General features: G+C 37.8%; 1 pseudogene; it reads right to left on the reverse strand.

Moving 5' to 3' along the window:
* Positions 1–11,339: 11,339 nt before the first annotated feature.
* Positions 11,340–95,860, reverse strand: LOC119000930 (60S ribosomal protein L36-like; annotated as a pseudogene).
* Between the last annotated feature and the right edge of the window lie 48,319 nt (positions 95,861–144,179).

A 144,179-nucleotide genomic window follows, 5' to 3' on the forward strand; every position in this document is an offset into this window, starting at 1 on the left:
TCATCTTTACAAGTACAGATAACAGGTGGATAGGAAGAGCTAACCCAAACTTAACCTTTTGGAAATTTTTGATTTGCAAATCTGATATCTTCACCACTGCTGCTGTAGAATTCAGCTTTCTTGGGTCTGCTAGGTCATTTACCGCTTCTCTGTCAACTTTCCACTCCCAACTCATCCATGGCTTGTATGCCTTATACAACTTTTTAAGTCCTGTCACTGTCATTATAGTTGTATTTCAAGACAAGGTGATATAAATGGGTGTGCTCAGTTTGGAGCACAATTTGGATGTGCTGCATGTTTTCTAAGTTAATAAAATTTTCTTATTCCTTTAGACATAAATATTTATTCTCTTTTATTTTCTTAACCACTATTTATTATAAAGAATTTTAACATTTTTGATCATTGAATTTATTAAGTATAGTATTTGATACATTAACTGATATCCTCAGAATTTTATTTCTTAATATGTGAGGTTACTTATACTAAATAACCCTAAAATTTTCTGATTTTTCTTATATGTTATACATTTATTCTGTAAGTCTTTGATTAATTTTTAACTTTTGTATCTCATTACTGACAAGATGAATTAGTGACTTCTAATCTATCTGGCTCTACTTTGCAAAGGAATAAAGATTTTGATAATTACTTTCTTGGAGGTCAATAGCTCTCAACTTTTCCTCTCTTGCTTATGGGTTGACAACTATTTTCAATGTGATCAATATTATTATAATATAGGCTTTGAATAAATGAGGGCTTTTTGTACCTTAATAAAAATGACAGAGATAATGATAATCTTAAACTTGAAAAACATACAGCACATCAGCTAAAACCAGTGATGCTGAGCATGTAAATAATAATTTCTATAACTTATTAAGGACTTAACTGAATGTCAAACACTGTTTAAATGTCTTATATCCACAGCTCACTGTAATTCTACCAGGTAGGTAGTATTATTATGAACTATTGTACAGAAAGGAAAACAGAGGGGGAGAAAAATAATATTGCTTGCTCCTAGAGTGATTCTGTGTGAATATGGGATTTTACTTCTAGTGTGACTGACTCCACAGAGTCTGCTTTCCCATAACCATGCTCTACTGACTCTGTAAAGCATCCTAACAAATGTCACAAATGGACAATGGATATAATAAATACACTTTTACATAACTTATACCATTTGGTTCTTAATTCATTACATTATAGTCTAAGATTAATTCTGAGACAAGAAGCTCAATAAAAATAGACATCATGGTCACAAGGTAAATGCATACGTACTGGCTGCCCATCCTCAGTCCTTAAGTCACAAACCTGCTCCTGAGTGGCACACCGAATCTGATAGAAAAGCTGCTTAATATTCCCTGTCATACTTTAAAATCAAATCAAGGCAGCATACACTTATTAACAATTCACAGTATACTAACTACATGAAGTAACTGAAAACCTGGGGAGAGAGGGAGAAAAGAAGACACACAAAGTGTGGCAGAAGTAATGCCTGCTTGAGTGTGATTGGTAGGGTAATAATATGGATGTAGAAATTTATGATTTTAATTTAGACACTTCACCTAATTATCTTATAATTATTTTATTAAAATTTTGTTTTTTACTGCACAAGTTTTTTTGTGCACAACTAAAATGTCATAAGATGTGCTTGAGTGTGATATGGTTATGTTACAGAATTACATGCTTATGATTTTGTAATAAAAGATTCTGTAATATAAAAGGGTGTTATTTGTGTCAGACCCTCTATATTTTCTGCCTTCAAAGGACATACAGTCTACTTGAATTTAAAAAAAAAAACTCCTATGAAAATTTAAAAGCCTGCAATGTAATAAATGTTTAAGAGATTGGAAATGTATACAATACTGGATTACTTGTGGAGAGAGCTCAGTAGGGGACAGCTTGAGAATGCTGGTGGGATGCAGGTGGCAGTTCTCAAGTAGAGTCTGACAGTTATACGGCTTTTAGATAGACAAAAAGAGTTTGAAGGTTTGTTATATCATAACAAAGGGTAGATATATCATAGAAAAGGCAGAAATTAGAGTCATACAGATAGTTGCAGTGCACCAAAGGAGGAAAACAGCAAAGAGATCCCTTACTTGGAGCACAGAAGCATGAGCTGCCCAGCTAGAGAAGAGAGGCAAGGCGAGGTAGTGAAATGCATTGTACAGGGAGCCATTTCATAAACTGGGGTCAGAATTGAAGACACCTAGCAAATTAGGCTGAAGAAACTGGGCAGCATCCTTTGATTAAGGTGAGATGTCTTAAGTCTTTTTTCAGAGGAATGACACAATGAATCCTGAGGTTTAGGAAGAATAACCAGAAAGTAATATACAGGAAGGAATTAGGAAGAAGTACAGGGGACTATCATGGTAAATAAGATATCATTGAGAAAAAAATCACAGAAAGCTGAGCTTGATGTTATGATGGAAGAATAAAGACGTGCAGAATGGAGCCTAATAATCTGTAAAAGAAGAATTGGCAGTTTTCATGGCTGGTAAAATAAAAGAAAGAAAAAATTAAAAATAACTCTTATATTTTCAGATTGAGTCCTCAGAAATATTTATGAAGCTCCCAACACTCAGGATGTATAACATCTTAGTCACCCCCCTAGACAGGCTCCACAACCCTCTGGATTGAATTAGTATTTTGATTTGGACCCAGCTTGTGGATTCTGGGACCTCTGCCAGAGGATCGGCGACCAGCTTAATAATTACATGTTGATTAATACATGTAATTTAGGAAACTAACCCAAAAACCAACCCCAAAACTGCTTAGAATGAAAGAAATGTTATTAAACACATAAATACATTTAATGTATAAATTTAATTTTACCACAGAAAAGAGTAAGCTGTCATAATATATTATATAGAAAACTTAATCATTATTTATTCATCTAAATGCTCACTTATTTAAGAAAATAACATAGAGTACCTACTATACACAAGGCTTTATACTTTGTTTTGAGCATAGAAACAACAGTGGGACATAGACCTTCCCAAGAGGCTCACAGACTGGTCAAAAGAGTAACTCGGGAGGCTGAGGAATCACGAAGGAGTGGCATTTCTTCCTGTTGCCTCAGAAAGTGGCAGGTCCAAAAAGGGGTAAAACTCTAATGTTGAAGAGCAAAAAGAAGTGCTGTGTCATTTATGTTTTCTAATTAAATTGATTGGGGTAATATTGGTTAAAAACGATACAGCTTTCAAGTGTACAATTCTACAGTATCTGTATTTTGTACTGGGTGTTTACCATCCATACATTTGGGTGTTAAACCTCCTTGTGTCAACCCTTGTGTCTTTACCCTCCTCTACCTCACCCCTCCACCTTTCCCACTGGGAATCATCATACTGTTGTCTGTGTCTATGAGATTTATTTGTTCATTTGTTGCATTCAGTTTTATATAAAGTATGAGTGAAATCATATGATTCTTGACTTTTCCTACTAATTTATTTTGCTTAGCGTGATATCCTCATGGTCCACCCATGTTGTCACAATTAAATGAAATCAACTTTGCCCTTTTCCTCCTGCTACAGAAGTCACATTTGACTTCCCTCTTTCTTTACACCCAACATCCAATCTATTACCAAATCTTATTAGGTCTACCTTCAAAATCTCCCTCAAATTTGCTTCTTTCTAATGATTTCTGCTACGTCTTAACCTAGTTCAAGTTTCAGCTACCCCACATGTGGACTCTCACAATAGTCTTCTCGCTGACCTTCCTGCCTCCATCCTTGCCTTTATAGTATCTCTTCCCCACCCAACATTCCAAAGGAGTCTTCTGAAGTTAAGCCAGGTCATGTCACTCCACTGGTCAAAATCTACACTCATTGGAGACATAGACAACATTGTCTATTCCAACCTCCTCCCCATTCCCCACCCAGATTCACATGTGCCATGTCAGCTGCTCTCTCTTCCCCAGCAGACTCCTACCAGGGTTTCATGCTTATTGTTCTCTCTGCATAGAATGTATACTCTTCCCTAGATATCTTCTTCTCTTACTTCTTTTTATCTAAATATCACTTAAATGTCTTTTTCTAATTATCCTAATAAAATAGCATCCCCATGATACTCTAGTTCTATTATTATTTTATTCTTTATCACATATGTGCTTATTGTGTTTCTCTCCCTGCTTGAATGAAAATGCTACAAGAGCAGAAACTTCATATATATATATATTTTTTTTAATTTAATTCTTGTTCAAGTACAAACTTCATATATTTTTGTTTGCTGCAATATCACTGGAAGACAGCCTGATGCATAGACATCCACAGTCAGCATTTGTTGCATTTGTGAGTCAAATGAAACTGATGCAGGTTTAGGGTTTTTCCTTTTGAGCCTTCTTAAATGAGTAAACAAACAAAGGGCAGGTATTGAAGAGGAAATCCTCTTTTACAGTCAGTGAGTCTCTAACCAGTAACCCTCTAAAGTTTAAGGACACAGTGTGTTACTAATTTTTTTTAATTTTAACATTTATACAGGATCTTACAGAGATTTTGGACTAAAATGTCATGCAAGACATTTCAGGAAATGTTTAAAACATAGAAAAGTATGTTTTAGAAAAATCGCCTAGAAACTTACTTCCCCATGTTATCCATGTTTAACATCTTCATTTGAATGTCATACCATATGTAAAATTTGATTATCTGATTTTTAGTACCTAACATTTAAGTTTTCCTCTGTGCCACATAATTACAATTCTTTGAAACTATAGTGTGTGTGCACTTGTGTATTTGTATACAATTGTTTCCCAGAAATGATGCCCCAATATAGACTTTGATGAGCACCCACGGTGTCGCTCTCCCCTCACCCTTGCTGACTGCTGAGAGGCAACGTGGCACAGGGGCTGGCAGCGCAAGAGCTAAAACCAAGCCACCCACCCTCCAATCCCAGCATCACCACCTAGCAACTTTGTGACTTTGGAAAACATATGATCCCTTACCAATTTTCCTACATATGAAAGGGGACAATAATGATACCAAGCTCACAGGTTTGCATAGCATTAATTAGGTGAATATAGGCAAAGTGCTTAGAAGAGTGCATAGTAAGTATTTAGCATATGTAAACATTAACTGTGACTATGAAAAAGTAAAATTCAATATTGTCTATAAACATATCACGTATTTACCAATGTGGGGGAAGATGATAACATCCCATTTATTTCTTTGATTACAAATTATGAATAATTTTTTGATTCCTTGACCATTTTCATACATTTTGTAACTAACTTTTTTAAGTCCTTTGCTCACCACTTATTCATTTGTAACAGTTATTTAACATTGACATTAACTGCACTTAAGTGAAATTTAAAATATTTCTCTAGTTGGTTACATTATTTGTTCATTAATCTTATGTATTATAGACTTCCGGACAAGATGGAGGCATAGGTAGATACACTATGCCTCCTTGCACAACCAAAGTAAAGACAACAACAATCTAGAAAAAAATAACAACCAGAACTGACAGAAAATTGAACTGTATGGAATTCCAACAACCAAGGAGATAAGATACACACATTCATCTAGACCAGTAGGTGGGGTGGAGTGGGGCAGCTGGATGGAGAGGGGTCATTGCACAAAAAGCAGTGGTACCTTGGGCATGCAGGTGGTGGCTGGCAGACTCTGGGTGTGGGGTGACAATAGGAAGACCTAGCAAGGTGGCAATGGTGAAGTGAGGCACAGCACATAAGGCAGCCCCCTGAGTGGGTGGTCCCACATTCGCCTGCAGATAAAACAGGCGGACACTGGGGAGTGAGACAGACCACACAACCCATGGTCCCAGTGCCCAGAAATAAAGCCTCAAGACACTGACTGAAAACGCCTGTGGGTGTTGATATGCGGGGAAAGACTCCCAGCCTCACAGGAGAGTTTGTTGGAGAAACCCACAGAGTCCTAGAATGTACACAAGCCCACCCACCCAGGAACCAGCACCAGAAAGGGTCCAGTTTGCTTGGGGGAAATGGTGGAAGGGACTGAAATCCAGTAGCAGAGAGCGGACCAAGCACCGTTGTTCCCTCTCAGACCCTGCCCCCACATACAGCATCACAATCCAGCCACTGGGTTGCCCAGCCCTGGTGAACACCTAAGGCTTTGCCCCTCATACATAACAGGCATAAGACAAAAAAATAAAAATGGCCCAAACGGAAGAACAGATTGAAGTTCCACAGCAAATACAACTAAGCAATGAACAGATAGCCAACCTATCACATGCACAGTTCAAAGCACTGGTAATCAGGGTACTCACAGAATTGGTTGATTTTTGTCACCAATTAGATGAAAAAATGAAGGCCACACCAAGTGAAATGAAGAGAAATGTACAGGGAACCAATAGTGATGGGAAGAAATCTGGGACTCAAATCAATGGAGTGGACCAGAAGGAAGAAAGAAACAACCAAATAGAAAAGAATGAAGAAATAAGAATTTAAAAAAATGAGGAGAGGCTTAGGAACCTCTAGGACATCTTTAAATGTTCCAGCATCCAAATTATAGGGGTAGCAGAAGAGGGAGAGGAAGAGTGACAAGTGGAAAACTTATTTGAACAAATAATAAAGGAGAACTTCCCCAATCTGGCAAAGAAAATAGACTTCTGGGAAGTCCAGGAAGCTCAGAGAGTCCCAAAGAAGTTGGGCCCAAGGAAGAACATACCAAGGCACATCATAATTACATTATGATAAATATGAAGGAGAGAATCCTAGAAGCAGCAAAAGATAGACAGTCATCTAATTAAATTAGATGCAAATTAAAAAGAGTTCCCATCAAACTGTCAGCTGATTTCTCAAAACAGAGCTTACAGGCAAGAAGGAGCTGGAAGGAAGTATTCCAAGTCATGAAATTCAAGAACCTTCATCCAAGACTGCTCTGTCCAGCAAAGCTATCATTTAGAATGGAAGGGCAGATAAAGTGCTTCTCAGATAAGGTCAAGTTCAAGGAGTTCATCATCACCAAGCCCTTATTTATATGAGATGTTAAAGGGACTTATGCTGGGGACCACCCTGCCTGGTTTCAGGAGCTGTAATCCCTTTATGGCTAAGGCTGAGTGAGTGACCTTCAGACTCTAAGCCACTAAGGAGACAAAGCTTATCTCCCTAGCAGGAGTGCTGCTTCTGCTCCTTTTTCCATAACTGGCCTCCAATGGTTGGTCAGTTAGTCAATGACAAGTAAGATTCCTCAAGGGAGGATTGACCTAAAACAGGCACAATGATATGGAGGCCCCAGGGAAGGACTTGGGGGGCTATGGAGAAAGAGGGTGATAGACCCTTGCCCCTCAGCTTTGACAAAGCCTGACTCCCCTGAGTCCGCAAGAAGTGTCTGACATTTCCTTGGCTATCTGCCTCCTGTGCCTGACTTAGGCCTGAAACAATGACAGAGGGTGGTGTAGCCTGTGCTAGAAAGGGCAGGCTCCCTGGGTGATGAGGCCTGAGAAAGGATATGTAAAATCTTGTGAAGCTTGCTTTGCTAAGAACACTCTTAGTTAAATGATAAAGGTCCAAGCTGGAAATGAGTTTGTTTCCCAAAGTTTTGTAGCCTTTTAGCTGATAGACCCTGACTCAGAAGAAGCCCTAATAATTCTTTGTATGTTATCTACTGTTTGATCCTTACTGCCTAACAATGATTGGTAAGTTGTACCTGTATTTCTGCACAAATTAACCCAAATAAAAGCCTGTCTAGGCAAGGGTCAGCATGCTCTCCCCTTGAGAGGATGACCAAGCTGCTCTGAGGGGCTCCCCCTTTGAAGGAGTGGCCATGCCGTCCCTTTTCCTCCACAGGACTCAGTAGTCCATGTGAATGTGTCTCATGTCTCATCCATGATGCCACGGGCATCGAGAGCTGGTGCCCATGTCAGACTGATCTGAGAAAAAGAAGATAAAAAATGTGTATAGTAAAATAACAGCAAACTCACAATTATTAACAACCACACCTAAAACAGAAACAGAAACAAACTAAGCAAACGACTAGAACAAGACCACAGAAATGGAGATCACATGGAGAGTTAGCAACAGGGAAGTGGGAGGAGGAGAGAGGGGGAGAAGGTACAGAGAATAAGTAGCATAGATGGTAGGTAGAAAATAGACAAGGGGGAGGGCAAAATAATATGGGAAATGTAGAAGCTAAAGAACTTATGATACATGGACATGAACTAAAGGGGGGAATGTGGGTGGGAGGGGGTGTGCAAGGTGGAGAGGAATGAAGGGGGGAAATGGGACAACTGTAATGCATAATCAATAAAGTATATTTCTAAAATATTATGTATTATATTTGTATTGTACAGAAAATTTTGAAATTTATATTGTCAAACCTATCAATTTATGCATTCAAATTTTATCCATTACTTTGTTTCTAAATTTTTCCAGTATTTTATGATATAAAATTTTAGATTTAGCCATTTAATTTACCTGGAAATTAGTGTATAGAGTGATAGATAGTGTACAGAGAATTTACCTTGAGTTTCTCTGGAGCAGATTATTCTCTGATATTATTTTAAATATCATTTATTTAAAAATTTTTCCAGAGTCACTCTTTTATAATACTTCTTTTATATTGTTTACTACATATATATATATATATATATACATTTATATATATATATATATATATACAGCATATCAAAATTAAATTCTATATCCTAAAGATTATTTTAATATTTGTGGAATAAATAAATTTGAGTTAAATAGACAGTAAGAATAAAAACTCCATTGGCATGGTTTTCTTTTGTCTGTCAAATTAGAGAACTTCTAATACAAAATTACAATTAAAGAGAGAAAACAATATGCAATAACCTTCCGCAGTATTTGCTGCATGTGGATGAACTGTGCAACACTAATAGCTTCATATACTCAGTGTAATCGTGCACGAGCCCGTTGCTAATAAGCCCACACAAATAAGCTGGCTAATGTATAGCACAATAAATAGAACAATTACAATTGTCACAGTGTCAACCAAAGCATTTGTGAGAGTCTAATCTTTGTTGTAACCATTTGGGCTTGTTTTCCTGCTGTGGTCTCTAAAGCCCATACTCTCATTAACACTGAAAGGGGCAGAGGTTTTCAAAAAAGTTAGGTAGATGGCCTGCTGCTGCTCATTTGCCCTCATACTTTCAAGGAAACTGAATATTTGATACTAAATGAATTTTAAGTATAGTGCCTTAAAATCTTGGTTTTTGTCCTTCCATTCTTAGAAACAGATGAGTAAATGAGTGAATGATTAACTAGTTCAAATCAATCAATAATCAATGAAATGACCACACAGTGCCTGCCTTTCACAGCTAGACGAGAGGACTGCCAGCGAAGTGTCTCGTGCTCCTCCACTGAGAAGATAACAGCCTGCCTCTGGGCACCCGGGAGGAGAGGTGCCAGGGATAAGGCTGGAATGTTTCTGGAACAGTATGAAGATGCAGTGAGATAAGCAATAAAGTCAATGGCTCTTGCATGCCCATCATATTATCCTTTTTGATTAACTTTGGCCAAATTTTCCTGGTCAATGTTGCTATAGTAAGATCAGCCTGTCTCCTACATGATTTCGTATGAAATATAAAAGCCAAAGCTAATGTTCATTATGGTAAAATGTCCTCACAGTTTTTAGATTTAGGTATACCAGTAGGCATTATTGCTTTTTTTAGTTTCACTTATTTTTTTTTGCAAATATTTGTGACATATTTTCCCAAAGAAATGTAACAATAAAGGACTTTGTTAAAATCTTGAGCTATGTTCTTTGTTTTAATTCAACACATCATCTCATAACATGAATAGATTCCAATTAAGGAAAAACATGGAAAACCTGTTTTAGAAGGCATACACTGTACACATTGTATAAACTGATGCTGATATTCAACTTGCTATTCAGGAATGTAGTCTCAAAGTCAACTTAGACTTCCATCATTCAAAAGTTCCTACAAAATAAAGAGATTGTCGTGCCATTGTATCACATTTAATCATCAAATGATGAAGTCTTTTCACAGTGAAGGGTCCAGAGCAAGCTCTAACAGAAAACTGGGGCATTTGCAGATGTGTCCATCACTGGCTAGGAGAGAAGAGATCAAAGCCATGCAAAGTTGCGGTTGTGGAGGCTCTAGTCCTGTGTTTTTTCCCAATACGGTCACATCATGGCTATGGGGAGAGAATATAGTGAAACGCTCTGAGTGAACTTCAAACAATGCTCTTAACGTGTGAACTATGTTCACAGGCTATAATTAATCAAGTATTCTATTTTCCAGGGGAGAAATGCATCTAAATTATTAATCATGCACAGACTCTTTTTCAGTTTACTACATCAGGAATCCAAGTGAAAAGAAAGAAATTAGGATATCAGGCCTTTCAATGGAGTCTTCTCAGTTAACCTCATCGGTGCTGCTATGCATCAGAAAATGTGCAGGATATCCAGTGACATACACCTCTAACAACTCATAGGGTTGACTGCCATAAGATTAACAACAACTCTAGACCACAAGGATCCCCCAATCCCTCACTGCTATTCCACAGGGAGAGGTGCTTGGCTTGCAAAGCTGGACCTGCTGGTGGAGAGAACACAGCCCCACACCACTGTACATGATGAAGGGCTAGGGAACAGTGGGGATGGGACATCCCATATTCTATATCACAAGGGAACTCAGATCTCTGACCCAGGAAATAGCCGATATATTACTCATTACTCAGGATCTCACGATGTCTGCACTGCTGACATCAACCAAAAGCTTTGCTTTCCTTCCTAAACATCACTGTCAAGTCACCAAAATGAAATGATAGGAAGGTACACCAATGGCCAATGAAACCAAAGATGAATCCTGAGGAACATAAAAATCCATAAGCTTCCCACCTCAAATTAAAATGGAAACAATGAAATTACCATGCTCAGGCTGTTCAATCTTAGCACTGTTCAGCTGCTTTACTGACCTCAGAGAAAGTTCTTTCTTGATGTTGGTCTCTTTCAAAGAAAGACATTTTTCATAAAGCTCAGAAGTCATAAACATTTGAGTCCATTTATTGCATACTGCAATAGATAATGACCACTGTCCCTGTCCCTGATGGCAGCCTTCACAAGCGACTTATCTCCATGGCACGGGGAGAAAATGACATCTGTGCTGTGTGTGCAATGGACCGAACTGGGAAAAGTTTGGGGATAAGGAGAAGGAGCTTGCAAAAATTAAGTGTATGGTCTTAATATTATATAACAAAAATAACAAATCATTAATGATCAAGTTAAGCTTTGAATTTATATAAAACTTAAGAAGAAAATCTTAAAATAAGTTTAAATTTATTGAGAAACTTGAGATTGTTTTCATGTTGAAATCTTTTTTAATGCTTGGAATATCTACACACAATTCCTAATGAAGATATTTTATTTTATTTTATTTTATTTTTCTGAACAGGTTTTATTACTCAGAGGGCATGGGGGTCAGTCCTTCTTGGCTGCTGCCTTCCTCATGGCTGTAAGGACGTTGCTGAGCTCCTCTTTCCTCCTCTTGGATATGTGTCCCCACCCTTTTCTTGATGAACTTCAGGGCCCTCTTGTCCTTAGAGCCCTTGAGCAACTCCATGGTGCACCGCTCCTGGGGGCAAAGCCACACACCTCTCGGATCGTGTTCCGCACGAACTTGGCGTGCTTGGTGAGGCACCCGCGGCGTCGGCTGTGCCTCGGCTTGCTCATGTTCTTTGTCACTTTGTGGCCCTTGTTGAGGCCCATGGCCATGGAGTAGCAGAGAGCCAGGCCGCTGTTCCCCCATGGGGCCGCAGCGGAAGGGCAGACAGACGCGGAACTCTCTAATGAAGATATTTTAATAACAATATCTTCAAACTCCTAATAGTCCACATTGATGAGAAGAATTTTGTATACGGATGATGGTAAATTGCAGAAGTATATTAATTTTTTACTGATATATTAATGACTTTTTTCTTTACTAACTTGATTTTGCATCATTTAATCCCTTATCATTGTAATTTATGCTGATTATTCTTCAACTTTAATAGTTCTTCCTTCTCTTCCATTGATGTATGAAACATTGGAAAATCTTGAGATAATTAAAAATAAAAATATGAATAGCCTTTCATGTTAGATATTTAGAACAACAACGATGAGACTTCCGAAATAAGCTGTGACATGCAAGTCATTCCTTTCATTCTTAATGACAATAAATAGCTAGACAAACTGAACATCCATGACTTGTTTTGGGCTCAGTAGAAAACTGGTACCACAAGACAAACAAAAATCCCATCATCTGAAGAGTCGTCTACACCCAGAGACAGGGGCTAGATCTCCTTACTTAGAGCAGAATCCTCTGGAGCCATTTATTGATAACTGTGATGAATTGCTGAAGGCCGAATAGTCCTAGCTTGTCCCTTAAGACAATGAAAAGAAATACAATTTGTACAGTTTTGAAATAAAGAAATAAAATCATGTTTATTCAAAGATAGGATGATTGTTTATATATAAAAAAACAAAGAATCTACAAACACTCTTAGAATGAATATGCAAGAATACAATATCTCAAAATACAAAGTCAATGTATGAAAGGCAATTGCTTTCCTATGTACCAGCATTGAACATTGGAATCTGAAATTTAAAAAGCAATACCATTTAGAGTAGCATCCAAAAACTGGAGTACTTTGATATAAATCTATAAAGTAGGTACAGGAGCTTATAGAAAACTAAAAAATAAAGTATCAAACAATAAAATTAAGGGAGATCTAAATGAATGGAGGAATATTCTGTGTTTCTAAATTGGAAGATTGAATATTGCTAAGATATCACATCACAGCTACAGTTTACATAGCTATGTTTTTCCCCACTTGATCTGTAGTCTAATTCACTCCTAGTCAAATCCACTGGGCTATGGAGGTATTGACAAACTGACTCAAAAACGTATATGGAAAGGCAGAGGGCCTAGTATAGCCAATGAAAACTGAAGAACAACAAAGTTGGAGAATTTAGACTATTCAATTTTAATACTTACTATAAACCTCTCAGAATCAAGATGTTATTGGAGAGAAAATAAATGCATAAATTAATAAAACACAAAGAAAGCCCAGAAATAAAACTGTAATTCAATGTAGAAAAATTAAGCTCTTTTCAACAAATGCTGCTGAACAATTGAGCACTCATAAACAAACAAATAAATAGATAAATATTTTTTAATTTTACAAAACCCTAGACCCAGACTTTACATCTTACATAAAAATTAACTAAAATAAATTTTAGACTTAATTGTAAAACACAAAACTATAAAACTTCTAGAAGAAACATAAGGGAAAATCTGTTACCTTCGGTTTGGGGAGGAGTTTTAGATAAAATAGCAAGAATACAATCCAATTAAGAAGAAATTGTCAAGTTCAACACTATTAAAACTAATGTTTTTGCTCTGTAAAAGGCAATAGTTAGAATATGAAAAGACAAACCATGGACTGGCAGGAAATATCTGCAAAACACTTATCTGGTAAAAGACATAAAAAATTTAAAAACACTTAAAACTCAACAGAAAGAGAGTTAAACAAACCAATCAAAAAATAGGTGGGAGATCAGAATAGCTGCCTCACCAAAAAAAGATACACACAAAAAATCATTTGTCATTAGCAAAATGCAAATTAAAATAACAAGGTAGCATTAAACTACTAAAATGGGTAAAATACAAAATTTGATAATACAAATTGCTGGAAAAAGGATGTAATTGCTGGAAAGGATGTAATTGCTGGAAAGGATGTAAAGGATGTAATACAACAAAGCCTCATTCCTTGCTGGTGGAAGGCAAAATGGTATAGCTACTTTGGAAGATCATTTAACAATTTTTTTGCAAAACTAAACATACCCTTATTGTATGATCAAGCAATTGTGCTCCTAGTAATTCAACCAACATCCAACTGGCTTGAACAGTTATTTCCCAGTGAAAACCTGCTCTAGAATGTTTACAGCTGCTTTATTCATAGTTGCCAAGATCTTCTTCAAAAAGTGAATAAACAAACTATGGCATATACATATAATGGAATATNAAAATACAAAATTTGATAATACAAATTGCTGGAAAGGATGTAAAACAACAAAGCCTCATTCCTTGCTGGTGGAAGGCAAAATGGTATAGCTACTTTGGAAGATCATTTAACAGTTTTTTTACAAAACTAAACATACACTTATTGTATGATCAAGCAATTGTGCTCCTAGTAATTCAACCAACATCCAACTGGCTTGAACAGTTATTTCCCAGTGAAAACCTGCTCTAGAATGTTTACAGCTGCTTTATTCATAGTTGCCAAGATCTTCTTCAAAAAGTGAATAAACAAACTATGGCATATACATATAATGGAATATTAGTCAGTGATTAAAATAAATGCCTATCAAGCCATGTAAATAACAAAGATGAATCTGTCATATTTCTAGTGAAAGAAGTCAGTCTGAAAAGGCTACACACCATAGGATCCCATTTATATGACGTCTGGAAAGTGTAAAATATGAACAGAGACAGTAAACAGATTGGTGTTTGTAGGAGATGGTGGAATGGGGAAGGGACTAGTAGCTGGAACACGGGGTTTTTTTAGAGTGGTGTGTGGTACTGTAATGGTAGTTCCATACTCTATGCATGTGTCAAAACCCATAGAACTTTGCAAGATAGAGTGAAACTTAATGGATACATATTTTTAATATGTATGACTAGGAGATGATTATATAAATTATTAGGAGACAGGGTACCCCAAAATGAAATACAGATGGTTACAAAATAATCTAACGGCACCACTAGCGTATAAAACAATCTCAATGAAATGGATCGGGAAAAGGTGCTCACCTAAGTGATTTCGGAAAACTAAAGTCAAGGACAGTATATGAGTACTCTATTACAGTTGGTGAAGTGTGCCCCTGCACAGGGATACAGATGAACAATTATGAAACCACTACAAATATATATACTTCATTTTAATAACTAAGTAAGTTGATGACAGATGGCGGAAGCCACCTTTTTCAATGTTGGAAGGGGAGGTTACAAATAAACAAGGATGAAGGCTAGAACAATCTATGTAATGTTGGAATAAGGTGGAGACATTAGTACAGACTCATGTTTAACTAGTATAGATACAGTTAGATACATATAGAGAGTTATACATATATGTAAATACATGGGTTAGGAAGAAAAATATGATGAGGAGGGTATTAATGGTACATGGGAGCCAAGAAGCTCCTCCTCATAACCAAAGATGGGACAATTTTTGCCATAATTGAAGTAGTATTATTACCATTAGATTATAATTGAATGGGTAAAATAACTGTCTGCGAGTCCATGCTAATAAAGTAAATAATTAAATAAAGGGATAAATTGGGGAGAATAACTTACGCACATAAATCCAAATTACCTATGTAGACACTGTGCCCTCAAGGAGCTGGAGTGTAACTCCTAGTCTGTAAGTGTGAGCTATACACTGACTTTCTTCCGAAGATTAGTGTAGGAAAAAGGAGAAGATGTAACATTGTACTGCAAAGAATTCTGACAAACTGTACCTCAACCAGGTGAATGAAATTCAGTATCAACAGTGGAACATCTTGTTGACAGTAGAGTAATACCCCGCTTCTCCACGGGGGTACATTCCAAGCCCCCAGTGAATGCCTGAAACCAGAGATAGTACCAAACCTTACATGTCCCGTTCCTTGTACTAGACAGACATATCTGTGATAAAGCTGAATTTTAAATAAGTCACAGTAAAAGATTACCAGGAATAATTAATGTTAAAATACACCAGACTTGTGCCAAGATGGAGGCATAGGTGGAAACACTGTGCCTTCTCCCACAACCAAGTTTAATACAACTAAGGCTTGGAGAACAAAGACACAGCCAAAGAACAGAAAATTGAATTATACAGAAGTCCGACAACAACGAACCATTCAACCTGGTCGGTAAGAGGGGCGGAGCCAGCAGCGGAGCAGGGTCGGGCAGGACAGATCCCCCGACCTAGGCACGCAAGTGGCCCGGACCCAGTCAGGGTGTGGGACAGACTGACCGAGGTCACACATTCGCACACAGTGAGACGGACCATGCAGGCCCCAGGGGGCGAGGGCTGACGGCGGTGGCACACTCTCATGCAGTGGGACGAAACGCGGGGGCCCCGGTGATGGTGGCAGCTGCGGCACCTGTGGGGGCCGCAGCGGGAGATGGCAGAGGGGACGCCAGGGCTCCTCATTGACCCCGCCCCCACATACAGCGTCACAACCCAGCGACTTAGTTGCCCTGCTCTGGTGAAGACCTAGGGCTTCGATCCTGCTATGTAACAGGCACGAACAGCCAAAAATATGGCGCAAGAAGAACTCAAAGTACCAGAGCCGATAACTGTAAGCAACCGAGAAATTGCCAGCCTCTCAGAAGCACAGTTCAAGACACTGTTTATCAGGATGCTCACAGAACTGGTTGATTATAGTCACAAATTAGAGGAACATATGAAGGCTAAACTAATTGAAATGAAGGGAGATGTCCAGGAAACCAATAGCAATGGAAAGGAAACTGGGACTCAAATCAATGGAATGGACCAGAAGGAAGAACAAAACATCCAACCAGAAAGGAATGAAGAAATGAGAATTCAAAAAAATGAGGAGAGGCTTAGGAACCTCCAGGACATCTTTAAACGTTCCAACATCCGGATTATAGGGGTACCAGAAGGGGGAAAGAAACAGCCACGAGTGGAAAACTTATTTGAACAAATAATAAAGGAGAACTTCCCCAGTCTGGCAAAGGAAATAGACTTCCAGGAAATCCAGGAAGCTCAGAGAGTGCCAAAGAAGTTGGACCCAAGAAGGAACACACCAAGGCACATCATAATTACATTAGCCAAGACTAAAATGAAGGAGAGAATCCTAGAAGCAGCAAGGGATAAGGGGACAGTCACCTACAAAGGAGTACCCATCAGACTGTCAGCGGATTTCTCAAAAGAGACCTTACAGGCAAGAAGGGGCTGGAAAGAAGTATTCCAAGTCATGAAATCCAAAGACCTACAGCCAAGATTGCTTTATCCAGCAAAGCTTTCATTTAGAATGGAAGGACAGATAAAGTGCTTCTCAGATAAGGTCAAGTTCAAGGAGTTCATCATCACCAAGCCCTTATTATATGAAATGCTAAAGGGACTTTTATATAAGAAAAAGAAGATGAAAAATATGAACAGTGAAAGGATAGCAAACTCACAGTTATTAACGACCATACCTAAAACAAAAGCAAACCAAGAAGACAGCTAGATCAGGAGTGGAACCATAGAAATTAAGAACACGTGGAGGGTTAGCAACAGGGGAGTGGGAGGAGGAGAAGGGGGGAGAAGGTACAGAAAATAGCATAGAGGGTAGGTAGAAAATAGATAGGGGGGAGGGCAAGAATAGTGGGGGAAATATAGAATCTAAAGAACTTGAGACACGTGGTTATAAACTAAGGAGGGGAGAATGGTGGGGGAGGGAGTGTGCGGGTGGAGGGGAATGAAGGGGGGAATAGAACAACTGTAATGGTATAATCAATAAAATACATTTTAAAAAATAAAGTAAAATAAAATACACCAATTATATTCTGTAATGAAAGCAACGTGAATGTGCTCTCTTTCTTGGTCTCTTTCGCTGTCTCTCTCTCTCTCCAAGTATCTTATTGTACAGCACTCACCTTTCACTTAAAGAAAGCACTTTCTGGCTTTTCTCTGGCATATCTGAACTGTCAGCATCACTACTCATGCACTTTGGGGACACTATTATTAGCAAGACAAGGGTGACTGAGCACAAGCACTGTGATACTGCTATCACAATCTCATAACCTAGACGGGTACGAAGTGCCTAGTGGGCTGGTTGCCTATTTGCTGTGGATATGCTGGACAAAGGGATGACTCACATTTTGGGTGGGATGAGCACAAAACCAAAATTTCATCACCCTACTCAGAACGGTGCACAATTTAAAACTTATACATTTTTTAGATCCGGAATGTTCCATTTAGTATTTTTAGAATGCAATTGACAGGAGGTAACTAAAACCATGCTGTGAACCCAGGGATAAGGGGGATTGCTGTATGTATCCTTCATAGGGTGTGATGAGAACAGCAATAGGTTTCCTCCTGAAAATCCATTATCCCTGTCTAATCATGAGGAAAACATCAGACAAAACCATTAAGGAAGATTCTACAAAGTCCCTGCCTAATAATCTTGAAACTGTCAAGGCCTTTAAACATAAGGGAAAAGACTAAGAAACTGTCACAGCCAAGAGGGCCTAGGTAGACTTGATAACTAAATTCAATGTAGTATCCTGGATGAGCACTGGAACAGAAAATGTACATGAGATAAAACATAAGGAAATCTGAATAAGTATGCACTTTAGTTAATGATAGTGCACAAAACTGCTTCATTAACTGTGACAAACATACTAACTTAAGATGCTTTTAACAGGGGAAACCGGGGATGAGATATGTAAGAATTTTCTATACTGTTGCACAAACTTCCTATAAAGCTAAAATTGTTTTAAAATTTAAGAAGTGTTAACATATTTTAGATATTAACCCCTTATTCTACATATGGTTTGCAAATATTTTCTCCCATTCTATAGGTTGTCATTTTGTTGACTGTTTCTTTTGCTATACAGAAGTTTTTTAACTTTTGTGTATTTCCGCTTTTTGTTTTTGCTGTTGTTGCTTGTGTTTTGGTGTCATAGCCAAAAAGATTATGTCAAGGATCTTCCTTATGTTTTCTTCTAGGAGTTTTATGTTATAAAGTCTTATATTTAAGTTAAGGGACTCATAAACCTCAGTAACAAAAAACAAACACCCCAATTATAAAATGGGTAGAGGAACTGAATAGATATTTTCCAGAGAAGACATACATATGACCAACAGATACAGGAAAAAATGTATAACATCACTAATTTTCAGGGAAATAGAAATGAAAATCACGGTGAGATCTCATGTCAAACATGTGACAATGGTGAGCATCAAGAAGACAAGAGATGTGTTGGCAAGGATGAGAAGAAAAGGAAACACATGTGTGCTGTTGGTGGGAATGGAAATTGGTCCAGACACAATGGAAACCAGCATACAGGCTCCTCAAAAAAGCTGAAAACAGAACCATTATATAATCCAACAATGCTACTACTGGGTATACATGCAGGGGAAATAAAACAAGGATATCACAAGATGCCTGTGCTCCTACATTCATGGCAGCATTATTCACAAGGGCCAAGATATGAAACAACCTGATATCCATCAACAGATGAGTGAGGATGGGGAGGGCATGCATGCACATGTGCACTGGAATATTATTCAGCCACGGGAAAGAAGGAAATCTTGTCACTTGCAACAACGTGTATGAAACTTGAGGTCATATACTAGGTGAGATAAATCCGTCAGAGAAAGACAAATACTATGTGAGATCACTTACATGTGGAATCTAAAAAAGCTCAACTCATAGAAACCAAGAGTAAAATGGTGGTTACCAGAGGCTGGGAGAAAGGCAATTGAAGACGTTAGAGTACAAACTTGCAACTACGTCGCAGAGTTAATGCACAGCATAGTGGTAATAGTCAACAGCACTCTATTATAGACTTCAAAGTTGCTAAGAGACTGTCTTAAATGTTCTCACCACAAAAAGTAAATAATTATGTGATATGATAGAGGCCAACTTCTATCACTACGCCATTACATTTTGCCATTACATCGCATATGCTATTACATAGCTAACACTATGGTGGCCATTATACTGCAAAATCAATATGTTCACCTTAAACTTACACAATATTATGTCAATTATGTATATCTCAATTTTAAAAATATTCATAAAATGCACATGACATTGTTCTCCCTATAGCTTACATAATTTTTTCTCTATAATTTTTAATACTTTGTCTCCGGGACTCAAATTTTAACCCAAATTAAGTATTATTATCAACCATTTTTAAGTATTTTTCTAAAACTAAATTTTGACTTTGAACCTGCAAAACACTTTCAGAATACATAGGCAAATGCATATATGTATGTATACATACACGCATATGTGTGTATATATTCACTTTATACACACACATGCATGTATATGTGTGTGTACTGTCCTTGCACTTTACTTTTTATTTTTTGGATGTTCTAAAATTTCTACCAGGGGGACCATCTTTGGAAGCCAATAACCCTCCTTCAATAGTTCCCCTAAATCCAAACCACACAGAGACACTCTCATCTCACCCATATACACTAGAGTCCTTTTAATTCACAAATTCTTGACAGATTTCTTTCTTTTTATAATCAGCAGATTTCAGCATGAATCAGTAGAGTGTGGTATTCTGATTCTGCTTCTTTAAATAAAGCTGAAAATAGAATTGGAGTGTGGAGGCTTGGATTTTAATAGATTTATCATTTTGACAACAGTACTGACGTGGAATCCAGAACTCTAGGCAAACCTTTACATACAGAAGATTCTTTGTGAATAGAAAAATGTATTACTTCAATGTGAGAGTTTTCAAATTGAACTTAATGTGTAAAGCTTTCACACCTTCCTATCACCGTTGAGCACTATCCATATATAACACTCTGCAGTGTTTCAAAATATCTCATTTATTACAAAGCATTCATCTACCAGGTGAATGTCATCTCCAAAATTTGTTTTGCTGTTTCTTTCAAATCACATGTGTCTCAGCATTCCTCTTCAGACATTCCAAATGAGAGGTAAGAAGAATTAATCTCCCCAAGGCTTGTGCTCTCCTAATGAAAAATTCTGCCTTGGCAGATCAGGGCTGATGGCCAAAGTTCTATCACATCACACAGCGGTGACTGCAATACTCTGCCCACAGTCCGGGCCGTGTGAAGGTGCTTCTTTGGCTGGCAGCCCTCCCCGAGTCTGATACCCAGCACCTTATATTCCACTGTGCCCCCCCAGGGTGCCTTTTCAGGGGGAGCTGCAAATCTTCTAATCCACCCACATTAGAATATTCTCGCGATAAGGATTACCAGGCCTGATCTATGTGTTGTTGGGTCATTTGTCCCCATTTGTTTGACAATGTGGGGCTAAGAGCAAGACATCTTGTCTCCAAATTTACCATAGCCTCCAGGAAAGGAACCAAGAGACTAAAGATTAAGAAAATATCCAAGGGAGGTTAAAAAAATTGTCTCCTGAAAAGTAAGGATTTGAATTGCAGGTTATTAATTTGTAATTTATCTCTTCTGTTGGCTCCACCATGAACCAGAGACCGAAGTAACATTCTTTTGTTATTATTAATGGTCTTGAAGAGAGTTTCCCAGAAGTGAATGGGCTCCTTGACAGGGAGAATGAATTTAGAGTTACAATTTGCTAACCTATATGGGAGGAATGAGGCTCTTCCGGTTTCATTATTTTTTTTTAAATACTTTATTTATTTTTAAGAGGAGGGAGGAGAGAGGGAGAGAAACAGCAGTGTATGGTTGCCTCTCATGTGCCCCCTACTGGGCACCTAGCTCGCAACTCAGGCATGTGCCCTAGACTGGGAACTGCACCAGCGACCCTTTGTTTAGCAGGCCAGCACTGAACACTGAGTCACACCAGCCAGGGCACTAATTTCATTCTTGATCTTCTTCTAAAACTGAATACATTTGTGTAAGCCATGATAGTGTTGCTAGGGTATTACATGTTTTTTATTACATGTATACATGAAAATGAAAACAGAAAATGCCCAAAATTCATTCCTCCCTCTCTCCCTCTAAGGAAAATAGGTAACACTCAAGGGTACGAAGTAACCTGACAGAGTCACTAGATAGACTTTTCTATGAAGTCTCCCTCTAATAAAGCTGTACAGTAACTTGTAGATAAAGAAGCCAGATATGACGAGCTTGAGGTGTTTCCAACCCTACTTTATGTGAAATAAAACAAAGTAAAATACTGGGAGATGGAACTGGAGCTCTCTGAATGAGTATTATTGAACTGACTGAACTTGATACCTAAGACACTGGGTATACAAGGAATGACCAGAAATGGAGACAAAGGGTCTTAAAATGGTAGCCTTTCCCTGTAAGATTAAGCTTATAAAGTGATTGTGTAGCTCCTGAAGTGTCCCTAGCTAAGGGCCTCTTCTTTGCCTATCCAATTGTAGATACACCTCAATACACTTCAAGCATTGAAGATACAGTTCTACTATCATTGGAATCTCCAGATATCATTAAAATTTTTTTTAAAAAAACACTCTTCATTGACCCGGAAGCACATCAGTCTAGCTCTGATACAAGATACATTATAATGCTCCTCAATGGCCACAGAACGCAGCAGCACACTTGAGAGACTTAACTCCAAAATCCTAGGCACTCATATGACATTCCCTTTGGGATGAAGCAGAGGTCCCATGTGGCATCCCTGTCTATCCTTCAAGTGCGGTTGGACCTGCCGGGCCAACACAGCCTGACCTGAACCTCAACTTGCTGCAGATCCCTTTAGTTATTGTTCTGGGTCCCTTTCCAAATATGTAATTTACTCAGTAAACAGCTAAAAGAGCTTCCCCGGGTAAGAAGTATGTCAACTTTAATATTCAAAGAAGCCAACCAATTGTGAGTCTTTATTTGTGTGGAGCAGTGCAAGGTACAACAACCTCTTTCTTACATTTAAGGCTATTCTGACATTTCTGAGACCATTCAATCCTTACAAACTTCCTCAATGAGGCTGCTCCAGAAATTTTGTTTCCCTTCCTCTGGCCTAGATGTTTCTTACTAAGGCATTGAGTCATCTGTTTATTTCTGGTCAAAAATCCAATTGCACAATGTCATACATGTAATGACCATAATAAGGTTCGATAGGAGGGCAAAGGACTCCACAGAGTTTTATGACTCTACTATGATTAAAATAAGGAGTATTTACTATTCTGTAGGCAAGATAATAAAAGTCTACTATTGATCTCGCTAACCAAAGGAAACTGCTTCTGATTGTCTTTACTGATTGGTATAAATTTTATTTTTTTGCTAAGATAATAGTTGCATAAAGGTGCCTGGGTCTGTGTTAAATTGATACAATAAAGAAGCCATAACAGTCTACAACTGGAACTGGATTCACCCAATTATAATAATACTATACATTCTATAGCCTTTATGTTATTTCACAGTAGCATCTCTCATCATATTTTTATTTACCCTGTACAGGGGGTAACCAGTGCAAAACTCTTCAAGGATTATGTGCTCTATTCGCCAATGTATTTCTTAACATTTTGATGAAGGGCGTGCGCTCCAGACATTCCTAGATATGTAGTTAGGGAAAGATGGAACTAGTTGTATATAAATACATCCATTCCAATATTTCTATTTCACTAATGTTAGGACTCCTTCTAATATATATATTAAGTTCTTGCATCTCATCTTTCCCTTATATAGGCAACAATTGTGTCCAAGCTTCAATTAACCAAACCAGTACACCTAATCCCTGTCTATGCTGGTTGAGCCAACAAACCCAGGGTTCTGGTATCATCATACTGATAAATTCAACCTGATACAACTATATATAGCACACTGTTTGGTCTTTGGTTCAAGCCTATTAGAATCTATTTGCATACGTGCTCTCAAGTTTTCCTTACGTGCTTCCAAGTTACAACAGAGTTGGAAGGAATTTACAACTCTTTTCGTATACAAGCTACTTTTCCTAGGAGTAAGCTTTACAATTATCCTTGTGAAATATGTTTACTTGCTGCTGGCCTGGTCAAAAATGAATGAAAACATGATGACGAATTTTTGTAAAATTATAATAAATAAAAGCAGAATATTTTAGAAATAAATGATAAGGAAAATGAAAACACTTGTTTGAGAAGAATAGCAATATTGTAAACAAATGTAGCATTTAAGAGAAAATATTACTTTCAACCTAAAAGTTCAAAGAATTTAAGGATAACTACAAAAGTTACTTTCTGTAGCATCTAATCAACAGAGTAAATAAAAAGTTTAAATAAGCAAAGAATCGGCATAACAGAAGGTAAGAAAGAAGATGAAAGCAAGTGAAAGAAGCCTATGGTAAACAAATAAAACATGGTAGAAATAATCCCTTGTCTGTAAACGTAAAGATAAATGTAAATGGACTAATATTAGCTACGAAAGAACAAAAACCATTAAAGTGGAAAACTGTTTACTCATTGAATTTCTGAAATCTATGGTTTTCCAACGTCTCTCCTGGGGGTTTCTTGACATGGAGACACATGTGTCGCTGAGGTGAAACTAGGAGAGGCTCTGGGCTATGCTCTACGTCTGGGCCACTGTGGTTCACTATGAATAATATAAATATAAGTTGCATAATGTTTCCAGTTCGGTTTGCCTAGAGAAGCCTTTTGCTGGCAAAACTTTAACAAAGAAAAACTGTTCATCAAAGGCTCATTATCTCCTTTCCAGTTAGTGGAAGCCAATATATTCATAATTAAATTATTATATTGAAATGCTGCGTTAATGACAGTTGCTATAAAAATTTGAGTTCTGAACTATTTTGATTACAATATTATCAAATAATCATTTTACTGGATTCGATTACAGCATTTTCCCCCCACCCAGCCTTCATTTTTCATACCTCCTCTGTTGCTGAGCCCTGTGGTTGGTTGTGTCTTAATATTTATACAAATACACACATCAGCCTCTTATGCTCATTAATTGGTTTGTTTGTTGGGCCCTGAGGACACTTTTTTTTTTCTTTCTAGCACAGAGCTTTGTTCATGATGGATGCTTTTTTCCTGTTTCTAGAGGTGACAGACAGCAATGGTGCCAATGCTGGGGGTGTGGTGGCATGAGAGCCTCCCAGCTCTTCCAGAACTGTTTGACGTCACATTGAGCAAGTGCCACGGCCACAATGACCTACCTACCTCGCCTCAATGTGGGATCACACCCTGTGGGAATGAGCATGCATTACACATCCTAAGCAATGGCAATGTATTTGCCTAGAAATTATGCACGAGGGCTGTATATTTTGTCATGCCTCAAATTCATCGTAATGGGTTTGGATACTTTTCACAGTCATTTGCTTAGAAAAATCATTCAAATTTTCACATCCTCAGATAATGCAGTTAATGTCAAGAGAAGGATTAGTACTTCCCTTAATGATTCATTCTATACTCAACTACAGAGAATGCATAAGTGTAAAAGAAGGTATCACTTTTTAATAAATGTCAAAAACATCTTTTATCTAAATAGCTCAACCTACAGTACTGACAAAATTTCGTTAGAGATAATTTATACCCTTCGGTGGCCAAAGTAATCTACAGGTTTCTTCAAATTGCTTTTGTCTATAGAATAAACTCAATTTTCTTTACCACATGAAGCACAAATTTAAAACAATAGTTCATAAATCTCTGTCACTGAAGATTAAAGTAATCTTTAATTTACAAATACTGCTACCAGCCTATGAGCTTTGTGTTGCTAGGTTTGGAAATTAAGTTAGACAACATAAAGCTGATTTTCAATCTCACCTGATAGTAAAGGCAAAGTTTATAATAAAATAAAAGAGATAAGCCATTATTAAATGTCCCTAAAGTTCTCATATGTGTACTAATATGCTTCTAAACTCTTGTTTGTCTGAAAAAGGATTGGTTTAATAGAACACTGGGGATGAGACACTTAAGTATGTTCACAGGTATCTGTCATAGTAACTCCACTTGGTCAATGTCACACAATGTTTACATTTGCTGCATAAGGTCAGGGGATTGCATGAGGGTCTTCCTTTAGCCCCTGTTGGAAAACACTTCACCAGTAGATTTTCTTACTTAAAATGATCACCTTCACAGTATGTACCAGTCACAAGCCCAATGTAAAACTTAATGAACTTAAACTCTATACTAATGTGCAGGGGTGTGCAAAAGTAGCTTTATAATTAATATGATAATTAAACAATAATTAATAAATGATATAAGAACAAACTTTCACATCCTTACTACTGTAAACCTACTTTTGCCTTCCCTGTATATATTAAATTTTGAACAGGCTAATGTCTAGCTCTGTCAAAGCTTCCATTTCTAAAACAAATGCATATACATAACATCTATGAAATTCTAACTTCTCTTTGAACAATTAGCAACATATCTGCATACCAGCTAAGGATGAGGCACTGTGCTAAGCAATTTGTATGTATTATCACGCTGAAGTCTCACAACAATCCTTTAAAGTAGTTCTGCTAATACTTCCTTTTCACAGAAAGCAGACACATAGTAAAGTTATTTCATCGGAGGACATACTACCAGTAAAGGTTGGAGTTCATTTTTCTTAGTAGACTTTAGTTTTTAAGGGCATTTAAGGTTTACCAAAAAGTTGAGCAGCAGGTACAGAGAACTCCCATATATCCTCATTGCCCTCCCCCTCCTCCTGCACACAGTTTGGCCTATTATTAAACATCTTACTATTATGGTACATTTGTTACAGTTTATTATACCTTATTATTAACTAAAATCCATAGCTCACATTAGGGTTCACTCTGTGTTGCATAGTTTCAAGGGTTTGGACAAATTCATAATGTCATGTATCTGCCATGATAATACACAAAATTGTTTCACTGCCCTAAACATCACCTGTGCTTGACCTGTTCATCCCTCTTTCCCTCCTGCCAAATCCCTGGCAACCGTTCATCATTTTACTTTCTCTATGGCTGTGCCTTTGCCAGAATGTTTAGAGTTAGAATCATAGAGTATATTGCAGACTGGTTTCTTTCACTTAGGAACATGCATCTAAAGTTACTCCGTGTCTTTCTATGATATGATAGCTCATTTCTTTTTATCACTAAATAATATGTCCTTGCCTGGACGCAGCACAGTTTATGTATTCCTTTAGCTACTGAAGGACATCTCGGCTGCTTCCAAGTTTGGCAATTATGGATAAAGCTGCTGTAAACATTTACATAGAGATTGTTGTGGACGTAACTCTTTCATTTATTAAAGTTAATACCCAGCAGTTCTATATTAGTTTCTCAGAGCTATCATAACAAAGCACCACAAACGGGGTAGCTGAGAACAACAGAAATGTATTGTCTCACAGTTGCAGATGCTACCCGTCTGAAATGAAGATGTCAGCAGGCCAGGTTTCTTCTGAGGGCTGTGAGGAAGAATCTGCCCCCTGCTCCTTGCCTAGCTTCTGGCCATTCCCTGGCCATCTTTGCTGTTCCTTGGCTTATCTATGTATTACTCCAACCTCTGCCTTCTTCATGTGGTGTTTTCCTCTGTGACCACTTCATGTTTTCTCTGCGAATGTATGTTTCTGTGTCTAATCACCCCTTTTTAGTAAGGATACCCGTCGTATTCGATTAGGGTCCACCTTACTTGACTTCATTTTAACTTGATAAGTTATATAAAGACCCTGTTTCCAAACAAGGTCTTTACAGTTTGGAGTGCTGGGGGTTAGGATTTCAACACGTTTCTGGGGCAATACAAACCAACCCATAATAAGCGAAAATACTGGCTATATGATAAGACTCTGTTTAGCTTTTATAAACAATGCCAGACTATCTTTCAAAGTGGTGGTACCATTTCGCATTCCCACCAGCAATGAACAAGTGCTCCCGTTGCTCCAAAGGCTCACTAGCTCTTAGTGTTGCCAATGTCTTGCATTTTAGTCATTCTAATAGGTGTACAGTGGTATCTAATTGTTATTTTAATCTGCAACTTCCTGATGAAATGTGATGTTGAGTGTTTCCTTGTGTGCTTATTTGCCCTCTGTATACTCTTTGCTGAGTTGTTTGTTCACATCATTTGCCTATTTTTAAATTGTTTTCATTTGTTGCTGCTGTTGTCTTAGGACTGAGTTGTTGTTTCTTGTACATCTGAGAAGAGTCTCTCATTGAATATGTGTTTTACAAAGATATTCTCCAAGTCTATGGCTTGTATGTTCATTCCCTTAACAATGTCTTTCACAGAATGGAAGTTTTTAACTTTAATAAAAATCCAACTTTTCATTTTTTTCCTTTCCTGAATCATGATTTTGGTGTGTACATAAAAAGCCATCACTAAATCCAAGGTCACCTAGATTTTATCATCTGTTTTCATCTCAGAGTTTTATAGTTCTGTGTTTTACATTTGGATCTATGACCCACTTTTAGTAAACTTTTGTCAAAAGCATAACATTTTCCTTTTGGCAGGTATCCAGATGTCTGGTAGTTATAGCCCCTTTTGTTGAAAACATTATCCTTTCTCCACCAAGTTTTTATCATGAACAGGTGTTAGATTTCCTCATTGCCTTAGCTTCTTTGTCAAAGATTAGCTGACTAATTTTTGTGGGTACATTTTGGGCTCTCTATTCTGTTCTATTAATCTATTTGTCTCTTCTTTCACCAATACCACATAATCTTGTTTATTCTAGTTTTATAGTTAAATCTTGAACTCAAACAGTGTCAGTCCTTTGACATTCCTATTTTTGGTATTGTTTTGGCTTTTGTATTCCCCTGTAAACTTTCGAATCAGTTTGTCATTACCCACAAAACAATTTGCTGAGATTTTAATGAGGATTTCATGGAACCTATAGATAAAGTTAGGAAGAAGTAACATTTCAACAATACTGGATAATTCTACCCATGAACATGGAATATCTCTCCATTTATTTAGATCTTTGATTTCCTTCATCGGAGTTTTCTAGTTTCCCTCATTTAGATCTTGTATAAATTTTGTTAGATTTATACCTCACTGTTTTATTTGTTAGACTTTTATCTCAGTGTATTTTTAATTTCCATATAAAGAGTTGTATTTTCATTTCAAATACAGTTACTCACTGCTAGTAAATAGGGAAGCAACCGACCTTAAAATTTTTATTTAAGTATAGTTAGTATATTACATTGCATTATTACATTAGTTATATTCGTTTCACATGTACAAAACAGTGATTTGACATTTTTAATATCAAATATGTAATGTATATTAACCTTGTGTCCTGCAACTTTGCTACAATTGCCTATTAGCTCCAGGAGTGGTTTTGTTAATTTGAAGGATTTTCTACATAAACAATGTTGTCATTTATGAACAAAAACACTTTTATTCCTTCCTTCCAAATATTCCCTTTCTTGTCTCATTGCATTGGCCACAACTTCCAGTCCGACGTGGAACAGGAGTGCTGTGAGAGGGCACCCTTGCTTTGTTCCTGCTCAGACAGTACAGGTTCACAGTTCCTCATCCTTAAGTATGACGGCAGCTGGAGGGTTACTTCGTAGCTGTTGTTTATCAAGTTAAAAAAGTTCCCTTCTTCCTAGTTTGCTGAGAATTTTTGCCATGAAGAGGTGTTGACTTTTTTCATTTTTCCCTCTATTAATATGATTCTATTCTTGTTTTCTTCTTTCCCTTGTAATTGATTTTTGGAATTTTGAACCAGTCTTGAATACTTAGAAAAAAATCCCACTTGGTCACCACGTGCAATTCTTTTTATATGTCGTTGGATTTGATTTGCTAGTATTTCCTTTAGGATGTTTGAATGTACAGTCATAGAAGATACTGATCTGTAGTTGTTCTTATATTTTTGTCTGGCTTTTGTATTGGAGTGCATTTTGTAACCATACCCTGATTTCTACTCTCTGAATAAGTTAAGTTTCAACACTTGAACTTCCACTGCCAACCAGGCACCGCTAGATGTTTTGAGCATATGTCATCTTCATGAATCGTATAGGAGGAGAAAAGATAATCCAGGCACAAATAAGAAAATTTGTCTCATTTGTAAAATGAGTAAAAATAATAGTGTCTGTTTCATGAGGTCTCTGTAAGAAATAAACTATGCAGTGAATAGTAAATACTTAACACAGCACTTAAGCACTTCACAAATATATGATGTGTTCTTTAGGTGAGAGTCTTACCACAATTGATATTTTGTGCTCTAAACCAATATTTGTATGCTATTAGACATTTCAGCTGAGATGATTCATTTGTTCTTCAAAATCAGTCTCTTCAGAATTAAATCTCTATTTCTAGTCCTAAAATGTACTCTCTTTCATGTTTTATTTTGCCTTTAATAATTCCAAAGTTGGCCAAGACACCAAGTTATAAAATGTGAAGTTATCTGTTTTATTTCTCTTTACTCCAAACCACTGATCAAATCCTGCCCAATTCTTTTTCATCAAATCCTCTAGAATCCTATTCATTTTCTCTCTTGTAGTATTATTTGTCCTATACCTTCCATACTTCTTCCCTTAACTATAAAAAGAACTTCCGAGTGCTCTTTCTACTTTCGTTTTTTCATACAATCCATTTTATACCCTGTTGCCAGAATCATATTTCTGACCAAGGTCAACATTGTGCTTAAATGTGCCTCATCGTCTATTTTATTATAGCATTCTATAACTTTTAGCAGGCTTCACAGATTAATTCCAAAGCTAGCTACCTAACCTTCACATCCTCTATTTAAGTCAAATGATACTACCCACATTTCTCTGAGTACTCATTCAATATATGTACTATGTATATTTATTCATGCTATTTAATACAGACTGCTTTAGCTCTCTCACTTCCTAAATAACCTATTCTTCCATAAAAATCCAAAGAGATCTTTCTCTCCTGAAGGCTTTATAGACATTAAACAAGTATAACTCTTTGTTCCAAACTTACACATATTCTTCTTGAAAAACTGATACAGCATTTCACACACTGTGTTACAAGATAGTGTGCCTGCCCTTCTGTTACATGGGAGTTCCTTGAGATCAGGAATTACATTATTGATTTTTGTTTCCATAGTGTTTAGCATAGTGCTTGGCAATATTTGGTATTCAACAAATCTTGCTGAATACATCTAATTTTAAAATAATTCTCATAAAATTTGCTTTCTTGTTTTTAAAGCAAGTTAAGATTTGGAACCTCAAAGTTACCATTACAAATTGTAATAGCTAAAGAAATAATATAAAATCAAATATTTAAAATATAATAAAATATAATAACAGATAATCACATTTTATAATGCAAAATACATACATGAGTTTCAATCACTGTAAAAACAGATATTATTTTAAATGAACATAAATACCCTATAAAAGGTTTACTTCACCATATTAAAAATTTAGAGGATGTCTTCTTAGATTAATTGTGAGACTAACAGAGCACAGAAACATTTCACCAATACATATTTTCAATAACTTGCTCATGTAGCCCTGGCTGGTGTAGCTCAGTGGATTGAGCTCAGGCCTGCAAACCACACGATCACAGTTCAATTCCCAGTCAGGGCACATGCCTAGGTTGCAGGCCAGTTCCCAGCAGGGGACTCATGAGAGGCAACCATACATTGATATTTCTCTCCTTCTCTCCTTCTCTTCCTCTCTAAAGATAAATAAATAAAATCTTTTAAAAAATTGATATGGATTTATTCCTAAAAAAATAATAACTTGCTCATGTAAAATTTTCTGAAAAGACTTATGCTTCCAGAGTTATCATGGTATTATTATAATACAGTTTATCAAAGCTCCACCATCCAGGACCATCAGAACAAAAGGCACGGCCCTGCTCACCCAGGTCAGAGGGAAGGAACTCTGCGTACCCAATTGTACTCCTTTGTAGAGTCAGAGGAGATCTTGTCACTGTTCTTACTGAAATTGCAACATGAGGCATAAAAATCTATTTTAGAACCAAGCATGTTTTTACCCCTGAACCTACTTCTGCCCTTCTCTCTTGCTGTTCATAAGAAGACAGGAACGAGATGTTCTAGAGCAAAGGCGAACCCATTGGGTCAAGCCTGCAGTAGTCTATTATTGTACAATCAAGGAGCTAGGATTCATTTTTATATTTTTAAAAGATTGCTTTAAAAGTGAGGCATAGACCACATGTGCCCATTAAACTTAGAATATTTACTCTATGGCCCTATGGAAAAAGTTTAACAACCCTTAATTCAAAGCAGCTTTGCCTAGTACAATGTTCTATGATGATGGCAATGTTCTATACCTCTGCTACTCAAATGGTAGTCACAAAACTCACGTGGCAATTGAGTACTTAAAATATGGCTAGTGCAACTGAGGAAACATATTTTAATTTCATCTAAATTTAGTTAATTCAGATTTAAATAGCCATATCTGTCTGATGGCTACCACATTGGGCAGCACATCTGTAGAACACCCTTTCTCCTGTTCAAATGTCCAGAACAGCAAACAGAATCGAAGCTAAGCTGTTACTACTTTATCAGTACTTAGCTATTGAGGTAGTCTAGGTCCTCCAAAAACACTTTCCTTTCCTTCCATATTGTATCCCCTATTATTTCATCTTACCCATCTTTCCCACCAAGGCGTCTTCAGCCGCCTTGCTATCCCATTCTCCTGTGTTCTAATGAAAAAGCAGAACAGGAGGACAGTCTAAGATCCTACTACAGGGTGCAGACGCGAGAGGAGGGACTCAAAAAAAAGCAACCCAGAATTAACTTCTGGAGGGCAGGCCCCCTGTAGTACAGTCTACCCCCAGTAAGTGAGCATTCTAGGAACCCATCTGTATCAGCGTACCAGCTGGCATTGTTGTGAAAGGCTATGTTCAACCTCAGTGAATTTTTTTAAGCTCTTTCAATGTGTTTGCCCATTTCATGATGGCTGATTTACAAGTGCACTTGTCCACACGGTGCTGAGTGTTCAGCAGTTTTTGACCAAACACGGCATGACCCCATGCCCCACCCCCCACCTTATTCACACAATCTTGCCTGAAAGACTTTTTGTGTTTGTTTCCCTGGATGAAGAAAACTCCTCAAAGATAAATGTTTTTCTGATGTGAAGATGTGGAACAAAAAAATGGTGGAAGCACAAAAAGGCATCAAAATCAATGAGTTCAAAACTATTTTTGAGCAGTGGAAAAAAACGCCTCAGTAGGGTACACTGCATCAAATGGAGAATATTTTGAAGGTGACTGAAGTTTAAGTACGTAAGAATGAACACACAATTTTTTATAAATAGATTTCAGTATTTTGGGGTGCCCCCTCATATTTCTGTAAGACTAAGTCAAAACTCTCAATCATTGACCTTAAAGAAGTGTGGAAGGTGAAGGTTAGATGTGTGTGTGTGTGTGCACCTGGGTGATTGAAACAGATCCCTCAGACACACTATGAAATGGTCTAAAGTTCTAACCACTGTGTATAATATAATTTCTGTGGAAAATTTTGTTCTGAGTTCCAAATAACTGACTTAAAAACTTGCCACAAACTTTCTGACAAATCAGGAATAAATTGTGTATTGCTTAACAGTAAAAATAACTTACAAGTTGTACAGTATTATGAGTCATGAAAAATATTTACTTGGGAAATATGGAAATTTCTCTGCAACTTTATATATGATATAAATACTCTGCATTTAGAACTAGCTGGTGCTGTAGTACTTGCTTACCCTTGACAATCACCTCTAGCCCTAGGCAGTTTTATTTTATCAGAATGATACTTCCAAAATCAAACACATTTTCCTGAGCCTAACAAGTAAAAAAATTTAAAAAGTCTATTGTGAAAAAACCTTGGAACACAATACTCCCTTTAAAACATTTTCCAATGTTGCATTGTTTCTAATATGCTATTTCATTAACCATGTGGTTCAGGACAGGAGTCTCTGTGTAATATAAATGCATTATTTCTTAGAACTTAGAATTACAGTTCCAGTTTACTGATTCTCAAATCAATTAAATCAGAAAGTGCAAATTAGTTTATGTGCCAAAGCTATTGTTTCTGTTGGGGTTTCTTTTGAACTGTAAGGTAGCCTGTCTTAAATGTATCTGTTAGGCAAAAATATGAAATGGGCAATAGATAAATTTTCAAAATATCATTCAGTTATTTTTTAAGTAGTTGTCAAATCCTCCCTTTAGAAAGCTTCTCAAGGGGAAATGGCTATGTCTAGAATATATAATAATACACATTATTAAAAATGCCAAATAATCTTCATTTGTCAAAAATGGCTAATAAAGCCCTGGCTGGTGCAGCCCAGTTGCTTGGAGTGTTATCCCACAGCCCAAAGGTTGCAGGCTTGATTTCCGATCAGGGCACATGCCTGGAGTGGGCATGCGCAGCCCCCAGTTCAGAGGCATGTGATCGCTGCCAAGGCGCCGATCCCGCTAGGGTGTGTATGGGAGGCAGTCAATGCTTTTCTCTCTCTCCTTTTCTCTCTCTAAAAGCAATGAAAAAAATGTCATTGGGGAAGGATAAAAAAAATGTCTAGTAAAGAAACAGTATAATTTCTATGAGAAAGAGAGGTGGGAACTGTAAGATCCTTTTCATTTAGAAAGGCAATAAACCCAGACAATTGACTGACTTTTCAACTTGTCCAAGATATTTTACTGTCATTAATATTCAGATATATTAAAATATATTAATAATATTTAAAAAACTCAATATAAAACCTTCCTACAGATTTTTAAATATACTGATCACTGGGAAATTACTGGGGGAACTTTGTATATAGAAAGATACCAATTATAATTTCAGGCTTAAATTTTTCTTGGGAAACCTAAGGACCTTCAGTGTTTCTATGGTTTTACATTACCTACCAATTATGAGATTTAATTAAACTATATTAATTTGGGCAAAGAGAGAGAAGTATTTTATTTGTTTTGCATATGTTGAGGACAAAGAAATTATATGGTGTAATACTTCATTTTAATTCTCTCACCAATTTAGTCCCAAGAAAATGAGAAATTCAAATGAATTATAACTAGCATTCAAGGAATGGTAATTGAATGGGAAAGCAGTAATAACTTTGGTTGGACAGATGGCAAATCTAAATACTTTGAGATTAAGAAGAACATTTAAAAGGTCCTTAGAGATCAAATAGTCTGTTTTTTTAAACTGGTGCATTGGTTCCTTCCATTACATCTTATATTCAGTTTCAGGTCCAATACTTCAATTAACAGAGTTCACTACCTCCCTAGCCAGTAAATTATGCCTTTGGAACAACTGAAATGTTATAAAAGTCTTTTTGACAAAAATATAAATCTACTCACAATTTCCTCATTATTTTTCTCACTTTAACTTTGGATTTGGCTTTATCGGTGCCTGTAGTAATTGAAAGAAATGGTCCAAAGCCTGAAATGGAATATCATGCAGATTTACTGTGAGACATATGAGTCCACCATGCTAATGATGGGCTCTGAGGATATAGGATACAAATATGGTCCATTTTACAGAAGATTAACACCTCAAAAATTATGAACACACTTGGAATGGGAAAATCCTCTTCTGTGTCTGATTTTAGTCTTTGATTCATAATTTCAGAATTTTCAGAGGGAGTTACTTTCTTCCCTCATACTATGTTGTCCTAAGGATTTGATGAGAAGATTAAAATATTTTGAAAACACTGTGAGACCACTAGTATTATTTATATTTTAATAGCAGTAATGGTGATAAACTGGCTTTTTTGAGAATTTTAATGAGTTTATTTGAGCCAAACTGAAGACATACTCTGGGGAGAAAGATCTCAAACTCTCTGAGCTCGCTTTCCACAAGATTTTCACAAGGATAAAAATTGATTAGTCAAGATTGGGAGAATGAAAAACCAGGGCCACTGTGTCTTAAACTTTAATGTATGTAAGAATAATTGGGGACCTTCTTTAAATACAGATTCTTTATACCCACTCCCAGTGATTCTTATTCATTAATTTGTATTCTGTATTTTATTCCCAGATGAAATATACACAATGTAACACACTTTGAAAACCACAGGTTGGGTCCCAAAATAAGAGAAACTAACTCTAACATAACCTGTAAAAATGGTAATGATGAAATCATATGTTATAATCATTGAAAACAGGAATAACTTTAGAAACATAAAACTAAAGTTTTATTGATTAAAAAAATGTATGTGTATGGATGTACAACAATACATAGAAATATAAGGCTACCTACTCATTTACAGGTAATAAAAATATATCATCAGATTAGATACCCTTTTAATTATCATAATATTCGATGAGAATTTGAGAAAGCAAGCATACCAGCAATAGGAGTAGCATCAAAAAGAGAGGAATGAAAATATCACTCAGCCTAATGTTGCCTCACTTACTTGGATAGTATCTCCTTAATAATAGGACAGATTTACTCGGAGGTCCTTGCAAAACAAGGTCAATCTATGTGCCTCAAAAAAAATCTCACTTTGCAATCCCACCAACAATGGATTAGGGTCCCCTCTTCTCCACAACCTCTCCAACACTTGTTTGTTGTTCTGTTTATAATGGCCATTCTGACCGGTATAAAGTATAAAGTGGTATCTCATTGTGGTTTTAATTTGCATCTCTCTGATAGCTAGTGATATTGAGCATCTTTTCATGTGTCTCTGGATCTTTTGTATGTCCTCCTTGGAGAAATGTCTGATACAACCACTGTGGGAAACAGTATGGAATTTTCTCAGAAAACTAAAAATGGACCTGCCTTTTGACCCAGCAATTCTACTGCTGGGATTATACCCTAAGAACAGTAAAACACCAGTCCCAAAGAACATATGCACCCCAATGTTCATAGCAGCACAATTTATAATAGCCAAGAGCTGGAAGCAACCTAGGTGCCCGTCAGTAAATGAATGGATCAAAAAATTATGGTACATATACACAGTGGAATTCTATGCAGCAGAAAGAAAGAAGCTCCTACCTTTTGCAACAACATGGATGGAACTGGAAAGCATTATGCTGAGTGAAATAAGCCAGGTATTGAAAGACAAATACCATATGATCTCACCTTTAACAGGAAACTAAACAACAAAACAAATAAGCAAGCAAAATAAAAACAAATACACTGAAATAGAGAACAGGGGGACAGTGACCAGAGGGGAGAGGGGAAGGAATTTCAGGAGAAAAAGGGGAAGGATTTACAAGAATTAGTATAAAGGACACATGGACAACAACTAGAGGGGGTGGAAATGGGAGGGAGGTGGGGACCACTGGGGGAGTGGGCTGGGATGGGAGTAAAAGACAGAAAACTGTACTTGAACAGTAATTAAATTTTAAAAAATCTCACTTTGGCTAAGGGAACAGTAGAGAATTAGAGTAGTAGTATTTGTAAAGACTGAACCTCAAAGACCTGCTAGAACAGTAGTAGTTAGCTCTCATATTAGCTATCCGTGTGAAGTTAGGCAGCTGCTCAGACTCCTGGCACTTCAATTTTCTTTCTTGTAGAAAGGGGATCATAGTATTTGTCCTATTGTGAATCAAGATGTTGTTTTGTGGATCCAATGAAATGTAAATGAGAAAGTATATTTGAAACTATAAACACAAGCATATGGATGGAACACGGGTGTGTATAAATGTACATAACCTTCTTCAAATGCCAAAATCAGTCAAATCCATAGAAAGTTAATGGATACAAAGAAAAAAATAATGACAGGCTGTGAAGACATTTTCACCTTCCAGTGGGTTTCGTAGTGATTCCTAAATGCATTTAGTGAATATATCATCATAACCATAATTGACTCTGGGAAGAATAAACACTGGAACACACTGCCTACTGCATCCTGAAGTGCATTTGCCATTATTATGAGTTTCTCATCATTCTCATCCATTCATAAAACTGAGTCCCAATCTTGTCATCAAGAGTGCCTTAAAGTTCTTGGCTTCATTAAACTTTAGACAGGCTTATTCCGTCTAGGTCCTTGATCTTCATTTTCCTGGAGCTTTTACTTTAAAAGCTTGTGATTGCAAATTCTTATCCTGCCTTTTTGAGAAATATTTAAAAAATTATTATTAGCTTTACAACGCAGGATCATCTTTCTTGAGAATCTGGGAGCCATCCTTTTGGAAATGAGGAAGATAGTACTCTCATCTCCCAATCCTTTGGAGAAAATAGGGGCCTAAGTTCGGTGGATGCCTGACTCAAGTTATAAAACTACCTCCTAGCATAACAATACAAGATATTTTTGGTATCTTTTTCTTTTTTTGACAAAGCCAATTAGCAACCACAAATGGCCTGGCCTGTGTTTTCCCTCTTAGCCAAGTGCTTAAAAATTCTATCCTTTGCTTCAGTGGAATTGAGCTCAGACTTTATAGCCAGGTCTTCTCGATTGCAAGAAATAAAATCTTGATTAAAATCTTCCTTACTAGTTTAACTTTGATCAGTGCAATTTTTGCATTGACACTCGTGAACCTGTTTAGGACAGAAATGAAATATTTCTTCTCATTTGCAATCATGGAAAGGCAGACTAGAAGGTGTAGCATTTGATAAAGAAAATACAAACAGAAACTATCCTTTGCAAAAAGGCTGCTGTCAGTCATATAAACTAGCATGAAGCTTGGATCAGTAAATTTAACCCATATTTAAGCAAGGGTTAAATACACTGATCTTGAACAATGAAACTTTTTTGCACAAGATTGTAACACTGTCCAACAGAAGGGTACTGTCATTTCCGGATTGCCAACACTCAACAATGGCTGCCAGGTAGAGCTTTGGCAAATGTGAAGGAACGCTAAAGAAAATGTTGCCATCTACTAAAAGTTAGAAAGGTGATGGGCCGCGGCCTTTCCTACTCTTTACGAGATTTTAGATGTTTGGTTGACCAAAAAAACACAACCAGATTTTAAAATTCTATATTTCTATTTTAATACATTTAAACATGAAGAAATTAATTTGCTTACTATACTCTACTCTTACTACTCTTCCATTATTATTTTCCACAAATGACATTTCTATGTAACATGTTCGTGAAAATTGGATCTGGTGTGTGTACTGGTCTGGGTAAGCCCAGAGTGTAGTTGTAACCATTCATATATTGTGTTGCCTCTCCAGTACTGTAATGCCATATGGCCCTTCCGTGAATGTGCTTATGTATTACATGCCTGCTGAGTTTAAGCTAAGCCTAAATATAAGTTCCAAGTCCTTGAAAAATTAAGTTGTAAAGCACATAATGCTTCTTCTAATGTAGTGCCAAACTATACCATCTTATTATGAAGCCTTGGCCATTTCACCACTTAAAAATCATTTATTTAACTTTTTCCCCCTGTTGTCATGTTTAACTGGTAGGGAAAGTCATATTTTATAGTTAAACACTGTGTGTGATTAATATCCATAATTATAAGATGTGACTGAATTAAAATCAATAACCCTTTTATTTGAAGTAGATATCTCTTAAGTCTTAATTGCTCCTTTAGTAGTTAATTTAGAAAATCCTTGTTAATGATCTGATTTAGCTCTGAGGAATGTGGAATAAGTAAGAGAGTCTTAACCAGTGCGAATAATTTTCCCAGCTGTGTGTGGTTGAGCCAGGAGAAGATTAGTGGGCAGTGGAATCCAGTGGTCTGATTCCTCTCACAGCACAGTCACATGACATAGGCACAGAAAATTACGTTTTAGGAATTGCTCATCTCAGTGAGAATTCTGGTCAGTGGTACTCTTAAAACATAGAAAAAAACCATCATGAATTAATATTCCCTGGAACTTAATTTTTAGGAACATATGGAACATATTTTGTTATAGAACGCCTCTCAGTTCAGCCCTTCTGAAGTTATTGGTCTTTTGCTTGGCTTCTTCTTGCTACTGTATCACTCAGGGCTTACTTTGCTGCTCAGATAATTGTTTCTGGAAAGGAGATTGTTAACAGTTCTGGCAGGATAAATTCTCTAGAATTAAACATCTGATCTCATCTGCGTTAGTCTCCTTTTGTTAATTTAAAAATCATTGACCTTCACAGCCTTTACAGAAGGATTTCTCATTTTAAATTTGTTATTTGGAAAATAAATATGTTCAATTCCATGAGACAATCTCTCTTTGTAGAAGTAGAAGGAAGGAAAACAACACACCAAAGTACCAAAGGTATCCCGTCTCATCCTTGATATTTCAGATACTTTTACTCTAACTCTGCAACCACAGCAAAAAGTGCTTGTTACTATTATTTCCATGATATAGATTTCAAAACAAGAAGAGCTGTGGCTGGGTGGTCAGTTGGTTGGAATGCTGTCCCGTATGACAAAAAGTTATGGGTTCAATCCCCTGCCTGGGCACATACAGGAGGCAGATGATCCATTGGTCAATGTTTCTCTCTCACATTGATGTTTCTCTCTCTCTCTCTCCCCCAACTCTGTCTTTTAAAAAAATCAATAAACATGTCCTGGGTGAGGATTAAAAAAAAGAAGAAAAAACTAGGCTCATTGTTGTCAGGTAACCTGCTCCGAGATCAGTTGCTAGTTAAAAATGAAACAAGGATCTGAAACATGATTTCAAATCCGTGGGTTTTTTTGCCCAGCAACAGTATGCATCTACTAGATAATTATACGTGGAATAAAAACATGCAAGTGAAAAAACATTATGAATTTAGTATCTTTGGATACAAACTGTAGTAAATTCAGGTCAAAACTCTTAATATCTGTCAAATAATGTGTACCCACACTTCCCAAACTGTTCAACCACACCCCACAACATCACAGCAGATTCACTGGGTACTAGGAAATATTTTAAGTTTTCCAGGGAAATTATCTGTCAGATTCCTGAAAACTACTAGTCTGGGGTAGTCCAGTTTCGGGAGTACATTGTGTTACATTTCTTTCAGTGGCCTACCTTGTGTAGGTCTGCAGTAATTGCTGTGATGAAAAGTAAGTACCAAGCAAAAAACAACCTGGAAGAGGTAAAAGATGGGTCTTGGTGGTGTCTAGTCTGGTTCTGATGTCTTAGAAGTTGTGCAACACTCAATAGATGAATATATCCCATTAGTAAATAATTGTGCCTACCTGAAAGTCAAATACTTTTTGTAACTTACATGCATTATTTTCTTCCAACATTTAGTAATTTATTAGGATATAAGTACTTCTTGAGTTATTTAAACTTCACTACAGAATAAGTAGAAGTCAAGTATTACTTTTGGTCTCAGGACATAGCGGCAACATGACTGAGATACTAAGGACCCCAGGAAACTAGGAAGCTTCAAGCCCCCGGAAACGTTTAGTAGTTTTGTCCTTTGCAATAAAGAGGTTCGGGGATTTGTACACATAGATGAATCATGAGTGGCCCAGAAATGAACAAAGATTTTTCTAATCATGCTTCAATCTATTGCATTATAGAACTAAACTCGAGGTACACTCGGAGAAGTTATATTTCAAAGGGATATTTCTTTCAGAACATTTCTTAATAGGAGCATATGGCCAAGTTTTTTGAGGCTGAGTGACTGTCAGATTTATTGTCTGAACTGAGCACTCCCTTCATTGCTAATAGTATACGGGAAAGAGCAAACTTGACTCCGAATTCCAGCTCTACAATTTGCTGACAAACGAATCAAAATTAGCCATGCTGTCCTTCTTTGTGTGCGGAATGAGTAGAATTCAATAAAAAAAAAAACCCTGCTNGTGTTACATTTCTTTCAGTGGCCTACCTTGTGTAGGTCTGCAGTAATTGCTGTGATGAAAAGTAAGTACCAAGCAAAAAACAACCTGGAAGAGGTAAAAGATGGGTCTTGGTGGTGTCTAGTCTGGTTCTGATGTCTTAGAAGTTGTGCAACACTCAATAGATGAATACATCCCATTAGTAAATAATGGTGCCTACCTGAAAGTCAAATACTTTTTGTAACTTACATGTATTATTTTCTTCCAACATTTAATAATTTATTAGGATATAAGTACTTCTTGAGTTATTTAAACTTCACTACAGAATAAGTAGAAGTCAAGTATTACTTTTGGTCTCAGGACATAGCGGCAACATGACTGAGATACTAAGGACCCCAGGAAACTAGGAAGCTTCAAGCCCCCGGAAACGTTTAGTAGTTTTGTCCTTTGCAATAAAGAGGTTTGGGGATTTGTACACATAGATGAATCATGAGTGGCCCAGAAATGAACAAAGATTTTTCTAATCATGCTTCAATCTATTGCATTATAGAACTAAACTCGAGGTAAACTCAGAGAAGTTATATTTCAAAGGGATATTTCTTTCAGAACATTTCTTAATAGGAGCATATGGCCAAGTTTTTTGAGGCTGAGTGACTGTCAGATTTATTGTCTGAACTGAGCACTCCCTTCATTGCTAATAGTATACGGGAAAGAGCAAACTTGACTCCAAATTCCAGCTCTACAATTTGCTGACAAACGAATCAAAATTAGCCATGCTGTCCTTCTTTGTGTGCGGAATGAGTAGAATTCAATAAAAAAAAAACCCTGCTTGGTGTGATTTTGTTGTGAGGATTAAAGACAATATGAACAAAAGTTGGTTCCAGGTGCAAAGTAGATGCTTAATAAACATTAATGCCTGCCTCCTGAGTCTGCCCTCCCATTACAGGGATCAATAATCAATACTTAAACCTCATAGTCAAAGAATTGCTAACATTTCTTTCTATTTCATTCTACCCTGAATATTCACTACACATAAGGAAACTAATCTCAGAGAGTCTCTCTAACCCTTTATCCATTACTCAGTCCAGGTTCACATATTCTCTCTGGGTCATTGCTACCATCTCCCAACTGACACCCATTCTCAGTCTATGTAATTATCCCTCTACCCACAAATATAAGACCAATATCCCAAAACCACAAATCCAAATATAATATCTACCTCTACTCAAGTTTTCAAGGCTCCCCACTGCCTACAAAGTCCAAATTATTAAGTATAACCGCCAACCCCTCCCTCATAGAGTTAAATTACCTATTTTAAAGCAAAGTCCAAGGGTTAAGAACAGTCTTCAGAGTTAGACTTCTTAAACCAGGGCTATGTGAATTTTAGTAAGTTACTTACCTTATCCATGCCTCAATTTCTTCATCTGAAAATGGAAAAAATAAAAGAACCTACCTGAAATGGAATTTGTGGAAAGTAAATGAATTAAGTACTTAGAACAATGCTTGGCATTGTTTATGCCATGGTAATGTTTATGTATTAGATTAGTTCTATTACTACTCACACACTCAACTTCAACAAACAGAATGGCATAATAATCTCTGAAAAAAAATCCCACATTTTTGGAAGTCTGTGTTTTCCCTATATTTAAAGTCCCTTTCTAAGCTTATGTATAGCTCAAATCTTTGCAAATTCTATTAGCCTATCAAAGGCCTCTGTATCAAGCTTTCAGAGATTTATTTTGCCTCTTACAGAAGTGAATTTCTACCACTGACTTTGCTGATCACTTTCTACCTTGTATGGCTGTCTGCTTATATTCTTCATACCCCCTAATCACAATTTATAAGGAAATGTTTCTTCATCGGCTAATCTGCTGAGGGTCTACTCTTAAAATTCCAGAAACCCATGTGTGTTTAGCTCACATGGCTCACAAAGATTAGATTGCCCAGTATATCCCTCATGCACAGTTACAGTGTGGGTAAACGATAAATGAATATACAGCAACTACTCAGACATAAATTTCCTCTTCATCTTATGTATGCTACCAGCAGTTCCTCCCACTGGTGGGTTTTTCCCTAGGAGGGCCCTAGTAGCCTTTCTTTTCAGGAGTGCCCTCTGATAAAACTGTATCAAGAGAACTTTATTCTCTTAATATACCCAAAGATATGTGGCTTCCATCTGTTATATTAGTCTATAAAAAATAGAAAATAGTGAAATAAGACACACTGCCTCTTTGTGTCACTATTTTTTATGATTTATATAAACACTGGATGGAAGCACTAAACCTAACTCACGTTGCTAGTTTACATTTAAATATATCTGTATAACTCAACCAACCAGACGGCTTTGGGAAATCTTTAAGAAAACGTACATGCCACAGATGTTCAGCTCAAAGATATTGCTTCTGTTTTGACTTAGCCACTGCATATTTTTTTCCATGATACAAATGTACAAGTATATTACTGGATATTTTTTCAAGCTTGCAGAGGAAATACAGTGGGTGAGCGAGGGAATATGAACAATTACTTGAATGTAAAATTATTACATTTAATAAAACTAAAAAGAAGAAAATTAAACCATTTATTGTTAAGGACATATAAATGTGTGATGAAGCTATAAAAATCACGGTGGGATAAACACCAAATTCAGGAAGTGGCGCTTCTGTGCAATGGGAAGGGCGGGCACTCGAGAGGAGAAAAACTCAGGGTGTTTTTACAGTTGTTAGGTAGTACAGTGGACTCAGGGAGGCCTCTATATTTTCTTTTTTAGCACATACATTATTTAAATTTAAGTACATGGTTTTTTAATTAAATATTTTGACTGTCCTATTACAGTTGTCCCAATTTTTCCCCCTTCGCTTTCCTCCTCCCAGCCTGCCCCTCACCCCCACAGTCCATCTCCACCCTATTGCCCCCGTCCATGGGTCGCTCCTACTTGTTCTTTGACCAGTCCCTTCCCTTTCTTTCCACCCTTATTCCCCTCCACTCACTCCTCTGGTCACTGTCCATCTGTTCCCTGTTTCCATGCTCCTGGTTCTATTTTGTTTGCTTGTTTTGTTCATCAGCTTCCTCTGTTTAAAAAAGGAAAGATGATGAGAAAGGGGAAAAAAGAAAACAATTGAAAGAGTTAAAACAACATGAATCAGAAAAAGAACTTCTAGATTCACCCTGGTTTGGAGAGTATAGTATAGACTTCTGGATAAGCCAGAAGTCTAACATTACTTACATTTTATTTATGTGTGTGGTTATTTTCTATTTAGGGGAATTAATGATGAATTTTCCATTCATGACTGTAATATAAAATTGCCTTTTAAAAGAAAGTTGGTAGAATTCTAGTTTTTTGGTAGAATGGCTAGTTTGTTTCTCTCAATATCTTAAGGCCTTTGATACCTTAGCATTATGTTGGCTCGTAGTGTCCTAGAAGAGAAGAACCATTTCTCAGCCTATTTTACAGCAATATGGAAGTGGCCCTGGAGTTCTAGCTAATGTACAGAAGCGAGTGTGAAACTTCTAGAACATGTCCTTTCTACTGGCTGCAATGTGGGTACAACATTAAAACCAAAGCATTCATCGGATTCCAAAACATTGTCTTGGAAACCCAGGGCTTTGCAGAGCAAAAAAAAAAAGTCATGTTTCAGGCTCTGTAAATCATCATGACATCTTTCAACTGACTACTTCCAAATTCTTAAGAAAGAAATAGCCTTTTTATTCATATTAAAACCATTTTGGCACTGTAATACAGAAGGTGCTGACAGGGTCTAGAGGGGAGAGGGGAGAGAATCACAGGGGAAAAGGGGAAGGACTCACAGGAACAAGTATAAAGGACACATGAACAATAACTAAGGTGGGAGGCAGAGATGGGAGGGAGGTGGGGAGCAATGCGGGGGTCAGGGCTGGGAATATGAGAAAGAAAACTGTACTTGAACAAGAGTTAAATAAAAATTTTTTAAAAACCATTATTGTATAGAATTTTCTGTTATTGAAACTTAATTCAACTATTATACATTCATAAGCCACCTGATTGCTTAATTCATTTTTCAGAACAACTTCATAAATCTAAGAACAAGACACAGATACAAAGTCCCCTAAATTCTTACTCATGATGAAGTTATTATACAGGGTGGGACAAAAGTAGGTTTACAGTTGTGAGTTCATGAAACAGAATTTATACTTGTATTATTATTAGTTACTGTATTAATTTCCACATTGTGAACAATGTAAACCTACTTTTACCCAACCCGGTAGGACCTCCAAAAATATAATACTTCAAGATTTCATTTCTTTAAATGCGGGATATATTATTAACTGCTGAATTAAAATGAGATAATTACTTTATATTTTATCTAACATATATTTGGGATAGTATTTTGCCTACTTCAATTGCATCTAGCAATTTTACTCAGGGAAAATATAGATTTTTGCTGATCTAAGCTGGACTGGCCATACTGTTTTCCTCAGTAATGAGAAGGTCGAACAAAGACACACACAGTTGGAAGGTGAGGTAACCAAGTTACACCAGGGAGCCACTGCACAAAGGACCCGAAGAGCCTGCTGCTGCAGACCCCAGGACACTCAGGTTCCTGTTAGTCACAGAAACTTTTGTTTGTCTTCTTAGCATTCACTTTTTCTACCCTGGTCCTAACAATACTCTAATGCCCCATGCATGTAGTTAGAATGGTATTACCTGATCCCTAGTTCAGAATGTGTCCTAATTTGCTGAAGCCAACAGCATAAGGCATTTCCATGCAACAGTTTTTGTTTTGCTTTTTATATGCTTTATTGTATTTTCTTAATCATTCAGTCCCCTTTACCTCCTTCCCCCACAATCACCACACTATTGTCCATGTCCACAAGTCCTTTTTCCTAGTTGTTCAATCACCCCACTCCTGACCCTCTTCCCACCTTTAGGTGTAATCCTGCTTTCTCTAAGTCTGTCTCTATTTTGCTAGTTCATTCAATTAGTTCATTAGATTCCACCTTTAAGTGAAATCATATGGTATTTGTCTTTGTCTGACTGGCTTAGTTCACTTAGCATAATGTTCTCCAGGTCCATCCATGCTGTCTCAAAGGGTTAAACTTTCTTCTTTTTATGGCCCAAGTAGTATTCCATTGTGTAAATGTCCCATAGTTGTTTTATCCACTCATCTACTAATGGACACATGGGCTGCTTCCATATCTTGGTGATAGTATATAAAGCTGCAATGAACATAGGGGTGCTTGTGTTCTTTCGAATTAGTGTTTTAGGTTCTTTCAGATAAATTCCCAGAAGTGGGATTTCGGAATCAAAAGGCAGATGAATTTTTTAATTTTTTGAGTTATCTCCATACTGCTTTCCACAGTGGCTGCATGAATCTGCATTCCCACCAACAGTGCAAAAGTGTTCCCCTTTCTCCACATCCTCACCAGCACTTGTTTGTTGATTTATTGATGATAACCATTCTGATGGGTGTGAGATGGTATCTCATTATGGTTTTAATTTGCATTTCTCTGATGATTAGTGATGTTAAGCATCTTTTCATATGTCTATTAGCCATCTGTATGTCCTCTTTGGATAACTGTCTATTTAGATCCTTTGCCCATTTTTTAATTTTTTTTTTGGTGTTGAGTTTTACATGTTCTTTATAAACTTGGGGTATTAACCCCTTATTAAATGTATCAATAAATATGTTCTCCTGTTCTGTGGGTTGTCTTTTTATTTTGTTGATGTTTTCCTTTGCAATGCAAAAACATTTTAGTTTGTTGTTGTTTCATTTGTTTATTTTTTCTTTTGTTTCCCTTGCCTGGAGAGTTATAGCTGATAAAATACTACTATGAGCTGTGTCTGGTATAGTTCTCTGCTTTCCTCTTTGATTTTTATGGTTTCAGGTCTAATAGTTAAGTCTTTGATCCATTTTGAATTTTTTCTTGTTTGTGGTATAGGAAGATGGTCTAGTTTCATTTTTTTCTGCAAGAATCTGTCCAATTTTTCCAACACCATTTATTGAATAAACTATCTTTAGCCCACTGCATGTACTTACTTCCTCTGTAGAATATTAATTGACTATAAACATGTGGATTTATTTCTGGGATCTCTAATCTGTTCCTATGTGTCTGTTTTTATGCCAGTACCATGCTGTTTCAATTACTCTGGCCTTATAGTACAGTTTGATACTAGGTAATGTGATTCTCCAACTTTGTTTTTCTTTCTCAGGATTGCTATTGCTGTGAAGGTTCCTTCTGTGGTTCCAAATAAATTTTTGAAATATTTGTTTTAGTCTGTGAAATACATTATTGGAAACTTGATAGGAATTCCATTTGACTCTACAGATTGCTTTGGGTGGTATGAACATTTTAATTATGTTAATTCTTCCCATATATGAATATGGTACATGCTTTCATTTATTTATATCTTCTGCAATTTCTTTCTTCAGTGTCTCATAATTTTCCAAGAACAGGTCTTTTACATCCTCGGTTAGGTTTATTCCTAGGTATTTTATTATTTTTGAAGCAATTATGAATGGGATTGTTTCCCTTTCTGTTAGTTCATTATTGGCATATAAAATACAACTAATTCCTGGATATTAATTTTGTATGCTCCTACTTTACTAACTACATTTAGCAATTCTAACAGTTTTTTGGTGGAATCTGTGGGGTTCTCTATGTACAGTATCATATCATCTGCATATAACGACAGTTTTATTTTTTCCTTTCCAGCTTGGATGCCTTTTATTTTCTCTTCTAGTTTGATTGCTGTGGCTAGGACTTCCAGTACTATGTTGGATATGAGAGGTAAAAACAGACATCCCTGTCATTTTCCTGATCTTAAGGGGAACGCTTGTAGTCACTGCCCATTGAGTATGATGCTGGCAGTGGGTTTATCATATGTGGCCTTTATTATGTTTAGGTGTGTTCCCTCTATTCTTACTTTGCTGAGAGTTTTTATCATAAGTGGGTGCTGAATTTAGTGAATGTTTTTTCTGCATCTATTGATATAATCATGTGGTTTTTATCCTTCATTTTGTTTATGTGGTGAATCAAATCCATTTGCTGATGCTGTACAAAATTGCACTCCCAGAATAAATCCCACTTGATCCTAGTGTATGATCTTTTTGATGCATTGCTATATTCAGTTTGCTAATGTTTTGTTGAGGACTTTAGTGTCTATATTCATCGAGGATACTGCACACTACAGCTTTTGAGTTAGAGGTGGACAGGTATCCTAGACCTCAGCCGGGTGTGTGCTCAAGCTGGCTCATAGCAGCTTCTGAGAGCAACTGCTAAATTTCTTGAAAGTTACTACACACATTATTAAAATTAAATTTTATATAATCACATTTAAATTATATGAAAGGGTAATAAACACTCAAAATATATCAATTCCCAATTATTTTATACCATTTTACCACAATTTATTAGGATCTACGTTCTTGTGCCTGTGTGTGCTTATGTATCTGTATGGTAGAAATTCGACATGATGCTCAACTACTCCACACCTTTTCTCACTCAGCAGTCAGTGACATCATGTAGGAGCCAAATAATACATATTCTTCCAGTACTTGAAAACTATTGTTTAAATGAGCAAATTATTTGCTCACATCATCAATAAATAAATGATCAATGAGATTTCCAAAAGCTAGGATGTTTTCAAATTACGAGTGGATTGTAGCCCTGACTGGTGTACCTCATTGGATTGAGCGGAGGCCTGCGAACCACACAATCGCAGTTCGATTCCCAGTCAGGGTTCATGCCTGGGTTGCAGGCCAGTTCCTAGCAGGGGATTCACAAGAGGCAACCACACATTGATATTTCTCTCCTTCTCTCCTTCCCTCTAAAGATAAGTAAATAAATAAATCTTTAAAAAAATTACGAGTGGATTGCAAACTACAGGTTGGTTACAAATACACAACTTTGGCAAAAGTTAACGAAAGTATTCTGTGAGAACTAATTGGCCATGTGGAATTTATATTGAAAAATATGCATATTTTATTATTTATAAATTGTATACTTATTTTTTCAGAAAGCTGATTTTAATCATTTACCTAGTGCATAGGCCAACTAGTTTGTATGACTTTCCATGAATGAACAAGTGATGAATTCATCCAGTCCCAGGGAATTCATCCAGTCTTATGCCTTTCATCAATGACTGAGGCAGACTTTCTCACTTTCTCTCTCTAAATCTCTCTCTTTCTCTCTAACACACACACACACACACACACACACACAGTCTCTCACTCTTGCTGTAAACCAGGAAGAATGTAGCTACAGGAGTTTATAACACAAGAAAGAGAGTCAGCTTCAGGAGGATACACATGGCAGGAGGGACAAGCAGAAAGCGGCGAATTTCCTGGTGAAAAGTTTTGGGGGGCGGGGTCAAACCAACATCACAGAAGCCACATTAGACAATGAATTCCCTCCTTGTTTTTGGCAGTTTGAGTTGAATTTTCTGTTTTTCCAGTGACCTCCTTGTCCAGCAATTTCACTTTGTAAGCTATACCATTTTCCTTTCTTTTCTTCCCCTCATGGTAACCAAAGTTTGTGAATCAGTCTTCTAAAACAGTGATTTTTAACCTTTTTCATCTCATGGCACATGTAAACTAATTACTAAAATTCTATGGCATACCAACAAATATATTACAGTTTTTGTTGATCTGACCAAAAAATAGGTATAATTTTTATTCATTCATACTTGATGGCTATTGTTGTGCTGGCTGCCGTCATTTTTTTTTATTTGACAATCTAAGAGAAAAGAGGTCAGTGCCCCTGACTTAGTAGTCAGTTACCACATGATTGAAAAATTCCTGCAGCACACAGGTTGAAAATTGCTGTTCTAAATGGTTACCTTGCAGGCTTGGGTCGGGGGTTGGGGGAGAAGTCTGATACACTGCTCTTATATAAGAACAATTTACCATGAAAAATACAGAAGATACATGTTCAAGAAAACCTAGGAGGAAGCACAAAAGTACATGGTCCAGGGTGTCCGCTGCTGCTCAAGGCCTTCTGCGTGGTCACAGACAGTGCATTTAGTTTGGTGTCACGGACAGTGCACTTAGTTACTGTTGCTGGAGCATTCTCCCACCCAGGCCCCTAATAAGTCATGGAAAGCCACGAGGGCTTAAAACTTCTCACATCATCAATTTTATAGCCCTGAAATTAGGGCACAATGACCTTGTGTGACTTTGAAATCATTTAGCAAGCCAGATCACCTGGGTCTAATACCCAAATCAATGTATAGTTTGTATTACCCCTTCACACCATTTCATCATGAAATAATGAAAATATCTATAATGTGTTTTCATTATATGCAATACAACCATGAAATGATGGCCAGTCTTTGGAAATGCAGTAACAAAAGGCCTAGCAAGGCACCATCACAATTGTATCTATTTGCTTGCAGCCAGGAACACCTCACAAATACGAAGTTAAATACTAGGAGTGGGGCAAGGGCCACAGATCCTCAGAGAAATTTCTTTTGGGAATGTACTTGGTTGCTGTGGAGCAAAAAGCATTGAAATAACTTTTCAATTTTCTGGCGTGGAAAAATGCTAGCCCCTGGTATAGAGTAATGAAGTAGCCAACCAAGTTATTGACCAAGATTACTAGAGAAACAACAGAGGATGAAAATGTTCAGGGGCACACAGTAGCTTTGCTACATATAATGCAATAGCACAAAGTAACTTAAAGTGAGGGAACCCGAAGGCCAATCTTGAAAATCCTATTTCAAGGCCTGTATTGATCATTGTTCCTATACGTTACCATAAAATGAAAATCTAGTTTCTCTTTCAGTCATAAAGCTGAAGCTGCCAAAAATCAAATATAAAAATTTAACTAAGATATCAGCTAAATGCACAACCTCACTAATTCCTTTATATGAAAGAAAATACTGATAGAAAATTGGGTGATCCTCGCCATTGAAACAAGGGGATCCAGGAGCATTCATAGGATTCGGAGAATTCCACCCCCGTAAAATGCTCTGAAAGTTCCCATTGTGTCTTTCTCGCTGAACAGATCTTATAATTTACCCAATTCTAACATGTTTAGCCTCTCAACTGCCCAATTGGTAAAATGCAAAATCAGAGTAAAGAATAAACTAATTATACCCAGATGAAGCTTTATGTATTTAAAAATCAATATCATAAAAATGGGAATTTGCAAATGAGCGCTCTGAGAGCCCTCAGTCAGGAGGAGCAAAGCATGGTTTGGATCAGACTTTGCTCTAGGTGAACACACAGCTATTTGCAATTCAACAGCTTGCAGGCAGCTAACTGAGACTCTAATAATTGTTGGTTTAGTCAAACAAAACTAGATCAGAAGGTGACCCTGCTAGGTAGTATGAAAAGTTCAAAAATTCCTGGGTCTGATGGGAAAGAAGGAATTCAAAGACTGTGGGAGGGAGTAATGTCAGATGGGCTCCACCCTGTAATTTCACCCACACCCCTTTCTCATTCCCATCGGCAGGGTTCAGACAACTTCTCCCTCTACTTTTTAATTAGGAACAAACCGGTGATGGGAGTCCTAGTCTCTCTGAAAAATCCTTTACTTGGCTGATACTTCTGGTCAACAAAGGCAGACTAAGAAGGTGATCCATGATCTCTCTAGGGAGGAATGAGCCAGGCGCAGTGGGGTCCAGACTGCGTCATTACACTGGGGAAACACGGTGTCCCCCTGCCACACGATTACATGGATCTTCTGACCTGCATCTCCCAGATGCCTCAGCTCAAATTCACATCCCANACAACTTCTCCCTCTACTTTTTAATTAGGAACAAACCGGTGATTGGGAGTCCTAGTTTCTCTGAAAAATCCTTTACTTGGCTGATACTTCTGGTCAACAAAGGCAGACTAAGAAGGTGATCCATGATCTCTCTAGGGAGGAATGAGCCAGGCGCAGTGGGGTCCAGACTGCGTCATTACACTGGGGAAACACGGTGTCCCCCTGCCACACGATTACATGGATCTTCTGACCTGCATCTCCCAGATGCCTCAGCTCAAATTCACATCCCAGTGACAGTAAATTTGGTAACTCCAACGTGACTCTCATCTCTGTCCTAGAATTAGTCAGTCATGGCTGGAAATAGGGCCTGGTTACTGTCACTGCGGCATCGCTGTAAGTATGAAGGGTCATTCGACTTGGTCTATTACGTCTTTATTATTTGGTTGTTAACATGTGTTCACACATACACACACATACACACCCTTGTTCCCTTAATCCAAAAAGGTCACCACTTAATAAGATCTAAACTGTTTCATTCACGTGCACTTTCTCCCTACCAGCACCCGATATCCAGTTTATATTCTGCATCTCAACCAGAGTTCTTTGCCCTATAGAAATATCGGAAACTTCCACTTTGCCTTTCCCACATAATAACTCATATTAAAAATTACAGGAGCCAGTATAGAGGTTTACTATTTGCCTTGTGCTGGTAAATTTTTAACAACAGCATACTAGGTGAGGTGTGGGAGTGTCTTGCTTTGTAGTGTTTACTAATTTTTATAAACACAATGAGGCCAACTTTGAGTGACTTTACAAATGTAAAGTCACTGAAGCTTCAGTTGGAGAGAGATGTGTACAATCAGCTCTATAAACAAACACAAGCTGACTCCAGTAGACCTGTGTAATTATACATTAAGAAATTGGGAATATTCTGAAGTTTGATGTCCTATTGATGCTCTCATTTCCATTTATCCTCTTACCGTCAAATCTTTCCTTACTGGTAGAATTCACTGATGTTCTAGAACATCAGGAATCAGCGTATGTATCAAGCCAGGGTCCTATAGTCTCCCCAAAGTATTTTTATATCTCGTCCCTTACAGATTTACTAAATTAACCCCTCCCATTTGAAGAATTGGAACAATCTGCACAGTCCATACATTTAGTGTTATAACAGCATAATTTCCTTAAGCTTCCTCCTTTTCAAGAAGAAGAGGTGCTTAGTTAAAAGGATGGGGTAATAAAATATGAGTATCTGGTTGAGTCTCAGGTATCTCTGTCAGACTGAAATTTTTAACAGGTTTTTTGTAAGTCAAGTAGAGCTTAATTCAGGAACAGTCACTTTTAGTTCCTTAGAACGTGTAAGTAATCGACTGTAAGCAGGCACCTCTTTCGCCAGACCAGGCCCAACTCGGACTACTGCACAGATCGCACTCCCACCCTCATTATATAACCAGACACCAACGCAGCATCAACACACGGCCAACATAAAGTAAGCCCTGTAAAGGCAGAGGTGCTGTGCGTTTTGTCCCAAGAATAATTTCGGACAACAGAAAGGAGGAGAAAAGGAAGGGAGGGAAGGGAAGAAGGAAGGAGGAATATTGACAGATTGATCAAACATGATAGAATCGTAGAATCTTGAAGCTTGAGCGAACCTGATGTTATCTCAGCCAGCAGCCGCATTTACAGATCAGGACATGGAAGGCTGGGCTGTCAAAACACGTGTGCATGAACAGATCCTCTCCAGCTGCCGAGTCAGAGCATGGATCACAGAGCATAGGTATCCTAACCCAACACGAGGCAGTTTACTTTTAGGAAAAGCTATCAAATTGGAGTAAAGGATGGAAAATTGCCATGGAGGTGTATAGAAAAGGACAGAACAAAACATAAAAGAATAGACTTTTTCCTATATACCACAGAAGTGTGAAAATCATGCCATTCCTTGGAATTGAAGTAGGCAAGATGCATCAAAGCTCTTGGATTATTGGTTTTAGCTTTCTGGTTCCTGTCCTTCTGAGTGAATCTTAAGACAATGAAGTTGACAGTGGAGCTTGTTTTAATCAAAAACACAGATGACATGACTTCCCTCCATGTGCCCTCCAGCATATTCGGGGCGGGGGGGTGTTATTTTCACATTTCAGTTTGCAGGGTTATGAACCATTCACAGAAGCACATATATTCTACACATTTCTCTGAAAGGCAAAGTTCTTTGTTATCTTCTTTTCTCCGGAATAATCCAAAGTTTTATACCAGACAAATAGAAAAATAAAAGAATAATTTGATCCTATTCAGCAAGGGAATCCTTGAAACACTAATGACCCACTAATATTTCACTAATAATATATGACATAAAAATAAATTGAATTCTGTCCATACATTTTTATCTATAAATCAAAATATATGCCTCAATGTATAAAGTGATCTGTGAATAGATAAACCCTGCTCTATCAAAATTCTCCACTAAAGAAAAACAAAAAACTAAGTTGTTTTGAATATCAGAAGAGGTACAAGTTTCTCATCTCATCTGATCATAAAATGAACAATATTATCAGGGTAGAACCTCCAATTAAGCCTTCTCAGAATTTTAGGAAGCTTCCGTTCTGGGCTGTACTTCTGTAATGATACTCAGAAGATGAAGCTTTCACTCTCCCTAGTTGAAAGCTGCTTTCTTCTTAGAGAAGAAAATTGTGCCAATCAAATTTGAATTTTTCCCGAACAAGTAGGTGATTTAGAGAAAGAGCAATGCACATCATTTGTAGCACTTTCAAACATATGTTAATTCAGTAATCCTCCCAATATAACTTTAGCTGCAAATTTAGGTAACGGTTCTAAAAAAATGAATTAAAAAGACTAGGGGAATGAGCCCAGGGAAGGATGGGTGTGTTATGGCCAGCCAAGGGGACCCAATGGGAAGAGTTAGACAATTTAGATAATAGTACCCTCAGTCTTTATGTGACCCAGGTAACCCAGTTTATCATTTACGGAATGATGATGAAGAGAAAGAATTATTCATCTAGCACGTACGCTCTGCAAGGGACTGCGTAACTTACAAATCTCTCTGACATTGACACAACCTTGTCAAGAAGACATGCCAAGTAGATAATATGCTAACAGTGGAGCAGCTTGGTGGAATGAGGTGTTTAGATAAACCTTAGCAGATGTAGGGGCGAACTAATCCTTGACAATTTCATAGTCTACTGCAAACTAGTAAAGCAAAGGAAAAGGGTGACAACAACACATCTTACAAGATACAGGAGGCTAGTTACTTACAGCCAATATAAAATAACAATACAAAGTGCTTAATACCTGCCAGTGATTGGTTAGAATGTCTTTGCATGCATGAATTCATGTAATCTTTACACACCTGTCAGTCATTAGTTCACTATTCCCCTTTTACAGATGCTGGAATTGAGACATGCACATGTGAAGAAATTTGTTGAAGCTCATATAGCTAGTAATTGGTGCAGCAGGGATTTAAACAAAGCACTCAATAAATGGGAGCTATTTTTTTACTTAAAGTATTTTAAACTAGTAAGCTAAAAAACTCTGTAAGACATGGGCAAAATAACCCTTCAAATCGAACAAACATTGCAAACTCTTCATATTTTCACTGCAAAGTTTTCTCATTTTCTTCACTGAGATTGGTGTATTATATATCTCTTATATAATTACTATTGAAAGGCAAAGCAGGTTTCATAGATATGGAAATCAGCCCAAAATATTTGTTATCCAGGAGTTATTGTTCTACTCACAATAGTGGATATAATAAATTAAGCTAGGGCAATATTGTACTGTTGTATCAAAATTTTAAAAAAATGTGAGTAATTTCATGAGTCATTTGTCAAATGCAGCTGAATAAACTACTGAGAGTATAAACAAACCATAGGCAACACATGTTAGGAAAAAATTAACAAATGCTTGAGAAAGACAACACTCGATATTATGTATATGTTTGTAGGACTGTGCGCGTGTGTGAATTCATAGCCATCTGTATGCACATTATGGATTGTCTGCAAATTCTGACAATTTAGGTTCAGTGAAACATGCAGTGCTTTGTCTGTTTGCTTCTGAAGTGCTATTTTGTTATTTTCAACCAAATAAACTAGGAAGATCAATAAAAAGTGACGCGGTGACACAACTCAATTAGATTAAAATGTGCAGAACATTTCATGAATACCGTTGTCTTAATCAGTTCTTAAGAAGGGTTCCAAAAGTAGCAGACTGCTCTGCATTTTAACTTTCAAGTTTTGTTTCTTAACAAAGATAAAATTTGTCTCTTTGTTTAGGACACTTTTTCATAGTTAAGCCAAAGTGTACATTAATTCCTAGACATGCCAATCATTTTAGAGCAGAATATAGGTATTTCTTTCCTTGCTGAAGTCTATGAAGAATTTCAGTGTCTCCCTACAGCTTTCAGGCTAAAATCCAGAACCTTTGTATAATCAATGCCCTCCAGCTGACACGCTGACTGTCTCTGTGAGGTTTCAATTCCCATAACTCTTCCGAAGGTTTGTAGAGAGTCTTGTTTGATGTAACATTTGCAGCTTCAAGTGTTCCTGTGCACTGGCACAGGCTCTTCTGGAATTCTGCAGAAGTCCATCCGTGTCCCCCTTCTCACTGTAGTTCCACCATGCTCCTCCCCTTAGCAGTGTCACCTTCTTCCAGAAAACTTTCTCAGTCCAGTATGATTTTGTCCATCATTCTAAAGTCTTATATGTCATGGCACATGCACTGTCTGGCATCATGGTAGTTGATTTTGTCTGTCTTCTTTTCAGAATCTAACCAACAACAAACATTGAGTCTTATTTGAGATTGTCCTATAGGGCACCTGGCTGTTGCAGAATGACTTACTGGCCAATTTCAATATTCACTGCCTGGCTTCGTTCTTCACAGCCAAGCTAAGGGATCCAGTTATTTACCCATGTATGTAAGATGGAGCCTAGAGATTCATTTCCTGGATATGTGCCTCAAAAGGGCAAGAGAGAAATAATGCTACATCCATATCTCAGTCCTTGCTCCTCCACTGTACTTCCCTTTCATGTTTTCTCATCCCTCGTCTCAGTCTTGGAGATGCAAATGAGCCCAAGCAGGTTCTCTGAGGGAATGTGGTGACTTCCAGGGGAAGTGGTGTCAAGGGCTCTTCCTCGGTGCAAGTATCTATCTTTCTAATACTGAAGAGAGAATAAAGTGAGCTCATGAGATATCAGAATAATGGGATAAGTATAATGCCAAAAGCAGCCAACTTTTTATGGCAATGCCTCTGACTACTTGTATGTAGAAGTACAGTTTGCTGCTCAACCAGGCTCTTAATCTTACCTCAAAGGTAGCAGATGAAGTTGTTTACTACTCTTCGGTGTAATTACTTCTAAGACCTATTGGTTCAAAAACCTTATCAGTGACTTTGAGAGACATGTTTAATAGATGAGAACATTCTTCCAGCTAGGACTTTTTGAACTAGAATAATATAATCTTTATTTCCTGAACACATTCTGATTCAAAATACACTTACTATTTAAATATTAATATTGCTTTTTCTATCCTTTCCAGAGTGAGACAACTTCAGAAAGTGACCCCTTACCCAGGCTAACCATTTGTCATTTCTTTTCTCTCTTACCCCAAAGATAAAAAAACAAAGTAATATTATTTTGCCTGCACACATTAGACAGTTACTTTCCTAGATAATTTCTTCAGCTAGAGATTGAATCATGGTATCTTCTGAATAAAATAGTATAAAGTTTGCATCCATATGGTCCTTATCTCAGTGCTTAATCCACTACTATAAGAAAATAATTCTGAACAACTGTTAAATCAAGCATCCATAAAAAAATTCACCATAGCTCCTTGTCAGTAATGTTGATATGGTTGGTGTTAAATAACACCTCCCCAAACAGAACTAGTATGTTTGCTTAAAAGTATGGTATAAAAGATGTGCTCAATAACAGCATGGATGGAACTGGAAAGCATTATGCTGAGTGAAATAAGCCAGGTGGTGAAAGACAAATACCATATGATCTCACCTTTAACAGGAATCTAAACAACAAAACAAACAAACAAGCAAAATATGACCAAAGACACTGAAATACAGAACAGACTGACAAGGACCAGAGGAGAGAGGGGAGAGAATCATAGGGGAAAAGGGGAAGGATTCACATAATCAAGTATAAAGAATACATGGACAATAACTAAGGTTGGGGGCGGAAATGGGAGGGAGGTGGGGAGCACTGGGGAGGGGGGACGGGCTGGGAATATAAGACAGAAAACTGTACTTGAACAAGAATTAAATAAAAAAATTTTAAAAAGATGTGCTCAATAAATATTCTCAAATAAAACCTGAATAAGCCTACCAAACATATAAGTGTAATCTAATTCCAAATCCAGCACAACTCATTTTACATAATAGTTTTCAAATTTTGTGTGATCAAATTCAAGCTTGCTTCAAAAAGAAAATAAGATCTAGCCAAGATGGAAGAGTGAGTAAACATGCTTCACCTCCTCACACAACCACAGGAAGAATTATAACTAGACCTCAAAACAAAAAACACCCAGCACCATCAGAAAATTGAGCTGTATGGAAGTCAGACAACCAAGGACTTAAAGAAGTCACGTTCATCCAGATGGGTAAGAGGTTGGACACACAGAGAGGCAGGGTGGAGTGGAGAGGCACTGGCAAGGGAACAGGAGGTCCCACATTCACATGGGGTGTATAAAAATAGGGAGGGTACCTTGTGAGCAAGTGATCCCAAGTGATCCCTGGGCCAGACCATGCAGCCCAGGGTTCTAGCTGGAGGAAAAAAAGCCCCCATAACTTCTGACTGTAGATAAATCCCCATAACTTCTGGCTGTAAAAACCAGTGGGGATTGGAATGGCAGGAAAAATTGCCTAATGTTCAGGAGATTTGTCTTCAAGGGCCCACTTGGACTTACCATATTTTGCCATGTATGATGTGCACCCACATTTTGTGTCCATTATACATGGGATTATTATACTTATTAATATACTCATATTATATAATCATCAGTAATACACATCCTTATTTTCCCATCAAAAATTGGGGCAAAAAGTTTGTATTATATGTGGCAAAATGTGGTAGAACATATGCAGACTCACCCTCTCTTGGATTCAGCACCAGGGCGACAGCTGGGAAGGCACCAGTTGCATACAGGCAATAAGTGATGTGACTGGAAACAGGACAAGGGCTGGGCAAACCTGGAGAAGTCAGGCAAAGGCATTGTCCTCTCTCTAAGCCCTCTCCCCACACACAGCCCCCAAGACGTGAAGTGCATAGCCCTACCCTGGCAATTACCTAAGGCTCCACCCCACACAATTTATAGGTGCCTTTTCTAAAATAGGCCATGCTACTGAGACATCAAGTCACAGCAGCTCTACCTAATACACAGAAACAAACACGGGGAGGCTGCCAAAATGAGGAGACAAAGAAATATGACCCAAATGAAAGAACAGAACAAAGCCCCAGAAAAAGAACCAAATGAAAAGGAGATAACCAACCTATCAGATACAGAGTTCAAAACACTGGTGATCAGGATGCATAAAGAACTCACTGAGTATGGCAACAACATAAAAGGACCCAGGAAGAAATGAAGGTCACACTAAGTGAAATAAAGAGAAATCTACAAGGGGATGAAGCTGGAATTCAAATTCACAATGTGGAACATAAGGAAGAAATAAATTTTCAACCAGAACAGCAAGAAAAAATAATAATTCAAAAATATGAGGATAACATAAGGAACCTCTGGGACATTTCCAAACATATCAACATCCAAATCATAGGGGTGCCAGAAGGAGAACAAAAAGAGCAAGAAATCAAAAACTTACTTGAAAAAACAATGAAGAGAAAACTTCCCTAGGTTGGTGAAGGAAATAGACATACAAGTCCTGGAAAAAAAGAGAGAGCCCCCAACAAGTTGGATCTGAAGAAGACCACACCAAGACACATCACAATTAAAATGATAAAGGTCAGAGATGAAGAAAGAGAATCTTAAAAGCAGCAAGAGAAAAGCAGAGGGTTAACTACAAGGGAGTTCCCATCAGATTATCAGTTGATTTCTCAAAAAAAAACTTCGCAGGCAAGAAGGGACTGGCAAGAAGCATTCAAAGCGATGAAAAGAAAGGACCTACAACCTAGATTACTCTATCCAGAAAAGTTATTATTTAGAATGGAAAGGCAAATAAAGTGCTTCTCAGACAAGGTAAAGATAAAAGAGTTCATCACCACCAAAGCTTTATTACATGAAATGTTAAAGGGACATTATTAACTAAATGTTAAGAAAAAGAAGACAATCAAAACTATGAACATTGAAAGGGAAATAAATTCATAAATATCAGCATCTGAATGTAAAAAAGCAAAGTAAGCATGGAGATCATTTGGATGGTTATCAGCTGGGAAGGGAATGGGGGAAAGATACAGAGATTAAGAAGCATAATTGGTAGGTACAAAATAGACAGGGGGAGGTTAAGAATAGTATAGGAAATGGAGTTACCAAAGAACTTACATGCATGGCCCATGGACATGAACTAAGCAGGGAGATTGCTGGAAGAAATGGGCACAGGAAGGCAAAGGTGGAAAATTGAGACAACTGTAATAGCTTAATCAATAAAATATATTTTAAGAAAGAAAATAAGAGAAGGCTTTTGTTAAAGACTTTTTAATGAATGTTTTTGTGAAGCAAATGGCTACTCTCTAATCTATTTTCTTTGTATACCTCCTATTCACTATTCTTACACTTAGGATTACCCCTTCTCTCTGTTCAATACTGGGAGAGAAGGAAACCTACAGGCAAATTAGATCTCTTGTGCAACTAGATCAAGGATGGAAAGAAAGTTCAAATAGTTTTGGAATATGGCAAAGAAAATTTATATTAACATGAACATTGCTCTTCTTTAGTGCTTGGTGAGATGGAAATAGAATTTATGATATTTGAGTTGTGAATCAGGATATCTTGTCTTCTGAATAGGTCAACGTGCATCTTTGAAACAGTTATAAAATTCTAGGATTTGAATGCCTCCCGAATGCCAGAATATTTTCATCTGTGTCAATCTGTATATTCTACAATATTTTTTTCTTTTACATAACTTCAGCAAGATAAGATTCTGCTATATTGTTGTCAATCATTTTAAACTCCAATGAGTGTTATTCAGCCTCAGATTCTCACACAAAATTTAGAGTAAGGCTAATTCTTGCTTGTCTAAAATTTGTTATTCAGAAATGCCAGAGAGCATACATTATGCTGGATATAATTTACTTTTAAAATAAGAGAAAAAGAAGCCCCTTGCTAAAAGCCAATAAATCACATCACTCAAGTGTAAATACTTTTAATTAACTATCTTATCTTATGGGGGAAAGATACAGAGATTAAGAAGCATAATTGGTAGGTACAAAATAGACAGGGGGAGGTTAAGAATAGTATAGGAAATGGAGTTACCAGAAAGCTATGGCTAATTCTTCCTACTTTGATTTTCCTCATTTTCTTAATAAGTTTATTTTTATTATTGTTCTTATTCATTATGAGTTTCATCTCTTTGTTTAATGAAAATTGGAAATGCATGTTTTAAGCAATAATCTCTTGCATGTAGATGGTCAAAATCAAATACAGAATCTCTGTGTAACTTATAAACAATACGAGATATCTGGAATCCAACGTAAGAATGTTAGCACAGGTCTTTACTATGAATTCTATTGTCACTATATACACTAAAACACTAGAAATGTATGGAAGATATTTGTACTAAGAAACCATCTAGTGGTAGAAAAATAACAATAATAAAAGAGAAGACTATCCAAGTAAAAAGTAAGTACCTTTTGTAAGTGTGTAAAGGTGGCAATTATGTGCCCCAAATATTAGATCTCAGTAGTTCAGAGACATGTTGTGCTTATGACTGCTGCCCCATTCATATTTTTACTAATATGGGCTATCAATAGTTAATGTGGCACTCAGGGTAACTTTTTAAAAATCATCAAAATTATCAATTCCTCATTCCTGGCTTTTGGTGGTTTATATAAATGTACATAGTGAAAGACAAAGATATTACTAAAAATGAAAAAAAATATTACGTTTTTAAGGAAAGTCCACAAATCTTGGTTTTCAAACAGAGAAATCAAAAGAAAACATTGAGTTCAGAAAAAAATGGTAAGGAGAAAAATTATTTTAAATGATCAAATTTTTTTGTGGGGGAAACAAAAAAGAATCCATAAGAGTATTGTTACTGTTTTCAAAAGAGAAAAGCAAGATAAAAATTATACCTTTTTAGCAAAGCAGAAATAAGAAGATGCCCAAAGCTGTTCACTCATCTAATAATAGACATTTTTCAAATAGTGGAAGATCATCCCATTAGCTAGTTTTCTAGCAGGCGCAGCTTTCCAAGGGGTCTGAGTTGGGGCTCTGTTCCACAAAAACGTCTATCTATTAAACACACATTGTCAGAGCTGTTTTGTCGCTGTTACACTCATAATTAAATTCTTTTTTTTAAGATTTTATTTATCTTTAGAGGGGAAGGGAAGGAGAGAAGAAGGGAAATATCAATGTATGGTTGCCTCTTGTGAGTCCCCTGCTGGGAACTGGGCTGCAACCCAGGCATGTGCCCTGACTGGGACTCAAACCATGATTGTGTGGTTTGCAGGCCTGTGCTCAATCCACTGAGCTACACCAGCCAGGGCATAATTAAATTCTTTAAACTCTTCTGGTACAGGTAAATCCAACTGGTACAAAGAGAAAATGATTTTAGTTTCAGTTGATTTCCGACTAAATAGATCAATGATAATTAGCGAAGAAGCAACATATAGTGTATTGACTGTTAGGTATAATAAAGCTAATGATTATTTACCCTCCACTAAAAAAAGTAGAAACTTATCATATGAAGAAAACTCATATTATCCCTCCTTGAAGAATATGTGTGATAATTATAAAAAAAGATTTTATTTTTTTCAGACCCCAGTTAGTATTATGTAGGCCGAAGTTAAGAAAACTAAGTGCAATTCTTGAATGTTTAATTCATTCTGTCAAAAATTTGGCCCTGGCTGGTGTAGCTCAGTGGATTGAGCGCGGACCTGCGAACCAGACTATCGTAGTTCGATTCCCAGTCAGGGCACACGCCTGGGTTGCAGGCCAGTTCCCTGCAAGCCAACTCCCAGCAGGGGACGCACGAAAGGCAACCATACATTGATGTTTCTCTCCCTCTCTCCTTCCCTTCCCCTCTAAAGATAAATAAATAAAATATTTTAAAAAATTTATTAGACAACAAGTGAAGTGTAATTGTGTTTTACAGTGGATTGGACAAGTGTCAAAGAGAAAAGGTAGCATCATTTACTTAATGAATTAAAAATTGAAAAATCACAGAATCACTAATTTTAGAGCTCAAGGGGATCATCATCCTCATTTTCCCATTGAGATAACTACAGATCAGAAAGGCGAGTTTACTTTATCAGGTCACACAGTAACGTTTGGCATTTCCTATACACTAAGAGGTAGCAACAGTTGAAAAGAAACTAATCATAGGGAAAGGAATCCCTACAGATGTATCACATTTGTTAAGTCTTGCTGTACCAAGCACCTCACCTGCATTGGCTCCTTTAAACTTCAGAGAAACATCACAGCTTATGCATTATTATTTCTATTTAACAGATACAAAAATTTGTTTACACTGTAAACAACCTGCTCTACAGTACAATGAGTGGAGCCAACACTTGACCCAATGTGTCTGACTGCAAGCCCCGCCTCTTTCCACCAGGCCTTCCCGAGAAGCGTGTGGCCTCTTTCTAAAGCTGAAGTACATTTATGAACATCTACTTGATGGTGGCCACCTCATTGCACACAGATAATGATTAGAAGATTTAGAGTAACCCCAAAGTAAACCTTAGATGAAAGAACCTCTAGTAGGAAAAAACATGACCCAAACAAGACACTTCTGATCTAAAATCATGCCTCCTCACGTGAATTGTCTCTCCCTTTCATTGAAAGGACTGAAAGCAATTGCTGCAGGAAGTGTTATGTACTTTTACAAGAGTAACTCCTACAGACACGTATTTGTAAAGGTGAATAAAAGAGAATCCTCGACTTGGCCAACATTCAGCTGGTTTTTGTGGCTCAACAACCTCTTAGGAATCTAGACACTTTTAACAATTTGCTTAAAAGGAAAAGGAAGAGATGTATGCATGACGTTCTGTGACCAGAGAAGAGAAATAAGGAAATGAAGAATTCTCAGGTTGTGTCCATAGTTCAGTCCCATGGGCTGGGTTTGAAGCATCAGGAGGAAAAGGTACTTCTGAACAGGCTTGAATGAGACCAACAGGAAACAGAACAGTTCAGCATCTCCAAGGTCCACAGCTCCAGGAGACAGGAAGGGACAGGTGGCAGTTGGACAATGAGGCCACGGCAAAGCTTTGGTAGATGGGGTGGGGCAAAATGTCCAGAACAGAGCCTCAGTAAAGAGCCGCTTGGCAGACTGAGATTTGTTCATAAGCACATGCATGGAACACAGACCCCCAGAAACCTCCAGAAATAATATATGGGTGAATGTCTCAAAAGGCTGACATCTGTTGGGGAAAAGAAGAGGAAATATGTTCAGTGAAATCTGGGTAGAAATGCTAAAACAACTTTATTTGGGGAGGCTAATGAGAGAGTCAAACCCACATGATAGTAGAAAATACAGGTTTGGTACCATAGCTTATTAAAGCCAAAATGATGTTTAATGTCACGCTGTACAATCCCTTTGGTTGCAGATGAGGAAGCGGAGGTCTAGAGATGTGATTTCCTTTTCAAGCTCCCACAGCTGGACAGGGGTAAGGCCACAGCTTTGGACTACTGCTTTCAGCTGAATCACGCTGCCGCTTTTGCTCACTGCTGGTCTGTTTCAGGTATTTAAAATAGCTGCGCATTTAGCATTCTACCCGTTTTTTCAATTTCTGAGAAGTGAAAAATTTTTTAATAGAATGTGGGCTTTGCTGTTTTAGAAATACTAGTTATTGTGAATACCAAATGTTTCCCGGAACTAGCTCTTTGAAAAAGCTTCAATATAAAAAGTTCCTTCTATGAAAAAAAAATAAAAACACAACAATGCCTTTGTAATGCCAGAAAGGGCACCTGAGGACCATTTACCTTTTCTATGTCATTCATCAAATATCCCTACATTTAAAGTGCTAGTACAGAGTTTTGATTACAAGACAAAAATGTTGAAACTGAATGCATCATTGACTTGAAAACCTTTCCAGTTAAATTTCGCCCCTGCCTCTGGTCTTTTTATACTCTTTCAGAATAAAATGACTTAAAGTTGGAAAGAAGAATGCCACATGCTGACTGGGAAGTTTAATGATAATTTTAAATTAAGTATCATATGCTAATGTGTAGTTAAATATTGAATTGAGAAGGCTGTGGCCAGCAATATATATAGAAGCTCAGACTTCCTCTGTGTTATATAATTAACAGAGACGATCTTGGTTATCAGCATTAGCTAGGAGTAAAAATTTTGAGTTCTAACTTTAGCTCACTTTCCAAGGGCCTTGTGATCCTGTATAATTTAATTTCTATCCTCAGTCCTTGGTTTATGGAAGAGTATGTATGCAGCTTTTCTAATCTAATAAAACACAGCCCCGTAGATACTGGTATTAATTTACAAAGTCACTGAATGAGTCGTTGACATCCACTGTAGTACGGGCGATGCCGTCTCCTAGAGATTATGATCTGTTTGGGGTAGCCAGGCAGCAGTGGGGGTACTTCTCCTATCATACGTATTTCCTTCAAAGTACAGGAGTTGTACTGACCACCAAGTAAAATACCATTTGGAAGCTTAAATTTTGAAGTTACATTGAGATAGAAGGAATGATTGTTATTAGCTGCTGAGTAAGGGTTTCCATGTAGCTTTTGAGGCTACTCTGCTAGCAATTCCTTCCATCAGTGTGCAGCTGACAGGTGGCATCACATCGCCGTGCTCTGAGGGGAAGTTAGGAGACGCATTCCTATCTCATACTCAAATACTCTACGGGCTGCTGATAACATGGCCATGTGTTATCTTGACTAGCAGACACCACTCCATGCTCCTCATCAGAATCAACTTTGCGATCACTTCTTTCTCCGTGAATCCAAGCCCCAAAATGCCATGTTGGTTTTGAATTTTTAAATTATATTTTAAGTAAATAACTAACCATTTTATTCCAAGATGTAGGAACCAAGAACAAAGGCAAAGGCAGGTTCTTCTAACAGGAGTATTTCATGCCCTACTGACTGAGAGAACAACTTCTCTACAACACAAAATAAAGGGCTAGAAGAGGGAAAGGAAGATGACATACGATTTCTTTCTAATTATTGACTCAGAGGAGAGGCATCCCATCCTCACTCCAAATATACACACACAATATGGCAGGTCCGAACCATTGTCTACCCATGGCCTCTAGACACGTTGCCAGTGCAGTTCAGAACTCTCCTCTCAGAGCTCCAGACTGGCGGTGGTCTGCATCTCTGTGCCACTTTGGAGTTGCTCTTCCCTCAACTGTTCATCACTAACACAAACAGGATCGAATCAGGAATCGAGATCATCAAGGTCATTCTATAGACAGATGAGTGTCTTGCCCATCTGTCTATGAGTAAATTTCCATTGTTTTCTCAGAAATCTAAATCTTCCTCATCTTGATTGAGGCTTTTTATTATGTGCTACAAGAAATGTTTTATCTGGCAATATATCAACACCCATTTCTTCCTTCACACGTTAGCCAACACCCTGTTCTGTCATCATTTGGGCAGCTTGGAAGATAGGACGTGTGAATCACATCCCATTCTGTACAATGTATTATACTCACGTCTCTGTATCAGCTTGTAATCTAGTACAGCTTGACTGAGCCAGCCTGATTATCCTGATTATCTGTATCCTTAATTCTCCTTCGCCTATTCTCAATGCAACCTCGCTGACCACAGTCTTCAGAAAAATAATAATAAATAATAATAGATATGATAAATCTCTACCATGTACAAAATAGGACAACTTAAATTCTCTAAAAGGGGTAAGATAACTCTGATGGAGCAAAGAATTACTTTGAAGTCACTCTCTGAACTTGTAACTCTGTCGCTCTTCTGTTGCCCACCATATCCTTCAAGCTCGGGTTCTGTACGCTTATTTGTCCCAATTGCCAGCTCCCTGGGCAGAGGGCACAGTTCTTTCATCAGGGCAAGCCCACAGAGCGACCAGCACACCAGTGCACATAGCAATTACTTAATAATTATGAATGGAACCTCTGTAGTTACCGTGAACTCAGGGATAAACAACTTCTTGTGTTGGAATTTGAACAAGGTTGCACACAAAATTATCTAGTAACCTCTGTTTACTAAATAAATAACATAAAATAACTCAGTTTACTCATTATGTGTTCATTTGAAGACAATTTATAAATTGCTACCTGCAAAGTTAGGTGAACTGTTAACCTAAAATGTAAAAATAAAACAGGTCCTTCGAAGTGACAGGAACAAAGCATTTAACTGACATTTAAAAAAATAACGACTTGGGAAACACTGATTTAGGCAGGAGCTCAAATAGTGTTTCAATTAGCAGGTGAAGTCCTGGGTGTATTTATGAGGAAGGGGAGGGGAAAAGTTACATCAGTAGAAGGAAGGCATTTTTATAGGTGCACAGGGATGCTCATTCTAAGCAATGTTTTTTAAAATAGTTTATTTATTTATCTTCAGAGGGGAAGGGAAGGAGAGGAGAGAAACATCAATGCATGGTTGCCTCTCGTGCGCCCCCTGCTGGGAACTGGCCTGCAACCCAGGTATGTGCCTTGATTGGGAATTGAACCACAGTTGTTTGGTTTGCAGGCCTGCACTCAATCCACTGAGCTACACCAACCAGGGCTGAACAATGGTATTAACATTCAGTCTGGCAGCCAGCAGTCAGGTAGTCATAATATCTGCTTTCTTGTTTTGCAAACAGCTCTCAGGGACACCGTGTCACTTTAGGTTCCATCCTAAAGGTTATTTTGGGTTCCATCCTAAAACCTTTAGGATAGAAAGGATCCATCCTAACCTCGTCCTAAGGTTTGCTCTGTTCTCAGGTTCCAAAGTTTTGACATTTGTCATGCAAGGCAGTTCCTCTGGGATGACAGCTCCAACTTCATTTTAAAGTGGCTCCATTTATATATATATTTTCAGAACAGTCCCTCAGTGTGGAGAATTAATCTGCATTCAACAAGTGAGCAGTTTTATCCCCTTCCCATCCATACAATCAGTAGCAATATAATATCCAAGGGGGAAAAACACATAAAACATGTTTAGATATTGTAGTGAATTCAATTACAATAATGCCAAATTAAGCCTATTTTCATTTTGATATTATAAAAAAGCAGCAGGAGGTTTGACTAGATAACTTGCTTTTACTTTATTAAATTCCTTATGTTACAGTCAGCTGGATTGAGTGCTCCCTAGGAGTGAATTAAGAACATTTGGGCCTTGTCTTTACATTCAAAACAGTGTGGCTGCAAATGCAGGCTTTTACGATTCACTTGAACTTGGGTTGCCAGAGGGAGACTCAGGAGAGGTCCCTAGTGCCTTAGCTGTTTACTGCCTTCATTTTGCAGAGGGGCTTTCCTCATACATGCAGGCCATGGAATATCGCACCGTGGCACTAGGGAAATGGAAGACTGACTTGTCCCAATAGGGCCACCTCAGTTGTCCAGGACAAGTGTCATTCAAATTAGAGAACTGTTCACATCCCTGGTCACTTTAGAGGGAAGTTAAACCCTACAACCCAACCTCCTCTTGGTCAACTCACATTTACAGCTGTTTCACTCCACCTCAACAATGCTAATTAAACATTTGCTTAGTGGCCTAAAAGTGTTAGAATACCTCTCAAGGCTTCCAGCAGACACTAAGAGGATTTAAAGTTGGCCATAAAGGAAAATGTCACTTCAGCAACGTTAGAACCTTTATGCACAATTGGACACCAGTACAAGAAGAAAATAAAAGGCACCTAAATACAAGTTGCATTTGTTGTACAAACTTGTTGAATTCAGGTGCCTTTAGGGGAATGTAACTGTTCCTCATAAATACACCCAGGACTTCACCTCCTAATTGGAACACTATTTGAGCTACCTCAAGGCAACTGAGTCAACATGAACAGTCCTTAAACAGTTCATTCTATAACATCAAGCCCATCTCCACCCTCCGCCACGTCTCATGAAATCTCATATGTGCAGCTTTGTAATGGCCCCGACACTTTCCCTCTCCAGCTTCCTGTTTCACGTTACATTGCAGTGCTCCAAATCCAGTTTTGTAGCTGCTTTATTACATTTCATTTAATAACAGTGGGCACATTTTGCCTGACTGCAACCATGTTATGAAGCCAGCCACACATATCCTGTCATCAATTGCTGGGGGTATGAATCTTCCTGTCTGGGGTTAAGGATTTGATTTCTTTCATTAAAATGTGCTTTCCTGTGGACAAGAGCATTCATTGCAGCTGAAAAAAAAAAAAGCTGAGAGTCAGGGCCACCCACGGGCCCTAACCTAAAGAGAACACCCTAGGGTCCTGTCGGGCACCCGCGTTCCTTCTGAGACAGAAAGATCACTTTTCTCCATGTGCTCCCTCCCAGCGTGTGCCTTCTAAATATTTCTCAGGGACAAATGCCAGACTGAGGAAGTGGAGAAGCATGTTCCTGCTCAAGAACAAAGCAAGAACAAATTTTTCAAATTATTGGTCAATCTGATTATAGGGAAATGGCTCCTGGCACCTAGTAAGATAGTTCCTAAATTTTTATGAAAACAAGCACAGAAAAAGCAACCCTCGGTTCTTCCTAGAGTATTTTGTGTTTGCAGGTTTGAGTGTTCAGTTAGGAAACAGGGATGTCGTTGGTTTGGATACGCATCAGAAAAAGGATTAGGCCGTGATGGGACACTTTGGATATATTATAAATGATGCCGGGTAAGAGCGTCGATCCACGTGAGAAATTTTCACATTGTACAATAAAGTAGAACGTCCACTACAATGGATAGTCGCTTCCTTTCTCATCCCTTCCACTCTCTTGTTCTCCGTCATACCCACTATGTGCGATTCAGTCACACTGTCTGCCTAAGCCACACTTGCGCCTCAGCGTCAGAGAAGAGCTGAAGTGTCCCAGCCCGCTGACTACTGTTTTTAAGCACAGCTCTCAAGTAAACCCTCAGCATGTCTCTGCTCTTTTGGTTCTCCCACAGGCTCAGATGTTATTTCACATGTTCCCTTTATTCAAACTACCAATATGTCCTCCCCACGCCTTCCTACTTCTCAGTTAGAGATAATCTTCCTGTCACCTAATCTGCCTGTGGGCCTCCCTGCCCACAATATGTCTGGAAATGGTTCCCTCCCTCTCCAATGCTAATAAAATGCACTGTCTTTAACCTTGAATGCGTCCAAATACTTGTCTCATTCCTATCCTTCCTTGTTCATTCAAGGGTTTTGCTCCTGCATTTCATCATCTCTCAGCACCTGCATCCTATTCATTCATCTCCTCTCTCTCTCTCTCATCCCCCCTTCCCTCTCCCTTTCCATCTGTATATCATCAAGTCTCATGTTTTAAATATATCTATTCAATGGCAGTACAAGCTGATTTATATCTCCTTCTCTTTCTCCCCTGCATGACCAGACAGATTTGTATAAATGGGTATCAGTGGGACATTGTGATATACAATGAGCAACTCACATGTGTTATTACCAAGAGAACTATGTGTTTCCCCTTCTCTCCAGACATCCTCTGACCACTAGTCCCCTTCTCAGGAACTGGCACTGTCATTGTTCCTGCATCTCACTTGGAGTCCTCCTTTACCACTCTTTTAGCCCTGACAGCCCATGTCCAATTTGCTGGCCAGGACGTAGAGTTATGCAGAATACTGTCTAACAGGTGCCACTCCTTACCTCCAGTACCTCTTTAGCTGCCACTGAAGTTCAACTTACTATCATTTTTCACCGAGAATAGTTTTCTAATGGGTCAAACTTTATCCCAAAAGGGATAAAGTACCCAAGTACCTTTTGTCCCAAAAGGTCACTTCTGCATAGTACCCAATGTGATGTTACTGTAAAATGTAATTCGGGTTATGGTGTGGACCATTCTGGCTGGTTCTAGGAATTGTAACTCTGCCCCCTGTGGCTAAGGATGAGTCAGTGACCTCTGGAATGCAAGCTGCAGGAGACAAAGCTTGTCTCTGGTAGCAAATGCTGCCTCAGTTTCCTCCCTGTCCCCAAAGCATGGTCAGAAGTCCTTGATGTGTAAGACCCCTCAGAGGAGGGGCAACCTAGGCCAGACACGATCACTTGGGAGGCCTTCATGGAAGGACTCGGGGGAGGGGGGTGCTGCAACAAAGAGCAATGGACTCTCACTGCCCCTGGCTTTGAGATAGCCCAAGTCCCCATGTCTTCTGGGAGAAGTGCTTCCTGGCTCTAATCCCCTTAAGCCTGAATACCTGATGGGGAGGGGTGTAGCTCCTTGCCTTGCTAGAGTGTGTCCTGGGGAAAAATCTGGCATCACAAAGACTTCCTGAAAAACCTGCGAAATCTGCTCTGCTGAGAGTGCTTTCATTCACATGTTAAGGGTCTGAGCAGGAAATGAGTATGTCTCCCAAAGTTTCTGCGAATCCCCTTTCCTGACAGACACTGACTCAGACTAAGCCCTTAGATTTCTTTGAAATGTTAGATCTACTATTTGATCCTTGCTGCCCTGTATTCCTGTGTATTAGAACCCAATAAAAGCCCTCAAAGGAAGGGGCTCAAGGCCTTTTTCCCCTGAGAAACTGGCCACTAATCAAGGCCTTTTTCCTCTGGGAAACTGACCACCTCTCCTCCCCAAGCAGATCACGTCATGTCTCTGTCATGTTTACTCTCATCTGTGGCACATGGGGGGACTTGTGAGGAAAGTCACCCCCACAGGGTTATATAACTTATAAGTGCCCAAAAGCAAACAGCGCTTCCATATATATATAGTGTTATCCAATTCATTATATTTTTCTTTTTCATATGCCCATATGTCATATGATACATACTTCTCTACAATGTTTTCAATATTAATTAATCCATTAACTAAGCACAAATTTAATGAGTGCCTATAATGTTCCAGGCACTATTCCAGCCTCTAAAGGTATAAAATGTAGAAGAAAAGAATCATTTGAACAGTTACTCAGTTTCCTTGAATGTCTCATAAACATTCATTTTTCCAGTTGATAAGAATAATACATTGGAAAAATACAAGAAAGCAACAGAAAAACAATGTCATATACTACACGGTTACATCAATACTGTTTTTATTTTTTTCTCTCATGCTTTTCTGCGGGCATAGCCAATGTTCCCTTTATTCCTCAGCTTCCAGGTCCGCACACTCCATCCCTACCAGGTTTTGGATTTCACTTCAGCCCTGAGCTGGCTTCTCAATGACTAAGATCCTTCTTTTGGCATCAAGCCCTCATCCGCTAAGGGGTCAACCATGGGCTTCTGCCATCTTTCTGGAGAACCTTCCCTCGATGTACACATCACATCAAGTACCTAACGACTCTATTGGATATGTCACTAAGCCCAGATCAGAAAAACATCACAGAAAAACATCTTATAGTTCTGTTAGTTTAACCTCCAGAGTAAGCAGAGGCAAGACGGTTGGTGGTGGTGGTTCTTTTAGAAAAGAAGCCAGATCAGAGATCCTGGGAGATTTCTTAATTGACTCTACAACTGCCATTGAGTTTGTGGGGCCATTCATAAACGTCAAGAAATAGAAACTCGGGCAAAAGCATGAAAACTTCAAATAAAATCAAAAAGCCCGGTGAAAATGTAGTTTCACTGCAGAATTACTGCCCAGCCTTTAATCATAAAAAGAAGCATGAGGAAACTGATTAACTGCACCTGTAGGGACAGTCGCCTAAAAAGCAGGTTTCTGTTCAAAGCCAGAGCATCTGACGGCCCTGCACAAGACAGTGCAGTGCCACACATCTCACAGACACCAATTGACATCCAAGCAGGGTCAGTTGGCACAGCAGAAGTCATTTCTGCCCAATAGCATTTTATTAGCCCACATGAAATGTTTCCGCGCTCTCAACCTAGGATTTGGGGGATGTGAGTGCATCATCGAGAACACTGCTCAAGTCATTCTCAGTTGGAAACTCCAACGATCAACCATGTTTATGTCACACAAGAGCACAGACCAGCAAATAATGAGTAGCAGAGTAACTCAATGTTATCATCATAATAATAGCAACAGCAACAACGCACCTTGTATTTAGGTAACACTTTACAATTTACAAAGCACTTCCCTGTTTCTTCCTTTTAACAACTCTATGCAATTAACTTATTTACAAAGTAGTACTGCTTCCATTCACAGAAGTGGAAAACTGAGCTATGCTAAGTGACTTGTGTTTTGACTTGTTACAAACTCAAATCCTCCCCATAAACAGAACTGAACTAGGACACTAACCCTTCTGATTTCAAGTCTAAATCTTTTCTTGGACAAAATATTAGCTCTTTTAAAGGGTCTTTGTAAGAACTCAGTTCTTTAGAAAAAAGGAACTTCATCAATTGCTCAATTTAGAGAATAAACTGTTGTCCCAGTATTTGTGCTAGTGTAGAAATATATTCTTTAGTCACACAACAATTCCCAGGTACTTTCAAAAGCTTAAAAATTACCCACAACCTTGGGACCAACTCCCATGTACTTTCGGAATAATCACCTGAGCATGCTATTATAATTCAGAGTAGAAAGTTTATATATGCTTTTTCCTGAAGTCAATAATCAAACTAATAATTTAATAACAGCAAATATTTATAGATTGCTTGACACATGACAGCCTTTTTTTGCCAACCTCATAACGACGAAACAAACTGAGCTTTACACCTTATTTTTCAGATAGAAACAGCATGAAAAGGTGAAAACACTTGAACAAGCCCATAGAAAATGCGGCAGAGCTGGGGCCCAATTTCTATCAGGCTGGTTTCAAAGTTTGCACTCAATCATTTCACTTTCGCCAAGAGGATAAGCAACAGAGAACAGAATCACCAAGAATCTCTGAGGTTCATATACAGAAAAGCAGGCTAAAAACCTCGTTCGTGTTTCAGGGTTCATCTGATAAAGAGAAAATATACCATGTTATTTTCCCAAGCACTACACTATTTTCCCAGCAAAATGATCAAAGGGTATATATTTTACAAAGACAACAGCATAAATTCAAGTGTGAGATCAATTTAAAGGCAAACATTCCTTGAGTTAGTGGTGAGTTCCAAATACTGCGAATTCTATGGTCTTGGTAAAATACAAAATTTAGGATTGTTTAAAGAAATGAATAAACATACCTGAAGTCTTGGGGAGTATGTGGAGGAACTTTGCGAACTACAACAGAAGGCGAGTGAAATACAAATTGCAAGAGACAAGGTTCTCAAACTTCAGTGGGTGTTAGAATCACCTGGAGGCCTTGTTAACAAATTGATCATTGGGTCCCACCCCCTGCGTTTCTGATGCAGAAAGTCTGAGGGGAGTCTGACGATTTGCATTTCTAACAAGTTTCTAGGTCGCCTTGCCCAGCAACTCGATAAACCTTGAAGTTTTATTGGCTTCAGCCAGTCCCCCCATTTCAGAAAGGAATGAAAGAGCAGTTTTGACACATTATGAAACTCCTTTTTTCGACAGCAATAATTTCACCTTCCTCTGACACTCTTTGTTTTGTTTAATTTTAACGAACCTGACTCTTACATTCTGAGGGTGCTCAAAAATATCAATGTGACATTCACATTTTCTTTTCTAGATACGTTTTGTTGAAGGTAATGGCTGAAATAGTTACAACTTCCCAAGTCAGTATTCTTCCGCCTCTATCCCAAGAGGGAACATGAAAGAGCCCTGACAGCTGTGGCTCAGTTGGTTGGGTGACATCCCACAAACTGAAAGGTCATGGGTTCTATTCCAGGTCAGGGCACATGCCTAGTTTGTGGGTTCAGTGCTGGTCACCACATGTTTGAAAAGCAATCAACTGTTTTTCCCCTCTCATATCCATGTTTCTTTCCCTCTTTCCCTCTCTTCCCCTCTGAAATCAATAAGCATATCCTTGGGAGAGGATTTTTAAAGGGCAGGGGGGAGACGATTCTAAAAGCATTTCAACTATATGCTAGAGCTGGAGAATAATCATGGGGAAAATATACCGGCACTCCTGAGAACAGCTTTGTTCTCAATTCTGCCATCATTTCACCACTCGAAGGAATATTAGCTCTCACTGCTCTAATTTTTGTATTTGTAAAATGGGAATAATATATGCCATAAGACTTAGATGATGCTTGAAAATGCTTTTGAGATCACCGGGAAAGGAAAAGAATGAAAAATTGCTACTCTGTATCAAACTTTGAAGCTCAAACTAGAAAACAAGAAGAATCTACACTCTTTTAGCAACAAACCCGTTGAGAAGGCATTTTCCTGCTATTAAGCTGCTCGTTGTCATGACAAATGCATTTTGGACTTTAATATTGTCAAGTATTTTGCAATTATTTCTTCTAATGGTTTTTACTCCATTTCTCCTGCAGATGGAACAACTAAAGAGAAAATCACTCAAATGCTTTCTCCAAGAGAGAGAAAAATTTTCCATAAAGGGTTAGCTGGTAAATATTTACAATATTGCAGGCCACATGTGAACATGTGATCATGTGAGAGCATGACCATGAGTCATGTGAAATTGAGACTAATAATTATCACTAAACATCATTTATAATTTTCTCATAAAAAGCAATAGCATTTATTCCTTCTTTCGTTTTATTTTATTAATTATTCATCTCTGGTCAGTAAATATTTAGGTAGGATTTGCTACCTAAATATTTGCTTTTTTTAGTTAAAAAGTACATCATTTTTAAAAATAATACTGTTGCATTAGAGTTCTATTTAGCTTCCCCAAAATAATGTATTAAGTCAAGAAGCTACCTGACTGCAGTACCCCAAACACAAGCCATTCTGTTTCACTCACATTTTCTACTTGGTTTGCCTGCTGCTTCATTATTTGTGTTTCCTCCTGAGCCTTTCGAGAAAATAATATTATTATTCCTTCAGTCGTGCAAATTGAAAACCTATTTTTAAAGAGCTATGTCCCAGCCATTTTGATTATTCTATTCTATTCCTCTCTTCACTTATTTTAAAAAGAGAGACTATATACAAGCCCGCATTTCTCTCCTGAGGGTAGTTGTGGCAACCTATTTTGTTCTTATTAACACTTTAATACACATTTCATTTTGTTTCCTTATTGCAGAGACAGTTTTCCTTCCTGTTTACTTTCCTGTTTACAACTCATTTAAAGGAGTTTTGTCTAAAGTGCTTCACATGAAGATTCCCGTCGGGTCTCCTTTTCAAATAATGCAAAGTAGAAATAGAGAGTTTGACAACTTAAGCAGCAAGAATTTACAAAATGGTAAAATTATTTGCTCCCTTGTGGTTAAAATCAAAATTTTTAAGACTATGGGCTTCTCTTTTAACTGAGATGAACTTTGACACTAAAAGAAAGTTCCTCATAAGTCCATAGAAGTCAAACAAACATGTCTTATTTTTAGCTAATGTAAAAGTCATTACACAGAGTATTATGTTACAGAGGTTGGAAAGACACTTCATTTTAATATTTGACTGTAATTTAAAAATGGCATGTCTACGGGCCCTTTTTTCTGGTTTTCCTTTCTCTGCAGTGTGCACCTCAGAGCCAAGCCTAATCAGTCCTGACACATGGAAGTCACACTGTCACATTGTTCTCTGGTTCATGCCATAACTGGAAATCAGTCAGCCGTAGAAATCTCTTCCCAGCACTGTGATTGAGCACTGTTTTCAGCTTCTATGGAGGGCTGATATAATAATGGGATCTATGAAAAAACTCTCTGTAGCTCTGAGAAAACTGCCACTGAAGGCACTACCCATTCTAGTGTTCGATGTCCCTGTGCCAAGTCTCACATTCCATGTTTTCCCCAACGTTCTAAGCAAGAAGACGGTTCTCCCTCTCGATGATTTTATTTGGTCTTTTTCGTATGATTTAAAAACAGTTATAAATTAATAAACAAATTCAGCCAAGTTGCAGGATATAAAATCAATATACAAAAATAAGTTCCACTTCTATACACAATGAACAATCTGAAAAGGAAATTAGAAAACATTCCCATTTGTAATAGATACTTAAGGGAACGTATTGCTCAGAAATAAAGTCAATAAGTACGTTAAAGCCTTGTACACAGAAAATTACAAAACATCACTGAAAGAAATGTAGAAATAAATAAATAAATGAAAAGACATCCCAGGTTTATGAATCCTAAGACTTAGTGTTGTTTAAATGTCTATATTACTCAACACAAGCTACAAACTCAATGTGATGCTTATCAGAATCCCAATGGCATGTTTCACAGAATAAAAAGAAGCAATCCTAAAACTTGTATGAAACCACAAGAACCCTGAATAGTCTTGGACAAGAACAAAGCTAGAAGCCTCACACCTCTTGACTTTAAAATATACTATAAATCATTAATAATCAAAACCGTATGGCATCGGCATAAAGACAGACATACAGATCAGTGGAATAAACACAGACTAAGTAGTCCAGAAATAAACACACACATACATGGTCAAATTCTCTTCAATAAGGTTGCCAAGGCTACCCATGGGGAAAATATGGCCTCTTTAATAATGGTGTTGGGAAAACTGAATTATCCACATACAAAAAGAAAGAAGTCAGATTCTTATCTTACCTCATACACAAAAATCAACTCAAAACTGACTGAAGACTTAAACATAAGACCTAAAACAATCAATTCCCTGAAGGAAACAGGAGAAAATCCTCCTAATATGGTCTCGGCCGTAATTTATGACAAAAACACAGGCAACAAAAGCAAAAATAGGCAACCGGGATTACATCAAAGTAAAAGGCTTATGTACACACAGGAAATAAGGGTGAACAGTCAACCTATGGGATGGGAGAAAATATTTACAAACTGCCTGTCTGATATGGGGTTAATATCTAAAATACATGTGAAACTCCTACAATTCAATAGCAAATTAATAAACAAGAACATAAATAACATGATTAAAAAATGAGTGAGAAACTTGAATAGACTCTTTCCACAGAAGACATACAAATGCCAACAGGTACATTAAATGATGCTTAACATCACTAATCATCAGGCAAATGCAAATCAAAACCATGATAAAATGTCATCTCAAGCCTGTTATAATAGTCATTATCAAAAACAAAAAACTGAAAATAACACGATAGTGAGACGTGGAAAATTGAAACAAATGCCCTGTTTGTCAGTATCTAAAGTGGTGCAGCCGCTATGAAAACCAATACAGGGTTTCCTCCAAAAATTAAAAGTAGAACTACCAGATGATTCGGCTATCTCACTTCTGTGTACCCACCCAAAAGAACTGAAAATAGGATTTTTAGCCCTGGCTCGTGTAGCTCAGTGGATTGAGCACAGGCCTGCGAACCACACGATTGTGGTTCGATTCCCAGTCAGGACACATGCCTGGGTTGCAGGCCAGTTCCTGGCAGGGGACTCATGAGAGGCAGCCATACATTGATGTTTCTCTCCTTCTCTCCTTTCCTTCCTCTCCAAAAGATAAATAAATAAAATCTTTAAAAGAAAATAGGATTCTTAAGGGTTTTTTTATTGTTGTTCAAGTACATTTCAACTTCCATGTTTATTGTAGCACCGTCCACAATAGCTGAAAGGCAAACAACTTAAATATACATCAGCAGATAAATGTTATATGCATACAACAGAATACTATTCAGCCTCCAAAAAGAGGGAAATCCTGTCATGCTATGACATGGATGAACCTTGAGAATGTTATTCTAAGTGAAATAGGACAGTCACAGAGGAGCAAATGCTTATGATTCTATTATGCGAGGTATCCAGCATAGTCAAACTCATAGAAACAGAAAGCAGGGTGGTGGTTGTCAGGTGCTTCAGGGAGAAGAAACAGAGTTTTTAAGTAGGCACGGATTTTCAATCACAGATGAAAAAGAGACCTGCTGTAAAACATTGTGCAACAAGTTAACAATACTTCACTGGATACTTAAAATTTTGCTAAGAGGATAGATTTCATGTTTTTTACCATGATGAGAAAAGTAACCTACAGAAGTGTTAGAGAAAAACATAAAGAAAATGTCTTTGTGACCTAGAATTAGAAAGCTATTTCTCAGATACAACACCAAAAGCAGGAGCTACAAAATAAAAATTGATAATTAAACTATATCAAAATTATGTACTTATCTTTAAAAGACACTGTTTAGGGGATTAAAAGACAGGCTGCTAATTTGGAAACAACTGTAAATCACATATCTAATAAAAGATTTGTATCCTGAATATATAAAGAATTCTAAAAACATAAGAAAAATGGGCAAAAGGCTTGAATAGACAGTTCTTCAAACAGATATATATATGTTTAAATGAATCACACACCAAACAAAATATACAAAATAAGCACATAAGTATATACTCAGTATCATTAGTCAGTAAGACAATGGATGCCTCTACACCCTCATCAGAATTTCTTAAAATTTTTCAAAATACAAAGTGACGATGAGGCTGTGATGTAACTAAAACCCTCATATAATGCTGATCAGAATGTAAAATGTCGCAAACATTTTTTAAAACATTTAGGTAGTTCCTAAAATTGGTAAATACATATACATACCATATAACCTAGCTATTCTATTACCTAAGAAAAGTGAAAGAATATATCCGTACAAAGGTGTACCTCATTCAGAGAAGCTTTATTAACAACAGCCAAAGTCAAATTATCCCAAATGTCCATCAACAGGTAAGTGAATAAAACAAACTGAAGTATGTTTCTACAATGGAAAAAAAGGAGATTTATTAATAAACTTCTTTTATTAATAAATAAAAAGGAATGCAATCTTGTATGAACAAGAATTAAATAAAAGCAATAAAAAGAAATGAATCTTGTATGAACTCATCTACTAGATGCATCTTGATATAATTATGATGCATTAAAAAAGCCAAGAAAAGCACATGCTGTATTATTTCAGTTATATAAAATTCTATGACATGAAAACTAATCTACAGTGACAGAAAGCAGATCCGTGGCTGCCTGGGGGTAGGGCTGGTATAGAATAGGGCAGATGCCACTGCACAGCAGGATTATAAGGTGACACAAGAAAACTGTTAGAAGTGGTCATGTTCATTGTCTACACCGTGATGAAAAGTGTACGCATATGTTAAACTTCAAATTGCACACTTTAAAGATGTTTGGTGTGTTGTGCATTAATTGTATGTTAATAAAACTGAACATTTCTTTTTTCTTGTAGTTCTGAAATGATCCTACTCATGAGAGGAGACCCCCCCAAAAAAAAAACAGAATTATCTTCTGAAAGGCAGGCTCCTTGTAGTACAGACTTCCTCCCTAGGTGAGAGGTCTAGGAACCCATCTGAATGTGTGTGCCAGCTGGTGGTGCTGTGAGAGGCTGCATTCGGCTTCAGTGAATTTTTTTAAAGATTGTTTCAATACTTTTGCCCATTTCACAATGGGCTATTTACAAGCATATCTGCCTACACCACTCTGAGTGCTCAGGAGCTTTCGACCAAAAATAGGATGACCTCTGTGCCCCACCCTCCCTAGTCAACTGATCTTGCCCGAAGCAACTATTGTTTTGTTTCCTCTGAATGAAAAAAGTTCTCAAGAGAAACATTTTGCTGATGTGAAAGAAGTGAAACAAAAAAAAAAATGAAAGAAGCACTAAAAGGCATCAAAATCGATGAGTTTAAAAACTGGTTTTAAGCAGCAGAAAAAGTCTCAATAAGTGTATTGCATGAAGTGGAGAGTACTTTCCAGCTGACACAATTTTTTTGTAAATAAACTCCAACTTTTGGGGGGATGCCCCCTTATATGCTTAGAAAGGCACAGTGAAAACCGGAAACTGGGACTTCAATGAAGAAACAAGTTGCAACCATCCTGAGAAAGTTAACAGAAGCCTGGGTTGAGGTAGAGTCTATGGCAATGGTACTATCGGCTTAACTCCCCAGTCACAAAAACAAAAGGTTAAAACTCACTTGGTCCAGTGTAGTTCCATGAAGCATGACTATTTTTTCACTCAAGCCTCAGTCTCAGGTTTAAGAAAATTCTTAAGAGTTGAGGAATGTTGCCATATTAACTAGATTCACTGTCATGTATTCAGCCAAAAGCATCTTTCTTTCGCCTGCTTACTCTGTACAAGGCTCTAGGTCAGTCGCCAGGGTCTGGGGAGCTCCGGGCACAGGTGTCGACACACGGGGACTGCCAAACTCATTTAACAAAAATTCAATGTTTGCCTTTTGGAGCCAGTAGTGAATTATTGGTGCAGTGTTGGTGCCTGAGGTTTCTAGACTTGGCTTTTAATTCGTGTCTTATATAACTATAACGTATAATTACTAAGGTATTATGCAGGTACCAATTTCTGTGTTGACAGGTATAGAACAAAAGTCAAACACCTATTTTGAGCAAAAGCTTTGTCCCATAGGTCAGCCTTTGTTTCTCTGTAGTCAGGCTAACTTCAGGACAAATAAAATTACATATAAATGCAACCCTGAGATTTATTTTCCCTCAAAGGTTCTAAATAATTTGTTTGCAACTCATTGGGGATGGTGCTCATGTAAAACCCTATAATCTTCGTTATTGTATTTCTCAGCTTAGGTACTTCCAGTGCTGTGATTTATCTAAATTGTATTTTTGTCAGAGGGTTATAAAGGGGATAATGTGAAAATTCTACTGGGATATTATTAGTAAATTTATAAAATTACTTTCTGTATCCACTTAAACCAAGTAATTTTTTCACTCGTTGCTGTTAGGGCACTCTATGTACCAGGAAGACTTCAAGAGAATAAAAATTAAACAGCCAAACCAAAGATTCTCTGTCTATGAGAATGTCTATTAGGACAAAGTTATCATTTATGAGGCTCAAGAACAGCCCTTGGGTAAGTGAGCAGTTTAAGCCTAAAGCTATAGAACTGCATGCTGATGTTTTCAGAAATTTTCCTCTTGTCCACTTTATGCTGCCCCCTCAGATCTGGCAGTGAATTGTTGGTCCAAGTTATATGTATACCACTGTGGTACATTCTCCCTGCTGCTGGATGCAATGGAGACCATCCATTAGGGTTTCCTCCGAGAAGAGGTGTGTCTCGTGTCACAAGTGCACCCTAGCATGGCAGTCCCATTCTGCCACCAGCAAGGAGATGATGGTACAGAACGTGGTACAGAAGGGGGTGGCATTTCCTGGTGCCATGAACAGAGGGTGATTGCCTTTACACTGCCAGAGCACCGAAGAATTTTGGAATCTCGCCTTGTCCCCTTGATGTAGTTATCTTGAGCAGTCAGTGAGTACAGCACATTTTACCTTCTCAGTTCTGTAACCTTTAACCATAAATCTGATACCTTTTCATTTTATCCATCCAAGATATTTCTGTGGTTCCAAAATTATGGAAAGGTCCAGAAGAGCCAAAAAGAACTGGTCAAAGGTAAAGCTACCTGGGACTAGTGACCAGATAATCGTGTGCAGTGCAAAGCAGCAAATATTTAATAGTAGTTAAACAATAAAGCTTGGGCAAACAGCAAAATGAGAAGGCAGAACTACCCTTGTCTGTCTTCTAACATTAGTTTAGTTCATCTATTTGCTGGGTTACAAAACTGAATTAAAAAAGAAAAATAAGGAAAGACTTACAAATTGTCACAGATCATCAGAGACTAAGGAGATATGACAACTAAATGCCACATAGTATTCTGGATTGGACTGTGAAAGAGAAGGAAATTAATAGAAAAACTGGTGAAATATGAATAAAGTTTGAAGTTTATAGTATTGTCTAGATTAGACAAGTGCACCATAGGAATGTAAGATAATAGCATTAGGAAAACTAAAATCAGCAGAGTTTTTACAGGAATTCTCTGTACTATCTTTGCAATTTTTCTGTAAATCTAAAGTTATTTCGAAATAAAAAGTTCATTTAAAAATGAATAAGAAAAGATTATTATCCTAAAGTAGATATAGCATAATTGGGAAATGCAACAGCAAAGAGACTGATTCAATTCTAGCACTAAATCGTTTAATAAAGGGCTTCAGAAGCTGCAGTCTTGCATAGGACAGGTAGAACTCTTAGTGCAATGTGAAGTTTAAGGAAGAATACCTGAGATCGATCAGGAAGGATTTGTAGACCTGGGCACCAAAAGAAAACGGTGACCAGAATTACAGGTAGAAGGAAGGACATGAGACATATGGAGAACTGATGCAATTTGAAAGGACAAAGAATGAGACTAGAGACTGGAACAGATCCAACCGTGGGAGCTTTCATGCCTGGTTAAGGAGCTAGAACTCCAGCTGGGGATAATGGTAAATAAAATAATCTGATCTGCAATAGAAAGCCGATGAAAATAGGCAGACAAATTAGAAATCATTTTTAATGGTATGAATTAGGCAGAGACATTCAGTACGGAGGAGAAGAGAGCCCAAATTTAAAAAATACATGGAAGTAAAATAAGTAGCACTTACCAAACTTGACCTGGGGCCATGCAGTGCAGAGGGAAATGACCTACCAACAAAAAATGTCTTGGAAATATCACTGAGCTGTAACAAAAGCACCAAAACTAATACCAGAACAATGAAATCCTGAGAACGTTGTACATGGAATTTGACAGCCTGATCCTGAAATTTAAATGAACCATAAAAGTGCCAAGAACAGTCAAGACAGTTTCAGAGAAAAAATAAAACAAGACATGGTTACTTCTTCACTAGATATCAAAACTCACCATAATGCTAAAGGAATTAAATAATATGTTACTGAACCATGGATAAAAAAAAAGCAATAGAAAAGAATAGAGACTGTATACCTACATATACAGGAGTGGGCCAAAGTAGGTTAATAATGCTAATAAAATATTAATAAATAAATAATAATACAAAGATAAACTCTATGTTTCATGTGCTCACAACTGTTAACCTACTTTTTCCCCACCCCTATATATAGAACAGTATATGTCAATGTTGAAATTATAAGTCTGTATGAAAAATATAATATTCAAGGAGCTTACCCTGAGGAATTTTTTGTGTACATGGAAAAAATTTTAGATCTCTACCTCATGCTATTCCATAGATAAATGATAGATAGATAGATAGATAACAAAGTGGACAAAAAAGAATCAAGAAGAGAAGGTAGGTAAATTGGTAAAAATGTTTTGATAATGAAGTAGGTAAGGACTTATTTATCAAGATAGAGAAGGCACAAGACACAGAATAAAAGGTTAACACATTTGAATACTGCATCAATAGAAAAATATTCTTTATTTTAAAAGTTATCACAAAGTTTAGAAAAACAACTCAAGAAAATATTTTCAATGACCATAGATGCCAAAGGGTTTGAATCCATAATACACATAGATATTCTGTGACTCTGATTGGGCAATTCAGAGAATAGAACCCAGGTGACCAGTAAACTCATGAAATGACACCTTATTCCCTAATCAGGAAAATGCAAATTAATAACAGCACTTCATACTTATCTGTTGGTAAAATCTTATAGTCTTGGCAAGGATTTCAAACAAAGGGAATGGTTGTTCACTGCTAGAGGGACTGCAAATCAGAACAGCCACTTTGAGAAGCAATTTGGTACTATGTAACAAATTTGAAGAGAAACATATCCTACAATCCATGATATTCCAATATTAGGTATATAGTCCAGAGGAATTCTTGCACATGAGCACAAAAAGCATGCACAAGATTATTGATTTTAGAACTATGTAGCCAAAATGCAATTGGAAATCACCTATATATCTATCAATAGGGGAATGAACTATGATACAGTCAACATTCGTATTGCAATTAGTAGCACAGGTAGGTCTCAAAAATAACATGAAAATAAGGTTACCTATAATAAATATTATTTTTATAACTTTAATATTCAATACAATTCTATATATTCTATATAGATGAGTACTTATGGAAAAATATAAAAGCATGAGGATGTGTAATGCATGGGGACATCTGCAATAGTGTAAACAATAAAAATAAAGTAAAAAAATCAGAATAAAAGAGAAATTACCATAGACATTACGGAAATATAAAAGATAATATAGGAATTGTGAAAGACTATATACCACCAAATTCAGTAACCTAGAAAAATGGATAAGTTCCTAGAAATACATAATCTTCCTAGACTAAACCATGAGGAATTGGAAAATCTAAATAGACTGACAACAGTGAAGAAATTGAAACAACCATAAAAAACCTCCCCACAAAGTAAAAGCCCCAGACAGATGGTTTCACTTGTGAATTCTATCTACCAAACACTCAAACCAGATTTGATAACAATTATTCTCAATCTCCTCCAAATTATTGCAGAAGAGGCAATAGGTTCTAACACATTAACCCTGATACCAAAATCTGGCAAGGATAACACACAAAAAAGAAAACTATACACCAATATCTTTGAAAAATATAGATGCAAAAATCTTAAACAAAATACTAGCAAATTGAATACAACAATACATGAAAAACATACATCACAATCAAGTGGGTTCATCCTGGGGCACAGGGACGGCTCAACACAAGCAAATCGGCCCATGTCATACGGCATGTTAAAAAACTAAAGGATAAAAATCATATGATCATGTCAACAGATGTTGAGAAGTATTTGATTAGATGCATCCATTTGTGATTAAAATACTCAATAAAATGGATATAGAAGGAATGTACTTCAAGATAAAAAGGCCATATACGACAAACCCTCTCTAACATCATACTTAAAGGTGAAAAACTGAAAGCTTTTGCTCTAAGAACCAAAACAAGACAAGAATGTCCACTCTCACCAGGTTTATTCAATATAGTACTGGAAGTCCTAGCCAGAGCAATCAGGCAAGAGAAAGAAATGAAAGTCATCCAAATAGAGAAGGAAGAAGCAAAATTTTGCAGATGATGTGACTCTCGTATAAAAAGCCCTGAAGACTCCACCAACAATTGTTAGAAACACTAAACAGTCTATGGCCAAACCACCCGCCCGATCTTGGAAGCTAAGCAGGATCAGGCCTGGTTAGTACTTAGATGAAAGAAACACTAAATATATACAGTAAAGTTTCAACATACAAAATCAACATACAAAAATCCATTGCTTTTCTGTATACTAACAATGAAACTTCAGAAAAAGAAATGGAAAAAAATCTCTTTTGCAATTGCAACAAAATGAATAAAATGCCTAGCAATAAACTTAACAAAGAATGTGAAGTGCCTCTATACTGAAAACTACAAAGCATTATTGAAAGAGATTGAAAAGGAACAAAGAGATAGAATGATATTCTGTGTTCATGGATTGGAAGAATTAAAGTAGCTACAATGTTCATAGTACCCAAAGAAACATGCAAATTTAATGTAATTCCCATCAAAATGATATTTTTAAAGAAATGGAACAAATAATCATCAAATTTATATGGAACCATAAAAGAACCTTAACAGCCAAAATAATCCTGAGAAAAAAAGAACAAAGCCAGAGGTATCATGCTCCCTGACTTCAAATTATACTACAAAGCTATAATAATAGTATGGTATCGAAAGAAAAACAGATACACAGACCAATGGAGCAGAACTGAGAGCCCATAAATTAACCCACATGTATATGGGCATATAATTTTCAACAAAAGTGACAAAAATGGCCCCTTTAGTAAATGGGGTTGAGAAAATTGGAAAGCACATGCAAAAGAATGAAACTAGACTGCCATTTGACACCGTATAAAATTAACTCAAAATAGATTTGACTTGAATATAAGACTTAAAACAATAAAATACGTAGAAGAAAACATAGATACTTATGCACCTTGGTCTCAGAATTATTTTTATGAACAAAGGCAAAGGAAGTACTAAAACTAAAAGTAAATTAATGGAGCTATATCAAACTAAAAAGTTTCTGCACAGCAGAGAAAACCATGAACAAAACAAAGAGACAACTGAATGAGGAGAGAAGATTATTTGCAAACAATACCTCTGAGAAAAGGCTAGTAAAGAATTCATACAACACAACAACAAAAAAAATGGTCAGAGGATCTGAAAAAACCCTTTTCCAGGAAGACATAAAAACAGCCATCAGATATCTGAAAAGATACTCAACCTCACTATCTATAAGGGAAATGCAAATTAAAATCATGATGAAGCCCTGGCTGGTGTAGCTCAGTGGATTGAGCGCGGGCCTGCAAACAAAAGGATCACAGTTCGATTCCCAGTCAGGGCACGTGCCTGGGTTGCGGGCCAGTTCCCAGCAGGGGACACACAAGAAGCAACCATACATTGATATTTCTCTCCCTCTCTCCTTCCCTTCCCTTCTAAAGATAAATAAATAAAATCTTTTTAAAAAACCACAATGAGATATGACCTCATACCTGTTAAAATGGCTAGTAGCAATAAGGTAAGAAATAACAAGTGTTGAGGAGAATATAGAGACAAAGGAATCATCATAGATGTCTGGTAGGAATGTAAACTGGTGTGGCCACTGTGAAAACAGTCTGGAGGTTCCTCCAAACATTGAGAATAGAGCCACCATATGATTCAGTTTCCCTCTTCTGGGTATCGACCAGAATATTTGGAAACAGTTTTTGTAGAGATGCATGCACCCCTATGCTCATTGTGGCATTATTCATGGTGGCCAAGTCATAGAAACAGCCTAAATGCCCTTCAGTGAATGATTAAACAGAGGTGTGGTGCACATATACAATGGGTTACTACTCAGCCATAAGAAAGAATAAAACACTACCATTGTGAAAATATGCATGGATCTTGAGATTACCAGGCTACATGAAATAACTCAGACAGAAAAAGACAACAACCATATGATTGCACTCATATGTGGAATATAACACAGAAAGCAACAAAGGGCCCTGGCTTCTGTGGCTCATCTGGTTGAAGCATCATCCCATAACCAAAAGGTTGCAAGTTTGATTCCCAGTCAGAGCATATACTTAGGTTGCGGGTTCAGTTCCCAATTGAGGTGCATATCATCCCTGGTCCAGGAGCTACAGGAGGCAAGCAACTAGTGATTCTTGCTGGCATCTATGTTTCTCTCCCTTCCATTCTCCCTTCTTCTCCCTCAAAAAGCAATGAAAAAAATGTCCTCAGGCAAGAAGGTAAAAAAGGAACAAACAAAACAAATAAACAAATTCTTAGACACAGATGACTGTGTGAAGGTTGCCAGAGGGGAGAAGGGGCGGTTGGAGGATGAAGAGGGTAAAGGGAGTCAAAGACATGGTGACTGAAGTAGACCAGACTATGGGTGATGAGCACACAATGCAATATTCAGATGTTCTATGGGACTTTACACTTGAAACATATAATATTATTAACTGTTTTACCCCAATAAATGTGACAAAAAAAGAAAAAAATTAACATAATTTTCTATAACTATTTCATAATTTTTAAAACAAAAAGTCAAAACTATCAGCTTTATAAATATTTCATGAGGATGATTTAAATGTTTTAAGTATTCTAATATGTAAATTTTAATAAAAGTTTAATGCTGCACTTCTTTGCAGCATGTTTTCCCACCCCCTTACTTGCAGTACTCCACAATCAACCACACCATAGGGACTGAGCTCTGAAAAAAGCAGTTGACCTACAATACCAGGGCTCCGGTTTGGAAACTTAACTTGGCCCTGGTTCCATATTTACTCTGCATTCAGTACTTCCCCACGGCACACCCATCCTTGTCTTTTGCAACTTCTTTCAAGCCATGATCATTTATGTGCATGTTTTATTCCATAGCTTGAAGGGCAAGAACCGGATCTGGATTATTTTTGCATTCCCTCCAGGCTAGTGCTTAATAGAATGTGCAGGCCCTGGCTGGTGCAGCTCAGTGGATTGAGCACAGGCCTGTGAACCAAAGAATGTGCAATTTGCAACCATAGGAGGTAGTAAAGGCCATGGCAGATTGCTCTCAATCTAATTTTACGGCCACTTCCTGTGTTATTTACTACACAGTCTTCAATTTAATTTTACCGGATTAACACTGCTACGGAGCCTGAACAACATAACACTGCCTACCACCTCATGAAATAAACGTACAATAATCAGCATTGGGAGAAATGGAAAACATAGCCTGTGGTTCCTGCTCATACACATCTCATTTCCACAAAGAAGATGCTCAATAAATGCAAACTCAATACATTAAACACCTGAAAAACAGAAATAGATGACACTGACATTTTTTTGAGCACCAATAATGTGAAAGATTTTGCTACATGCTGTCTATATGTTAAATCATGTTGCTTACAACATAAAACACATAATATGCTATATATGTGTTCTATATAACATTTCCCACAATGGCAATTGAGTGTACAGTGCTTACTTTCTCATAAGATATAAGTTTTATACAAATACAAACCTGACTTTTTTGATCCATTCTGCATTTCCAGGGCTGATAACAACATCTGGCATATAGTAGGCATTCAACAAATATCCATTGACTGAACGAATAAAAATGTAACTTTTCCTATGAACTAGGTAATATTATTTAGTTTCAATGGTAAGAAAACTAGAACATTAAATGACTATCCCCAAAGTGGCAGAACCAAAAGTAAATGCAGCTTCTCAGTATTCAATATAACACTCTTCTCGTCGGTGTCCAATACTGAGGAAGTATTATAGCCCAGAACACTTCTGTAAGTCTCCTGTGAACTTCTCATAAGTTTGAACTTCTCATAAGTCTCCTGTGAACTTCTCATAAACTTTAGCAAGCTTCGCTGTAGCTTCTTCCTAAAGATAGGAAAACTGGTGCTAAATACATGTCCAAGGTATTTAGGTTTATCCTGATTTTTTAAAGAATACAAGATGCAGTCCAGACCAGCATAGCTCTGCTGGTTGGGCGCCAAGCCATAGAGCATCAGTTTGCCAGTTCAATCCCCAGTCAGGGCACATACCTTGGTTGTGGGTTCAGTCCCCAGTCCAGGCACACAGGAGAGGCAGCTGATGGATGGCTTTCTGTCACATCAATGTTTCCCCCCTTATCTTTCTCCCTACCTTCCTCTCTCTCAAAAAAATTAATAAATAACAAAATTTTAAAAATAATAGGTACAGAATATTTGTCTTCCATAAGCAGTATACAAGGTTCGGAGACCAATTTTGGAAAATTGGTCAATTTTGAGCATTATTTTAGTGATTTCTTGATAGACCCTGAATTAGTTCCATGTGCCCTCTAGTTCAACTTTCTATCTGTTGCAAATTGATCATGTTCTTGGCATGCCTACCTTTATTATAAGGGTCTCACTTATAATATCTGAGGTCAATTAGATAATCGTTGATAAATATGTAGTAAATGTGAGAATGAAGGCTTTTGGGGAACATGAAGCACAGTAGATGTGTTTGATACTGGTTTTCTCTGATTCATCACCGATCCCCTGGAACAAAAAAAGCGGTGTCATCAAACTTTTCTAACAATTTTTCACCAGATCTGTCATACCCAGGTTTAGGTAATGCAGTATCCTAGTGCAGTTAAGTACACAAACATGCCTCATCATATAATGAGGGTACCAATATTCTTGACACTTTGGTAACTGTCTAAGTAGGATTATTACTTTCCAATCATCATTAGCAATGAAGTTAAAGTGATTCCTACATTATAAAAGATGTAATTCATTAATTGTATCCAACCATGTAATATGAAAAATAGAGACATTTACTGAAAAAGATACAAGATACAAGAAACAGTGCACATAAGACAATGATGCCTCAGTTGCCTTCAAAATAGGCACCTTGGGACCTCACACAGTTCCCCCATTTTCTCTTCCCCTGGTCAAAAAACACTCCGCAAAACTGTTGGAATCACCATTAGCTGCCCGTCATATTTTCCTGAATCTCATCGATGGTCTGAAATCTCCTCCTTTTCAAAAGTAATTTTAGTTTTGAGAAAAGCCAGAAGTAACAGGAAGTCAAATCCTGGACTGTAGGGAGGCTGAATTACCTGGATGATTTGAGATTTCACAAAAAACTCTGCACAAGACATGATGCGTGAGCATTGTCATGATGAAGCTGCCAATCACCAGTTGCCCATAGCTGCAGCCAATTTCATTATATTGCACCTCTCAACTGACAGAGAGCATTGAGGTAGTGATCTCTATTAATTGTCTGGCCTGGAAGGTCATACTCAGGATGAACAATATCTTCCCAATCAAAACACATAGTTAATATGGTCTTGATCTTGATGCAACTTTGCTGTGCCTTCTTTGGGTGTGGAGAACCAGGTAACTTCCACTGGGACGACTAGGCCTTTGTTTCCAGATCATAGCTGTAGACCCACAATTCATTTCTGGTTATGACCATGAAGAAATCTAATACATTTGCTGTGGTTTTAATCAAGTCATTAGCAACTGCAGCACAATGTTCCTTCTGCTCTGGTAGCAGAAACTGTGGAATGAATTTTGCCACAACATGTTTCATGACAAGATCCTGCATCAAAATTTCAGACACAGTAGCTTTTGGAAAATCCCCAGATCAGGGTCTAGTATTCACGTTGTCAGCCACCAGTCTTTGTTGATTGCAGCCCATACACATTCAACATTCTCAGGTGTTCTGCTTATTGCAGCCCTTCCAGAACACTGATCATTTTCAACAGATTCTCAACTATCTTTGAAGTGACCACACTTGTATCTGCACTGCACTCATTGCATCATCCCTAAGAGCCTTCTGAATTATCTGAATAGTTTCCACAGACGAATGTTGAAGCTTAATGCAAACTTTCATGCAGATGCATTGTTTTACTTGCTCAGTCACTTTGAATAGGATGACCACACAGTACACACGCTTACTCCACAGCGTCTACCACCCCCACTAACAGCACAGTGACAGCATCATTGTTCACACATGTGCATTCTAGTCCACCCTCCTTGGATACCAGGTTACATCGATGTCGGCCAAATCATTCTCACTATATTAACAAAATTAACAAAGTCTGGCTGGACTTTTCCAGACAGACCTCATACATACATATGCATGCATGTAGAATACATACACAGCCTCATATAAAGATAAATTGTGAGTGTTCGATTTTTTAAAAGAATTGAGATGACTGATATAAAAAACAAAAGACACTGAGGAGGGTGGAACAGGTTAAGCACAAAGGATTTTTAGTGAGAGGTTGACAAATGCAGAATATGATAAAAGAATCTAAGTGTATTGCAAGCGTATGAAACGTCACTGGAGTGGGAGAATTAGGTGCTGACCTAAGGAACTGGAAATGAGTGAATTTTATAAGACTAAAAGCAAACAAAGCCATTCTCAAGCACTATACTCTTGTGGACAGAGTTGTTTCATTCAAGGTTGTGGGTTAATCACTGAAACCACTATCCATGTATACTGGAATCAAAAAATTACTGTGTTTTTCAAACTATAAAGACGTACCCCTCCCCCAAATTTTGGAGGAATAATGGTTGTTAATGCTGCTGTTGAGTTCTGTTTACATTTACATTGGTAAAATATTATGTTATTTATGCTATTAAATATTTTACCACACTTTTTGCTCCAAACTTTTTCTATTTTCCTCCTCTAAAACCTAGGTACTTCTTATGGTCTGAAAATGCAGTACGTGCAATACATGGATGACAAATAGTAGGGCCAGGTTTCCCATGGTTGGAGTGGGAGATTACAGGTAAGCAATGGCAAGAGACTAAAATGATCATCGTGGTACTGGATTAGAGTTGGAGATGTCACCATAGACTTAGGCTTAGCTTAATATAAATATAAATGGTTGCATATAGCTATAGATATGGGTATATACATGGGTTAGTTTGCACACACATATCTCCTTGCTCTAGTAGTGAGAGGGTATACAAATAATGATATCCAAGGAACAATGAACACACCTAGTGTCCAGATATTGACTCCCAGGACTTGTATCTAATAAAAGGGATAAGGAAGCCTTAGAAAAATGGCTGATTCTAAGACTACAGCAGAAAATACACAAGATAATTCTGGAGACAGACACGTAAGAAAGTGCTCAGAAAGAATCCCACAACGGCAGAGGTATGTCAAAGGGATGCATAAACCAACTGAAAGAGTTCCCAGTAGCCAAAGCTAGAATAACTTAGGCAAACAAATAAAGAAAATAGTACTGGAATACAATCCAAAGGAATGAATATTCATGAGTTCACACTGATCTAATTAAGTAATCAAATATATAAATAACTGGGGAAGAAAAGACAAATTTCTGATGCAAGAGAACTACAAAACCTTTAAGCAGATACCCTGCTTCAAGGAGGGGAGGGAGCATAACTTCCTACTGCTTCAGTGTGAACTACTCTGTGCCCCATTCTTCCAGAGGGGGCTCTACAGGACGTGGTAAATAAAAGGGTAGCTTTACAATGGAGAACCCTGGCAAACACTGCCTCGGCCAGATGATCAGCACCAACGGTGACATCGTGCAGACAGGATGGACTCTTATTGTGATATGGTGAGGATGTCACTTTACCTCTATGTTCTTCTCCCCAGGAAACTGTAACCCCAGTCAAACCATAAATGTCAGAGAAGCCCAACGGAGAAACACTCAAAAAAACACCTATCTGGTACTCCTCCAAACTGTCAAGGTCATCAACAACAAGGATTGTCTGAAAAATTGTCACAGTCTAAATTAAGGATCCCAAGGAAACATAACAACTAATTGTAAATCATATGGTAGAGTCCTAAAGAGAAAAAAAGGATGTTAGGGAAGAAATAAGGAAATCTGAATAAAGTATGGGCTCCAGCTTATAATAAGGTGTTGATATGGGTTCATTAATTGTAGGAAATGTACCATAAAATGCATGAAATTAATAAAAGGGGAAGATGGGTGCATGTATAGGAGCTCTCTGTACTATCTGCAATAACTATAAAATTAAAGCTATCAAAAATTCTGAAAAGTTTTTCTTAAAAATAGACAAATTTAAAAGAATAGTATGAAAAAATAATATGAAAAAAATACAAAATCACAATTATATTATTTTTAAAATCAAGAAATAAAAAGAAAATTTCGATGGAGCTCCTACCCTTTGCAACATCATGGATGGAACTGGAAAGCATTATGCTGAGCGAAATAAGCCAGGCAGTGAAAGACAAATACCATATGATATCACCTTTAACAGGAATCTAAACAACAAAACAAACAAGCAAGCAAAATGTAGCCAAGCCCTGGCTGGCGTAGCTCAGTGGATTGAGCGCGGGCCTGCGAACCAGACAATCGCGGTTCGATTCCCAGTCAGGGCACATACCTGGGTTGCAGGCCGGTTCCTTGCAGGCTAACTACCAGCAGGGGACGCACAAAAGGCAACCATACATTGATGTTTCTCTCCCTCTCTCCTTCCCCTCTAAAAATAAATAAATTAATAAAATCTTTAAAAAAAAAAAAGTAACCAAAGACACTGAAAGACAGAACGTGCTGACAGGGTCCAGAGGGTAGAGGGGAGAGAAGCACAGAGTAAAAGGGGATGGACTCACATGAATAAGTATGAAGGACACATGGACAATAACTAAGATGGAGGGCGGAGATGGGAGGGGGGTGGGGAGTACTGGTGGGGGAGGGCTGGGAATATAAAACAGAAAACTGTACTTGAACAAAAGTTAAATAAAAAAAATTTAAAAAAAAAGAAAATTTCAAATGTCAAACAACAAAAACAAACAGAGTGTAAGGGTAGAAAATTCTGACTGTTGTTGCATCTTGAACAATCTCTGCGTGGGTGGTTATTTCTTTGTCTGATGATTTCTTTGGGAAACTGCTCATTTCCATACCTGACAATTTCTTTGGGATATCATCGGGGCCAGGATCTGTCATTGATGATAAATGAATNAAAAATTTAAAAAAAAGAAAATTTCAAATGTCAAACAACAAAAACAAACAGAGTGTAAGGGTTGAAAATTCTGACTGTTGTTGCATCTTGAACAATCTCTGCGTGGGTGGTTATTTCTTTGTCTGATGATTTCTTTGGGAAACTGCTCATTTCCATACCTGACAATTTCTTTGGGATATCATCGGGGCCAGGATCTGTCATTGATGATAAATGAATGACTTCAGCAAGTTCCTTAAACTCAATGTGTCTCTTATTCCTTTTCTATAAAAGAAGTACAACAGTATTATAAATCTAAGAATGTTCTTCTATGAATTAAATGAGGTGATGCATTTAAAGCACTTCCACAGTTCACAGTATACAGTAAGTCTCAGCAATTCTGTAATTATTCCCCTAAACACCAATGACATAAATAATCATAATGTTTACTAGTAGTAGTGGTGGTGGTAGTACGTAAGCCAGTGTTAGAGATGACACAAGTTTTGTGGTGAACTATTTCCTTTTTCTACTATCTTCGCAAAGACCTGCAGTTTTTTGTTCAATTTTCCAAAGACCGCTGCACGTTTCCCTTTTTATTATTTGGTCTCACTTTCCACAACAGTTTCCCTTTTTCCCTTTTATTTCTTCCTTTCCCAATAATGAGCCCCTTCTGATTACTCTGTTTCTGTAAATAGTCCCACCAGTATTTCAGGCTTGAAACACCAAACTAATCTTTTAATCTTCTATCTTTTTGTTCAATCCAGTGACTCATCAAAAACAAAAAATGATGTGTCCTTCAAACGCCTCACATCTGTCCATTTCTTTCTGTCTCCGTAACCAGTTTTAGGGCTTTGAAAAACCCACTCCTAGCTGGCTGTTATTACACCCTATCTAATTTTCTTACTCTCCTCTTCATAAAAAACATGTAAATATTTTACTGAATCAGCTGGACTCCATAAGAGACAAGCAGAAAATGGCTTTATTCCCTCTTCTCTTCTACCTTCAAACATGCTCATGAACTAATTTTTTCCCTCTGTCGGTCACAATTTATAAGTGATCTCCAAAATGTTCTAGGCCTTTTTGGTCATAAACAGTCTCAATCTGGTCCAATACAATTGTTTTAAAAATCTCCCCCTCTCTTCCCCTCTCCCTGAGCCCCTGATAGGGTCTGAATCAGATTAAAACCTGCAATGCAGAGTGGGGGCTTCTTTGCTTCTCTATTCAGTTTACCTCCTTTTCCATTCCTTGCTGTTCTGACTGATAGCCCAAGAGCCAGGGCCAGACCAAACGGTAATCAGGGATGAGCAGAGTGGTAGCTCACGGCTGCTGGAGGACTGTGCTGGAGGCACGGGTCCTGTTTCGGTGCGGTCCATGTCTCATCTGAGGAGGACTTCTTCAAACTCCTCCTGCTGCGACCGCAGACTGCAGTTCCCAGGACATAGTTTCTAGCTCTCCTCCATGCTAGGGGACAGGTGGACACTCAGCACACAGGTACCCTGTCCAGAGAAACTCACTTCCTCTAGTCTCTTCACCCCCACTCATTTAAAGGAAGGTAGGGGTGCTCACCCATGGGCAGCACTAATCTCCAACCCAACACGCTCTGCACAGGTAGTCCTGCAGGGTCCAACGTAGGTATTTGACCCATTAAATTATTCTCCATTTACACTGAAATTACGTTTAGAAAAGTTCCATTTTTGTGGTGCGTTAAAACTACTTTTGTTTGTTTTTTTTTTTTTTGAACTCAGACTTTTATGGAAAATCACCATATGCTCATAAAGCCCATACGCTATTTTCTTAGTTTAAGATTCTTAGTCTAAAGCCCCCTCTAATCTTTTCTGACCGGTCATTCTAATCTATTTTCTACCACTGAGCAAATCCAAACATCCTTTGCTGACCCAAATTTCATTATTATTGCCAAAACTCCAGCTGTATCGCATCTCTGTATTCCACCCCAATTTCCATCCCAGACAGGATTTTGTGTTGCAGACAACTAAACTAAATTTGGTTACTTCACATGGAAAGGAACTAACTGGAAAACTACTGGAGAGTTCACAGAATCCACTGGGAAGCTGGGGAACTGCGCTTGGAAGAAAACTAGGAAAAGGAGGAGGAAGCCCAGATCCTTCTTCCACCCTAATGCTGTTTGGAAGGCCCCAATGCCACCAGACACTCATCATTGCAGCACCGGGTTCTCAAGGACGCTGCAGCTACAAGTAATCGCTCTCCCCAGCCTCTCCCTTTGCTTGGCTACCACGAGATCTAAATTCCCAGGTAGCAACACACAGTTAGCCATTAATGAATCACATGCTTACAACTCAAAAACCGCAGGGCAAGGCAAAATGACTTTGCATAAGAAATTCATCAAAATTATTGTTAGGGGTATGCAATATAATTTTTATATAAAGATTCCAAGAGAACATATTAAAAATAAGAAGAGTTCTTGGAGTATGCCCAGAAAGTGGGCACAAGACATTTATGCAAAAAATCAATATCTTCCTCATGCAAAAACAATTAAAGAGAAACTATAATGAAAGAGATGTCAATCACAACAAAAATATAAACCCTTATGAAGAAAACTACAAACACTAATTCAGATGTGTAACAGAAGAGCAGAAAAATGACAGAAAACAGAGTGGGGGGGAGGGAGGAAGGGGAAAGGGAGGAATTATTCATTCATTCATTTTAGATGGAAAGACTGAGCATTTTAAAGTAGCTCTTTTTTGCTTTACTTACAATCCATTACTATAACCCAAAACTATTATAACACTAGTTTTTTTTTAATGAATGAATATGGATTAAGATTTGTGGCCAGGCTCCTTAATGAACAATAGGAATTTAATGTGCAAATGAAATTTTATTAATTTGATTGAGACTATTTATCTTTTTCTTAGGGGAAGGGGTACATTTATTTTTCTGTGTATGTGTTCGGGAAATTATTTGAAATTGGCCTACAGAGATATATAGAATTATAGATAGTTAAAAACTAACATGCATACTTGATATTAAACATGAAATAATTAAATAGGACAAATACCTAAATTCATGGTAGTGTCATCATATCCATATTTCTACCCCCAGTGGTTTTATCCTTTAAACCTGAAATCCCACTTAGGGAAATCTAAACTTTTGGCCTGTCAGTCATTAAATATGGTCCCTTAGTCATGGGCAAGCTCCATTGTACATTTCATCTCATTCAGAAACTAGAAAGTTAAACAGTTGTTTTTTGTGTGTGTGCTACTTCTTTTTCAGGTTTGGGCAGATGACAAGATAGAGTCTAAGACTTAAATCTCAACTTGAAGGACCTCACAACCACTTACCAACTCATACCCCCAAAACAATGCCACTACTGATGGAGATTTAATGGGGGTGGAGAATTAAAGCAAAAACAAAATTGAAAACAATTAGGGAACAATTGTCAAGTTGCTGGAAAATACAGGTAAACAGAGGATGTCCGGACAAGACTTGCCTTTTACTCCCCTTTTCCTAACAGCTTCCTTCAGCAATGGCTGTGGCTGAAGAATATCAGAAGGTCAAAATCCCTGGTAACTGTATAAAACCCTGTGATCCTCCTGGCATCACTGTTACTACCTTCAAGGGCTTTTCCTAGTCTCTAAACCCATCAGCTGCTTGGTCTAGAGCCATTTGGGAGGCTAAATAACTCGGTCTCCCCGTTCTCTCAAGAGGAACTCATCAATGTGTTCTTATTATTCACTTTTTCCTGGTGAGGCACTGCATTGTTTACCAAAATAAAAGCCTAAACAAAACAAATAAACAAACAAAAAACTAGCCCTGGCTGGCATAGCTCAGTGGATTGAGCGCGGGCCTGCGGACCAGACAATAGCGGTTCGATTCCCAGTCAGGGCACATACCTGGGTTGCAGGCTGGTTCCTTGCAGGCTAACTCCCAGCAGGGGACGCACGAAAGGCAACCATACATTGATGTTTCTCTCCCTCTCTAAAGATAAATAAATAAATAAAATCTTTAAAAAAAAAACAAACAAAAAACTAGAGTGTTATTCCACTTAAATTTTCCCCCTCAGATACAGAGTCAAGTGTATCCATTGGTTACTTAAGTGCTACTGATAATCTCTCTCCACTGAAATGATATTTCTTATGTTAACAAAGAATGCTTAAGCTCCTAGTGTCTGGGGAGAGATATAGTATAAAAAGCTATGATAGTCAAGTCCTTTTCAAGTCCAGTGTTTCATGGTCTCTGACATGAAAGGGATGTCCCTTCCACCCACCTGTGTAGAAGGACAAGGTATTCATTCATTCATTCAACTAATATCTACTGAACAAGTACTATGTGCTATGTGGGAATCTGGTGGTAAATGAAAAAGACAAAAAGCTGTGTCCTCATGGACTTTTACACTCTAATGGGAAAAGACAGACAATAACCAAAATAAATCAATAAGCCATTATGGCTCCACATGAGGCTATTCCCACCACAACTTTCCTTGAGCCCTCAAAGATTACTGTGTCCACTGACTTCCAGCTAGTCAGAATCCTGTTTCCAGTGATTTTCCCTGCAACTTTTCCTTCTTGCTGGGTATCTCTGCTCTAGGGTCTTTCTTTGCTATGATATCCAATTCTAGAAATGTCTGCAGTTTAATGAGTTTCTGCTGAAAACACTACTACCTCGGCGAGGCCCATTAAACACGCCGGGTGCAGTGATTGGAAAAGGACCATTGTTTATTATATTTCAGGAAGAAATAAGCTGGGAATGTACATTATTTATGAAATGTTTATGATGTCATCCAATACTATCATAAACACAGACAGACAAAACTATCATAAACACAGCAGCTGCATCCTCCATTATTTCACTGCTCAACTAGTTCATCTACTAATTCAAATTTTGGTATTTTCACTTTTTGTTAGGCAGGTTGACCTGGCAACAAACAAATTAATCTTCATGCAAAATCTCATTTCATAACCACTTAAATACAACAAACGTTCCGGTTGTAAAAAAGGTAACATTTTTGAAACAATTTATTGGAAATGAAACTTTATTGGCACTGTGACATTCGTGGGCATGGATGCCCTAAGCTCTGAACTCAACAGCTAAGTTTCTAAACTGGGCCTTTTTGAAGTGATGGAGTTTCCGTCTGTTTTAACACTTATGGTTGTGAAGATAACTCTTTGCAGGTTTAGAGATAAGTTAACGTGGCTTTAAAAGTGTTTGCACATTATCTTTTTTGATGAGTGTCTTTTAAGAACAATAAAGGGATTTATTTCTGTCTAGTAGTGAAAATATGATGAGAGCCCTCAACTGCTTTGGTATTCCATCAAAGGCATGATATATACTGGACCACTTTAGCCTGAAAGACAGAAAACTGAACAAAGTTTATGGAGCTACAGAGAGGTGAGCAGGAAGAGGGGACATTAGAAGCATAATACACCCTCCATCTTTTCCTAGTGGACTTCATATTTTGAAAAATCAAACTAACATATCCGTAAGACAATGTCCAACAAATTTGTTGATTGTGGTACTTTTTACAGTTCTATTGGGGAGAGTAATCATTTTTCAGATTATAACTCTGTGTTAATAATTCTGCTTTAAGAGAATCACAGGGGAAAAGGGGAAGGACTCACATGAACAAGTATAAAGGACACATGGACAATAAGGTGGGGGGTGGAGATGGGAGGAAGGTGGGGAGCACTGGGGGGGGGGCAGGGCTGGGAATACAAGAAAGACAACTGTACTTGAACAAGAGTTAAATAAAAATTTTAAAAAAAGAAAATATTAACTTGTTATAATAAAATGTTAAATGTAATATTACCCTGACTATGAAATTAAACACTTTATGGGCTTTTAATAGAGAAGTACTAATAACCAGCAGACAATTTAGAAGCTAGAAATGGAGAGGCAAATGTCATGCTAAAGAACAGATTTGTTCATATTTATCATTTTTTTCCTGGGGTATTAACCTTAAAAACACTTGTTTTTAGGTAAGTCAATATTGTTCACACTGCTGTGCATGACTGTTAGCTACTGGTTCACAACAAGATAAGCCAGAGATATGCCTCTGCACTTTTGTAACCATTTGATAGAGTAATGTTATCTCTCTCTTTTTTTAAAGACTTTATTTATTTATCTTTAGAGGGGAAAGGAAAGAGAGAAGGCCAGAAATATCAATGTATGGTTGCCTCTCGTGAGTCCCCTACTGGGAATTGGCCTGCAACCCAGGCATGTGCCCTGACTGGGAATCGAATATATCTCTTTAAACTAATAAAAAAAAACTTCATGCTTACACATTATATTTTTATATTTCTGTTTTCTGGTAATTTATTTTCATTTCGTTTTAATACAGAAATTTAATAAAACAAAACACTCCTTCACCAGGGTAGAGACAGAGAATAAAACAAGCAAACAAAAGGCATAGCTGTGGGGAAATGGAGGTTTTGTTTTGTTTTATTTATAAGGGAAAAGTTTTGATAAAACTGCTACAGAGGTTAAGTCAACTCCCTGGAGGATTTTATTGCTTCCCTCATCTCGCATTTTGCTTTCAAGTGTAGGCAATTCGCTCTAGCATTGATTTGATTGGGTCAAATATATTGCTTCCATGGGCTTCAACAAATAAGATATTATATATTCTTTCTACCACATTTTGCTGCGTATAGTGCATACCATCTGCCCAAATTTGTGAGGGAAAAATAACAGTGCACATTATGCATGGGTAGTACTAATTCAGTATCTATACAAATGTTTTTAATTCTTTTATTTATACTTATGCGTTATAAGTATCACTCCAGGAAGCGATAGTGATATCTGTATGTAAAATAATGCCCTGGAATACAATGGTTTTGTTTCTAACTATAAACAAATAAATAATTGAATTGAAAAATTAAAATGATAGATTTTTTTTCCCCTGAAATTTTGGACCAAAAATGTGGGTGTGCATTATACATGGGAAAATATTATTTTATTTCATTCATTAATTATCACAACAACTTTCATTTTTCACATATGCAAATATTTTTAATAGCAGCTGTAAGTCTAACTGGAGCAAATTTCATAGCCTTGGTACTACAGTAGGTAATCGATTGCTTATTTCCCTTTCTCACTCCTGCCATAAATTTAGCCATAGTCATTGACTGTCAGTTACAAAATGTGTTCTTTGTCAAGTTTCCATAATCTTTTTGATGGTTTAGAATTGGAACTAATGGAAAAACTCTTGCAGTCTGGATACTATGCCCCCACCACATACCACATCACTTCAATGATAGAAGCAAACAGTTACAGCTATTTAGTTTTCTCCTCTTCCCCATCCTGCATGTTGTCACAGCTGTCTATAGATAATAGGTATATTCAGTGAGTAAAGAGAAATGAGAATGAAGTTCTGTTCATTGTGAACCCCATGAAATAAAGTTCTCTACCTTAGGAGCAGATACCCACTGTAGTAAGGACAAAGAGAAGTTCAATTTCTGAGGGACAGCTAAGAAAAAATACCCTGAAATAGCAGATCCTAATCTGTGGAAACCCAGTTTAAAATGTGCCTATAGCCCTGGCTGGCATAGCTCAGTGGATTGAGCACGGGCTGTGAACCAGAGTGTCACTGGTTCAGTTCCCAATCAGGGCACATGCCTGGGTTGCAGGCCAAGTCCCCACTTGGGGGCACATGAGAGGCGACCACACATTGATGTTTCTCTCCCTCCCTTCCTCTCTCTCTAAATATAAATAAAAGTAAAATCTTTAAAATAAATAAATAAATAAATAAAATGTGCCTATAACTTTTTCTCCTATTTTGCTTTAAAAAATTCTTTACATTGGCCTTGCCCTTGAACAAACAAAGAAACTGTCCTTTGAGATGTAAAGGGGTTCTGAAAGGTACTTCTTTACTACTGGCAATAAAGAAGACTGAACTACTGATATTCACAACAGCATGAGTGAATTCAGAAACAGTCTACTGGTTGAAAGAAGACACATAAGAGTGCATATCATACAAATTCCTTCATATGTAGTCTACCAAAAAAGCAAAACTAATAAGTGGCCAAAAAAATCATCGTAATTATTATATCTGAGGAAGTAGAAGCTAGTATTAACTTAGAAGGAAACTTTCCAGAGCCATGGTAATATGCAATATCTTGATAAGAGCCTGGATTAAACATGTGAATGCATTTCTTGAATCTCACCAAATGGTATACTTAAGATGTAAAATTTACCTTGAAATAGAAACACGAACAATTATAGAACCAGTTCATTATACACCTGCTGAAGTGTCTAGCACAAAGTCTGCAGTTGACTTTGAAATTCATTCAAAAACCAAGCTAGATTAATGGGTAAACAGAGATAAGGATAGGTAGATAGACATGTAATTAAATAAATAAGTAGCAAAATATTAAAAAAATATTAATTGTGTAATCTAGATATGACTATGGGTCTTCACTATATGATTCATTCAACTTTTCTGTGTTTGAATTTTTTTGATAATAAAAGGTTTGGTAGGAAAAGACAATTTTTTTCTACCCTGAGCCCAAAAGTATCTCCCCAAAACCTTGTCAGGCCCTTTGAAATGTGCCCCCCCAATTAAGTATTATAAGACTTTAAGATTATTTTCCAATATCTTTCTTTTGAAATGCAAACTCAGAGAAGTAAATACTGAGTTGCTAGAAGAAGAACAATTATCATTAAGAATTCCTGGTTGGGTAGTTCAGTTAGTTAGAGCTTTGTCCTAATACACCAAGGTTACAGGTTTGATTCCCTATCAGGGCACATACAAGAATCAACCAATGATATTTCTCTATCTCACTTACATGTATAATCTAATGAACAAAATAAACTGATGAACAAAATAAGACCAGAGGCATGGACACATGGAAGAGAATGACAGATCTCAGAGGGGAGAAGGAGTGGGCCAGACTGAAAAAGAGTAGACAAAACATATGTATATGCATGTAATGCAGAGCCATGGGTACAGACAACAATATGGTGAAGGCTGGGTGGGTTGAGTGAGGGCTGGGTGGAGGGGAATAATGGGGGACATCTGTAATAGTGTCAGCAATAAAAAATTATAACACTTTTTTAAAAGAATCAACCAATAAATGCATAAATAAGTGGAACAACAAATAGGCTTCTCTCCTTTTCTCTCTCTAAGATCAGTAAATAACTTTTTTTAAGAAAAAGTTATTTATATACCTGGTACTGGCATTATCTAATTTAATTCTTTAAAAAGCTTTTTAAATCAGGTGTTGTTCGTGTTTCCAGATCCTGTTTTTAGTAACAGTGACCCCTTAGGTTCTATGGCAACTTAAAAAAAAATTATGTTTCATACAACATTATAGATTTTACTAGTGTCTTGATGCCTTTGGGACAATGGAAGGAACAATGAAAAAGCCTCCCAAAGAAACACTCTGAAGAATCCTTTAAGGGGAAAAACAGGATTCTTATCTTTCCATCATAATCCAATCAATCCCTCACCTTAAATAGGTAATGCCTTAGGGGATTCTTTTCCATCTAGTGGTGAGGCAGCATTCTACGACATTTAACGTAACATCCTGGTAGTTGACCACAGCCAAGGTAAGTATCAGTCTTTAAAAATGTAAGCTTTACAATCACACAGTCTTTTCGCTCTCTGTACCTGAGACCTTTGCCACTGGTTCCAAGCAAAGGAGCAAAAGAAACCGGAAGAGTGTTGCTTCAGGAAAAAGAAAACTGCTTTACGGAATAAAGTGTTGTATTCTTGGCTTAGGTTCATAAGGCTGGGGGAGAGAACAGAAGAAGATCAAGTTCATAGCTTTCCAATTTGGGTTTCAAACAGAGTTCACCCAATTCTCACTGAACATACTCCTTTAAGCCCATGAACAAGTGTCATCCAGAAATGTATAGATAAATCAACAGTTTACAGAGCTTATGAACTTGTCCAGAGCCACGCAGCTACAGAGTACGGGGCCAAAGCTCAAATTCAGAACTGTTTGATTTTTTTAGTGCACTTTTGTTTTGCTCTGTATCAAGTTATGATTTATACATAGTGTGAATTGGTTTTTTGGATCAGTTTCTAGATATGTAGCTGAAAATGGAGCATAGAAGACATGCAATTTTTTCTAATTATTTTTCAATGTAATTGGCAGTTTTCACCTGAAAAGGGAACAGTATTGTCATGCAAAACATTACCTAGAGATGGCAGGACTGGATGGAGATCCAAGAGGGCCTGGAGCGCAAGGACAGAGAAAGCCTCGGAAAAGATGAAAAGTCCTTGGAAAAGCAAAGCAGAGGCATCAAAAATAAACTCCACGCATTTCCCAGCTTGTCAGCCCCATGCAGTATTCTCACTGGTTGTTTCATAACAAGAGATAGGATTATCATACATGGTGCTTACCTAGAATAGCCCTGGTTTATTCCCGTTGTCCTTGTATATGATACATTTTATGGTCGCACGGCCAGGGTGGCTCAGTTGGTTGGACCATCGCCCTGTGACTAAAAAGTTGCAGGTTCTATTCTTGGTCAGGGCACATACCAAGTTTGTGGGTTTGATCCCTGATCCCTCACCCGATTCCAGGTCCAAATGTTACCATCCAGGGTCCAGGTATGTAAGGAAGGCAACCAACTGATGCTTCTCTCTCACACCAATGTTTCTCTCTCTCCCTCTTTCACTCCCTCTCTCTGGAAGCAATGAAAAATAAAAAAATATGTCCTCAGGAAAGGATAAAAAGAAAATTAAAAATAAATGTTATGGTCACCCTGTTTAGAAAGGAAAGATGCATATTGAAAAATAATTAGAAAAAAATGCATCTTACGAAAAGGAGCCTTTAAAGTTGAGTGTAATTATAATTAAATGATAGCCAAAAGTATTTTGTGCGGCTACGATTTTGGTAATGACTACGTTTTGGTAAGCCTGGTGATAACTCATTGGTTTATCATTTCTTCGAGAATCAGTCCAGTCATGATGCCTTTATTGAGGAGCTTTGAGCCCACGGAAATTTTGTTATTTCCCTTTCAAATAGTGGAGACTCCAACCTAAGCATATTGCCCGGATTCCAAGGTAATCTTTCTCCACTAATCATACATTATTATACAAATGCCTATTTCACATTCAGTATGAATTGTCACTTATGCTTTAAAATGTGAAATAAAATCTGTTTAAAGAATGGGAAACCATCACCTACGGTTCTTCAAATTCAGTCCCCAGTTTACTTTGTATGTATGTCTTACTTTATATGTGTGGTGAAATAAACAGTCACAATGTTTTAAAGATAAAATGGACTGAAGAAAATCTCATTTCACTCCCTGCAAAAGCTAGATAACCTTTCTAAGTTTGTTGAGATGTTACATAGTGACAGTTTTTTATAAGCCACTTAATACTTTATCAAACTGTTAGAAAAGATATGTGTTATCTGTATCAAGCGAAATAATTTTTTCCCAGCAGAATTCACAGTGATTCTGACTGTGCACCCACGTCGCTGATCAGACTGATGGAGGGAAGCGGGGAAACGCAGGTGTGTCTCTCCCAAGGGATCTCAGCGAGAGCTGGAGCCACTCCTGTTCACGTCACTTCATCCATTAACTGTGCAGCCTTGGATATGTCATCTCATCTCTTAGTTCCTCAGTTATCTCATTGGTAGAAGTAAGATGCTGGGTTTAAGACCTTCCTGTGGGTTGATAAGAGCTTTGCTCCAAGACCAGTGAAAGAAATAAGATTAAAGTTTCACAAATGATAGGTACTTATTAGTGCTCTTATTTTTCCACGCAGCTCTGCTGAAATGTTTTAGTTTAGTCCTTAGTCTTAAATCTGTTTTCATGGGATGATGTGCTGTTGAAGGCGTCCTGTTGAAGAAGAATAAGATAATCAGAGCTCCATGACCCCCAAAATTGGGAAAAATGTCATGATAATGATAACACGGGAAAAGACCCTAAGTATCTATTTCAAACTTTCTCTATCAAGTTTCCCATGAGCATTCTTCTTCAATGAAGAAGAAGAAGATGTAATAACATTCTGTTACTTGGGACAGACATCATATGATAATTAATATTCAAACTTAGAAGCTGCCTGGGAAGGAAGAAGATTTCACTGTGCGACTCTGTGGCTGCTGTAATTGCTGCTGGAGCAGCTCACTATTTCTGAGTTTCAGAAAAATAACAATTTAATACATAGATCATTCACTCTCAGTTTTCAGATATCACGTTTGATGTTACCTAGACAATATTTATGAATTATACTTTCAAAGACTTGCGTATAGGTACAGCCTAGTGGCTTACCAGCCTTTTCACTATAACAACCAAAGGAGCATTATACAAGTATAGGACATAGGACATAATGTTAACACACAGTAAATGTGTTATTTACTTAAATAGATCACTTCCAACTGTACATACTTTATACTTCTCTCTTATGTTTTACTACATTCATATATACTTCTATTATTCAGTTAATACTTCTTTGACCATATTTCATTCAATAGATCTATTTATAAAGAAATTATATCACTAGAGCTTAAGTAAAAATATTAGTCTTTTACAAATACACACTAAAATAAACTTGTAACTATTTGTGGTACACAGCTTCTAAAGAGGTCTTCAGTGATCCCCACCTGATGCTCATGACCTTGTGTCCTCTCCCCTTGAGTGTGGACTGGACCTGGTAACTTGCCTCTAATGAACAGCAAAAGTGATGATACCCAGGCTTCAACCTCACTGACAAGGTTAAACCTCAACCTTTAGGGGTGATTTAATCACTATCTTTAAATGTCTCCAGGTAATTCCAGTTGCAGTCAAAGTTGAAGGACACTACCCAAAATTTAGGCCTTCTGGGGAAAGGCCCTTGGACCTTCCCTTTTCTCTGTCAACCATTATTCCCTCAGTGGTCTCATCTGCTCTAAATACCATCCAGGTGCCTAAGGCTCCTAGTGTGTATCTGCTTCTCCCGCAGGCTCAAAAGTCCACGAATCCAGACTCCTGTACCCAACTACCAACTCCACTGGGTACTGTTTAAAACTAGTACTTTTAAACTGAACTCTTGACCTCATCCTAATTATTGCTTCTCTATGATTTCCCCTCAGTAATTAGCAGTCCCGCCCTTTACAGACTCAGAAAAAAAAATGTCTATCTTACATGTCATCTATTAGCAAATCCTGTTGGTTCTATTTAAAAAATACATCCAGAGTTCACCTTTCTCTTGTCATCTCCATTACTACCACCCAAGTCCAAGCCACCATCATACCTCACCTGAAATATAGCAAAAGCCTCTAACTGCCCCTTTTTGCCCTTTAGAGAAATGGCCCACACCACCAACCAGGGCGATCTTCTAAAAACATGTTAGCCTATTTCACTTAGGGGATCAGCGGTTCCCACTGTCATTGAGGAAAAGTAGAAGTCTGTGCAGAGACCTGTGAGGCCCTGTAAGATCTACCATATTGTGTCACAGATAATGCATACCCATGCTTTAGGCTCAAACTTCCAATAAAAAAAATTTGTTTTAATTTTTTAATTCAATTTTTTATTTATTTACATTGAGCTACTTGGGTTTTTTTTGTATTATAAAGGAATTTTAGCATTTATTTTTGAACATGGTATGGTACAAGAAATTTCATGTAACAAATAACTACCAAGCAAAAGAACAGATCCAAGGTATTTCAGGCACTACCCCTAATAATGTGCATCCTTATTTTGTCCCTCAAAAATCTGGGCAAAAAAATGAGGATTATACACTGCAAAATACAGTACTTTTCCCAACTATGTACCTTTCTGACTTCATCTTTTATTACACACTCCGCCACCCTAGCCAACTTGACATTCACCAGATGCACCAGGTTTGTGGCCACTTCGAGGCCTACGCACTCAGTGACCATACTGCCTGAAACACTCATTGTTCAGAAATCCCTGCTTGCATTTTCTTCTTGTCTTCTAATCTTTGCTCAACTGCCACCTTTTCCATGAAGTTTTTCTAGACCCTATTTAAAACGGCACACCCCACTTCATATCTTCCGTCTTTAGTTTTTTAATGCTCTTTTATCACTCTTTAAATATGTGTACCGACATGCAAATACATGCAGATTGCCTAAATACATGTGTATGTATACACATGCATACATGCACATCAGTATTAATTGTCTCCCTTTGACCACAAGATTTTAAGTTCCTCAGGGGAAAAGATTCCTGTCGGTTTTGGTCACTGTTGTTTGGCTGAATCCCACATAAATTTTCAGTGGTAAGTCTTACTTGTTTCAGAAAAAATTATGATATACGTATTTTTAGCATTCCCCTAAATAAAGGGAATTATATAAACCTTGAAAAAAGGAAGTGCTTTCAAACTTAGAGATAAACTATATTATCATTTGCTCAGAATCATTTGTGAAATTACGTTAAGCCTCTCACCTGAGGCTGCGGTCTTAGCTCCCGTGGCCGACTGCTCGCTCTCCTGGGTGTTTGACATTAAGCTCCTCTGTCCAAGTTGCACCTCTGGGGCCAATCCTAGGAGTCACCCATTACAATGAATCCATACAAATGCTGAATTACAGCCAGCTTCCCATTCCTATCCTGTGAAATACACGTTTTGTACAGTAAAGTAAAACGGTAACGGTCACATACTTTATTGTTAATCACCATTGATTCTCTTGGGCTCCTTACCTGAGTCGGTAACATTGTTTTCCGGCCTGATGTGGTTGTACTCCAAGTAACTAAGCCATCACCTAAAAACCCACCATTCCTTTTCTACTTACAACCTTTAAAAATTGAAAATGTAATTTCTGCCAAGCTATCAGCTGAGTACCAAGATGATCTATCTCTTGTTCATTTAAATAGATTTTCTCATTCTGTGGATTAATAAGGACCTAAGTCCTTTTTCTTCTGAAAAGCAAATTTTAGGAGAGAATAGTGTTACTGAAAATCCATTTTAACACATAGCTAAGTGGTAGTTTGCATTGATAGGTTAGAGAGAATTATTCTAAGATAAAGGATTCTGAATGAAAGAAGTTGATAGAGTGATTGCACCTTTGCCTTTAGTCTGAGGAAAAGAGAACCATGTCTCATATGAAAATGACTGCTACTATGCAGGTAATGCTGATACATGCCAGGAGCTCACACATATTCACCTATATACCCCACACAGTGACAATGCTCTGTGAGACGGGTCTTTTGTCCCACCTTACAATAACACCACCACCAAAAAAAGGCATGCCAAGATCACAAAGGGTGTATCATACCTAGATTTCTACAAGTTTTCTTTATAAGGTGAATTCCCCTTAGGCACTCCACTATGTTGATTGATTCCATTGTCCAAACACAACAAATAACTCATTCTAAAACAGCAAAGAAAAGACTTCTCACTCAAAGTGAAATGTGTGACTATGCTGCTATTAGAAAGATTTGAACCAAAAAGTTACCCACTGATTTAAATATTTTTCTCAGTGCCTGCATAATTGAGGCTGCCATACCACAAGCAAAATCAGACTTGAACTTGGGCACCATTTTAAATCAATTGAATTAATCATTGCAAAAGGCAGAGACTCTCCGTTTTAATGACAGCATCCTCATCATGATGTTCTCTTATCCTGGATATAAGTCTTAACAGATAGGATCCTGCCTGGATTTTCCACTGATTCTACTCTGTAATAATACCTTCCTTTGCACTTCTCTCACCTATTTCTTTCTAATTTTAACATTTATGAAGCCAGAGTCAGTGGCAGCATCAACAAATAACTTGAGTTTTTAAAGCCCATTTAACTTGGGACTAACTGTTTCCCACTGTGGGGTGTTATCAGTGAAGAGTAATGGAATAAGGCAGGTGGGCATTTGGTTTGGCACCACAGATCTCCTCCGTGGGCCCACGCACTGAAGGCACCAGTCTCACTGACAGTGCTACATCCCATCAGCCCATCCCCGGGCACCAAGCCAACTCAGGGTTCCATACTTGGTTCCGTGTTCCTTATTCATTTTCTGGTTTTCTTTTCCTTGCTCCCTGACCTTTACCCTATCCAAGCTTCCTACCTTCCACCCATTTCCCAGGCCTCTGGACCCTTAAAAACAGAGACTGCCCACTTCATGATGTGTTGAATAAGGTTTCTTCTCATCACCTAAATTGTTTTATCATTTTTCAAATGAGAGCTCTGAGATAAATACACGTAATATCCCATTTTACAGGTAAAGACTCTGAAAGAGCTTGCCTGATTTCACACAGCAAGGAAGTCGCAGGGACAGAATTTGAACAGTGGCTGTTTGACTCCAGAGCCGAGTAATATTCCGTATGAGGGTATATTTACTCCTCTTTCCCAGCATTGTATTCACAGTATATGCCACAGCCTAGTAAGAATTCAGTAAAGATCAACTGAACACATTAATGACAGAAACAATATCTACACCACAACACACCTCATCAAAGACGTTAGTCTCTCAAAAAAGTTAAGTATACAGTGTCAAAACTTTGCTCCTTTAAACAACGTAGGTCTGTTAGGATGCACTGGGACATGGAGGACCTAAGCTACCCCCTGTGCTGGAACAAAAAAAGGTGTGCATCACTAACTAAATACCCAATCACTGGAATCCCTATTGTCACTAGCAACTGAGGCATAACCACTGGCATCCTGCTGGGAACCCTCCCCTCTCCCTTGAACTTTCCTCAGAGGCAAGGCCCATAAATATCCCAGACTTTCTGTTTCCCAGTCAGCCATCCCTGACCAGAGGACATTGTCTTGCAGACACCTATACCTTGGACACCTGGGACAGATCAGCAGGGTGACCCACCCTCTCTGGGGGTCTGCCACACACCCTTGAAAACCCTCCCACCCTTTCCCTTGCTGCTGTGGTCCTCAGGACTCAGCCTCCTGATCGCAGGGTCCTGCGTGTAATTAAAGCCTTTAATTGGACCTTTCCATCTCCCAGTCCTTTCTGAGCCACCTTGGCTACCTGACAGGGTCCACTAATGAGCAAGAGGAAGGAAGGTTTAACATAGGGTGACATAAGATATCCAGTGCCCACCTCTAAACCAGAGGTCAGAAAACTTCTTCTGTAGAAGGCCTGACCTAAAACGTTTCAGGGCTCTCGGGCAACGCAGATCTCAATGGCAACCACTCAATTCCGACCTCCTAAGGAGAAGCCGGCCTTAGATGGCACATAAATTAATTAGAGTAATGTCCCAATAAAATCTTATTTATGGACACTAAAATTTGACTTTCGTGTAATTTTCACAGATCATGAAATGTTAGCCTGCTTTTGATTTTTTTCAACCATTTAACGAAGCGAAAGTAATCTCCAACTCGTGGGCCATATACGCAAAAGCCAGGCAGCGAGCGGCCTGGCACCGGCAGGCAGGCCTCGTCTGCTGGCCCTTCCTCTAAACCACTCCCAGGCCGCTCACATAGTGAGATTTTGAAAGACAATGGAAATAGAATTCCAAAATGAAGGAGATTCACCTGAATGTGCTGGGGGTCTTGTATAAAGTCACATAGAGAAAGTAGAGCCATTTAAACACTGGTGTGGAGACAGAGGAAAATGGTGACCAGCCGTGAAGTAGTAAAACGAAGAGGAAGTATTCTGTTATCCAGCTAGCCGGATGCAACGTATCATGTACAAGCAATGGGAGAGAGAAGAGGGCACTTACTTTTAAGCATCAGAAACATTCAGAAGCAGATAGTTCAGAAATAGTACATCGGTCATCTAAAGCCTAGCTAAACCTCTCTCCTTCACCTAAAATGGCAATTAAATATTTTTTTAAAAAACAATTCTTTCTAAATAAGCTGATTGAAATGCATTATGCTCCACCATTAAAATGTACCCCAATAGTTGAAATGTACATAAAAATAGAGAAAACAGATCTGAATTTCTATTTTCCATCTGCATCAAAAGACTGAAGGAGATCCCATTTCTGTCAAACCAGATCTTTTTCTCCTTTCAAAAGAATTCCTGCTCGCAGCCCGGGATGGTGAAGGCGCTGGAGCAAAGGGCACGACTTCGAGGGTGAGAGGGATGCAAACATTTTATCCTTGCACGGCCAGATCCTCCCCATAGCCGTCCCCAACCTTTTTTGCGCGAAGGACTTGGTTTCGTGGAAGACAATTTTTCCATGTTGTGGGGTAGGGAGGATGGTTTGGATGACTCAAGTGCATTATATTCAAGCTCACCTCCTGCTGTGTGGCCAGGTCCTAACAGGCCCGGACCAGTACCAGTACGTGGCCCAGAGGTTGGGGACCTCTGCTTCCCCTATCTTTATGAAAGCTGCACAGAGTTCTTCAACTTTCTCAAGGGCTAATTCAACCTCCTCGCCTCCTTCTCTCCAGCTTTTCTCTCTCTTGGTGACCTTGTTTAGTTTAGTTTAGTTTAGTTTAGTTTTGTTTTGTTTTCACAAAGAAATTGAAGCTGTCAAGAAGTACAGCCTTCAACTTCCTGCCTTCTGAGTGATGAGCCTCAGGAACTCAACGCACTCTTCATTCAAGTCCCAGAAGCTGAAATGTCCCATTGTCTTGTTTCAGAGCCTCCACCTGTGACCTTGATCCCATCTGCCTACCCAATCTCTGGAGCATGAACTTTTTTTCATTTCTTCTTCTCTCTCAGCCGTATGTTGAAACGTCCCCTTTGCTCTGCTCCTTTTGCACAGGCTGTAAGCACACCTGGCTCTTTCCCACATTGAAAACAGATTCACAAACCCCAATTCTCTACACTTGGTGTCACCGTTCAGCTACCTCCCTGTATCTCCGCAGCCTTCGCATCCAGTTCTACAGAGCAATCAACACTCTTTGCCCACACCCTTTGCTCCCATTCACTCCTCCTGACCCCTCCACAGCTCACAGTGCCACTGAAATTTCTCAGGCAGGTATCCCCAATAACCTTTCCTCCCTTGCATTGCATATAATTTTATTGCTATATTAACCAAAATGGTAAGCATAATCCCCCATATTTTTAATTCTTCAAAGATTTAATTATACTATCTTTTAATTTTCTTTAAATAATTTTAAACAAAAAAATGCAATTGTGATGTGGCCCTCATAAAGCTTCTGATAAAATGTTGCACAATGAGAATACAAATCAATTTTTATATGTTTAGGATAAGTTGCGGTCTACATTGACCCAATTTTGGTCCATACTAGTTTTAACATAAAAGACAATTAATCTCTCATAACTCCTGTGCTGTAAATACAAACACAATTTATTTCCTTGCTTTTTTGAATTCCTCCTTTTTGTCTGTTTTTAGTCATCATTATGATTCATCAGAAATGTAGGATATGAAAGTCTTTTCATATTCTGACATCTCCCCAAACAACTATTACTATAATTGCCACTAATCCTCCCAGACCTTCATTCTGACACAACATTCGCTATGAATGTGTATAACCTAGTTCCAAAGTCTAATTAATTCCTCCAGTTCTCATTTTATTTGACAGCTCCTTAACATTTGACACAATCGATTCCTCCTTTCCTTTTGAAACTCTCCCTTCTCCTATTCAATAACATTGATCTAAAACATTTAAATTCTTTTCTTCCTTCAGCACCATATTTCAAACAGTGACCAAAATCTGCAAACGCTACTACCTGACTATTTCCCTTAAAGGATTCGTTTTGACAGTCATTCTATGTCAACTAGATAGCTACATTAAACTTCTATTCCTGTACCGCACTAATATTATTTTATACTGTCACTAATGTATTTTTCTAGTGAAACATGATCATCTCCAGCTGAAGTCCTCCAATGGTTTCCTTGTGCCTACAGGATGAAATGCATACTCGTCAGCATCAAAAGTAACACCCTGCATGATCTGGCCCCTTGCTAACTTGTCATCCTCACTTGTCACCAAGCTACCCATTCAGACCTCATGATCCAGTAAATCCTAAACTACAGTTCCCTGAACTTCTTCCTACTACCATAATTGCCACCATCACGTCCTCTCCTTTCTAACTCCAGAGCTTCATCGGTGAATATCTTTCAGTACTCGGTTTAAGCATGAGCATTTTGATGAAAACTTTGTTTTTTCTCCTTAACTCTCAGATAAAACTCTCCATTCCTGTTGTTTAGTTTCTCATAATTTTTTTAAAAAAAATTTAAGCCTATCTGCACCTAATGAACGATAAGCTGCTTGAAGAAAAATAATAAGACTGAGTTGTTGCTCTATCCTCAGTAATAATTTTTAGGAATATTTTGCTTATCTTTCTCATAGTTGAAACTATTTATTGAGTATTTATGATTTCTTAGATATTATCGTAGACCTTTTATATCCATCATCTCATCTAATACAATAATTCCACCTCTCTTTTATAGAATTAGGAACTGAGGGACTTGGATAATCCAAGTAATTCAAAGTTACACAGCTAGTAGATGTGGGGCCAGAATTCAAATTCAATCATGGCAGGGTCAACAACTGTGTTTTCTCCCACAAGGTTCCATCTACTTAGTATTTGATATTGTTATTTATTCTGTTCTGTGTGATTTACTGTCATTTATGTCCCACCTTTGAAAAGAGACAATAAATCTGACTATCTTCTTGCAGCTTGAGAAATTACTCAACCGCAATCTTTCTCTTTACAAATCAGTCTGCCTATATGAAAATCAAGAGAGACGGGGACCTTATTAAGAAATCCAGGATTGTAGATTGTATTATCCACTTTTAAAACAAACTATAAAACCAGACAATTCTGGGAGTGTTCACATAGGTAAGCTCCTCTAAGTGCATCCTGTATCCCTGCAGAATGCTTTTGCAGATGTGCAGGAAATGGGTCTTCCCCCAGACACCCTGGTTTTATACTTCTCCCATTCCACCAAGCAGGACAGTGCAAATGTACTAAGTTATATGTTACCCTGTTGTTTTAGTTGTGATGTCATTATAAAACAACTTTCCATGTTCTACATGTCATCCTAACAGTCTGTGTCTGTCCTAACTTGCTCCTAATTTGTTCACCATCATTTTATAGAAGAGCAGCCAAGGTGCTTGTAAATGGTGTATTTGCATTTGGTTTATGTCCTAATTTTGGACACTTTGACGTTTGTAGAGTAATTGAAGCCACAGAAACATGTCTTTACCACCTTCTTGGTGGTTGATTAATGTTTACTAAGTATAATTTCTCTACAATTACATATTGGCTCACCAATATTTCTGGTCTATTTAAATCATGCATAATATTTCTGTACATCTACACTTCCATCTTGACCCTTAACAGTCCAACATGGACACTAAAGGTACTAATCTTTGTGATGCCAAGAGAAAGATAAGGGCATATTTATATTTGCAAGTGGGAATTGCATATAGAATGGCCAATTTCCAAAGATAATCATATCAGTGTGCCAACAGAATCCCAATTATGAACAAAGCATGAAATATCTTTTGTAAATTCAGCAATAAAATAATCTACTTTATTCACAAATATATAGTTACTTTCTTTAAAATATAAAATGAAAAGGAAGTTAGTAATAATTCTATTATACCTAAAAGAAAAGTTGACTATGTTATGTGTAAAATAAAGTTTAAGGCACAAAGTAAGCTCTGCAGTGTAAAGAGGAAAAGTGCAGCCAGCAGACACAGTGAATCTAATCCAGGCTTGTGAAACTATAGTTGTTTATATATAACTTCACCGCTTTGCCTCAGGAGTAGCAATTTCATTCTAGAGAGGCAATATACTTTGCAAGAATAATTTGTTTACCATTATTGATCTAAAGGAATCATTAAAAATGTCATATCCTTAAAAAACAGGCCTCAACAGTCACTAAATAATGTTTTAGGGATATTTGACTTGTAATCCAATATATAACATACTCAGCAATGACTGAGCATTCACTGAAGCCTACTGTGTGACTAGAATTTCCAGACAAATGTTTCTGACTACTTCCCATTACTTTATGTCAAGTTCTAATTTTCTTTAATGTCAACTGAATGCCATCTTAACAGAAACCAACATAGCCAAAATGCCTTTGGGGTTAAAACGTTAGGATCAAATATCCTGCTTTGATCAATCACTGTGCAAGGGCTGAATTCACCATGTATTATAAATCTTGCTATCCCAGATATTTCAGTTTGGGGAGTAGAGAAGTAAAGGGTTATCAGAGGACACTATTATACAGAGCAAGATGCAATCTTACGTGTTACTTGGGTACTCTCAAATCATTGGTCTTCAGTTTGACTGAGCAAGAAATTCTGAAATACTCGTCAAGACTGAATTCCATTCAAGATGGTGGTGTAGGCAAACATGGCTCACCTCCTCACATGACCATGTCAAAATTACAACTAAACTACAGAACATCCATTATTCAGAACCTGCAGAGATCAAACTGAATGAAAGTTCTACAACTAAAGAATTAAAAAAGAAACCATAAAGATTGGTAGGAGGGATGGAGATGCAGAATGGGCTGGTCCCACACACACACATGTGACAGATAAAAATCAAGTGGAGCAAGGGGTCCCAGCCCCACAGTAGCCCTCTGCAGCCCAGGGTTCCAGTGCCAGGAGGACAAGTTCCTATAAATTCTGGCTATAACACCTAGTGAGGATTGTGACTGTGAAGACAAACTGCAAAAGTCCCAGGAAGTTCCTCTTAAAGGGTCCATGCAAAGACTTACTTGGACTCACCAATTCTGAGCTCCAAGACTGAGCAGCATCTTGAAAGGTACCAGAAGCAGACAAGGAGAAGCTGGAGTGTCTAGCATCAGGGCAAGAACTAGGGAGCAGCTTTCTCCCAGACAGAAGTATTGGCAGAGACCACTGTTCCTTTCCTGAGCCCTGCCCTTGAAGAGTGGGCAGGCAGATGACATATACAATACTCCATCACCCTGGCTCATAGTATTTGCTCCACCCTGGTGACTATCTGAGGCTCTGCCCCACCCAATTTTGGGGTCCACCCAAGCTGTTTCCAGTGGCTTTTCCATTAGGCTTATCTTTACTCACGCTTCAGATTTTCCTAAATTTTCTCAACAAGCAGCATCTGGCCTCAGTAAGCCCTATACTTCTTGCTAAGTTGTCCCAGGCCTGGCACTGCCAGCCTTGATTCACAGTTTGGCCTTGCTTGGGCACCTCCAAGCCCAGCACAAGTGCAGCCATCTGCAAATCACTTTGTAGCTTAAATCAGGTGGCACTGGACAGAGGACAAGCAATGGCTGACCTTGGCCTGTACCTCTTATGAGGCCCCAGAGCCAGCACACCTAGTGGACAGCTACAGACCATGTCAGAGCACCACCACCCAACCTCCTCCATAAGTGACACACTCACGGGGCAGACTTAGTGGACACCAGAGCCCTGCTGAAGTAAGTCCTGATCTGTGAAGTGGGCCCCTGCACAACTGATCCTCCATGATGGTCAGAGTTGGGTGGTCAGTGATCACAGTCAGTCCTTGCAGCCGATCATCCTAGGTAAATCCCTCCCATTTTCCTGGCAACAGCAATCAAGGCTCAACTACAAGAGGAGGATGTACATAACCCACACAGTGGGTACACCTCAAGTACCCAGGTTAGGTAATAGAGAAGGCTGTGCCACTGAACCCTACAGGACATTGAGTACATTAGGCCACTCTTCCAAGCCAGGGAGTCATAGCAGCTCTACCTAATACATAGAAACAAACACAGGGAGGCTGACAAAGTAAAGAGACAAAGAAGCATGCCCAAGTGAAAGAACAAAATAAAACTTCAGAAAAAAAACTAAACAAAATGGAGAAAAGCAATGTACTAGAGGTAGAGTTCAAAATACTGGTTATAAGGTTGCTCAGTGAACTTGGGGGAAGAGTACACAAACTTAGAGAGAATTTGAACAGCATTAAAAAGCCATGAAAACTATAAAAAATGAACCAATCAGAAATGAAGTATACACTAACTAAAGTGAAGAACAGTGTACAGGGAATTAACAGTACAGTGGATAAGGGCAAGAATCAAATCAGCAATTTAGAATATAAGGAAACAAAAAACACCCTAACAGAACAAGAAAAAGAAAAAACAATCCCCCCAAAATGAGGATGGTGTAAGGAGCCTCTGGGACAACCTCAAGTACACCAACATTCATGTCAAGGTGGTGCCGGAAGAAGAGAGTAAGCAAAAAACTGAAAACTCATTTGAAAAAATAATAACAGAAAACTTCCCTGACTTGGTGAAGAAAATACATATACAAGTCCTGAAAACACAGAGTCCCAAACAAGATGAATTCAAGGTGGCCTTCGCCAAGGCACATCATAATTAAACTGTCAAAGGTTAAAGACAAAGAGAGAATCTTAAAAGCAGCAAAAGGAAAGCAGTTAGTTACTTGCAGGGGCAGTCCCATTAGACTATCAGCTGATTTCTCAAAAAAAAAAAAAAACACCTCTGGAGGTTAGAGGAATTGGCAAGATGGCAAGAAACATTCAAAGCGATGAAAAGCAAGAACATACATACAACCGAGACTACTCTATCAGCAAAGCCATCATTTAGACTCAAAGGAGAGATGAAGAGCTTCCCAGACAAGAAAAAGCTAAAGATGTTTAGCTTTATCTTCATCACCACCAAATCAGTATTATATGAAATGTTAAAGGGTCTTCTTTAAGAAGAAGAAGAAGAAATATATAAACAATAAAATGGCAGTAAATACATATATATCAATAAATGAATCTTTAAAAAAAACAGAATAAACAAACAAGCAGAACAGAACAGAATCATAGATACAGAGAACAGTTTTGATGTTAGCCAGATGGGATGGGTGTCGGGGGAATAGATGAAAAAGGTGAAGGGATTAAGAAGTACAGATTGGTTGTTACAGATTAGTCATGAGGATGTAAAGAACAGCATAGGGAATATAGTAGCCAAAGAATATATATGTATGACCCATAGGCATGTATGGGAATTGTCTGAAGGAGTTGCAGGTTGTGGGTGGAGGATGACAGAAGGGGAAAAACTGGGACAACTGTAATGGCATAAACAATAAAATATAATTTAAATTAAAAGAGGAATTCTGAAATAAAATAATTTTAAAAGCCTGAACTAAAGTCTCAAGTATCCTTTTTATAACAGTCTATTTCATAAGTTTCATTAAACACTTACCATCAAAAAATTTATTTATAGGTCAACAATTCTGGAGACACTTTCTTAGTACATGGCAAAAACAAATCCTGCATTTTTAGAGACCTAATTTTAAGAAAGTATTTTACATGCTGAGTAGGAAAAGATTCACTCCTCCTATGTGTTTTTCCTTTACTCTCACACTACTACCACACTCACAAAACTTCTGACAGATATGTGGGGTGTTTATAAATAGATAGAAAATTATCTATCTATTGCTGGATGCCCTACAATTCAATTGAATTCTAACACTAACAGAGTTATCACAGGCCCCACGGGTTGATGGTCAGTAACACAAGGTTGTCCCCTCCCCCATTTCAGATGCTGCTAATGACAAGTAGTAAGTAGGTCCCTAGGTTACCCACAACTTATGCCCAATTTGACGACAAACAGGAGGTTCCCATGGCCCTCCTCCTGGATTTCATTATTTACTATAATGGCTGACAGGACTCAGGGAAACACTCATACTTACCCATTTATTGTATAATAAATGATATGATAAAGGATGCAGATGAACAGCCAGATGAAGAGGTACATAAGGCGAGGTCCACAAGGATTCCTAGTCAGGAGTTTTTGTCTCCATGGAGTCGGCATACACCACCCCCCTGACATGTCGATGTGTTCACCAGCTTTCCAAACTTCATACTTTGGAGATTTTTTTTAGAGGCTTCATTGTAGGCATCATGGATTATTAACTCCTCTTCCAATCACTCTCCCTTCTCCTGAGAACTAGAAGTTGAATTGAAAGTTCCAAGCTTCTAAGTATAGTTTTATTTTTCTTGGGCAGAAGCCCACCTTAGTGGTCTTATTCCAACAAAGACATTGCTGTCTCAGGAAATTTCAAGGCAGTTAGGAGTTCACTGTAAGAAACCACAGTCAAGGACTAAATTTTAGAAGAAAAGATGTCCTAGTGCTCTTACCACATAGGAAATAACAAGGGTGTTAGCAGCCCTGTGTCAGGAAACAGGAGTAGAAAGCAACACAAATGTTCCTTGTTATTTTACATGTGCCTAAATGCATTATTTTTAAGCCCTAGATTCATCAACTGACATTTACACAATTTATACTAATTCTTAACTATAGCTTCAAAAATAACAGGTAAAGAATATTTATTCCATTCCTGGCACTATACTATGAGCTTTCCCTCTAATTGCATCTTTCAAGTCCTGTAAGAACCATGTGAAATTGTTATTATTACAACCCCCATTTTACAAATAAGAAAACAGCCAAAGGCACAGAGATGATTTAAATTTAAAATTTGAACTGAAGAAATCTGGATTCACAGCCCACACTGTTAATCAACATATTATTCTCTCTAATTGCAATTCTATAGCCAAATGAATAATATATAAAGTGAAGAAGTTTGATTGACAGATAGATATAGATGGTAGATAGATAGATAGATAGATAGATGATAGATGTCTTATAGGCCTTTAAATTTTTTAGAAATTTCTACCATACATGAGCTCAAGTGAGTTTGCCAGGACCTCTGATCAAATACTAGTCCTATACTTTATAATTAATAATAAAAATACTTGACCAAATATCCAGCATGTGCACTCTTCTCACCAAACATTTCCTGTTCTATGTATTGTTTACCTGGACAAAATTAATATTGCAAGTGGGAATGTTAATAACAATGTTTAAACCCATTTACATTTATTAGTTAATAAATGTAAAATGATTCGATCCAAATATTAATTCCAGAAAAATCCTTTTTCAAATCCAAGAATAAGCTTTGTTTAAAGAGAACTAAAAGAACCTAGTTCTACCTAAGAAATGATAGAATTATAATAACCAATATTAGAAGCATCGGAAAAATATTAAAAATTAGCCATCAATGCGAGTTTTAGTTGGGTCTTGTGACCCCCAAACTTATTAAATGCCACGTCCAGCTCCGCCAACCATGCTGTCTGACAGAGTCCGAGCATGGGGAGGACGACTTCAAAGAAGCGTGTTCCGGCCTGGCGGACGTGGCATAAATGGATGTGTGCTGTTGATTTTAATCTTGCTGTCTCTTGGTGTTCTAACCTTTACCTTTCTGATAATTTGCAATCTCCTAGAAATGCTGACCATTCTCAGAGCTGAACAGCAACTAGGTCAGGCCGAGAACAAGATCACCTTGGCCTTTCCCCAAAATAACACCCCCTCTGAGGCCCCAGAGGAGGAAGGGCCCATGATGTCCAGTGAATTCGGGGGAAATAACACCTCCTTCCCTGACCTGATTAAGCAACTGTAGGATAAGATGATATCCTAGTAGGGGCCCTGGAATACCCAAGGCAGCCCCCTTAAGTAAGTCCCCTCTAATGAAACAGCCCCTGAATGTCTAAAGTTGTTGGAATTACAGCCCCTCCTTTACTTTGAATAGGGATATATATCTATTAGAATTAGACAGGCAAAGAAACAGGAGAAGCTAGTTAGCTATTAAGCATGTAGAAAACAGTTACTAGGGAGACAGAGTTGATAGTACACAGAGAAACATTTTAGACAGAAAGATAGATAGCTAAGTTAGACATCACAAAGGCTTATGAATTTCCTAACCTCTGCTCAATCTAGCATATCCTTTTGTCCCATGTCGAACTCTAAGACCTTTAATAAACAATAAGATATTCAAACTTTGTACATAGAGCTATTTCAAATTGTCTGATTAATGGTTCTGGTCAAAACAACTTTTGTTTAACATAACTGAAACTATGGGAACTTTCATACTTTTCCTGGTTACTTTTGTATTGCTTTTTTCTGCTTTACTGATCCTGCTATGCATCTGTAAATGTTAATCACTACCAAAAATGAAAATATAAAAACCTATTTGTTCTTGCAATAAACGGAACAGAGCTTCACTGTCCTTTGAGATGTGTTGTCGTCTGTTACCCATCGCCGACGCCTTACCCACCTTTCAGGAATCCCTGGACCCTACTGCGGGCGGACCGCGGCAATTAAAGTATTTAATATATGGAGAATTTTTTCTATCAGTTTATATTTTGGCTCTCTGTTTCAAAAACTCAGTGTCCTCTGCTAAAATTAATGATTAAACATTACAGACATCATCTAAATAGTAGGTCATAGTATGGTCTTGGACCCCGCCCCCCATAGCCCTGTCTAGGGGCCTGAGGGGTCAAAATCTACTGAGATGTACTTGCATTTTTCACTTTCATATGCACTGTGGAGTTTACAGAAGCTACATAATGTGTGATAATACAACAAACTTGTGTAGCAGGTAACGAGAGATCTCAACTATCTCCTATTAGCCAGACGAGTTGAAGAGAATTATAAAAATTTAAAACAGTGTCCCCATTCTCACCAGTTTTGTTTTGAAAACTGTAATTCTTTTTGATAAAAATGTTATTTCTCTTAAGAAGCAATGAATGTATTATCTTAAAATTAGTAAACACATTTATTTAATTTTCTCAGTTTCAGTCACCAATATAGTGAATATAGTTGGATATTATACACACAAACAGAAGCTCTTTGTGGTCCTCAATAATTTTTTAGAGTAAATAGGGGTTTTAAGACAACAAAGGTCGAAAACCACTGATGCAAAACATCTATAATTTATTCTACTCTATTCTCACTCTTAATATTCTTTGTACTTAGTTTGTTGTCCCTTAATATCCTTGGTATATTGTTCCATTTTAGGTTGTCTGTTACCGTACAAAATCTAAGACAGTAAAAAGCCTTGGGATTCTAACTTTTGAGCAGACAAATTAGTTTCTGTCTGTAATTCTATCTTAGTGAATAGCACATCAGGTGGTGGTATTCGCAGAAACACCGTACCATCACAGACCACTAGGAGCTTTATTGTTAAAGAAAGAACTCCTTGATGTATGAGAATTTTCATGTTGCTGTGATGATGAATTATCTTTAAACTATTTAGACCCCCAGCTTCTCAGACCCCACACTGGGATTTTCATGGCTCCAACTAGGCCTAATGATGGGCCCAGTATGTCCACTTGCCCTTCTTGGAGCCTGGCATCAGTGGCTCAGAACACAGGTGTTCCTTTACCTTGCCGCAGCCCTGAACACTACGTGCCAGCCTCTTCTTTTTGAAAAATTTTCTCCCCTTTTATTCCCCCACTGCACCCTTCCAGTTCTACTTCTATCTTTACATTCAGCTGGCCATTCCTTAAACAAAGGCCTTTCACAATGACTTATCCTCAGCCATCCTTACTACTCATTCCACAGAATGAGAACTTCCACACCCAAGCGCACAGGTATCAGATATGCACAAACCACTCTCACATCACATGTCTAACCTTTCCTTTGCTCATAAATGCAAGACCTCCGTTTCCGACAGACTGTTAAATAACTCCCGATGCAGGTATTGCTAGCCCTTCCCCATAACATGCAACACCAAACTCATTACTTTCCCCACAAACAGCAAAACTTAAAACTTGCTTCTCTTTCCCTATTACACTGGTTCTTCACTATGGGAGATTTTGCTCCCTAGGAAACATTTACCAATGTCAAGAGACATTTTTGTTTGTTACAACTAAGGAAGGAGTTGTCACTGGCATCTAGCAGGTAAGGCCACTGATGTCTAGAACAACCCTACAATGTACAGGACAGCACTCACTACAAAGAATTACCTGCCCCAAAACGTTCGTGGTGCTGAATTGAGACACACTGTTCTACTCCCATCACTTGTTCATCTCCTCTCCAGCCAAGCAGGTGACCCAGGCTCTGGCACAGATGTGGATATACGGAGCCTCTGGTGCTGGATTTGAAACTGAGCATCTGGAGGTCATGGAGAAACAAGCACCTGAATACAGGGGATTTCCTCCAAAGTGAAGGCGGGCTCAACAACCACAGGAACAGGGATGGAATTCAATGTTCAATGGGAAGTCTCAACTGAAATATCAAAATATAATAACTGCTGCACTGGAAAGAGGGTGCTACACCATATTTAATTTTCCAAAAAATTCATTAATCATTGATTCCATGATTCTCTCAAATATCTTGGCCACTTTGACAGTCAAAAGTAAGGCATGAGAGCAGAAGTAGAGAGTATTTTGGTGTGAAAGGTGTCTTAGCAGATTGCTGCGTTTATCCTCATGTCTCACCTCTTGAAGAATAGATGGGAGGGTAACAGATGCCTGCCCCCGCCCTCAAACTGGTGAGAAGGAGCTCACCAAGATCACTCAATGTGATGCGTCCCCTGTACACCTGAAATGAACATAATGTTGAATTTCAACTGCAACTGAAAAATTAAAAAAAAAAATAAGTCTTTAATCCTACCCTTCATGACAGCTTGGATGGAACTGGAGAGCATATGCTAAGTGAAATAAGCCAGGCAGTGAAAGACAAATACCAGGTGATCTCACCTATAAGTAGAACCTAATCAACAAAACAAACAAACAACCAAAACAGGATCATAGACATGNTACACCTGAAATGAACATAATGTTGAATTTCAACTGCAACTGAAAAATAAAAATAAAAAATAAGCCTTTAATCCTACCCTTCATGACAGCTTGGATGGAACTAGAGAGCATTATGCTAAGTGAAATTAGCCAGGCAGTGAAAGACAAATACCAGGTGATCTCACCTATAAGTAGAACCTAATCAACAAAACAAACAAACAACCAAAACAGGATCATAGACATGGAAATAAAGAACAAACTGACAGTAACCAGAGGGGACAGAGGAGGCAGAGAATAGGGCAAAGAAGAGGAAAGGTCATCAAGGAACATGTAATAAAGGACACAGGGACAAAGACAATGGGGTGTGGGGAGGATTGAATGTGGGAGGTGGGGTGGTTAGGGTGGGGGAGAGTAATGGGGGGAAAATGGGGACAAGTTTAACTGCACAACAATAAAAAAATAAAAAATAAATTTTAAAAATATATGGTTCTTTTATTTTTTAAATAAAAATTATATATATTTAAGGTATACAACACGATGGTTTGATATATGTACACATGGTAAAATAACTATTACAGTCAAGGTAATATATTCATCTGCTCACACAGTTATCATTTTTTGTGTGTACTGAGAGCACCTGAAATCAATGGGGATGTGGTAGCCAATTGTTTGACTCCTACTCAAACTAGGTAGAGGCAGCCTGCCTAGTAGCTTTAGAAGCGGTATGCTGCTGAATTAGGGAAAGTGTGCTTTCCTAGAGCTTGTCTAGGCCTAGGAATGTGTTTGTACTTCCCATCAAACCAATAAGGATCAGCCAACAGGTCTGTGGTATTCAGAGACTGTAACAGCTGCCAATGATGAGCCCTCGGCTGAAAAATGCTCAAGGTGGACCAAGAAATTGCTAAGAGTGACAGAGAAGTAAGTGACTAGCCTAAATAAAGTTCCCACGAAAGTGCCAACAGGAGAATCAGCTTTAATTATGTCAGTCACTGAGAGAGCAGAGTCATGCAATAATGGTAGCAAAGTAATAAGAACTTTTTTCTTTCCCTTCTCTCTCTTCCCTCCCCACTGGTCTAATAAATTACAGGAGGAAAAGTGTTAGGAGCGAATCTTCTTTTTTGTCTTTTGTCTTTTTCTCAGTCTTCTTTTGTGTCTTTTATTTTTTTTAATGGCTGCCTTTGGAGAGTAGGACTAAACTAAGATGGCATCAGTCCTAACTAAGAAGCCATGTTTAGAGCATGTACAGTAGAGCAATGACTCAGAGAGATGATGCAACCCCTCAAGCATGCACAGCACAACATGGTAGACAACACATGATTATCTGAAGGGAAACACCACCCTCTCAGAGCAAGCACAGCAGAGTGACGAAATCAACGCGTGCTGACCAAGGAGGCACAAAACATGTTTTAATCAAAGGCTGATGCAACATTGCATCATACAAGAATATGAAAACAAAGGCCTTAGAACAGACAGCTGAGACAGCCGAGAGGAGCCGAAAAGCTAAGAATTGCACTACTGCTCCGATTAACCCTGCTCTAGCTGACTCTGAAGCCACCATTGACTCGGCCTTTCAAGACACTGACTGGCTGCCTCTGAGAGCCAGACCTGATCTGGACTCTTGGGACTCAGGTTCTTTATCTCTCAACTCTCTTGTGTGATGTTATTGCTGATTTTTTATGAGTGATTATTTTTTATCGAGCTATTATAGATTTGGATTGAATCTGCATTAATGAAAGCTGAGCAAATAGCATAGTCACCCATGTTAACTCATGGTTATTCCTTGGTGCTGATGTTGCTTATAGGGCTGGTGCCTGTATAGGTAGACCAGTGTCTCCGACCCACGACAAAGACTGGAGGCTGACTTATAGGACAGACTATAGCCTGGATACTCCTAAGGTTAGAGGATTGCAGGTGACACTGCCTTAGGTATTATCCTTTTAAGTGGATTTGAGCAAAGATAATGTGCAGAAAAACTCAGTGATTTTACAATTCCAAAACCTTATGATCTAGAGCCCATTGCATGTAGGCTATTTTCAGTCTACCCCAGCAGAATTAATCACCCTCTCCTCTGTGGCAAGCAAAAAAATAATCTCACTATCCTAGAGTTCTATGTCCATTTTTCCTACTGAATATTGGATGCCTTGGGGACAAAGATTGTTATACTCACATTTATACCCCTAGCACAGTGGTTAGCATTTTATAAACACTCAATAAATATATGCTAATTAAATAAAATAGCAAAAGGGTAATTATGAAGTTTAAGAGCAATTTGATGAAATAGAAGGGTTTGAGAGTTATGAAACTTGAATATAAGTATTTATATTTTAGAAAGCATTTTTACATATAAAGCCCAAGAATCTTATGAACTAATATGATAGCCATTTGTACACTTGCAAAATATTCCTATTCCTCTTCTATGCTTATAACAGAATTAAATTTCCTGACCTCTCCCCTTGTGGTTGATTAGACCCATGTGAGCAGCCAATGACTTGAATATGTAAGTGACATTTGTCATCTCCAGACTGGAGCACTTAATTGGTGATGTGAGATTCTTGAGCTCTCTGTTTTCCTTCTGGCACAGAGACAGGCCTCATTTGAAATGTTCTGTCAGCTTGGGTCCCTGAGTGACTATGACAAAAACAACCCCACCCTCTCCTGCCAGTCTTTGACAGACAAGTTGCTTGAGCTAGCAAAAATTTTAAAAGGTTGATTAAAGCCACTAAGATTTGCAAGTCATTTGTTAGCACAACATACTTTATCCTATCTGATTGATAGAGGTAAGCAAAACAATCATTTGGTCTCCACCTATAATAGATAACAAAACCTAGTTGCTGAGAAACTAAGGGACATTTGCAAGATTGAATTAGTCAATACCTAGAAGGGTTGCAAGTAATAGAAATGGATTTCATCACCAGATTTTCTGACCATAAATGTAGGGCATTTGTACATCAATTTTAAAGGAAACATATTCATAACACATTTACTTCATTAACACATGAATGTGTGTGTATATATAGATATATATATATATTATATATATATATATACAAGTATATATAATTTTAGAGTAAATGAGAAAATGAAAGTAATCAGACTGAATTTCAGTGTAATTATATTAATATACTATTTAGTTTTAAGTTTTCTTTAGTGAAACTTTTCAATTTGTTGTTAAAGCTAAAATTCTTTACAGTTCTAAAAAAAGAGAAAAATTCACAGACACAGATAATAGTGTGGTGATTGCTGGAAGAAAGGGGGTGGAGAGAGGTGGAAGATATGGAGGGATAAATGATGATGGAAGGAGACTTGACTTGACTGGACTTGACCATGTAGTATACAAAAGCTATGCTATGGAACTGTGCACTTAAAACCTGCATAATTTTGTTAACCAGTGTCACCCCGATAAATTCAATAAAAAATAACAAAATAATATAAAATTTTCATAGCTTTAACAAAACATTCAAAATTCTAGAATTATTTATACACAGCAACTATCTTGAGTTTTTGAAATTACCTTTTTTTAATTTAATTATTGTTCAAGTACAGTTTTCTGTTTTTTACTCTCATCCCAGCCCACCACCCCCCCGCCCAGTGCTCCCCACCTCCCTCCCATTTCCACCCCTCTTAGTTGTTGTCCATGTGTCCTTTATACTAGTTCCTGTAAATCCTCCCCCTTTTCCCTTGAAATTCCCTCCCCTCTCCCCTCTGGTCGCTGTCCCCCAGTTCTCTATTTCAGTGTCTTTGGTTTTATTTTGCTTGTTTGTTTGTTTTGTTGTTTAGCTTCCTGTTAAAGGTGAGATCATATGATATTTGTCTTTCACCGCCTGGCTTATTTCACTCAGCATAATGTTTTCCATTTCCATCCATGCTGTTGCAAAGGGTAGGAGCTCCTTCCTTCTTTCTGCTGCATAACAGAACAGAGAGCCTGGAAATATACTCAAATCTCTATGGCCAATTAATATTTGACAAAGGGGGAAGCAACATAAAATGGACTAATAATAGCCTCTTCAACAAATGGTGTTGGAAGAACTGGACAGCTAGGTGCAAAAAAAAATGAAACTCAAGCATCAACTTACACCATACACCAAAATAAATTCAAAGTGGATAAAAGACTTAAATGTAAGCTGTGACACCATTAAAGTCCTAGAGGAGAACATTGGCAAGAAAATCTCAGATATTTCACGCAGCAACTTTTTTACTGATATGTCCCCTAGAGCAAGGGATATAAAGGAAAGAATAAACAAATGGGATCTCATCAAAATTAAAAGCTTTTGCACAGCTAAAGAAACCAGTATTAAAATAAAAAGAGAACCAACTGTATGGAAAAACATACTTGCCAATGATACTTCAGACAAGGGTCTAATCTCCAAAATATACAAAGAACTTATATGACTCTAAGAAGACAAGCAACCCAATTAAAAATGGGCAAAGGACTTGAACAGACACTTCTCCAAGGAGGACATACAGAAGATCCAGAGACGCATGAAAAGATGCTCAATATCACTAGCTATCAGAGAGATGCAGATTAAAACCACAATGAGATACCACTTTACGCCAGTCAGAATGGCCATCATAAACAAAGAAACAAACAACAAGTGTTGGAGAGGTTGTGGTAAAATTACCTTTTTAATTGGGAAAATATATAACACAGGTGGCAAAAACAAGGCCCATGGGCTGAATCCAGCCTCCACCTTGTTTTATCAGCCTGGCACCTTGTTTCTACCCAGCAGCAGTGCTGAGCTCTCTCTCATTTAACTGTTAAGGAGTAGTTACATTTGTAAAGTCCTAAAATTATATTCGGCCCTTTGAAGGCAACTGTAAGGTTGATGTGGCCCCCGGTGAAAATGAGACTGACAGCCCTGATATATAGATTTGTGTGTTTATTTTGTCCATGTAGAAAACGTCCAACCCTATAGAAAAAATTTTAATTTATTTGAGCCAAAATGCTCTGGAGAATGGCAGTTTTACAGCTTATTTTGTACATTCCCGCAAAAGAAGGAGATATAGTGAGGGTTATGTGAAACCCATTTGTGATCAATCAGGGAGGTAAGAGAAAACAAAGGGAAAAATCTCCAGAATTTGATAAAAAAGCAAAATGGAGAAACATTCTTTTACATTACTGGGTACAGGACAGTCAATATAACTTCTACAGCACACAGAGGTGGTGTGTGGGGAACAGAGAACAGTGAGGGGTTTTGTGGTCTTGGCTTTGAAGCTAGTGTTGTGCCCTGAGGGGCCTGGCAAAGAAAACCACTCAGTCATTTTAAAAGTAGGTTACCTTAGGTGCAAAAAGACAACAGATTAGCTCACTTAACATAAAGTTTGACCTTTTCAAGGAAGACACAGGCTTAGGACTTGACTATCCACTATGACTGGGTTTGGGTCAGGAGGTTTTAATTTCAGACCAGCCTATGAGGTTACTTTCAGTCTCTGAGTTTCTAAGGCCACCCCTTGGACTTGTCAGGCTTAGCATGTGGCTGTATTTTGGTACACAGTTTGGAAAATGAACTGGATTTCTAAGTAAGTTATCCACAGATATTTTCCAGTAATTAGACGTCTTACAATGATATACTCTTGTCAAAGTAGCATGCATTCTAGAACTGTTTTTAAAATGCTGAGAAATATTTTATATAGTTATAATCGTTAACCTGTTATGTGAATTATAAACTAAAATAGACTTTTGTGGTTTTATAGAACCTTAGAATTTGCATTTTTGTTACTAAAATTCAGGATGCTTTTCCATACTCTCATTAAGTATGATGAATAATACATAAACAAACTAATCTTCCTGAACCATAAAAAATATTTTCAAAAATGTTAACTGAATGTATCATTTATATTGTGCCAAGCAGGCTGCCAGGAACATCCTTCCCTTTTCCACTAGCAATTTCTATTTTCAGAGAATTGAAAACATACCCTCTAGTTTTCATCTTATTCTTCAAGGACAGTATACAAAAGGACTGGAGAACAATATACGTAGTGGAGAAGCCATTTAAATTCAAAAATAGCCACATACACAAAAGATGAAAGCCTGGGTGGTTTTCATTATTGTATTCCAATGCAAAATCTAAGTACTTGATGATTCAGGATCAATAATTGCTAAAGTACTATTCAGATGCTTCAGAGAAAAATAGTATCTCCAAAACAATAATTATCAAATAAGTAATTTACATTTTCCTCTACCATTGTCGGCCCCAGAAATACTGGTTTCCTGACACCAGGAAAGGATAACACGAGGAAGGGATGATAGGCTGAATCGGTCAAACACCTCTGAAAGCAACAGAGAACAACACTGTGAATTTAGGACAATTGAATTCATTGGAAGGATACTGAGCAACTCACAGAATCCCAAGGAAAACTTAAGTTCTTAAAAAACAGAAAAGGATGGATTGGGGGGAGGAGGGCGCTCTTCCAGTTCGTAACAAAAGTGAGAGTTTCTTCAGGCACCCCCTGCAGGAGTCAGTGATTCCAAATGTTTTCTGTGCTTGTGCCAAGGTCCACGAGAAAGAATCTGATTTTTTAGCCTCAATCACATGCACAAACCGTGGCCTCAGAAGCGTGGCTCTTTCATTGACTGCCCCCTGCCCCAAAAGTGAAGAAGGCTTTCCCAGGGGACAGTTGGTATACTCTTAGCAAAATAAGGAGAAATATGTGCCGAACATTCAAAAATCAGCCATCCAGCTGTTTTAGGGTCAAATTCTATAAGGTAAACTCTCGGGGGCTTTGTTATGCTCCTATCTTAATCCTTGTAAGATACCAACAAAGTTTTGAAAAACAGGACAGGATGACACATAGGATTCAGAAAGAGAGAAGGCATATTTTCATACACCCTGGCCCCTAAGATTCCCTCTTTAGGATCCTGTAAGAGTTAACAAAGGTATGATGGATGTTGAACTCTTCTTTTCAATTGAACTGGATCAATTTTTCTAGCAAACTCTGGGATCCTCTGTGAGGAAGACCCTTAGCTAACTGGCAATGATCCTGCTTCCAAACAAGGGTCACATTCTGAGGAACATAAGGAATTGGGGGTCACAATTAAGCCAATGCAGGTGCCATTCTGACCTCATGATGCACCAAGGTTACTGTGGTTTTCGTTGTCCAACTTGTGGCAGCTGGGCCGTTCTGACAGCAGATGACCTGTGGCTTCCTGCGCCCTCTATTGTTGGCTGGGCATAGGCCTTGCATTAACACTGACTCTTTCTAGCTTCTCCACTTTACACATCAGCTGCCCTCACACACACTTGCTGGTGCACAGGTACTAGCACCCCTTAGCCAGTTAAAAACAACAGGAAGCGCTAGGACTAGACACAGGGGAACGTATTCAAATGGTTGGAGGCTGAGAGGAACCTGGCCTCCTGCATATGAAAACGTCTCATTTCCCCACAGCTGCTCTACGCCACAGGCTTCACTTGCTCACTCCTCTCTTCAGGTACAAAAACTGCAGGTCCTTTCTGCCCCCCAGTGAGAAAGGCCAGGTTTCCCTGGTCATGGTGGACCCTGCGGCAGACTTCATGATCTCTCAGGGATGTCCAGAGTCATAAAAGTTACTAAGCCTTCGCGCCAGGTCTGCGAACTGCTAGCTGCTGCTCTAGAAAACAGCAGGTTAACGTGGAAGGCCAAGGATATAACATTAAATATGTAAGATTATTGATATTGACATCACTGTGGAAAAATTTCACAAAAGTCCAGTCTTCACTGTTTGACTCCTTTGCATGGTTCTTTATATAATCTCTGACTTTGTAACAGGTGAGTTTTGACACTCTTATCAAGATTATATCTCTAATTACATTGTTTAATTTATTCCACCTGCATAAAAATGGTTTCTGTGACCAATCATACTGGGAGGAAAAAAATTCAATTTCTATTTTAATGTGTTGAATACCCTCTAAGAGAATCTATTTTTTAAACAAAACCACCTTGGAAGTCCTTTTGTGTAATTAATATTGTGTTCAACATTTGAGTGGCCTAATCTTGAGTGGATTCCAAGGGAAAGTAGAAACACAAGGAAGGAAAATATTCTCCTTATAATCAGATCCCTGTGAAACACTTTCACTAAAACTCAGATTACTTGAAAAGATCCTTGCTTTGGCTTTGCCTTTGAGTTTGAAATTGGGAAGGCTGCTTATAATTACTCTTAAAATACAACTTCAGGGTTAATTGGTATATTCTGGAGTGTTCAAGTGTTAAAAGTTCACCAAATTAATTTGAAGTGCAAAGGTATGTGAAGTAGTATTTACTCTACAGGCTCTATTTATGAGGCAGCAACGGCAAGTTACCTTGGTCAAACACAAACATGGAAGACATGGAGGTCACATCGAATGGGGGGCAATTTCATCCAAAAGCAATAAAAACGGAATCACATAAATATATGTATTTACCTTGGTTAATCAAATTCATCGTTCTTATGGGGTCACAAAGAGATCAAATGGATGACTGATTCCTACTTCATTTATGTTTTTCAAAGTATCTTGAGTAATTTTCTTTGGTCCTTCCTTACCATTCAATTGTATAAAGTTTAAATCACTTCAACTTTATCTTTTTTTTCTTTTCGTTTACCTTTACATGTTCTTTTCTATTCGTTTCAGGTGCACGACATAGTAGTTGGAATCATACTTTACAAAGCGATGCCCTGATGTTTCCAGTACCCACCTAGCAGCATGCATAGGTTTTGTGGTATTATCGACTCTGTTTCCTTTAGCTGTACTTTACATCCCCATAACTACTTTGTAACTGCCAATTTGTACTTCTCATTCACTTCACTTCTTGCACCCCTATGTTCATTGCAACATTATTTATGATAGTCAAGTTGTGGAAGCAAACCAAGTGCCCATCAATAGACACTGGTAAAAAAAAAAGTTGTGGTGCATATATGGAATATTCCCATATGCAATAGCATGGAATATTCCAATGGAATATTGCCATATGCAATAGTATCGATGGACCTGGAGGTTATTATAGGAAGTGAAATAAGTCAATTGGAGAAAAACAAATACTATATGATTCCACTTATATGTGGAATCTAAAAAATAAAATAAATGAACAAAATTGAAACACACTCATAGACACAGAAAGCCAACTGGTGGTGATGGTGGGGGACTAAAATAAAGTTGACAACACAATCACAGGGTAAATTAGCGTTAACGTTCATTTTCCTCACCAGATGTGCTCTGTGTTCTTTTTCACTGTGTTCTGTGCAGTTAAGGGTGTGGGAAAGAAGTCACTGACCTGGATCAGCTACACCAGCATTTTCCTCTGGACTTGACCAACATGAAGCACCGTCAGGAAATGACAGAAGGGAGCGGAAATAGTTGCAGGACTTATCCCCCTACCTCCCTCCTGCAGCATTGCGGGGGCTAACTGTGTCTCTTTTGCAAAGAGCCAGGTCCTGTCTAGCAGCTCTCTGCACATACGAAGCAGTCTCTATCTCCAGGCACTGGTGATCCTGCTCTCTCTTCACACCTCCAGCCCCAGGACTCCTACAGGGTCTTCTTGTTACTCCTCCAACATGCTGTCCTAGCTCTTGTGGTATATCTATACTCTTCCCACATCTTTAAGAACATCTTTTATTAAACTCTATACAAAGCATTCTAATTTGAGTATCCTATTTAATCACTGCTGGAACCTGGACTGATACTATTGCCAATCTAATGACATACATGTACTGGAAAACTAGTGGAGGATTCGTTGCTGATTTAGCAAACCTGAGAAAACGGAATCCTAAACTGACAGTGAAGTAAACTAAAGAGAAATGAATTTACATACCAGAACCTCGAAATGCCCCTGATAGTAAAGGTAAAGATAACCAAAAACAGGAAGAAAAGTCGAACAATCTGTTAAAGAGCAATTAGGACTTCTATCATCCCACTGCATACAGCCTGGTAGCTGCCCCTCCTCTACCGTGGTGGAAGACTGGGGGGGTTGTGGAAATCCGAGTCCCACTTAAAAGCTTGTCGCACTTCCCAGTAAATAGGGGGGCTACGGGCAGAGCAGTGCCGTGGATAACCAGGCTTCCAACTTCCCTGATTTGTCTCCCAGAACCCTTCAGCCAGAATTGGGAAAGTCACTTGGAAAGTCCAACAAGCTGCAGAGAAAAGACCTAGAAACTGAAAACAGGAATTTCAAAGCAAAAGGTAAATTAGAATTACACTAAGGGAACTCCATAATTGCCCAGCCCCACATGACACAGCTGTTTTAAATATCTCATTATTAAAGATGAACGCATTGTCAAGCAGCACCAGATATTGATAAAATCTCTACTATGAAAGGCAATGATCAAAACAGCCTACAGGAATGAGCAGCAGAGAGACAACAATGATTGTGCATAGAGGCAAAATTCAGATAAAAACTATAGTAATGCCTTCTTTTTTCCTATGTATTTATGTATTTAATTTTATTTATTTTTTCCATTGCCACACATCCCTTTAAATCACCCCCCATAATCACCACACTGTTGTCCATGTCTATGAGTCCTTTTTCCGTTTTTCTTTATCCCTTCACCGTCTAACCCCTGGCCCTCATAGGTGTCCTGCTGCTCTCTTACTAGGAGTCTATTTGGCTCGTTCAGTTTGTTCATTAGGATCCACATACAAGTGAAATGATACGCCATTTGTCTTTCTCTGCCTTATTTCACTTAACATAATGTTCTTCAGGTCCATTCATGCTGTCGCAAAGGGTAAACTTTTCTTCTTTCTCACAGCCAAGTTCTACTCCATTGTGTAAATGTCCCGTAGTGCTTTTATTCTCTCATCTACTGATGGGCACTTGGGCTGCCTCCGTATCTTGGCAACTGTAAATAACGCTTCAGTGAACATAGGGTCGCTTACGTTCTTTTGAATTAGTGTTTTGGGTTGCTTCAGATATATTCTCAGAAGTCAGATCACTGGGTCAAAAGGAAGATCCATTTTTAATTTTTTGAGGTATCTCCATACTTCTTTCCACAGTGGCTGCGCCAATCTTCATTTCCATCAACAGTGCAAAAGGTTCCCCATTCTCCACATCCTTGTGAGCATTTGCTGTTCATTAATGTCATTGTGATATCTCATTGTGGTTTTAATTTGTATTTCTCTGATGATTAGTGATGTTGAGTATCTTTTCTTATGTCTATTGGTCATTTGTATCTTCTCTTTGGAGAAGTGTCTATTCGTGTCCTTTGCCCTAAATTTTTAAATTGGGCATTTTGGAATTTTTTTGCTGTTAGTTTTGTAAGTTCTTTATAAATTTTGGATATGAAACTCGTATCAGATATACCTGCAAATATGTTCTCACATCCCATGGGTTATATTTTTATTTTGTTGATGGCTTCCTTTGCTGTGCAAAAATCTTTTAGTTTGATGTAGTCCATTTGTTTTTCTTTTGTTTCCTTTGCCTAAGGCAATATATGAGATAAAATATTGCTACAAGCACTGTCTGAGATTTTACTTCCTATGTTTTCTTCTAGGATTTTTATGGTTTGGGGCCTAATATTTAAGTCTTTAATTGATTCAAATTTATCCTTGTGTGTGGTCTATGAAGGTAGTCTAGTTTCATTTTTCTGCAAGTATCTGTCTGATTTTCACAACATCATTTATTGAATAAATTTTCTTTAGCCTATTGTATATGCTTGCTTCCTCTGTCAAATATCACTTGACTATAAAGGTGTGGGTTTATTTCTTGGATCTCTAACCTGTTGCATTGATCTATGTGTCTGTTTTTATGCCAGTACCATGCTGTTTTGATTACTATGGCCTTAGATTATAGTTTGATAACAGGTAGCATATTTCCTCCAACTTTGTTCTTCTTTCTCAAATTGCTGTTGCCATGTGGGGTCTTTTGTGGTTCCATGTAATTTTTACAAAAAAAATTTTTAAAGAGTATATTTATTTATTTTTATTTTAGAGAGGGGAAGAAGGAGAAAGAGAGGGAAAAAAACATCAAACTGTGGTTGCCTCTTGCATGCTCCTTACTAGGGACCTGGCCCACAACCCAGGCATGTGCCCTGACTGGGAATCAAACTGGTCACCCTTTGATTCCCAGGCCGGCACTCAGCCACTGAGCAACATCAGCCAGGGCCTATGTAAATTTTTGAAATATTTCTTCTAGTCCTGTGAAATACATCATTGGAATCTTGATGGAAATTGTGTTGAATCTATAAGTTGCTTTGGGTACCTTGGATATTTTAATGATGACAATTCTTCCTATCCATAAAAAATATGTGCTGTCACTTATTTGCATCTTCTTCAATTTCTTTCTTCAGTGTCATAATTTTCCAAGCAAGGGTCGTTTATATCCTTGGTTAGTTTTATTCATAGATATTTATTATTTTTGAAGCAGTTGGAAATGAGTTTTTTTTCTTAATTTCCCATTATAATAGTTCATTATTGGCATATAAAAATGTAACTGATTTCTGGGTATTAATTTTGTATCCTGCTAATTTGCTGAATTCTTTTATCAGTGCCAGTAGTTTCTTGGTGGAATCTTTAGTATCATGTCATGTTCAAATAAAGACAGTTTTACTTTTCCCTTTCCAATTTGGATGCCTTTTATTTCCTCTTCTTGTCTGATTGCTGTGGCAAGGGCTTTAAGCACTATACTGAGTAAGAGAAGTGAAAGTGATATCCCCGTCTTAGTCCTAACCTTAAAGGGGAACGCTTGTAGTTTTTGCCTGTTGAGTATGATGCTGTCAGTGGGCTTGTCATATATGGCTTTTATTATGTTTAGGTGTGTTCCCTCTAATCCCACTTTGCTGAGAGTTTTTATCATAAATCGGTGCTGGGTATTATCCAATGCTTTTTCTGCATCTATAGATATGATCATGTGGTTTTTAACCTTCATTTTGTTTAGGTGGTGAGTCACATTTATTGATTTATGAATGTTGTACCAAACTTTCATTCCCGGAATATATTCTGCTTAATCATGGTGTGTGATACTTTTGAGTTATTGCTGTATTCAGTTTGCTAATATTTTGTTAAGGATTTTAGCATCTATGCACACCAGGGATATTGGCCTACAATTTTCTTTTTTTGTAATATCTTTATCTGGTTTTGGATAAATGGGTAATGGAGACTGCCTCATAAAATGAGCTTGGGAGTCTTTTCACCTCTTGAATCACCCATTCTTCTCAGAATGTGTGATAAAATTCACCTGCGAAGCCAGCAGGTCCAGAATTTTTCTTTGTTGGGAGTTTTTTTTATTACTACTTCAATTTAACTAAGGGTAATCTGTCTATTCATATTCTCTGATGCTTTCTGATTTAGTTTTGGAAGATTGTATGTTTCTAGGAATTTATCTATTTTGCCCAAGTTGTCAACTTTTTCAGCATACAGTTGTTCATTTTTTCTTACAATCCTTTGTATTTCTTTGTCAATTATTATTGCTCCCCTTTCATTTCTGATTTTATTTCTTTGAGTTATCTCTCTTTTTTAAAGATTTTATTTATTTATCTTAGAGGGGAAGGGAAGGAGAGAGAGAGAAATATCAATGTATGGTTGCCTCTCATGCGTCCCCTGCTGGGAACTGGGAACTGGCCTGCAACCCAGGCATGTGCCCTGACTGGGAATCGAACCGCAATTGTGTGGTTCACAGGCCCGCGCTCAATCCACTGAACTACACCAGCCAGGGCTTATCTCTCTTTTTTTCTTAATAAGCCTAGTTACAGGTTTGTCAATCTTGTTTATCTTTTCAAAGAACTAGCTCTTGGATTCATTGATCTTTTCTATCATTTTTTAGTTTCTATTTCATTTATTTCTGGTTTGATCTTTATTATTTCATTCCCTCTATTCACTTGGGACTTTTTTTATTGTTTGTTTTGAAGTTCCTTTAAGTGTAAAGTTAGGTTGTTTACTTAGCTTTTTCTTGTTTCCTGAGATAGGCCAGTTACACTACAATTTTCCCTCTTAGGACTGTTTTCCCTGTGACCAACAGATTTTGGATTGTTGTGTGCTCATTTTCATTTGCTTCAAGTTATCTTTTGATTTCTTCCTTGGTCTCCTTGTTGATGTATTCATTGTTTAATAACACATTATTTAGTGTTCATGTCTTTATGTATTTTTCTATTTTCTTCTTGTGGATTATTTCTCATTTCATAGCATTATGGTCAGAGAAGATGTTTGATATGATTTCAAACTTCTTAAATTTAATGAGACTTGTGTTGTGCCCTAACATGTGGTCTATCATAGAAAATGCTCCATGTGCACTTGAAAAATATCTATACAAGGTCTGTTCAGAAGGTACACAGCTATTTATTATGAAAAATAGAGACATCGTGTGTGAAGAAGACACAAGATACAAGAAACATTGTACATAGGACAAGGACACCACAGTCCCCTTCAAAGTAGGCACCTTGGCATCTCACACAGTTCTCCTAATTGCCATCAGCTGCCCCACTGTATTTCCCTGAATCTCACTGATAGTCTGAAATCTCTTCTCTTTCAAAGGTGATTTCAGTTTTGGGAAAAGCCAGAAGTCACAGTGTGCCAAATCTGAATTATAGGGAGGCTGAGTCACCTCGGTGATTTGATGTTTCACAAAAAAACTCTGCATAAGATGTGTTGCTTGAGCATTGTGTTGTCGTGATGAAGCTGCCAATCACCAGCCACCCATAGCTGTGGTCTTCTGAATCATGTGAATACTTTTCATGGAGCAATTTTCAAGCTTAACACAAAATTTGATGCAGATCCATTGCTTTACTCTTGAGTGCCACAGATACATAGTACACTGCACACTCAATGGTGTTTACTACCCACCACTGACTAGTACAGTGAAGTCATCATTGTTCATGTATGTGCATTCCAGTCCACTCTCCTTGGTTGCTAGGTTACATCAATGTTGTGCAAACTGTTCTTGTTATATTAACAATGGTTAGTCTTTTCCAGGACAGACTTCATATTCTGCTGCATTGGGGTGAAATGCTCTGAAGAAATCAATTAAATCTATTTGATCTAGTGTGTTCTTTAAGGTCACACTGTCTTCTTGTTGATTTTCTGTCTGGAAGAGCTACCCATTGAAGTCAATGGGGGTGTTAAAATCCCCAAGTATGATTATATATCTGTCCATCTTTCCTTTTATGTCCATCAAGATTTGCTTTGCATATATAGGTGCTCCTATGTTGGGTCATTAATGTTTACTAGGGCTATATCTTTTGTTGAATTTTCCCTGTATCATTATGTAGTGTAATTCTTTGACCATTACTATAGCCATGGATTTAGAGTCCAATCCCTCCAGAACATCAGCTGCCAGCCATTGGAGCCAAGTTCACCAGCCTTCTTGAGCCTTTCCACATCCCTACAAGACACATTGTGATGAAGTGGTTTCTTCGGTCTGTCTTGGTTATAAGATTTCTCTCCAGCTAGTATTCAGTTGGTTATTCAGGATGACTTCTTTACAATTTAGTGTAATTCTATATTGGTCCTGGGAGGAGGTTAATGTAGCTTCCACTTACTCCTCTGTTATCTTGGGTCTCCCTCCAACACAGTTGGGCATAGATCCTCAATGAAAGTTATTCAACAACAAAAACATTTTCATTCATTAACATATTTAAGTTATGAAAATATACTTTTTTCAACCTAAGTTACTCTCAATGATAAGCAAATGTGAAGAATCCAGTCACTATTTCTGTCCTTTTCTAAGCTAACTGCCATTTGATTTTTCAGATTTAGCATAATATTATTTGGTAGTTGGCCTTGTCAACAATGTATTTTCAAAATTTGCTAAAGCATGAGAAAAATTTATATTAGTCTTTCTTTAAATGCTAAAGGTTAGGTATATTGTACAAATTTTTGGATGTTTGGCACTAAAAGTTCTACACACCCTTCATATGAGCGTTAGTTTCAATATCATAACAAGAAATGAATTGCTCCTGCCCTGACCGGTGTAGCTCAATGGGTTGAGCATAGACTGCCAACCAAAGGGTTGCCACTTCAATTCCCAATCAGGGCACATGCCTGGGTTGCAGGCCAGGTCCCCAGTGGGGGCTACATGAGAGGCAACCACACACTGATGTTTCTTTCCCTGTCTTTCTCCCTCCCTTCCCCTCTCAAAAAAAAATTAAAAAAAAGAAATGGATTGTTCCTAATTCCCATACTAAATGGGATATTATATCATTCATGAGGGGCTTTAATCAACAGTCAAAAGATGAGAGGTTTCCACCCTGGCTGGTGTAGCTCAGTAGATTGAACAAGGGCCTGGGAACCACACGATCATGGTTCGATTCCCAGTCAGGGCACATGCCTGGGTTGCAGGCCAGTTCCCAGCAGGGGACTCACGAGAGGCAACCATATATTGACATTTCTCTCCTTCTCTCCTTCCCTTCCCCTCTAAAGATAAATATAAATAAAATCTTTAGAAAAAAGGTGAGAGGTTTCCTAAGAAGACAAATGTTTCAGCCATATACAAGTTATTCAGCTCCTTCACTAGGTAGGAAGGCTATACTGTCACACTTCATGAGCATGAGATGAACAACCGGGGATAAGCAATGCATAAGAATTTTCCCAGGTGTACAGTCAAACCACTTTCTACCTGTCCCCAGTTTTACACATCTTTCAATAACTCTAAGCCCTGGATATAAAATGCAGTGGTCAGGAATAGCACGTGGATTTATGGCTTTTTCTGAAGCACTGGGGGACTCATGCACTGGTCAAGGATTATAATCATTCATATATGTAGGGCTTCTTTTTTCCTCTGTGCCAGATGTATCATTGATTCCTTATTTCAGGAAGTTATATAAACATAATTCAAGTCCAAGATATAAGTGAGAAACTCATTTAACTATTTTTCAGCCCAAATACAAAAATAAACTGAATGAAATGGTAGACATGAGTTGGCTTTTGTACCAGGTGGCAAAAGTTCTAAGGAAATAGCAACATGGTAGTTTCCCTGGGGCCAATTACCAATGAATATTTTAACACTGGCTCATGTCCTTTATTAATTTAATTTAATTTATTTTAATTTTATGGGGGTAACATTTGTTAATAAGATCATATAGCTTTCAAGTATACATATCTATGACACCTGACCTTTATTTATGTTGTATTGAGTACCCACCACTCAAGGTCAAATAATCTTTTATCACCATATATTTGACCCCCTTTACTCTTTACTATTCCCCCATCCTACTTCCCTCTGGTAACCACAACGCGATTGTCTGTGTCTATGAGTTTTTGTTTGTTTTTCTTGTTGTTCATTTGTTGCTTTCAGTTTTATGTTCCACATATGAATGAAATGACATAGTTCTTAACTTTTTCTGTATGCTTCATTTTGTTTAGCATGATATTCTCAGGGTCTATCCATATTGTCGCAGATGGCAGTATTTCATCTTATGACTGAGTAACCTCATTCCTGTGGTAACACAGAAGATGGTAGAGGGGAGCACGTTGGTGGTAGGGGTATGTGCTAACTTTAGTACTTGGAAGCTTAAAGTTCAAACAGAATCCAAACATTCCATATTTCATGATACTCACTAAATATCATGGGGGCCACATTTATGTCACTTCTACATTCATGAGGCAGTGCTCCTCCAAGAAAAGATCAATAGTGTACCATTTAGTCCATTATGATCCATTTGAATTCCTCAATGGGCACATCAATGCCAGGCTCTGAACTGGGTACTGCATGTACATTATCTCAGGTAACCTTTACAACAGTCCCTGAGGTAAGTGTTGTGATGCCCTACATGTGAGGAAACTCAATTTTATACAGGTAAAGTAAGTGTCATAGCCATAATTAGAAATCACTACATCAAACTAAAATGCTTCTTCACAGCAAAGAAAATCATCAGCAAAATGGAAAGGTAATGTACTAGATAAAATACTTGCAAATTAAATATAGTGGAGTTAATATCCATAGTATATTAAGAACTCACACATTTACACAATAAAATACTATACAGTAGAAAGAAAGAAGGAGCTCCTACCCCTCATGACAGCATGGATGGAACTGGAGAGTAGTGTGCTAAGTGAAATAAGCCAGGCAGTGAAAGACAAATATCATATGATCTCACCTTTAAGTGGAACCTAATCAATAAAACAAACAAGCAAGCAAACTATAACCAGGCATTGAAATAAAAAACAAATTGACAGTGACCAGAGGGGAGGGGGATATAATGTGGGGAAAAAGGGGGGAAGAGTCATCAAGGAACATGTACAAAGAACCCATGGACAAAGCCAAACAGGGGTAAGATCAAGGGAAGGGGTTGGGTTGGGTGGGAAGGCAGGAGTGGTGGGGGTGAAATGGAGACAATTATATTTAAACAAATAAAGCTCAAAAAAAAGAAGAAAAGAACTCATACAACTCAATGGCAAATGGAACAAGCAATCTGACTTTAAAATGGACAGAAGACCTGAAAGGACATTTCAGAAAGACATTGAAATGGAGAACAGATACATGAAGTTTCTCAACTTCACTAATCAGCCAGAAATGCAAATGAGATTTCACTTCTCAACTGTTAGAATCGTTATTATTTTTAAAAAAAAGAAAGAAAGAACAAATGTTGGTGAGGATGTAGAGAAAAGGGAGCCCTGGTACACTGTTGGTGGGACTGTAATTGGTGTAGCTACCATGGAAAAAAGTATGGGGGTTCTTCAGAATATTCTGAACAGAGCCACCACATGACCAAGCAACACCACTTCAGGGTATATGTCCAAAGGAAATGAAAACAATTAAAAAATATATAGGCACATCCATGTTTGTTTTAGCATTATGTAGCAACAGATGAAATATGGAATTAACTTGTGTCCATCAATGGATGAATGCATGAAGATGATGTAGTATACATGTATATAATGGAATATTAGTCAGCAATAAAAAAGAATGGAATATTGCCATTTGCAGAAACATGGATGGACCTTGAAGACATTATGCTCAGTGGAATAAGTCTAATAGAAAAAGACAAATGACCTCATTTGTATGTAGAATCTGAGAAAACAAATAAACCAAAGCAAAACAAACACACCAAGCTCATAGATACAGAGAACAGACTATTGGTTGCCAGAGGAGGGGGGATGAGAGGTGGATGAAATGGGTGAAGGGAATTCAAAGGTACAAAGTTCCTCTTATAAAATAAATGTCATGAGGATGTAATATAATGGTAGCTATAGTTAACAATGCTGTGTTGCATATTTCAAAGTTTTTATGTGAGGAAACTCAATTTTATACAGGTAAAGTAAGTGTCATAGCTTAGTGTATATCATAAAGTAAGTGTATATCTTAAAAGTTCTCAGTACAGGAAAAAAATTTGTAACTATGTATGGTGACAAATGATAACTAGACTTCCTATGGTGATCATTTTACAATATATACAAATACTGAATCATTATGTTGTACACCTGAAACTAATATAATGTTCTATTGAACTAGGATATTCAAATAGATAGAAAAGCATTTTGCTGGCTAGAACTCAATATTGTAAATATCACCCTGAATTTGATGTATAAATTAAATACA

Source organism: Sturnira hondurensis, unplaced genomic scaffold (assembly GCF_014824575.4).
Source record: "Sturnira hondurensis isolate 20B ecotype Veracruz unplaced genomic scaffold, ASM1482457v3 Scaffold0016462, whole genome shotgun sequence".
NCBI lineage: Eukaryota > Metazoa > Chordata > Mammalia > Chiroptera > Phyllostomidae > Sturnira > Sturnira hondurensis.